The following is a 110,625-nucleotide window of genomic DNA, read 5'->3' on the forward strand; positions in this document are numbered from 1 at the left end:
CAGCTACGCGGCGTGACTGATGAGAAGCGCGCGAGTGCAACAACCGTCGAACTGGCCATTCAAACACAAAAATCCTCCTCGACTAACGGGACTGGTCTCAATGTAGCTATATTATATAATTATATATTATATCTCTTGTTTTACCACAACCAGTGGCTAATGTGACTCACATCACACCGAGCTCTGTGTCTCACTGCATCAAAAAGCGGAGACCATCCGATGACTGTTGAACCAGAAACAATTCCAATGCTGTCCTCACGGTGGTCAGGGATGCGGGACTAGCTAACGGTTCATCACTTTGGTTTACTCAGACCGCGTTACAACAACTTTGTAAAAAAGCTGTCTATAGCTGTCTTGCGAGCTCATGGAGTTCGAAGGATTGTCCTCCCTTCACTCTCTCACTGTTGCCTGGCAATGGTCTGTCCGCAAAATAGGTCCCACACTCAACACGGTAAATAATACAGTCCATTAAAAAAAAAACTAAAAGTTGCATTCATTTGACTGAAATTAGTTTTGAGCATTGCCTTTATCACAATAGGGCCAGAGACGTTAAGTCACTAGTCTTTCTTGAGAATCCTCTAAATCCCTGATTTGTACCCCCTTTCTCTGACACCAGGTCACTTCAATGTGATGATGAGCCCACCTGATGTGTTGCAAGCTGGCACTCCACGGACCATTGCCCCTTGCACACACAGGTACAGCTTCACCTGCCACACAGTCCCCCATCTATGTGGTTCGCCTCAGTTCTCCCCCCCAACTCCACATTGGAATGGACTTTCCCTAGTTAAACCTTCAGGAAATGATCCCCTCTGTATTTTCCCTCCAATTTTTTGCGTGATTGGTTTGTGATTGTGTGTATCATGACATAAAAATACATTAAAATGGGAGAAAACAAAAACTGTCTCACTTACCTGCCATCCCCAGAGACCTTGGTGAAAAGTAGACTCTACAGCATGGCAGTTGAAATTGGTGAGGCCTACGTTTGCTTGCATCCCTAAAACTGCCCCTCTCCCATCTTTGTTAGACAGACGTGTGGTTAATCCACTAGTCGTGATGAATCATACATCTTCGTGTCCCTGTCAGGTGAACATGATGTATGTTATATTTAGATTTGGGTTATAGGATGACCGAAGGAGTCCTCTTTAATGGGGCAAGGAAACGTCTCGGTAACACTTTATTTGGATAGTCTGTAGAGCATCTACAGATGGGACTATCAGTAACATTTCAACTAACCCTTACCCTTATCCTAACCCTAAAAACGTAACCCTTACCTTCTCAAGCAGTTGCTTATCAACAGATGGTCATGCTTATCAACAGATGGTCATACGATCAACACACTATCTGGACTATCCAAATAAAGTATGACCAACATCTTCAAGTAGATTGTTTCAACTGTTGTGCACAAATGTAAAGTGTTGCCATGTAAAATAAATGGGGTCTTAAATGCAGTACGAGAAATAAAGGCAAATCCTAAATGCAAAAGTACTATAGGCAATTTGTTTATCATTCTAATTTGAATTTGTGGACAATGTATTTGAATACACTGTCAATTTGTTTGTTTTTATGTGCGTAGGTTTTACGTAACGGTGACATTAAGTTTGACCATTTATTTGTCTTAGTCTCTCTATGCAGGAAGATGAATGCCCCCCTGGGCACCTAGGGATAAGAAGAGCACAACACAATGAAAGTAAAAACGAATTTATCTGACAAATGGAGATTTAAAAGTAAAAGTTCAGACTTACTATGGGCATAGAGAGAAAAAGGAGAAGCCTTACTAAATGTTTTCATGTCATTTCCAAAATGATTTTGATTGTCTTGTGCAAGTGGTATTGACTAACTGCCTGGCTACTAACCTCGGCCAACAGCTCCGCCCCCCGTAGTTCCTCACCCAAGCCTCTCAGGTTCTCCTTTACCCAAATCCAGATAGCAGATGTTCTGAAAGAGCTGCAAAACCTGGACCCGTACAAATCAGCTGGGCTTGATAATCTGGACCCGCTATTTCTGAAACTATCTGCCGCCATTGTCGCAACCCCTATTACCAGCCTGTTCAACCTCTCTTTCATATCGTCTGAGATCCCCAAGGATTGAAAGCTGCCGCAGTCATCCCCCTCTTCAAAGGGGGAGACACCCTGGACCCAAACTGCTATAGACCTATATCCATCCTGCCCTGCCTATCTAAGGTCTTCGAAAGCCAAGTCAACAAACAGGTCACTGACCATCTCTCGAATCCCACCGTACCTTCTCCGCTGTGCAATCTGGTTTCCGAGTTTGCCGGTCACGGGTGCACCTCAGCCACACTCAAGGTACTAAATGATATCATAACCGCCATCGATAAAAGACAGTACTGTGCAGCCGTCTTCATCGACCTCGCCAAGGCTTTCGACTCTGTCAATCACCAAATTCTTATCGGCAGACTCAACAGCCTCGGTTTTTCGGATGACTGCCTTGCCTGGTTCACCAATTACTTTGCAGACAGAGTTCAGTGTGTCAAATCGGAGGGCATACTGTCCGGTCCTCTGGCAGTCTCTATGGGGGTGCCACAGGGTTCAATTCTCGGCCGACTCTTTTCTCTGTATATATCAATGATGTTGCTCTTGCTGCGGGCGATTCCCTGATCCACCTCTACGCAGACGATTCTATATACTTTCGGCCCGTCATTGGACACTGTGCTATCCAACCTCCAAACGAGCTTCAATGCCATACAGCACTCCTTCCGTGGCCTCCAACTGCTCCTAAACGCGAGTAAAACCAAATGCATGCTTTTCAACCGATCGCTGCCTGCACCCGCATGCCCGACTAGCATCACCACCCTGGATGGTTCCAACCTTGAATATGTGGACATCTATAAGTACCTAGGTGTCTGGCTAGACTGCAAACTCTCCTTCCAGACTCACATCAAACATCTCCAATCAAAAATCAAATCCAGAGTCGGCTTTCTATTCCGCAACAAAGCCTCCTTCACTCACGCTGCCAAGCTTACCCTAGTAAAACTGACTATCCTATCCTCGACTTAGGTCATCTACAAAATGGCTTCCAACACTCTACTCAGCAAACTGGATGCAGTCTATCACAGTGCCATCCGTTTTGTCACTAAAGCACCTTATACCACCCACCACTGCGACTTGTATGCTCTAGTCGGCTGGCCCTCACTACATATTCGTCGCCAGACCCACTGGCTCCAGGTCATCTACAAGTCCATGCTAGGTAAAGCTCCGCCTTATCTCAGTTCACTGGTCACGATGGCAACACCCATCCGTAGCACGCGCTCCAGCAGGTGTATCTCACTGATCATCCCTAAAGCCAACACCTCATTTGGCCGCCTTTCGTTCCAGTACTCTGCTGCCTGTGACTGGAACGAATTGCAAAATCGCTGAAGTTGGAGACTTTTATCTCCTCACCAACTTCAAACATCAGCTATCCGAGCAGCTAACCGATCGCTGCAGCTGTACATAGTCTATTGGTAAATAGCTCACCCTTTTTCACCTACCTCATTCCCATACTGTTTTTATACTGTTTTTATTTATTTACTTTTCTGCTCTTTTGCACACCAATATCTCTACCTGTACATGCCCATCTGATCATTTATCACCAGTGTTAATCTGCAAAATTGTATTATTCGCCTACCTCCTCATGCCTTTTGCACACATTGTATATAGACTGCCCATTTTTTTCTACTGTGTTATTGACTTGCTAATTGTTTACTCCATGTGTAACTCTGTGTTGTCTGTTCACACTGCTATGCTTTATCTTGGCCAGGTCGCAGTTGCAAATGAGAACTTGTTCTCAACTAGCCTACCTGGTTAAATAAAGGTGAAATAAAATAAAATAAATAAAATAAAACTTCCGAATGGGAGTATGGCTCATGCTGTACAGTGGTTGCTCAACTAAAAGTTTTGAGATTATGCTGCGGGACTTTCAGGTCATTTGTGGTTTAGTAACGTACCCTTATGCTTACTGGAAAATACTCTTTCGAAATTAATGGAAGAGGCAAGTGGAAGGGGGAAAAGACAGCGCTGTTCTGAGACAAGCATGGGGACTGGTCTTGATAAATCAATGAGATTTTTATTTTCACTTAATCACCGTTTGGGTATTGGTTAGACTACAATTTGGGTGTGGAAATGTTAGGATTATTTTGCTCTTACTGTACTACTGTAGCCTACTCCCGATTGGTCACGTTGCACAGTGCCATTATGGGCTATTAGCAGGACAATAGACTCTTGCCAAGAAGGAGGGTAAGGGGGAGAATTGTTTCATCAAATGTATTTCTTAGTTAGATTGGCTGTATCACAACCTGCTGTGATTGGGAGTCCCATAGGGTGGCGCACAATTGGCCCAGGTTTGGCCGGTGTAGGCGGTAATTGTAAATAAGAATTTGTTCTTAACTGACTTGCCTAATTAAATTAAGGTCACGTTATACAGCACCATATTTTCCTCACGGAAACACTGAGGTTTCTTTTTTCTTGGAATAGAAACACCATAATATTAATCTAATTAATTAAGCTACATTCGTTAAAATCAATCCATATACTATGTTCTTAAATTTTTTTTTTTTTACATTTTCTAGTACAGCCAATATTGAAGACTGCCAAATGCTTCTCAAAGATGCCTTCTGGTGGTCAAACTAGCACTAACTAGCATTAATGGCAACAATAGCTGACAATTAAATAACGTGCCTTAGGATTCTGCGGAAGCCCGCAAGGTGTGCTGCAGTATGACGCAACTTTTACAGGAAGAACCACTGTAGCTTTAACAACTAAGCTATGGGATTCTTGTATTTGCAGTGGAGAGGCGGAGAAGAGACAAGATCAACAGCCGGATCATCACTCTCTCAAAGATCGTCCTAGACTGCAACATAGACAGTACTAAGACTGGAGCAGTGGGGGTGGTAAATTATATCATTTAAGACGTTTACAGACTTTATGGGATGGTTTCCTGGACACAAATTACACCTAGTCCTGGACAAGAAAGCATGCTCAATCGAAACACTCCATTGAAATAGGTTTTTAGTCCAGAAGTAGGCTTAATCGGTGTCTGAGAAACTCACCCACAATGGCAGATTGTGCGAAATCATGTGCGACCTCGTCTCTTTAGAAGAAAGGAGGGATCTTATCGAAAGTGTGTGACTACTTTTGGGAGCTGAGGCCAGCGACTGCAGGACCACTTCAAAGAGGTGTTGAGAGTTCAGGCGGACAACCAGCTACTCAAACAACAGGTGCACACATATACAGTGCATTCGGAAAGTATTCAGACCCCTTCCCCTTTTCCACATTTTGTTATGTTACAACCTTATTCTAAAATGGATTAAATAAAAACATGTATCCTCATCAATCTACACACAATGCCCCATAATAGAAAAGCCTTTATTTTGTGCCAATTTATAAAAAATAAAAAAGTAATACCTTAATTACACAAGTATTCAGACCCTTTGCTATGATACTCGAAATTGAGCTCAGGTGCATCCTGTTTCCATTGATCATCCATGAGATGTTTCTACAACTTGGAGTCCACCTGTGGTAAATTAAATTGATTGGACATGATTAAGGCAGGCACACCTGTCTATATAAGGCCCCACAGTTGTCAGAGCAAAAACCAAGCCATGAGGCCGAAGGAATTGTCCGTAGAGCTTCGAGACAGGATTGTGTCGAGGCACATTTCAGAAAATCACAGAAATCTCACAGAGCTCCACAGCACATTTTAAAAAGATTCGTATGAACACCCTAAAACTGGATCTGTAACTGTTTTTAAAAAAAACTATTTTTGAACATTGTACGATTTCTCTTAAATGACGATAGATAAATGGCTGGTTCTTTTTTTATTGACACCGGAGGCTCCTTGATATTTTCATTTTGGACCTGTAATCCCAGAAAAATGGCCATAACTCAAAAACCGTTGAGGCCTAGACGCCATCTTGTTCGGGGCCAACTGCCCATTATGCCAAACCTACGCTCACCAAGTTTCGGCTTCGAAATATTTTCAGTTTTGGAGATAAGGCCACGTCGTGATTCGTGATGTTTTGTACATTTGCAATATGATTGCTTATGCCCTCTTGTGGGATTTACCGGGACAGCGGAAAAATGACCAAAATAGGATTATTTTATAAAACGGAAACCGAATGTCTGAGAGAGTTCGTGCTGCAGGCCCGACGCCGTTTTTAGAAACATTTTTGGACGTCTAGTAAGGGACCGTACATTTGCAATATGGACTTTCTCACTAACCATATGGCGAATGTCAAAATGTTACCTTAAGTTATGGTATACTTAATGTAGTTGCTGTGGAATTTGGAGCTTGTAGCTGATTTGTCTTGTATTGCCAATAGAGCTGTCACCGACTGAAAATAATCTTTGATGACCAACTCAAGGAGCTTGAGACCAAGATAACCAGAAGAAGTCTTAGGCTACAAATGTGCCGTCTGCAAAAAACTCAGGCGGATACACAGTGAGATGAAAGGGGATGTCTGGCATTATATGTTAATAGTAATAAACATACACTTCAGGAAATCAGATTTGTTATAAAATATTAGTTATTAGTGTTGCACCATTGTTCTGACATAATATTACCAGGTACAATTTCAGTAGCACATCAGTGGAGGCTGGTGGGAAGAGCTATAGGAGGTCAGGCTCATTGTAATGGCTGGAATGGAATAAATGGAACGGTATCAAACACAAATATATGGAAACCACATTTTTGACTCCGTTCCATTTTTTCCATTCCGGCCACGACAATGAGCCTGTCCTCATATAGCTCCTCCCACAAGCCTCCACTGTAGCACATATGTGTCTTAGAGTGATGGACTGTGCCATCCCTGCGGCCTCCGCAATGGATTAATCCACTGAGACAGGCACGAAACAGGCAGGTGTCTCGTGTGGCATAAAAAAAAAAAGTTTTTTGGCCTATCGACCAAACAACTGACCAGTCGACTAAATGGGGTCAGCCCTAATTGCCAATCTGCCTTGTCAAACAAGGCACTCATATAATTCCCTCTGAATTCAATCCCATTGAATCTATAATGTTACTGGGTGTACAATTTGTAAACTAATAATTAACATAACTAGTTCACAGGACACTATAAAGAGCAGTTATCTGTATTTATCAAGACCGGCACAAAAGAGAGCGGTTGTCGATTTGTTTACAGTTCCTAGCAACGGAAAGACGAGCATGAGACACTGTGACTCAGGGCTGTATAATCTCCCCATGTTTGCACATCCTATTTACATGCTTGTTACACAAAATTAACTCAAAATTGGACATCTTTCACACCCACCTATAATTTTTATTGGATGTAACCTACTGGTTAGAGCACATGTACTGTAATATAAACTATTTAAGTAATACGGATGATCGATTTATTCATGACTTTTTAAATTAAATATAAATATGGTTTGTGGAGGTATGGGTAATGGTTATACTATAATTGTGGTACAGTTTTAGGGAACGTAATTCATCATAGATGATCTTTTCCAACAGTTACATAACATAACAGAGTATACCTAATACATATAATATACATAATTGCACTGAACATACATACATCTTCATGCATGACTAATTGGAACATAAACACTCAAGGAGGGCATGTTTTTCTGTATGTATCAGTCTTGGAGGATGACCCCTATCAGACTTGACCCCTCTCACACTTTAAAATGTGTAGTGTAGCCACGAAGCTCCTGAAGCAGTGACTGAGCATGCTCCTGACAGCCACCGAGGAGAAATAGAAGATGATGGGGTCTAGGCAGGCGTTGAGGGTACTGGAGAGCAACGCTACATCCCTCCAACTCTCGCTGTCTTTCCGGACGAACCCCACCACGTGGGATACGTTGTAGGGCCCAAAGCAGAGGGCAAACACCAACAGGGTGCCCAGTGCCAGCCCAATGGCCCGCAGGCGCCGCCGTCGCCCGATGTTGGGCAGCCGAGACAGGATACGGATGAAGTTGACATAGCAGAAGGTGCAGACCAGGAAGGGGACGCAGAAGAGGACCAGGAATAGCTCCAGACGCACTGGGAGAAGGATGCTGAGCTGGCCTTGGGTGAAGTTTAGGTAGCACGTTGTCGGGGGATCGTCCATAATGGTCCCATTGCTATATATCCAGTGGGAGCAGGGCACAATGTACACAACGCTAAGGTTCAGTGATGACACCACCCAACATATGATACTGGCCACCACAGCATAGCGTGGCCTGTGACACAGGGCGTATCTGATAGGGAAGGCCACACCAAGGTAGCGCTCCACACTCACCGCGGTCAGGAGGAGGGTGCTGTTGTAGATGGTGGAGTAGAACAGGAAACCAGTGACTGGACACAAGAAGAAGGGGAGGTTCCAGTTCATGTCATCAACAGCCTCCTTCATCTTGAAGGGCAGGAAAGCGAGGAAGATGAGGTCGGAGATGGTCAGGTTGAGGAGCAGGATGTCGATGGGGGCAGGTTTGCGGCGCACCTTTTGGCAAAAGGTGCAGAATGCCAGGATGTTGGCAGGTACCCCAATCAGGAAGGTGGCAATGTAAACAGACAGCAACAGATGAGTGATCGGCATGGCGATTAGCCTACTTCATCAGTCTCAGACACTTGGAGACTCACGACACAACTGGAAAGAAAAAAGGGTGAAAAATAGCTTATCAAGTTGCATGGACTCACTCAGTGTGCAATAATAGTGCTTAACATGGTTTTTAATGTCTACCTCGTCTTTGTACCCCACACTTACTCCACAATACTAACCTAATTGACAGAGTGAAGAGAAGGAAGCCTATAGAGGATACAAATATTCAAAATCATGCATCCTGTTTGCAAATGTACTTTTGTCCTGAATACAAAGTGTTATGTTGGGACAAATCCAATAGAACACATTACTTAGTACCACTCTACATATTTTCAAGCAGAGTGGTGACTGCATCATGTTATGGGTATGCTTGTAATCTTTATGGACAGGAGTTTTTCAGGATGAAAAATAAATGGAATGTAGCTAAGCACAGGCAAAGTCCTAGAGAAATACCTGGTTCAATTTGCTTTCCACAAGACACTGGGAGATAAATTCACCTTTCAGAGGACAATTACCTAAAGCTCAAGGCCAAATCTACAATGGAGTTGCTTACCAAGAAGACAGTGAATCTTCCTGAGTGTCCGAATTACAGTTTTGACTTAAATCTGCATTAAAATCTATGGCACAACTTGAAAATGGTTGTATCGCAATGATCAACAACCAACTTGAATAATTTTGAAAAGAATAATAGGTAAATATTGTACAATCCAGGTGTGCAAAGCTCTTAGAGACTTACCCAGAAACACTCACAGCTGGAATTGATACCAAAGGGGATTTTAACACGTATTAACTCAGGGGTAAGATAATTTATGTAAATGAGATATTTCTTTATTTTATTTTTTTATTTCATCTTTTTGTCTGCTTTTGTGTTTTGATTTGATTGTTCACCTGTATAAAACATAAGCCTCAACTTTGGGGTTATTTCTAAAAATGGAGTTACTGTTAAATGTATCACCTGTGTTCTGAAGAAGTTACATCTTTAGAAGAGATTGGATTGATGCAAATTCAGAATTGACTTAGAATGCTAACAAGATATACAGTAAAAGAGTGAATAGATGCTATTCAATATTAATTTCACAGCGGGTAAAAGTAGATGATACATTCTGTTGTGGTGAAGTTTTGTGAATAACCCATCTTTTTTTACTGATACCTCATTCATACTGTAAGGAAAAGTGTCCGTTTTCTAATGACAAACTCACCTCCATCTTGAAAATCTGTATCCCCATGATCACTATGTTACCCGACTGGATCCTCAAATGTACTGGCAGCACAAAGTGTCTGCCGGATGCTGATTGTCAGATCAAATCAGACCACTCCTCCCTCACTGCATTACCCACTGCCAAGTGTCTGTGATGTGATATGCTGCGCAAATTTAATAAACTCCTGTCACAATCTTTGTTCCCATAAGCTCTCCAAACATTGTCTCTCAGCAACCCTTGCATGTCCAATGTAATGTATCTCAGATAAATTTACAGGGAAATGAGTTGCAATCACATGAAGATCAGTGTAAAATAAGATGGCAGATAGTTGGTCAGCAATGAAATCATTGGACTTTGATTGTGAAAATATGAGATATTGAAATAATCTGGGAATAATCAGATGTTTCTGCCCACCAGATGGCAGAGTCAATCACATATGTTTTTAAACTACTTATGTTGTTGTGGACAGTTATATCTTCAATATGCATCTTGGAATTGGATAAGGACGCGCGCAGCACTCCGGGCCAAGGGCACAGTGGACACTGTCAGCAAAAGGAATGGATCTTTTTAGGGTCCATTATGGCCACACAGAGGGGATGCTGCCGGGAAATTAGAGGAATTAGCAAGTGCTTGTCAAATTGCGAATGAGAGACTGATGAAGTGTGTACAGCCTGAGCAAAGGTTCATGCCTTTCATTCAACTTTTTTTCAAATCATCATTAGAGTTGCATCATGCAGCCTTACAATGTATTCAATATCAAAACATAAGTCAACGTTTGTAGAACAACTAAAGTTACATAAATAACTCTAAATTAAGCATATAGGGGGACATGTTTCTTCGTTAACCACTCAACACAGAACAGCCTCATGTGAACACTCCCTCAAATCGTTTGGAGAAAATATCCTTTCTATTTTATCCAGCGTTGTTAAATTGTATTCCACATACTATAAAATAATATAAAATAATTCCACTGAATTCTAAAAATATCTTGTCTGCTAAATTAACTAATGTAGCGCACAGTCAATTTGCATAGCTCAATCAGGACCTAACGTAAGGACAACTCAGAGTATCCTATTCTGTTCTTCTGAAATAAAATAAATAAAAAAAATATATATGCCATTTAGCAGACGCTTTTATCCAAAGCGACTTACAGTCATGTGTGCATACATTCTACGTATGGGTGATCCCGGGAATCGAACCCACCTTTAGACCACCTTTTCTTCATATCATGTTAGACCTTTCGAAAATAAATAATGGATTTATTGTGAAGGTGTAGGATATATTACATGGATTTATTAGACTTTTTAAAATGTAGATGTTCCAAAGGTCTGCATCAATGGCTTGTAAGGAAGCCAGGAGATACTAAATGTGTTTATGTTAATTAACAGTCAATTACAGTGAGACCGACAATTATTTGCTTGACAATCCACTTGCTGATGAAATTTCGTGAACACCACAGCTCTATGTAGAAGTTACTGGACACCGGAAGTAGTAGAGGTTCTATTCCTGGTTTGTCAGCCGCCTCCATCTTGAAAGGCAGAAAGATGAGTTCGGAGATGGTCAGGTTGAGTAGCAGGATGTCGATGGCGGCACGTTTGCAGCTCACTTTTCTGCAAAAAAATGCCAGGATGTTGGCAGGTACCCCGATCAGGAAGGTGGTGATCTGGACAAATAGTGCAATCGTGATCTGGACAAATAGTCAAATAGTGTAATCTGCTGCTGTCGTGGGCAGTTACTGTCAGCGATGTTGTCACTACAAGTAAGAGGAAATCATCACGATATACTGACGGTGCAACTCAAAACTATTGGTAGGAGCCTACTGGGCACAGACGTCAATTCAACATCTATTCCACATTGGTTTGACGTCATTTCATTGAAATGGCGTGGAAACAACGTTGATTCTGATGTGTAGTAACTGATGTGTAGCTACTATGAGTTGTGTTGTCATAGTTGTCAAAACATTATTTACAGTAATATATTTTAGCAGTGTCCATGAAGTTAAACTTTTGAATACTCAAACTTAATATTCTGAAAATACTAACCTGAGGTATCAATGATTAGACAGGATACATTTGCACCTTCCACAATTTTCTTCAAACTCGCCTATTCAGTAGCCCAGATCCACTAAGACATTATGGTAACCAGACAATCAGATCAAATTAAACAGTCATATGCATCTGTCTTACACTGGTCTAGGGAGTTGGAAGTGGTCTTATTCAAGGAGGTGGAAAGTGAGTGCAAATTAGTCACGAAATGCAAAGTATCAAAAATCCAAACCATAAAGAAGTACCCCTTTCTCTCTCCACCAACCCTCTTTGGTCATAGGACCTTAAGGCCCCTGTCAGTCATGACTCACCCTTCTACCTTTTTTTGGTGAAAAACATATAATTTGGTTATCTACTTTTGGTTAGGAGAGACTGGTGTAAAATGACCTTTTTTTTGCATTCAGCATCACGCCATCAAAGGAAATATAGTATTATTTCTAACAAAGATATCTACATACATTTCAGGATGTTGTGTATCCCTGGAAAAAAATCAGAATTCATGTAAACATAAAAGTTTTGACAACATAGCTGGTCCCCAAAAAGTGGTCTCTTGGGGTAAGTACAGCTGCGGGACAGGGTAAATTAAGCCACCTATACATTTCTGTACTGAATTAAATACCTCTACCTTTTTAAAACCATGTCCATCTTTATTTCCCAAACACAATTCAACACAATCACAATCGCTGTTTGTCCTTTAAGCACCTTTTAACACAGGCTTAACATATCTACCTTAATTACCTTGTACCCCTGCACACTAACCCGGTACTGATATATATAGCCAAGTTATCATTACTCATTGTGTATTTATTCCTTTAATCTTTCTATAGTTTTTAAAATGTTCTTTGCATTGTTGGGAAGGGCCCGTAAGTATGCATTTCACCTGTTGTTTACCAAGCATGTGACATAAAATGTTATATTTTATTTTTAACAAACACTTTGTACTTTTAACATAGGCCAGGCCCTGTTGTTACCTCATATCTCAACAATAGTGCCTTGCATTATGCCTGCGAAGAAGACACTTCAATTCTGACATTGGCATTAGCTCAACTTACCCCAAGGCAAACATTTGGACTATATTAGCCCACACAGCTACAAGGATGCCCTTTCATGATAGGTTTAGGACCTAATATTGAAGCTTATAGACCCCAACTGATTTATAGAACAATCCTAAAATGATCTCATTTCGTTTAGATACAAGCCTCATGAAACCTCTAACACAATAAATTAATTTGACTGTGTGAAAATCTGTTTTTTTGGACTCAACTTGCTTACTACTTTTGTAGTGTGGTTTCTTCCTTCACAGACTCCACTAAATGATGAGATCTTCCTAAATATTTGTGTCATTTTGTGTATAGTTTCTTAGAAACAAGGGTGACTCAACTTATCTCTTTGCTCAACTTACCCCACTCTCCCTTACATACATGCTCGGTTTCAGTGTTGACACTACACTCCAATATAGGGGTGAAAATCTGATATCAACTTTGGAGGGGACAATTACATGAAATTTTCTCAAGAGCAATTCCTGAGGGGGACACCAAAAGTAGTGCTGTAACACATAGCCTACGTTGTAATATGTTAAATGTATATTGAGGAACCATAATTACTACTACTGGATAATTGATAGGTACAGTAGTTTACTGAAGGGTTGTCCCAACTTTTTTAAATGTTTAAATCATTATAATACTAATAATAATAATTGTTATAGCAGTGTTCCTCATCAGTCCAGTATGTATGCAGGTATTTGTATTTACAACCAACAATACCAAGCACGGCCAGTAGGTGGTAATGGCCGTACACTGTATGGGTGCAGTTTTCATAAATACAATGAACATGGTGCGATCTCATCTCAAAGAATCTCCATTGAGAACCATCACAAAGTTAGTCTCCGCACTGAACTGACCTTTTATTGAACTTTTTCTGATTCATTTATATAGTCATTAAATATGTGCCACTGGTTTGAGTCTATTACAACATCTTTACAAGAACAAAACACTCAGAATTAAGTACAGTTCCAAAAAGCAAGATAACTACTTCAATGAAAAACCCAAACAAATCAACCAAAATATCCTTCAGAAATACTTGGTTATTGTTCAGTCAGTGTCTCAACTCTTCAAACAACAGCTATGGACAAGTATGTCACACAAAGTATGCCATTTTAAATTAAATTAAATCAATAATTAGTAAGTGTACTGTCATGTACTAAAAACTACTAAACAAAAATCATACTATACACCAGGGGTTCTCAAACAGGGTAGGTGGACCCCTAGGGGTCCCTGGTGTAATGGCAAGGGGTCCATGAAATAAAAAAGTGTAGTGAACGTATTCAGCAGCACAAGGATTCCACTAACTTTACATATAATATAGATGGGGTGGAGGTCCCTGAGGACCACTCAAAACCTTGCCTGCCTTTCCTCAAAATATGCAGTACTCAAAAAAGGTTGAGAACCACTGCTATACACACTACTGAACAAAAGAACCAAACATATGTTTGAGGGTTTCAATGGATCCAACTAATTGCTGACAGATATTTTCCTCAAGACTGTCTAGCCTGTCTTTATGTACATTACAGACAAAGTTCTGATCAGCACCTCAACTTGGTCAACCAACCCCCGCACCTCCACTGGAAGCCTCCCGAGGACCTCTGCTGCCTCTCAACTGTTGCTACAGGCGTATTTGTTGAAAAAGAGAGGCAACTGCACTGAAAGAGAATCTATGTTCAGTTCAGGGTACTGATCTAGAGACTCATCCAACTCCCCCGTGAGAAGCACTCTTTCCAACTTTTGCAGAATGTTTAGACTGTCCTGGTCAAAACGGTCGCCAAACTGAACCTCCACACCACCCAACACTTAAAAAGATTCTGCCCTATAGTGATCCACTGATTTGCCAGCAAATCGTCTTGAGTGTGTCTTAATGGATTCAATCAATGTTGTTGCTTTCTCATACAGTGCAAGGTAGCTTTCGTCATTTCTGTTGTAAACCCCACGCGCTGGATAACTGGACACTGATTGAATTTAGCTGATGTGCTGTTAAAGTTACACAGTGGCGGTGGGTTTGGCAGTTTTGATGTGCTGTGAATTTTACAATGGCTTTTCTCCAATTCCTAAATCGTGCACTAATGAAGGTAGCATCCGCTCTTTGGCCAAAAGATGGCTGGCTTGAAAACCCTTGGCTACAGTGAAAACACAACACTCCTTTTATTGATGGATTATAATGTAGCCAGGGGAAATCGCGAAACCATCTCTCTTGAAACGTCAACACTCTGTTGGCAAGAGTTTGCGGTTCTATAAATTGTGGGTGTGGCTGATAAGGTTTTGTGCCATCACTGAGGTAACTGGACAATGCTCTGCCACTGTCCCCTATACTGGTGCAGCTGGCAACAAGGTTGACACCTGGTCCTGCCGTGGCTGTGACACTGTCCTCTGAAGTCTCTCTCCTTGTCTCTTTCACCACCCTCACAGTCTGTCTCCTATAAGGTGTTTGCCGTACTCCTAACTACCAGTACCCAGAACTACACAATTAATCACAACAGCAATACCCTTGCCTTAAACAAATCTTAGTTCAGTCACCAGTTTAAGTTGAGAGTGGGGGTATCCATGGCATTTTCCAATGATGTCCCTATTTTACAAGTCAAAAAAATGTAGAACCTTTCATGTTGCCAAACAAAGACCCAACAAACTTACCGGAGACTCCCTGTCTCTGCCAGTCTGTCCCTGCCCATCTGTCCCTGCCCACCTGTCCCCAGCTCTGCTGTCTGTGTGCCCTCTGTTGCCTGATCTGCCTAATGACATCATTGTGAAACGTTTCCATTAGCATTTCACTTCTTTCTAATGAACATTTTATCAACTAGTCTTAGGTTACTAGGGTTCTTGCTTTGCATTTTGGTGTACTGAAAAATACTCTGATGTCTGTCTTTTTACTTTTTTCTGACTTTTTTCTACCTGGCAGGCTGGCTAGCTGCACACACACACACACACACACACACAGTGTGTAGGTTATTTACAGTAAGAGATGGGCTTCTATCATCTTATCTTCTATCATTCTCTATGAGCTTCGATCTAAAAGGTAGCTAGCAAATGTGAAACGGATTGCAGTGACAAGAGATGACAGCTGTATGAGTTCACCATTTACACAACATATGCTGCAACCTTTTGTAATTTGAATATAGTTTGTTTCATATTGGCTGGCTTCCAACAATAGCTGAATTTGCAAAGCTCGCGAGCACCAATTCCGTTTTTGTGGTGTTTGCTATAATCTTTGCTATTGTCAGTTTACTCCAAGATCAGCACACGTGCTTCAAGGTCCCATATCGACAATTTAGCTTTTGCAACGAGACCATTAAATATATTTAAGACAATGGTAGAAGAGAGTGTAGTTCTGTTCAGTTGGGAGTTCAGTTTATCGCTAACCTCATCACAGGGACTTTGAAGCACTTACAGCTGCATGCTGATCTTGGAATAAACTGACGATAGCAAAGATTCCATCTTTGACGATGCCACATAAATGGAATAGGTACTAGCTAGCTTAATAGTTAATGTTTGCCTCCTAGCTCTGCAAATTCAGCTAGTGTGTGTGTGTAAACCCTGCCAACATTAAAAAAACATTGCTATGGCGCGATTGACTGGATTAACCTCACGTCAGTCACGTGCATTGAGTGCCTTACAGACAGTAGATACGAACCCTCTGTTACCTGTCAGATAAGGAACTGGCAGTGGATCAAACCATTGTGAGGCAAAGGGCGGGGGGTCGCAAGTGCTTTCATTGCGTATTATTAATATTATTGAAATTACATAGTTATGTTTACAGTGATATATTGGGGGGGACAAATCATATTTTTCCCAGGATGGAGGGGGTCGTGTCCCCCCTGGGATTTCCGCCTATACTCCAATAAGCAAGTTCTGCAGGCTCTAGTTTAGTCTAATCTTGATTATTGTCCAGTCGTGTGGTCCAGGGCTGCAAAGAAAGACCGAGTTAAACTGCAGCTGGCCCAGAACAGAGCAGCACGTTTTGCTCTTCCTTGTAATCAGATTCTGATATAATCTGATATAAATTCTATGCATGTCAGTCTCTCTTGGCTAATAGTTGAGGAGAGACTGACTTCATCACGTCTTCTTTTTCTTTTTATAAGAAACAATGTGTTGAAAATCTCAAATTGTTTGCATAGTCAATTTACACAGAGCTCTGACACACGCACATACCCTGCTCCTTTTACTCTCAGCTCTGAACGCACTAGACGACCAGTTCTGATAGCCTTTAGCCGTATCCTTACCCTACTCCTCCTCTGTTCCTCTGGTGATGTAGAGGTTAATACCTGCAGCGCCTAGTGCCACTCCTACTCCCCTCTCATTTGTTAACTTCTGTAACCGTAAAAAGCCTTGGTTTCATGAGTTTTGTCAAACTACCCAGGTCTGTACCCAAATAATTCGAGCTTCTACTTTTAAAAATCCACCTTTCCAGAAACAAGTCTCTCACCGTTGCCACTTGCTATAGACCACCCTCTGCCCCCAGCTGAACCCTGGACACCATAAGTTAATTGATTCCCCACCATCTATCTTCAGAGCTCGTGCTGCTAGGTGACCTAAACTATGACATGCTTAACACCCCAGCCATCCTACAATCTAAGCTTGATGCCCTCAATCTAACACAAATTATCAATGAACCCACCAGGTACAACCCCAAAACCGTAAACAAGGGCACCCTCATAGATATCATCCTAACCAACCTGCCCTCCAAATACACCTCTGCTGTTTTCAACCAAGATCTCAGCGATCACTGCCTCATTGCCTGCATCCGTAATGAGTCTCCGGTCAAACGACCACCCCTCATCACTGTCAAATGCTCCCTAAAACACTTCAGCGAGCAGGCCTTTCTAATCGACCTGGCCCGGGTATCCCGGAAGGATATCGACCTCATCCCGTCAGTAGAGGATGGCTGGTTATTCTTTAAATGTGCCTTCCTCACCATCTTAAAAAAGCATGCCCCGTTCAAAAAATGTAGAACCAGGAACAGATATAGCCCTTGGTTCTCTCCAGACCTGACTGCCCTTGACCAGCACAAAAACATCCTGTGGCGTTCTGCATTAGCATGGAATAGCCACTGTGATATGCAACTTTTCAGGGAAGTTAGGAACAAATATACACAGGCAGTTAGGAAAGCCAAGGCTAGCTTTTTCAAGCAGAAATTTGCATCCTGTAGCACTAATTGCAAAAAGTTCTGGGACACTGTAAAGTCCACGGAGAATAAGAGCATCCCAGCTGCCCACTGCACTGAGGCTTGAGTGTCACTGTCACCACCAATAAATCCACTATAATTGAGAATTTCAATAAGCATTTTTCTACGTCTGGCCATGCTTTCCACCTGGCTACCCCTACCCCGATCAACTGCCCTCCACCCCCCACAGCAACTCGCCCAAGCCTCCCCCACTTCTCCTTAACCCAAATCCAGATTGCTGATGTTCTGAAAGAGCTGCAAAATCGGAACCCCTACAAATCAGCTGGGCTAGACATTCTGGACCCTCTCTTTTTAAAACTATTTGCCGAAATTGTTGCAACCCCTATTACTAGCCTGTTCAACCTCTCTTTCGTATCGTCTGGGATTCCCATAGATTGGAAAGCTGCTGCGGTCATCAACCTCTTCAAAGGGCGAGAAACTCTTGACCCAAACTGCTACAGACCTATATCTTTTCTACCCTGCCTTTCTAAGGTCTTCGAAAGCCAAGTTTGGGTTTGGGTGTACCTCAGCCACGCTCAAGGTCCTAAACGATATCATACCTGCCATCGATAAGAGACATTACTGTGCCGCCATATTCATCGACCTGGCTAAGGCTTTCGACTCTGTCAATCACAACATTCTTATTAGCAGACTCAACAGCCTTGGTTTCTCAAATGATTGCTTCGCCTGGTTCACCAACTACTTCTCTGATAGAGTTCAGTGTGTCAAATCGGATGGCCTGTTGTCCGGACCTCTGGCAGTCTCTATGGGGGTGCCACAGGGTTCAATTCTTGGGCCGAATCTCTTCTCTGTATACATCAATGATGTCGCGCTTGCTGCTGTTGATTCTTTGATCCACCTCTACGCAGATGACACCATTCTGTATACCTCTGGCCCTTCTTTGGACACTGTGTTAACTAACCTCCAGACGAGCTTCAATGCCATACAACACTCCTTCCGTGGCCTCCAACTGCTCTTAAATGCAAGTAAAACTAAATACATGCTCTTCAACCGATCGCTGCTCACACCTGCCCGCCCATCCAGCATCATTACTCTGGACGGTACTGACCTACTACAAATACCTAGGTGTCTGGTTAGACTGTAAACTCTCCTTCCAGACTCACATTAAACATCTCCAATCCAAAATTAAATCTAGAATCGGCTTCCTATTTCGCAACAAAGCATCCTTCACTCACGCTGCCAAACATGCCCTCGTAAAACTGACCATTCTACCAATCCTCGACTTTGGCGATGTCATTTACAAAATAGCCTCCAAAACTCTACTCAACAAATTGGATGCAGTCTGTGACAGTGCCATCCATTTTGTCACCAAAGCCCCATATACTACCCACCACTGCGACCTGTACGCTCTCGTTGGCTGGCCCTCGCTTCATACTCGTCGCCAAACCCACTGGCGCCAGGTCATCTACAAGTCTCTACTAGGTAAAGCCCCGCTCACTGGTCACCATAGCAGCATCCACTCGTAGCACGTGCTCCAGCAAGTACATCTCACTGGTCACCCCTAGATCACTGCACCTGTACATTGCCCATCTGTAAATACCTCATCCTGTATTTATCTTGCTCCTTTGCAACCCAGTATCTCTACTTACACATTCATCTTCTGCACATTCTACCATTCCAGTGTTTAATTGCTATATTGTAATTACTTCACCACCATGGCCTATTTATTGCATACCTCCCTTAGCCTGCCTCATTTGCACATGCTGTATAGAGACTTTTGTACTGTATTATTGATTGTATGTTTGTTTATTCCATGTGTAACTCTGAGTTGTTGTTTGTGTTGAACTGCTTTACTTTATCTTGGCCAGGTGGCCGTTTTAAATGAGAACTTGTTCTCAACAAGCCTACCTGGTTAAATAAAAGTGAAATAAAAAAAATAAAACACACGTATCACACCAGACATCACACACACACAGTCTCCAAATCCAGAACAAATTCAAGAAAGTGTACAGTATTATATAGAGCCAGTATTGCCTGGCACTCTGTTCCATCTCATAATGCTCAAATAAACAGCCAACCTGGTTTAAAAAAACAGAAAGCAATGCCTCACGGCACAACGCCTGTCCCGTATTTGACCTAGATAGTTTGTGTGTATGCATTGATATGTAAGGCTACATGTGCCTTTTTTTAAATGTATTCTGTCCTTAAGCTGTTCTTGCCTATTAATATTCTGTATTATGTTTCATGTTTTGTGTGGACCCCAGGAAGAGTAGCTGCTGCTTTTGCAACAGCTAATTGGGATACTAAAACACCAAAAAATACCCCCCAAAAATACATACAAGTGTGTTGTTGTTCGTGGCTGACTTGAAACTTGGGCCCTTATCATTAAGAGGTCCGGAAATGACCTAAATCTAATTTGTCACGTGCACAGGATACAGCAGGTGTGAACAGTACAGTGAAATTCTACTTGTAAGCTCTTCCTCAACAACACGAGACATACAAATACATAGGAGAATATACACTCTACACAAATAAGCATATTCCTTCCTCTTACAATTTCCTCTTCTCCAGATAAAGATGACCCTCAAGGTTCTTGAAAAAGCTCCACTGATAAGCATTATATTTGATTCTGACATGAATGACTTGATGATAAATCTAAAAGAGAGTTGGCAAGAAAAGCAATAACATTAGGCAAGGATAATGTCTTAATAAGGAGTTTATTGATTAACTGATCACTAAAAAAAAGCTAATTACATGTGTAATAATGCATAGACAATATACTGTAAATTCAAGTGCAATGACCACAATGTGACTTTTAGGATACTGATTTTTTTAAATAATTTGTGCAGCAATATACAGTCTCAATAAGCATGGCATAAGATTAGCCACAAAGACAAATTGGAAGCTTCTGTATTCCATTTAATAACATATTTTACAGTTTACCATTCTAATGCACTATTCTCATCATTATCCTCTGTACAAGTAATACAAATGTACTGTAATAACCCTTGTGGGACACAAGCTAAGTTACCAGTCACAGTCACCAGACATCATCATACTGTTGTCTCACTCTGCACACAGAACTGAATACATGTGCAGATGAATTCAGACATTCTATAGCAGTTTCAGATGGACAAATGCTATCAAAATGCTTGACCATGGTATCAGAATTCTAGATCACATTGTGAAAACACACCATTTCAATGCTTTGTGTACACTTTGTATGGATGGACAAAACTGATTTACTAGTCACTGATTCATCGTGGGGTGTAATTTGTCCCACTTTTGGCAGCAGCGACAAACTTCTGGCTGGACGAATGGGTGGAGTCCATAGGGTCTGGTGTATTACCAGCATGGGCGGCTGTGGCCATTGGATTGAGCTGAGCCTTGATTCGCTTCAGGCAGAGGCTGAGAGTGCTCCTAACAGCTGAGGAGGAGAAGTAGAAGACGATGGGGTCCAGACAGGCATTTAAGGTGGTGAGCAGAATGGCATTGTTGCGCCAAGTAGGGACTTTATTCTGCATGATCCCCACCATATGGGACACGTTGTAGGGCCCAAAGCAGAGGGTGAAAACCAGCAGAGTCCCCAACGCCAGCCCGATGGCACGCAGGCGCCGGTGCTGGCTGATGTTGGGAAGCCTAGACAGGATACGGATGAAGTTGACATAGCAGAAGGTGCTGATGAGGAAGGGTACACAGAAGAGAACCAGGGACATCTCTAAGCGTACCGGGAGAAGGGTAATAAGCTGGACATCATTGAAATTTCCATAGCAGGTAGTGTTGTTGGCATCTTTGTCTAATTGCATGACGAAGACAACACTGCAGTGGGCAAGGGACAGGATCCAGAAAACTGCACAGGCCAACTGTGTGTGGAAAACCCTGCCTGGTGCTGTAAACCTTACGGGATACGCCACGCTGAGGAAGCGCTCCACACTCACCGCGGTCAGGAGGAGAGTGCTGTTGTAGATGGTGGAGAAGAACAGGTAGCCAGTGACTGGACACAGGAAGTAAGGGAGGGTCCAGTTAAAATCATTAACAGCCTCCTTCATCTTGAAGGGCAGGAAAGCGAGGAAGATGAGGTCAGAGATGGTCAGGTTGAGGAGCAGGATGTCGATGGGGGCAGGTTTGCGACGCACCTTTCGGCAGAAAGTGCAGAATGCCAGGATGTTGGCAGGTACCCCGATCAGGAAGGTGGTGATGTAGACGAACAGCGCAAAGCTGCATGAAATGTCATTTGCTGGCCTCATATTGGCAGATACTGTTAGCGTTGTTGTCACTACAAGAGAGAGAAAAGCATCATGAAATACTGACATTTCAACCCAAAACTATTGGGAGGCAGCTATCTGAACGGAATTGCACAACTAACATCTCAGATGACATTGTTGTCCCATTCACTTCCTGTCATTACTTTATTACCATGGAGACGCACCACAAAACTGTTGTGCTATTTCTACAATGACTGTTCATTGTTTCTAGTCACACAAAAAATGCATTTTTAAAATGAACTACCCTACGAGGTTATTTCCCCATCGTGCACACCCTGTTGTGTACCGTTTTACTAGCAAATCCTCTAGTGTCCATAGTTAAACGTATGAATATATAAAACGGAATATTCTGAATGTCCTAACATTAGTTATCAATTGTTAGAGAGGATACATTTGTCCCTTGCACTTTTACTCTTAAAAAAAAAGAATGTTATGAACATTTTAAAATGCATAATTTTTCTTAGATTGAGGCCTCAAAATATCAAACCCACTTTATTCTTGTGTATGCTTCCCAGCATAGTTTGCTCTGTAGTAGTAATGCTTGTTTTATGTTGAGAGAACTGGTCAATCGCGTACTTTAGGAACCAATGTCTCATACTGGAGTTGCAAGTGTGGTAAACTTCGTCAACATAACACAATACAGCCCCTCAGGGATTCATTTTAAAGTACTACTCTAAATGACACCACACAATACAGCCCCTCAGGGATTCATTTAAAAGTACTACTCTAAATGACACCACACTAGACACAATACAGCCCCTCAGAGATCCATTTAAAAGTACTACTCTAAATGACACCACACAATACAGCCCCTCAGGGATTCATTTAAAAGTACTACTCTAAATGACACCACACTAGACACAATACAGCCCCTCAGAGATCCATTTAAAAGTACTACTCTAAATGACACCACACAATAAAGCCCCTCAGGGATTCATTTAAAAGTACTACTCTAAATGACACCACACTAGACAATACAGCCCCTCAGGGATTCATTTAAAAAGTACTACTCAAAATGACACCACACTAGACACAATACATCCCCTCAGGGATTCATTTAAAAGTACTACTCTAAATGACACCACACTAGACACAATATATCCCCTCAGGGATTCATTTAAAAGTACTACTCTAAATGACACCACACTAGACACAATACATCCCCTCAGGGATTCATTTAAAAGTACTACTCTAAATGACACCACACTAGACACAATACAGCCCCTCAGGGATTCATTTAAAAGTACTACTCTAAATGACACCACACTAGACACAATACAGCCCCTCAGGGATTCATTTAAAAGTACTACTCTAAATGACACCACACTAAAATAATAAATAATAATAATAATAATATATGCCATTTAGCAGACGCTTTTATCCAAAGCGACTTACAGTCATGTGTGCATACATTCTACGTATGGGTGGTCCCGGAATCGAACCCACTACCCTGGCATTACAAGCGCCATGCTCTACCAACTGTGCTACAGAAGGACCACCCAGAAGACACAATACAGCCCCTCAGGGATTCATTTAAAAGTACTACTCTAAATGACACCACACTAGACAATACAGCCCCTCAGGGATTCATTTAAAAGTACTACTCTAAATGACACCACACTAGACACAAAAAAGGGGACCCCTTCTTGTTCTCTCTTAACCCAATCCCTGCAGATGCCCTGAGAAGTGTCAAAAATCATTTTAGTTCTTTATTTTCATGAATGCAGCATTTGGCTTATTTGCAGCATATTTAGCAAAGGCATGCATAAAAGCCATACACATTATGGTACATGTAATTTGAATTACACAACAAATGTGACCCCATACTAAGATATGACAGGGTAGATTTATAATTGCACAGTTCTGCATGAGTAACAACGTGTTTTCAGTATCTCTTGTACAAACGTCATGGATAACGGCTATGGATAAGGACTGTGAACCATTGTTGCATTTGCTAAACCATCCCTCACTGATGGTACTCTCAAATAAAATAAATTATTAAAGTGAATTTACTCACCAAAGAAGGCCTTCTCCTCACTCGTTACCATAAATGCACTTCAGCTGACCTCGACTTTTTTTATACACACATTAGGATGTATCTATGATGAGGAAGTGACTAACATGAACATGATGAAATGATAAACAGTTTGAGGGACTTTCACTGAATGCTTATAATATTATCAACTTTAAGTACTCTCAATTAGGCCGACTAACAGGGTAAATCATTTAACTGAAACACTGAACACTATCACGCACGTTGAATTGATCAAGTTATTCATCGTTCAGAATGTCTCTTAAATGGGATTCAGAAGAAATATACACAACACTTGCTCAGTTTATATTTTATTCGGGCATTTCTCTTGCACAAGGAAGGTAGTGATTTACATGTAAATATTGCAAAGTCAAATCCTCAATGAGAAGCAGGTTCTATAAACATGTAATGCTCAGTTAATTCACATTTTGAGATTAGAGAAACATTCGTTATCGTCATAACCTGTTTCTGGTTGAGATTTCAAATGTATTGATTCTCAGACTGTCAGATATAAAATGAGGACATGTTTCAGATCAGAATTAATTAGTACATGTTACATTCATCTTCGTAAACTCCTTAAAGCTCCCAGTGTAAACTGTAAATAACAATCAATAAATGATGGTTCTATTTACATGTGTCTGTTTAATACCACTTGCCTATTGATCAATTATCTACAGAATATTTGGACAGAATTGACAGGGCATTTCTATCACCATACCTTTTTAAGATAGAGAAAGATACCCAGTTTCTTACAGTAAACCAACAAAAATATACCAGAATGCATTCAAACTATTTTTATGAATCTAACTTTTTAACAATGGCTACATTGTAATTAGTCACTCAGTTGAAATTGTCCTCCTGCCCCATCTGCCGGTGGTGCAATCCAGATCAGACCATCACAGTAGAGGACTCATCACTGGCCCATCTCAGATAACCTTTGGTCAATTTTCCACATCTCACTTGTCTTTCAGCCTCTCAGTTCATAAGCCACAAAGGTTCTTCATATGAGTTCTCATGATACTGTGGTTTGTTATGTAGAACTTTCTAATTTCAGAGCATAGAAAGCTTACAGTATCATGAGAACACAATATATTATTTTTGTCATCAATAATTGTGCAGATTTCTAGACTGTCACTTGTTCCAACCTCAGCTCTGCCCATTTTGAGCACTACCAGTCCTATTTCTAAGTGTTTTCCACATCAGCTCATCAGTTCTCCACTTCATTTTGTCCTAAACTATTTATTTTTTTAATTCCACTCACAGGTCTTACATGTCTTGTTTGTGCAGATTTTTCCTGACTTAACTTGGAAATGTTTGCTCCTGTCTGTCTGTCGGTCAGCGACGCCACTCCCCTCACATTAGCTAGAGGGTCCCGTGTGATGGTTTTGCTACAATGGCGCCCCTCTGTCCGGCTGTATCTGCTGGGCCTTCCACAGAGCCTTCCCATGAGGCCGCGGGGCGTTGCCGGGGAGAGCATCAGCATGACCACAGGCTCCAGGAAGACGTTACAGGCACTGGACAGCATGGCCTCAGTCCTCCAGTGGACGTTCTCCTGCAGCACAAAGCCCACGATGTGTGAGGCGTTGTAGGGCAGGTAGCAAACCACAAACACAGCCAGTGTGGAAAGGGCCACGGCCAGGACGCGCCTCTTTCCCAGGACGGGCAAGCAGGACCGCCACACCAGGGCTACGCAGCGCAGCGTGCAGAAGGCGGTAATGGCCAGTGGCATTAGGAAGAGGAGGAGCGCCATCTCCAGGCGCAATGGCAGCAGCAGGTCCAGCTGGTCCTGGGTGAAGTTCTCAAAGCAGACTGACACATTATGGCTGGAGGTGGACACGAAACCACCCCCGCCTTCTGCCACCAGGCCCAGACTCAGGTGCAACAGTACCACTGCCCAGAGGGCAGCGCTGATGAAGCAGGAGATGCGGCCCCGCCGGTACAGCTTGTAGCTGATGGGAAAGGCGATGCTGAGGTAGCGGCCCACCGTCACGGCCGTGAGGAAGAGGCAGCTGCCGTAGATCGAGGAGAACAAGAAGAAGCTGTAGACAGGACAGAGGGGCGATGGAAGAGGCCAGTCCTGGAGGAAAGTCTCCAGGGCCTTGACGGGCAGCCAGGCCACCAGTGCCAGGTTAGCCAAGCAGAGGTTGAGTGCGTATACCACGTTGGGCGTGGCACCCCGCTTGCGCGCCTTGCGAAAGTACACGAAGAGCACCAGCAGATTGGAGGGGAGGCCCAGCAGGAACGTGAAGGAGTAGACCGTCAGGAAGACACAGTCCTTGACGGGCACTTGCATCGCTTCGGCTCACACCTCCTGCTCGGGAGTTTAGGAGCATAGGAGGCACTGCATCAGAAGCAACTGAAGTCTCGATTCTGCAAGTAAAATCATTTGAGATGGGAAGAAAAAAAACACACTAGTCCTGTGGCAGACACAATGGATGTTAAAAGTAAGATCTCTTAAAGCGACTCGGTTGAAAACAAATTCCAAAGCACATAAAGTAAATCCTCAATGCCCAATCACAGATCCTCTCCTGTTCCGCAGTCCTCTAGCTTCAATTTGTGGACAGCATTCCTCTTGTGAAGTTGCAATGCGCATCAATAGGATAGTTCCCACCATGTGAGCACATCACTCTTCAGCAAACCCCTCTCTCCTCCACACACAGGCTTGGCACTGAGCGAGAGAGCAGGGAGGCAGAGACAACCCTTTGGTGACAATAGTATAGAGAGCGGAAGTGGGGTGATACTGGTGTGTGTATATGTGTGTGGGCATGAAGGGGCAGGGTGCAGCATGACAGGTAGACAGATATGGGGAGGTGCCCATTCAAGCAGAAGAGTATGGCATTTAGGAGGCACCAGCGTGTCTTAATGGCCCCCAGGATCTGAGACGACAGCAGGGCAGCATCTGGACCCTTTAGTGAAATGATTCAGAATAATTGGGCTTGTCAGGAAGCGCATGCCCATCCAGCCACAGCGCGGCCACTCGAAATTAACTTGAGGGTCAGGCAGTAAAATCATAAAATGCCATGGATGATGGTCATCGCGTGGGAGCAGGGTAGTAGGGCTTTAGGGTTGGGCGCCTACTTTGTGGCACAAGGGAGATTCTCTATGCTTTATAGCAGTAGGAAAACAACCTGGTTTATTTGTATGTGTGCGCTTGGGTGTGTAAGTGACATAAATTACTCTTCACGGAAGAGAGAAGATTAGAGCGAGGTTGGATAGTTGTATGTGCAAATAAAAATGTCATCAGTATAGAGTTTTATCATAAAGAAAAACAATTCTCCCCAAGCTTTGTTCAAAGCTATCCTTTGTTCAGCTATCCTTATCTACATTTATGTGTAAGAGCACTATGGGCTAGTTTCCTGGACACAGATAAAGCCTAGTTCTGGACTAAAAAGTAGGGTCAATGTAGAATCTCCATTGAAATCCTTTTTTTGGTCCAAGCTAAGCTTAAGGGAAACCTGCCCTTTACGTTTTATTTGTCTGAATTGGTTTTTAAATGAGCCTTTTTCCTTTATTGAATGAAACACGTGGTTTGGTAAGAAGAATGTCCCTCTCCCTACCGGTGTGATTTCTACCTCTGAGGGTTTAGAGCTTGAGGTAGTCACCTCATACAAGTACTTGGGAGTATGACTAGACGGTACACTGTCCTTCTCTCAGCACATACCAAAGCTGCAGGCTAAAGTTAAATCTAGACTTGGTTTCCTCTATCGTAATCGCTCCTCTTTCACCCCAGCTGCCAAACTAACCCTGATTCAGATGACCATCCTACCCATGCTAGAGTACAGAGAGTTAATTTTTAGATTGGCAGGTAAGGGTGCTCTCCAGTGGCTAGATGTTCTTTACCATTCGGCCATCAGATTTGCCACCAATGCTCCTTATAGGACACATCACTGTACTCTATACTCCTCTGTAAACTGGTCAACTCTGTATACTCGTCACAAGACCCACTGGTTGGTGGTGTTCATTTATAAAACCCTCTTAGGCCTCAATCCCCCCTATCTGAGATATCTACTGCAGCTCTCATCTTTCACATACAACACCTGTTCTGCCAGTCACATTCTGTTAAAGGTCCCCAAAGCACACACATCCCTGGGTCGATCGTCAGCTAGCGACTGGAACAAGCTTTAAAAAAAATAAAAAAAATAAAACTGGACAGTTTTTATCTCCATCTCTTCATTCAAAGACTCAATCATGGACACTTTTTCCTGACAGTTGTGGCTGTTTCATGTGATATCTTGTTGCCTCTACCTTCTTGCCCTTTGTGCCCTTTGTCTGGCCCAATAATGTTTGTACCATGTTTTGTGCTGCTACCATGTTGTGTTGCTACCATGTTGTGTTGTCGTCTCTCTTTATGTAGTATTGTCTCGCTTGTTGTGATGTGTGTTTTGTCCCATATTTTTATTTCCAGAATCACAGCCCCTAAGAATCTGTTCTTAACTCACATGCCAAGTTAAATACATGTTCAATAAAATTTACATTTAAATTTGAAAACACAAAAGGAGAACGATATGCATCATTGCTGTTGGTTTGGTTTCCACAGCACGGACAAACACACGCACATAGGTATGATCGATAGAGAGCAGAGAAAAGGGAGTGTGATGTGTACAATGCGATCTGTTAATTGTGTTGTGTGTACAATTTGATCACTCTGTTGTCACTGAGAAACTCTAATTATCTGTGTGATTTACATAAATTCACTGATAGCCTGCAGTTCCCTTTCACTATTGCTCGCTCAAACACTAAAGCACCAGACAGAATAAAAGTTCTACCACTGTAGGACCTGGTACTACATTCAAATGTAAAAAAAAGAATCTGAAATTCAGCCATACAAATCAACAAACAGTTGTTTTACAGTACAGTATATAGCTTAATAACACAAGATAGATATTGGTCTCCACTACGACATATAAGTGTATCTGAAATAAAACCGTAGGCTACACCTAAACTATAGTCTAAAGTATGTGGACACCTGCTCGTCGAACATCTTGTTCCAAAATTCAAACATCTTGGAACCAAATGGAGTTGGTTCCCCCTTTGCTGCTATAACAGCCATTCAGCAACAAGAGCATTAGTGAGGTTGGGCACTGCTGTTGGCCAATTAGGCCTGGCTCGCAGTCGTCATTCCAATTCATCCCAAAGGTGTTTGATGGGGTTGAGGTCAGTGCTTTGTGCAGGCCTTTCAAGTTCTTCCACACTGATCTCAACAAACCATTTCTGTATGGACCTTGCTTTGTGCACGGGGGTATTGTCGTGCTGAAAAAGGTTTGGGTCTTCCCCAAACTGTTGCCACAAAATTGGAAGCATAGAATCGTCTAGGATGTCATTGCATGTTGTAGCATTATGATTTCCCTGCACTGGAACTAGGGGTTTAGCCCGCACCATATAAACATTCTACTGCTAATGTGTGTCTGTGGAGATTGCATGGCTGTGTGCTCGATTTTATACACCCGTCAAGAACGGGTGTGGCTGAAATTGCTGAATTTACTAATTTCCACATACTTTTGTATATATAGTGTATATAGAAAACATGTTCTATGTCCTACGTTCTGCACAGCACTTGTGGCGGCACTATAAATATCGATAAAAATCTGTCTTCTTCCTCCTCTTTAAAATATACCGTCTGACACAAACAAGCACATTTGGAGACATTACCACAAGCTGTTAGGGTGGTTTATTATCAATGATTCTCTTTCCTATGCGTGTTTACTCTGTTTTTTATCTAGCTACCTCCTCGTATGATTCAAAGGTCACATAAACCGTATGATACAAAGGCCTAATAAACACTATGCCCAGGACTCTGGATCAAAACAACCTATTTTGGACTGCATGCCAAATGGCGCCCTATTCCCTATACCGTATAGCTTACACATTTTGACCACAGGACTGCGATCAAAACTAGTGCACAATATAGGATGCCATCTGGGACGTAGTCTTGGCCAAACAATGCGTATTGGATAGACGTAGGATAAACAGGGTCATTAATGCGAATGCTCAACATACATAAATCACCTTAAAACATGGTTTATGGAATAGGTAGTTTATTTGTTATGAGCACAATTATATGCTACACTACCACTTCCACACTCCAGGTGGCAGCAGCAACTGGTCAGGTGCTGTGCTCTGACAGAAAGACTTGTCAAGTGTTGATTGTGCAAAGGAGTGAGGATGTAGCAGCTTGCAGAGCTGCGAGGCTGCTGGATTTGGATGGCCATGAGGTTTTGGTTTGAAACATTTGAGCATGGTTTTTTGTATATATACCATATACAGTTGAAGTCAGAAGTTTGCAGACACCTTAGTCAAATACATTTAAACTCAGTTTTTCTCAATTCCTAACATTTAGTCCAAGTAATAATGCCCTGTTTTAGGTCAGTTAGGATCACCACTTTATTTTAAGAATGTGAAATCTTAGAATAATAGTAGAGAATAATTTATTTCAGCTTCAATTTCTTTCATCACATTCCCAGTGGGTCAGAAGTTTACATACACTCAATTAGTATTTGGTAGCATTGCCTTTAAATTGTTTAACTTGGGTCAAACATTTCAGGTAGCCTTCCACAAGCTTCCCACAATACGTTGGGTGAATTTTGACCCATTCCTCTTGACAGAGCTGGTGTAACTAAGTCAGGTTTGTAGGCCTCCTTGCTTGCTCACGCTTTTTCAGTTCTGCCCACAAATTTTCTATAGGATTGAGGTCAGGGCTTTGTGATGGCCACTCCAATAGCTTGACTTTGTTGTCCTTAAGCCATTTTGCCACAACATTGGAAGTATGCTTGGGGTCATTGTCCATTTGAAATACCCATTAGCGACCAAGCTTTAACTTCCTGACTGATGTCTTGAGATGTTGCTTCAATATATCCACATGATTTTCCGAAGTGCACCAGTCCCTCCTGCAGCAAAGCACCCCGTGCTTCACTGTTGGGATGTTGTTCTTTGGCTTGGAAGCCTCCCCCTTTTTGCTCCAAACATAACGATGGTCATGATGGCCAAACAGTTCTATTGTTCTTTCATCAATCCAGAGGACATTTCTCCAAAAAGTACGATCTTTGTCCCCATGTGCAGTTGCAAACCGTAGTCTGGATTTTTTATGGCGGTTTTGGAGCAGTGGCTTCTTCCTTGCTGAGCGGCCTTTCAGGTTATGTCAATATAGGATTCATTTTACTGTGGATATCGATACGTTTGTACCTGTTTCCTCCAGCATCTGGGATTGATTAGCACTTTTCGCACCCAAATTACATTCATCTTTAGGAGACAGAACGCGTCTCCTTCCTGAGCGGCATGACGGCTGCTTGGTCCCATGGTGTTTATACTTGAGTACTATTGTTTGTATAGATGAACGTGGTACCTTCTGGCGTTTGGAAATTGCTCCCAAGGATGAACCAGACTTGTGGGGGCCTACAATTTATTTCTGAGGTCTTGGCTGATATCTTTTGATTTCCTCATGATGTCAAGCAAAGAGGCACTGAGTTTGAAGGTAAGCCTTGAAATACATCCACAGGTACACCTCCAATTGACTCAAATGATGTCAATTAGCCTATTAGAAGCTTCTAAAGCGATTACATCATTTTCTGGAATTTTCCAAGCTGCTTAAAGGCACAGTCAACTTAGTGTATGTAAACTTCTGACCCACTGGAATTGTGATACAGTGAATTATAAGTGAAATAATCTGTCTGTAAACAATTGTTGGAAAAATGTATTGTGTCATGCACAAAGTAGATGTCCTTACCGACTTGCCAAAACTATAGTTTGTTAACAAGAAATTTGTGGAGTGGTTAAAAAACGAGTTTTAATGACTCCAACCTAGGTGTATGTAAACTTCCGACTTCAACTGTATATGTACAGTGCCTTGCGAAAGTATTCGGCCCCCTTGAACTTTGCGTCCTTTTGCCACATTTCAGGCTTCAAACATAAAGATATAAAACTGTATTTTTTTGTGAAGAATCAACAACAAGTGGGACACAATCATGAAGTGGAACAACATTTATTGGATATTTCAAACCTTTTTAACAAATCAAAAACTGAAAAATTGGCCGTGCAAAAGTATTCAGCCCCTTTACTTTCAGTGCAGCAAACTCTCTCCAGAAATTCAGTGAGGATCTCTGAATGATCCAATGTTGACCTAAATGACTAATGATGATAAATACAATCCACCTGTGTGTAATTGGGCGTGTAACTCTGTGTTGTCTGTTCACACTGCTATGCTTTATCTTGGCCAGGTCGCAGTTGCAAATGAGAACTTGTTCTCAACTAGCCTACCTGGTTAAATAAAGGTGAAATAAAAATAAAATACAAATAATCAAGTCTCCGTATAAATGCACCTGCACTGTGATAGTCTCAGAGGTCCGTTAAAAGTGCAGAGAGCATCATGAAGAACAAGGAACACACCAGGCAGGTCCGAGATACTGTTGTGAAGAAGTTTAAAGCCGGATTTGGATACAAAAAGATTTCTCAAGCTTTAAACATCCCAAGGAGCACTGTGCAAGTGATAATATTGAAATGGAAGGAGTATCAGACCACTGCAAATCTACCAAGACCTGGCCGTCCCTCTAAACTTTCAGCTCATACAAGGAGAAGACTGATCAGAGATGCAGCCAAGAGGCCTATGATCACTCTGGATGAACTGCAGAGATCTACAGCTGAGGTGGGAGACTCTGTCCATAGGACAACAATCAGTCGTATATTGCACAAATCTGGCCTTTATGGAAGAGTGGCAAGGAGAAAGCCATTTCTTAAAGATATCCATAAAATGTGTTGTTTAAAGTTTGCCACAAGCCACCTGGGAGACACACCAAACATGTGGAAGAAGGTGCTCTGGTCAGATGAAACCAAAATTGAACTTTTTGGCAACAATGCAAAACGTTATGTTTGGCGTAAAAGCAACACAGCTCATCACCCTGAACACACCATCCCCACTGTCAAACATGGTGGTGGCAGCATCATGGTTTGGGCCTGCTTTTCTTCAGCAGGGACAGGGAAGATGGTTAAAATTGATGGGAAGATGGATGGAGCCAAATACAGGACCATTCTGGAAGAAAACCTGATGGAGTCTGCAAAAGACCTGAGACTGGGACGGAGATTTGTATTCCAACAAGACAATGATCCAAAACATAAAGCAAAATCTACAATGGAATGGTTCAAAAATAAACATATCCAGGTGTTAGAATGGCCAAGTCATAGTCCAGACCTGAATCCAATCGAGAATCTGTGGAAAGAACTGAAAACTGCTGTTCACAAATGCTCTCCATCCAACCTCACTGAGCTCGAGCTGTTTTGCAAGGAGGAATGGGAAAAATTTTCAGTCTCTCGATGTGCAAAACTGATAGACATACCCCAAGCGACTTACAGCTGTAATCGCAGCAAAGTATTAACTTAAGGGGCTGAATAATTTTGCAAGCCCAATTTTTCAGTTTTTGATTTGTTAAAAACGTTTGAAATATCCAATAAATGTCGTTCCACTTCATGATTGTGTCCCACTTGTTGTTGATTCTTCACAAAAAAATACAGTTTTATATCTTTATGTTTGAAGCCTGAAATGTGGCAAAAGGTCGCAAAGTTCAAGGGGGCCGAATACTTTCGCAAGGCACTGTATATATATATATATATACCTTAAACTGAACACAGTTTACTTTATCTTGTAAATGAGAACTTGTTCTCAACTGGCTTACCTGGTTAAATAAAGGTGAAATATATATATATTTTTAAATAAGCCGCATGGAGCTGCCCTTGGACCCAGGTAAGGTTGCGGTCTCTTGGAGCACATGCATACAACACGGTCCGCATGCTCTGAATTCTCAAGTAAATGCACACATTAAATCAGGTAACAGACCATTTAGCTAGGCCTAGGACTCCTAGACTTAGCCAGTGAAGCAATGTCAGTAGGCATGCTAGCTGGTTTCTTAACAGGTGAGCGAATCATCAGATGTGTTTCTTAAACGTGATCACATTCAGAAATGCAATCCGCCTCCCTGAGGAACTACATATTTGGGCCAACCTGTCAATTGGGAAATTATTTCAGATTAATCTGAATAATGACCATGTATACTGAACAAAAATATAAAGATTTGACTGAGTTACACTATATAAGGAAATTAGTCAATTGAAATAAATAAATTAGGCCCAAATCTATAGATTTCACATGACTGGGCAAGGGCACTGCCATGGGTGGGCCTGGGAGGGCATAGGCCCATCCAATCAGAATACATTTTTGCCTACAAAAGGGCTTTATTACCGACATACTGTAAATAATGTCCCCAGATGATCCCGTAGGAGAAGAAGCCAGATGTAGAAGTCCTGACGTACGGTCAAATTCTCTAAAACGACATTGCAGGCGGCTTATGGTAGAGAAATTAACAATCAATTCTCTAGCAACAGCTTTGGTGGACATTCCTGCAGTCTGCACGCCAATTGCAAGCTCCCTCAAAACTGCAGACATCTGTGGTATTGTGTTGTGTGACAAAACTGCAACATTTAGATTGGCCTTTTATTGTCCCCAACACAAGGTGCACCTGTGTAATTATCATGCTGTTTAATCAGCTTCTTGATTTGCCACACTTGTCACCTAACTCTCAATAGTCTTACTGTACACATACATTTTTATCAATATCTATGAAGCAGAAACAGGCCCTATCAAATACTAAACAACAACAGAGAGCCCTGTGAAAGCAGACAGGGTGTCCCCCCCAAATGGCATCCAAAGGGCCCTGGTCAAAAGTAGTGCAGCACTATAAAGGGAATAGGGTGCCTTTTGGGATGCAGTGACAGTGCTGTTTTATAGGGGTCAATACAGAACAGTGCTATTTTTACAGGCCTGGCCATATGGTAACGCTACACTCCTCTCCCCCAGGCTTTATTTTATACCTGTACCCTAGTGACTCATGTCCTCCCTCAGCTGCTGTGACGCCTGCATCGTCTCCTGTGCTTGGGCCATGTTGTACTGGCTGAAATGCTCCCACTGCTGGGAGGTGGTGGAACTGCAGCAGCACATTTACACATACAGGTATTTTACAGGTACATTCATTAATTTGAAAGGCAAATGGTGGCATTGCAGAAACTATTTTGATGAGTTGAGTGCCCGGTTAATTAATATTGTAGATAGTTACAGACATGTTTTTACAAATCAAATAACATTTTATTTGTCACATACACATGGTTAGCAGATGTTAATGGGAGTGTAGTGAAATGCTTGTGCTTCTAGTTCCGACAATGCAGTAATAACCAACGAGTAATCTAACCTAACAATTCCAAAACTATTACCTTATACACACACAAGTTTTAAGGGATAAAGAATATGTATATAAAGATATATTAATGAGTGATGGTACAGAACGGCATAGGCAAGATGCAGTAGATGGTATAGAGTCCAGTATATACATATACATATGAGATGAGTAATGTAGGGTATGTAAACATTATATTAAGTGGCATTATTTAAAGTGGCTCGTGATACATGTATTACATAAAGATGGCAAGATGCAGTAGATGATATAGAGTACAGTATATACATATACATATGAGATGAGTAATGTAGGGTATGTAAACATTATATTAAGTGGCATTATTTAAAGTGGCTAGTGATACATTTTTACATCAATTTCCGTTATTAAAAGTGTCTGGAGTTGAGTCAGTATGTTGGCAGCAGCCACTCAATGTTAGTGGTGACTGTTTAACAGTCTGATGGCCTTGTGATAGAAGCTGTTTTTCAGTCTCTCGGTCCCTGCTTTGATGCACCTGTACTGACCTCGCCTTCTGGATGACAGCGGGGTGAACAGGCAGTGGCTCGGGTGGTTGTTGTCCTTGATGATCTTTATGGCTTTCCTGTGACATCAGGTGGTGTAGGTGTCCTGGAGGGCAGGTAGTTTGCCCTCGGTGATGCATTGTGCAGACCTCACTCCCCTCTGGAGAGCCTTACGGTTGTGGGCGGAGCACTTGCCGTACCATGCGGTGATACAGCCCGACAGGATGCTCTCGATTGTGCATCTGTAGAAGTTTGTGAGTGCTTAGGCTAGAGAGAGGAAAGAGAGATGGCATGAATACGTGTGATGAGAATAAATAAGTCCATGACAGTTTATGATATGAAAACTAACTTTGTATAGGCCAATGTTACAATTCAGTCACAACGTCAAGCAAGTCCTTACTGAATTGGTTGTTTCATTACATAGCCACAACATCTTACCTTGCTGGTTGTCTCATTGCGTAAGGTCTTCCCTTCCTGACATGTCTCATGTGAGATGTGTCGCCTCTGTTCTGCTGTGTCAGACATCAGCTTGTTACTGGGGTCCCAGTCGGACACACTGTACCTGAGCCCTGGCTTGGCACTTAGCGTGGCCATGATACTCGTCACGAGACTAAAGGAAACAGGTGACACACACCGATATGACGAGACTGGAAACAAGTTGATGGACCCTGATCAAAAGTAGTGCACTCTAAAAGCAGTGCACTATAGGGAATAGGATGCCGTTTTGGATGCAGACTATGTTTACATGAGGGACAAGTATTGACAAAACTGACATTTGATATAACGTGATGTCCGGGGAGGTTGTGGGAATCAGAGGAGGCTGGTGGGAGGAGCTATAGCAAGACAGGCTCATTGTAAATGGCTGGAATGGAATAATGGAACGCTATCAAACAAATAAGGAAACCATGTTTGACACCGTTCCAATAATTCCATTCCAGCCATTACAATGAGCCCGTCCTCCTATAGCTCCTCCCACCAGCCTCCACTTGTGGGACTACAGTGCTGTCTGTGATGAGTAATGATCTGTTTGAAATCATAATTTACATGGAAGTGAATTTCCACCCCCTCTACCCAATGATAAAACTGACTACTCACTCAAGGAGGAAAGGAACTTGGTATAATATCTATTTAAAACCAGCCTTTAGTTGATTAAGACTAGCTTTAAGGCTATATGAAAACTTGGGCTTGTGTGCACTGCAAAGCTCAATATTACTTATTACATTAACTTCCGTATGAAACAGTCATTATGTTGAACAATTCATTCCCTTTCATATAAAATGACCTAATATGATTGAGCCATGACAGTAGATTGATGCACAATATTGGAGGGCTATAAGACAATGTCTGCAATTCAGCGTTCCTATTACTCAACTTTTTTTCTCAGAAAAGATACTAGGCCTAATCAAATTGAAACTATAGGCAAGCTAGGCTAAGGGGAAAGGATATGCTTAATTCAGCACACATACTACACTAATTGTTTGTGGTAATTCACATTAGGTGTTTGAATAATGGAAAATGCCTGCCATCTTGTATTCATGGTGGTTCTGTTTAATAGTTAGCCTAATTAATTGGTGTTAATTTGATATGGAACCTAAGTAGACAAATATATTCCATTATTCAAAATAGCTTTGGCATTATCGCACAAAAATGTTGGATTTACTTACCCAAAGTTTTCGAATATTCTGCAGTGTCTACACCGGTGGTTCTGAACTAGTGTCGAAAGCCGAAGGGCTTCACCAACCTCACCAACTCTTGTAGACAGTTCCCAGGTAACAAACAGACGCAACCAATCAAACACGACTCCTAAATAATTGAAATGCCATGGCAACATTCAACAAATATTAAAAAATAAAAGGAAGCCAAACAGAAGTTGTCGACAGATTTGTCTGGGGGTAAAGAAATGTCTCGAATGTATCCAGTAGCCTAGACTACTTACTACTGCACCCCTATTCATGCTTTTCTTTTCAGTGAAGCTAGCTGTGGTCTTACTCTAGTTCTACATAGTCTACAAGAGTCATTTAAATGAGGAACTCATAATAGAATCATAAGCATTTGTAACTCCAGCCAAGGGCTTAACTCTGTGTTGCATATTGGGGGGGATCCGGGTCAATGTGTTCCAGGGTCACCACCTTTCTAGGGTGATTACTATGTTGGGTAAACATGAGTGCTTTCCTCCCCATAATTTTGGGCTTCAATTGTGTTTTCCAAACATAAATACAGTGCATTGGAAAGTATTCAGAACCCTTGACTTTTTCCACATTTTGTTACGTTAGAGCCTTATTCTAAAATGGATTAAATAAATACAAATCCTCATCAATTTATACACAATACCGCATAATGACAAAGCGAAAAAGGGGATTTTAGAAATATTTGCACATTTATTAAATGTGACCTGATTCAGGAAACTAGGCGTATGTCGTAAGTCACGACTTCACAGGAGAGCCTTTTGAACATAAAAAAATATTTTTTAACAAAATGTGTTTTTTGGCAGAAATGCCTTCTCGAACATGTGAACGTTCATGTGCCTTAATATTAAATGTGTATGTCATCTGCAAAAAGGAATACAATTATTAAATTACGAGCCTAGTTGGTTTAGCCACAGAAAAAGCGGGCAACCTTCCCGCAAGACATGATTGGCTGAGATAATGAGTGGGCTGGACATGGCGAGAGATGAGTTTGGATTGGTCGGTGTTGCATCTTGTGTCTATAAAATGAGCTGCTCGTACTGCAGTTTTTTTCCCGAAAGATATTATGTTACCCATGGAGAACTGCAAATATGTTGCTACTACTCTCAATAACATTTCTGCCCTGAATCTATCAGGCGCTATCGACAAAGGTAAGTGGGAAAAAGTAGTTATGGACGACGATCGGGCCATGCTAGGCTGACTCTCATTTCTTAACACGTTTTGAAATCAGTGGAACACAACAGGCCAAACAAACTATGCAAACTAACACAGGATGTCTTATAAAAGGGGTTGCAGTCTGCCGTGAAGCTTTCATCCATGTATACAGGTAAGAATCTTGCTACAGATTCAGGTATTATGTTTCTAATTTTGTTTTCATTGCAAGCTAAAGCTGTTAGCTAGCCAGCTGGAGTTTGATCGCTGCCTTGCTAACTAACAATGAACCTAACATTATTTGGTTATGTTTAGCTTGCTATGACAATCGGTTTGTATTGCTAGTAACGTTACTCCATAGATTGGGATTATAGTTCATTGTTTAGCTAACTAACGTTAATGTGGTATGTCTAAACAAAAGACCAGTTAAAGCTTGCTGTTAGCTGGCTAACATTAACGTGATATGTCTAAACAAAAGATCCAAAGTTAAAGATTGCTATTAGCTCGCTAACGTCAGCTGAGGTTAGGTGGCCAGCTTGCTATCTAACATTAACTTGTGTATGTAGTGTGTGTACCGTTAGTGTAGTTTTCTCAGAATGCTATTTCGCATTGCTAGTTATTGCCTAATGTTAGCTAGCTAACTAAATAGCATTGAAGCTATTGGTTAACTTTAGCTAGCTATGACAATCAGTTTGTATTGCTAGTTAAAGCTTGCTGTTAGGTAGCCAGCTAACGTTAGATGGCTGGCTAGTTACAATAGCTAACATTCCCTGGATGAACTGTGTGTAGTGATGTTCTCATAATGCAATTTCACATCTATTGTATAATAATGCTAAAATATTTGTATCTGGAATTTGTCTTTCAGCATCAATCAGCAGAACACGCCTGACTCTAATCCACCAGTCATACAGTCATCAAAAAGAGAGCTGGCCCAAGCAACTACATGCACCATTTCTTCAACTATGGAGTTGGGAAAACAAATGTGGACCTGAATTGTGATAACTGTGGCTAAAAGAGGAACAAGTTTGTGCCCTGGTATTGTGCCTGGCGGATCATGCACAACCTCCACCACAATCTGGACCTTCAACTTCCTGATCACAGGCCACAGCAAGTTTGCCCCTGACTTGTGCTTCTGTCTCATCAAGCAGCGCTTCAGAAAGATCAGAGTGAAAACTTTGTCTCAGAATGCTGATGTTGTGCAGGGTTGTAATGTCTTCTGATTTTTTGTTATTCCATGTTAAACAGTTTCGATGTTCTGGAGCCTGTTGTCTCCAAGGAGCGTTCGGACTCAGTCGTGGCCAGGTTTCAGCTGCTGCGCAACGCTGTCATCCTTCCTCCCATAGATGGACTGCCTGTAAAAAGCACCACCTGGACTGGACACAGTTTGTCTAGCTTTCTTTTTGACAAGATCGGGGAGTTATGCGATGAAGAGGCTATGGGCATCACATGCCATGCACCAAAGTCAAGGGCAGGACAGAAACAGGCTGTCCGAATATAGATTCCCTTGTTAGTAGATCTCTGGGTCTACTAACTGTTAGCATCGGCCTGCTAACTGTCTGAATCGCCGTGTCCCCAGTCATTCCAACCACTCAATGGACCCATATGTTCACTTGGCTACGCATGCCTCTCTCCAATATCAATATGCCTTGTCCAGTTCTGTCCTGGTTAGTGATTATTGTCTTATTTCACTGTAGAGCCTCTAGCCCTGCTCAATATGCCTGAACCAACCATGTTGTCCCACCTCCTACATATGCGATGACATCACCTGGTTTAAACATCTCTAGAGACTCTCTCTCTCATCATTACTCAATGCCTAGTGTTACCTCCAATGTACTCACATCCTACCTTACCTTTGTCTGTACACTATGCCTTGAATCTATGCTATCGTGCCCAGAATCCTGCTCTTTTTAATCTGTTCCCGAACGTGCTAGACGGCCAGTTCGTATAGCATTTAGCCGTACCCTTATCCTACTTCTCCTCTGTTCCTCTGGTGATGTAGAGGTTAATCCAGGTCCTGCCTAGCTCCACTCCCACTCCCCAGGTGCTCTCATTTGTTGACTTCTGTGACCGTAAAAGCTGTGGTTTCATGCATGTTATCATTAGAAGCCTCCTCCCTAAGTTTGTTTTCCTCACTGCTTTAGCAAACTCTGTCATCCCGGAGGTTCTAGCCGTGTCTGAATCCTGGCTAAGGAAAACCACCAAAAACCCTGAAATCTCCATCACTAACTATAACATTTTCCACCAAGATAGAACTGCCAAAGGGGGCGGTGTTGAAATCTACTGCAAAGATAACCTGCAGATTTCTGTATTACTATCCAAGTCTGTACCCAAACAATTCGAGCTTCTACTTCAAAATTCACCTTTCCAGAAACAAGTCTCTCGCTGTTGCAGCTTGCAAAAGACGTCCCTCTGCCCCCAGCTGTGCCCTCGACACCATATGTGAACTGATTGCCCCCATCTATCTTCTGAGCCTCTGCTACTAGGTGACCTAAACTGGGACATGCTTAAAACCCCGGCCATCCTACAATCCAAGCTTGATGCCCTCAATCTTACACAAATTATCAATGAACCTACCAGGTACAACTCCAAATCCGTATGGGCACCCTCATAGATGTCATTCTAACTAATTCGCCCTCCAAATACACCTCTGCTGTTTTCAATCAAGATCTCAGCGATCACTGCCTCATTGCCTGCATCTGTAATGGGTCTGCGACCAAACGACCACCCCTCATCGCTGTCAAGCGCTCCCTAAAACACTTCTGCGAACAGGTCTTTCTAATCTACCTGGCCGGGGTATCCTGGAATGACATTGACCTCATCCCGTCAGTAGATGATGCCTGGCTATTCTTTAAGTGCCTTCCTCACCATCTTAAATAAGCATGCTCCATTCAAAGAATTTAGAACCAGGAATAGATATAGTCCTTGGTTCACCCCAGACCTGTCTGCCCTTGACCAGCACAAAAACATCCTGTGTCATTCTGCATTAGCATGGAATAGCCCCCGTGATATGCAACGTTTCAGGGAAGTTAGGAACAAATATACACAGGCAGTTAGGAAAGCTAAGGCTAGCTTTTTCAAACAGAAATTCGCATCCTGTAGTACTAACTCAAAAAAGTTCTGGGACACTGTAAAGTCCATGGAGAATAAGAGCTAAGGCTAGGAAACACTGTCACCACCGATAAACCCACTATAATTGAGAATTTCAATAAGCATTTCTCTACGTCTGGCCATGCTTTCCACCTGGCTACCCCTACCCCGGTCAACTGCCCGGCACCCTCCACAGCAACCCGCCAAAGCCCCCACCATTTCTCCTTTACCCAAATCCAGATAGCTGATGTTCTGAAAGAGCTGCAAAATCTGGACCCCTACAAATCAGCCGGGCTAGACAATCTGGACCCTCTCTTTCTAAAAATGATATCCCAAATTGTTGCAACCCCTATTACTAGCCTGTTCAACCTTTCTTTCGTCTGAGATTCCCAAAGATTGGAAAGCTGCCACGGTCATCCCCCTCTTCAAAGGGGTGACTCTCTAGATCCAAACTGCTACAGACCTTTATCTATCCTACCCTGTCTTTCTAAGGTCTTCGAAAACCAAGTTAACAAACAGATTACCGACCATTTCGAATCCTAACCTTCTCCGCTATGCAATCTGGTTTCAGAGCTGGTCATGGGTGCACCTCAGTCACGTTCAAGGTCCTAAACGACATCATAACCGCCATCGATAAGAGAAATGACTGTGCAGCCGTAGGCCAAAGCTTTCGACTCTGTCAATCACCACGTTCTTATTGGCAGACTCGGCAGCCTTGGTTTTCAAATGATTGCCTCCCTCGGTTCACCAACTACTTCTCTGATAGAGTTCAGTGGGTCAAATCGGAAGGCCTGTTGTCCGGAACTCTGGCAGTCTCTATGGGGGTGCCACAGGGTTCAATCCTCAAAATTCACCCAAAATGTTTGACCCAAGTTAAACAATTTAAAGTCAATGCTACCAAATACCAATTGAGTGTATTTAAACTTCTGACCCATTGGGAATGTGATAAAATAAATAAAAGCTGAAATAAATAATTCTCTCTACTATTATTCTGACATTTCACATTCTTAAAATAAAGTAGTGATCCTAAGACAGGGAATTTTTACCAGGATTAAATGTCAGGAGTTGTGAAAAACTGAGTTTAAATGTATTTGGCTAAGGTGTATAAACATCTGAATTCCACTCTAACTACCTCGTCTATTTTTCTAACCTTTAACTAGGCAAGTCAGATAAGAACAAATTCTTATTTTCAATGACGGCCTAGGAACAGTGGGTTAACTACCTTGTTCAGGGGCAGAACGGCAGATTTTTACCTTGTCAGCTCGGTGATTTGATCTTGCAAACTTTTGGTTACTAGTCCAACGCTCTACCCACTAGGCTACCTGCCACCCCACATTTTGTGACATACCACAACAATGTCATGTGACCGTATCAAGTGCCCACCACATAAATATATGGCTCATGCATCTGTTTATGTACTGTAAATCGCACCTCACTCAGGTTTCAACTCAGGATGTATGGCCTTAACTTATGTATGGAATACTATGTGATAAGTGCATGTGTCACTCACTATGTGATAAGTGCACATGTCACTCCAGGTTGTGAGTCACAAATATAGAAAACTGAAATATCTTATTTACATATTCAGACCTTTTGCTATGAGACCTTAAATTGAGCTCAGGTGGATCCTGTTTCCATTGATCATCCTTGAGATGTTTCTACAACTTGAGGTGAGTCTACCTGTAGTAAATATTCAATTGATTGGAAATTATTTGGAAAGGCACACAATCCATGAGGTCAAAGGAATTCTCCGTAGAGCTCCGAGACATGATTGTGTAGAGGAACAGATCTGGGGAATGGTAGCAAAACATGTCTGCAACATTGAAAGGTCCCCAAGAACACAATGGCCTCCATCATTCTTAAAATGAATCATTTTCAATGCACAAGACTCTTCCTGGAACTGACCGCCCGGCCAAACCGAGCAATTGGGGGAGAAGGGCCTTGGTCAAGGAGGTGACCAAGAACCCGATGGTCACTGAGATAGAGCTCCAGAGTTCCTCTGTGGAGATGGAAGAACCTTCAAGAATGACAACCATCTCTGCAGCACTCCACCAATCAGGCCTTTTATGGTAGAGTGGCCAGACGGGCTTCTCCTTAGTAAAAGGCGCATGATAGCCCACTTGGTTTGCCAAAAGCCACATAACGGACTCTGACCATGACAAACAAGATTCTCTGATCTAATGAAACCAAGATTGAAGTCTTTGGCCTGAATGCCAAGCGTCACGTCTGGAGAAACCTGGCACTATCCCAACGGTGAAGCATGGTGGTTGCAGCATCATGCTGATGGGATGTTTTTCAGCTGGCAGGTACTGGGAAACTAGTCAGGATCGAGGGAATGATGAAAGGAGCAAAGTACAGAGAGTCCTTGATGAAAAGCTGCCCAAAAGCGCTCAGGACCTCAGACTAGGGCGAAGGTTCAGGAGTGGCTTCGAGACAAGTCTCAATGTCCTTGTGTGGCCCAGCCAGAGCCCGGACTTGAACCTGATCGAACATCTATGGAGAGACCTGAAAATAGCTGTGCAGCGATGCTCCCCATCCATCCTGACAGAGCTTGAGAGGGTCTGCAGATACGAGTGGGAGAAACTGCCAAAATACAGGTGTGCCAAGCTTGTAGCGTCATACCCAAGAAGAGTCAAGTCTGTAATCGCTGGCAAAGGTGCTTCAACAAAGCACTGAGTAAAGGGTCTGAATACTCATGTGAATGTGATATTTCAGAAGTTTATTTGTAATATATATTTGCAAAAAAATTGAAAAACATGTTTCTGCTTTGTCATTATTGGGTATTGTGTGTAGATCGATGAGGGGGAAAATATTTAATCCATTTAAATGGCTTTAACGTAACAAAATGTGTAAAAGTCAAGTGGTCCGAATACTTTCCGAATGCACTGTAAGGAAGATAGGTTGCTGCTGCAGGTCAGTCTGTGAGACAGACATGCAGCCTCTGACTGGGAGAGAAACAGGCTTGCTTGAGCCTACCACTCACACGTGAGATACGCATCTTGTCACAATAGAAACTTTCTCCAATCGAAATATATCCTTTTTTATACAATTCTTATTTGTGCTTATGAATTTTACATGTTAAATGTGACTGCACTTATTTATGTGTTACAAGTGCTCACATAAGGGTTTGTTAAGAAGAAAGAGGAGCTATTACTCAGTTCACTATAGAAGTTCAGATATAACTAAATAAAATTCCCTCGTTATGTCGAGATCACGACTTATCTAATCATCACTACAACACAAAAGTTTTGTCAAATCAAGATAATTTTCTTGTGATCCCAACATAACAAATGTCAAGATAATCAAAAGTACCATGCTGCCGCTGCATAGGTCGCAATGCGCTCGTGGGGCATTGAAGCCCAGAACGATACTGGACAGGCAGCCTGGTCTCACAGGCTGCGTGGCGCCAGGCAGCCTGGTCTCACAGACTGCGTGGCGCCCCCAAGACCACAGCCTATCTCATGCAGCCGATCAATGCAAGAAACAACGCAGCTAAATTGGCTAGACTTGTGAGCTAGCTAGGTAGTCTTGCTAGCTTGTTATGTATGCTGGTTGTTAGCTTCATAACTGATGTGTATGACCCATGAGGGCATAATGCCACATGAGCTCCTAGCTCAAGGTAAAGGACATTTAGCTTGCTAAGGTTCTAACTTGTAAACTGATGAGCTCAAACACAAATGAAAGCGATGTCTCAAAACAGCGACGGTGTGTTTGCGCCCAAAGGCAATGTTGTTGCCGGGGATGTCTGGTGAGGACCTGCCCTACAACAGGCCTACAAGCCGTAAGTCCAACCTCTCTCAGCCTATTGCGGACAGGCAGGTCCTCACCATGCATCAACGGCAACAACGTTGCCTATGGGCACAAACCCAGTGTCGCTGGACCAGACAGGACTGGCAAAGGACTGGTGGAGGGTCCGTCATGGTCTGGGGCAGTTTGCTGAAAATAAACGCAGTTGACAGTGAGAGGACGTTTCTTTGCTGAGTTTAAATGTAACAATTCAAAATGAATACAATCTGAACAACATAATAATAGAATATTAAACCATATCAAAGAAAAAATAATGAACAATGTGCAAAACTGTAGTATCCCACTTAAAACATTACACTGGTCCATCTTTTCTTTATTGCCATGTTATAACCAGCAACACACAGCAATGCTGACCATATTTAGCTTTTTTTGAGAGATTTGCATTGAGAAATGCAAGCTGCCTCACTTTCAAGACTCTCTCAGAGGGAACAGGTGTGGCCACTATGCAGTCTCCTGTAATGACTTTAGACAGGGGCCTTGTTCTTCCACCAGCTCAGAGGATCTGCAGATCTTTGGAGGATGGGCTCCCCAAATAGGATCGGACCTCCATTATGGCATCTGCTGAGGGATTCCTTCGTGCTGCATTCCCAGTTGCTCTCTCGTCAAACAGCATCCAAACAGCAGACGTTTGTGGCACTACTGCTTGTGCTTCTGCTCCATCTTGTGCCTGAGCCAGCTGACTGCTGGGGCTGTCCCCTCCCTGCTGCTAAGGTTATTCTTTGAAGAGCCTCATCAATTGCTCTGGCATCACTGAAGGCTAACTAAGTGCAGCGTTTCTGATTATATTCCATTCTGTGGAACTTTCTGTCCATTGATGAACATAGGGTGTCCATCAACTCTGTCACATGTCCTGTGGTTACCTCCCCATTCCTCTTCTCTTGGGTCAGAGCATCAACAGGTGCATTGACCATGGCCAGGGGAGAGATGATGGCATCTTTGACTCAGGAAACCGCTTCAATATATAAATTGTTAAATATAAATATAATGACCTGGAGCCAGTGGGTCTGGCGAAGAAAATATGTAGCGAGGGCCAGCCGACTAGAGTATACAGGTCGCAGTGGTGGGTGGTATAAGGTGCTTTAGTGACAAAACGGATGGCACTGTGATAAACTGCATCCAGTTTGCTGAGTAGAGTGTTGGAAGCTATTTTGTAGATGACATGTCGAGGATCGTAGGATAGTCAGTTTTACTAGGGTAAGTTTGGCGGCATGAGTGAAGGAGGCTTTGTTGCGGAATAGAAAGCCGACTCTAGATTTGATTTTGGATTGGAGATGTTTGATATGAGTCTGGAAGGAGAGTTTACAGTCTAGCCAGACACCTAGGTACTTATAGATGTCCACATATTCAAGGTCGGAACCATCCAGGGTGGTGATGCTGGTCAGGCGTGCAGGTACAGGCAGCGAACGGTTGAAAAGCATGCATTTGGTTTTTACTAGCGTTTAAGAGCAGTTGGAGGCCACGGAAGGAGTGTTGTATGGCATTGAAGCTCGTTTGGAGGTTAGATAGCAAAGTGTCCAAGGACAGGCCGGTAGTATATAGAATGGTGTCGTAGAGGTCGATCAGGGACTCGCCCGCAGCAAGAGCAACATCATTGATATATACAGAGAAAAGAGTCGGCCCAAGAATTGAACCCTGTGGCACCCCCATAGAGACTGCCAGAGGACCGGACAGCATGCCCTCCGATTTGACACACTGAGCTCTGTCTGCAAAGTAGTTGGTGAACCAGGCAAGGCAGTCATCCGAAAAACCGAGGCTACTGAGTCTGCCGATAAGAATATGGTGATTGACAGTCGAAAGCCTTGGCAAGGTCGATGAAGACGGCTGCACAGTACTGTCTTTTATCGATGGCGGTTATGATATCGTTTAGTACCTTGAGCGTGGCTGAGGTGCACCCGTGACCGGCTCGGAAACCAGATTGCACAGCGGAGAAGGTACGGTGGGATTCGAGATGGTCAGTGAGTGGCCTGTTTGTTGACCTGGCGTTCGAAGACCTTAGATAGGCAGGGCAGGATGGATATAGGTCTGTAACAGTTTGGGTCCAGGGTGTCTCCCCCTTTGAAGAGGGGGATGACTGCGGCAGCTTTCCAATCCTTGGGGATCTCAGACATGAAAGAGAGGTTGAACAGGATGGTAATAGGGGTTGCGACAATGGTGGCGGATAGTTTCAGAAATAAAGGGTCCAGATTGTCAAGCCCAGCTGATTTGTACGGGTTCAGGTTTTGCAGCTCTTTCCGAACATCTGCTATCTGGATTTGGGTAAAGGAGAACCTGGAGAGAGTAGCTGCGGGGGGGGGGGGAGCTGTTGGCCGAGGTTGGAGTAGCCAGGCGGAAGGCATGGCCAGCCGTTGAGAAATGCTTGTTGAAGTTTTCGATAATCATGGATTTATCGGTGGTGACCGTGTTACCTAGCCTCAGTGCAGTGGGCAGCTGGGAGGAGGTGCTCTTGTTCTCCATGGACTTCACAGTGTCCCAGAACTTTTTGGAGTTGGAGCTACAGGATACAAATGTCTGCCTGAAGAAGCTGGGCTTAGCTTTCCTGACTGACTGCGTGTATTGGTTCTTGACTTCCCTGAACAGTTGCATATCGCGGGAACTATTCGATGCTATTGGAGTCCGCCACAGGATGTTTTTGTGTTGGTCGAGGGCAGTCAGGTCTGGAGTGAACCAAGGGCTATATCTGTTCTTAGTTCTGCATTTTTTGAACGGAGCATGCTTATCTAAAATGGTGAGGAAGTTACTTTTAAAGAATGACCAGGCATCCTCAACTGACGGGATGAGGTCAATGTCCTTCCAGGATACCCGGGCCAGGTCGATTAGAAAGGCCTGCTCACAGAAGTGTTTTAGGGAGCGTTTGACAGTGATGAGGGGTGGTCGTTTGACTGCGGCTCCGTAGCGGATACAGGCAATGAGGCAGTGATCGCTGAGATCCTGGTTGAAGACAGCAGAGGTGTATTTGGAGGGCCAGTTAGTCAGGATGATGTCTATGAGGGTGCCCTTGTTTACAGATTTAGGGTTGTACCTGGTGGGTTCCTTGATGATTTGTGTGAGATTGAGGGCATCTAGCTTAGATTGTAGGACTGCCGGGGTGTTAAGCATATCCCAGTTTAGGTCACCTAACAGAACAATCTCTGAAGCTAGATGTGGGGCGATCAATTCACAAATGGTGTCCAGGGCACAGCTGGGAGCTGAGGGGGATCAGTAGCAGGCGGCAACAGTGAGAGACTTTCTGGAGAGAGTCATTTTCCAAATTAGTAGTTTGAACTGAAGTAAATATGGGTCCAGTGAGTGGTTGGGATGCGGCGATTCAGACGGTTAGCAGGCCTGTGCTAACAAGCTAACAGTTAGTAGACAGGGGATAAACAAGGTAGCAGTTAGCGGACCGGGGCTAAACAAGCTAGCAGTTAGCAGGCCGAATTAGCAAGCAAGGAGATAGCAAGATCTAGAAAGTTAGCCTTTGGGGGACGTCGCGATGGGGTGAGTCTGTTTATGCCTCTTCATGCGGTGACATCGATAGACCGGTCGTGGGTCCGGATATTGTAGCCCAGGAGTATGCTTCGGTGGTAGCACAGGAGCTCTAGCTTCAAGCTAAGTGGGTGGAAATGCTAGCCAGGAGTAATCATCCGGGGTTGCGGTTAGCTAGTTGTGAAGATCCAGCTGAAAATGTTCCGTTTGCGGTGGGAATCAGGTGGGAATCCGGGGATAAAAAAGATAATAGGTCCGTTTTGCTCTGATTAGAGTCGAGTTGTTCGAACTGGCGAGAGCTTTCCAAGCTAAAGGTTAGCTGATGAGCGGTTAGCTGAAGACCGCTAGCAATGGTTTGCTGACTGATAGCTGGTAGTTAGCTGGCTAGCTTCAGTTGAGGGGTTCCGGATCCGAAGTAAATATAAATACTTTAGAAAAAAAAGCAGATCTGCGCTACATTGGGTGAGGCAGGTTGCAGGAGAGTATTTAGAAGTTGAGGTTTAGCAAAATGTTTTAAAAGATATGCGAAGAAAAATATGTTAAAAAAAACGATATATACAAGGGACACGACAAGACGTCTGACTGCTACGCCATCTTGGATCCAAGGTGTTTCTGTTGCTGAACTCAAAGCAGTCCAGAAGACTAGATATCGAAAAATCTTCAATGAAGTGACATGTAACCGACATGAAAGAAGTGGTTACCCTTGATGTCCAGCAGTCAGTGGTAAGGCAAACTGCAGTAGCTTTTTGGACTTTTTCCCTTTTGAAAGGGTTTTCCCGCCTGGAATTGCGTACATTGGATTTAGACTATTGCTATAATTTCTAAAACCTCTGTCCTCCACGATCGAAAATGGCTGGAAATAGGTGGCAATCATTTTAGCCAATGCAATATCAATTTGGCCTTGATTTGCTAGACTTTGGCATAAACTGGTCCATAGAAGACTGCATTGCTGCGGGTCGCGGAGTAGGCCTACTTGATTGAGTGGATACATCTCCACGTATGGAGATGCTGGCTCCACCACTATCACTAGCAGGCCCGCTAGTTTCTCAAAAATCCGCTACAGCTAGCTTCACAGTTGGGTGCACAGTTCGCATATGCCGGCGAAGGTTGGGCGTAGAACCGGCTTAATATGGGATTTTGTTTTGGCAAATTCTACACTGTGCTCTAACACGGTCAACATTATTAAAATGCATCCAAATACTACTGTGCTTCCGACTAATTTTCCAGCTGTTGTCTTCACAGCTGTTCTTCCTCTCTCTCCTCGGCTGCTAAGTGTGTGACTGTGAGTGTATTGGCTCGGCCCTCCCTCACGCATCTTGACAGGAACAACATGTGAGGCTGTTAGTCTGAGCAGACAGTCAGAACGAATGTGTGCGCTTGAGCATTTAGGCCTATATTATTTGATGTATTTTTTTCGTTCTTTGAATTAGTTCATTCTATTCATTTAAATATTTTGATTATTCATATCTTAATTTTTATCCATATTTATGGTTATGCTAATTAGTAGTTTCTACTGAGAGCTAGCTATTGCGAGCGGGCTCTCTCTGTTTTGGCTGTCATATCATTTCACACATTTAACCCTGTATTTGTAAAGGAAAATGTCCCCCAGTGCATTGTTTATATGCCCTGTAATTGTATAGGTGTATGGCACATCATTATATGGGTATTACATTGTATTTGACTGTTTAGAGGTATTCAAGTTAATTGTGCAGTTGTAGCCCTGTACTGAAGATGGTGCTATGCTTTGTAGGACATGTGCAGCACCACCACTTTGATCTTAATTAGTGCAGTCAGTCATGTTGAATTGCGTTGTGTGGTCCTGTATAGCATTAAGTTATCATAGTCATGTTATAGCTATGCAAATTGTTTATAAGAGATGTGAATTGGAGATTGTATTCTGTTGTATCTTCATTTCTCTCTTTACTTGTAGACTAACCACACATTGTTAGTCTGCAAGTAGCACGCGCTCCAGCAGGTGTATCTCACTGATCATCCCTAAAGCCAACACCTCATTTGGCCGCCTTTCGTTCCAGTTCTCTGCTGCCTGTGACTGGAACGAATTGCAAAAATCGCTGGAGTTGGAGACTTATCTCCCTCACCAACTTCAAACATCTGCTATCTGAGCAGCTAACCGATCGCTGCAGCTGTACATAGTCTATTGGTAAATAGCCCACCCATTTTCACCTACCTCATCCCCATACTGTTTTTATTTATTTACTTTTCTGCTCTTTTGCACACCAATATCTCTACCTGTACATGACCATCTGATCATTTATCACTCCAGTGTTAATCTGCAAAACTAATTATTCGCCTACCTCCTCATGCCTTTTGCACACAATGTATATAGACTCCACTTTTTTTTCCTACTGTGTTATTGACTTGTTAATTGTTTACTCCATGTGTAACTCTGTGTTGTCTGTTCACACTGCTATGCTTTATCTTGGCCAGGTCGCAGTTGCAAATGAGAACTTGTTCTCAACTAGCCTACCTGGTTAAATAAAGGTGAAATAGAAGTAAAATAAAAAATTGGTTGACGCAAGTTGCCAGACCACTAAGAGCCTATGCCCATCTATACTACATACACTGTGCGGTTCCGTGCTAGCCCATCCATATCCATACACGGGAACGAACACAAAGTGTATTAAGTATGGATGGGCTGGCATGGAACCGCACAGTGTATGTAGTATGGAACCTAACCTAAAGACTATACAGTTCACCAAATCCTCACTTACACAAATGAAAGCATGATGTCCACATGAAATTGACCATCCCTTAGTGTAGCAATCAATAAAAACATGTGGGCTCACTGCCTCAGCAATACTGTCACTCTATCATCAATATGTCCACTCCTATTTCTAGAGTTTGTTTCAGGATCTCGACAAAACAACTTTTATGTCGTGATCATGAGAAATAACTAGCTACGATGGGAAAATCATTTCCAATCCATCATGGTGTATTATTGAGGGGGTCAAATTGGCTCGTCTCAAATATTGGGGGCATTGATCTCCCCGCAAGTTACACACCTCTCTCCAGCACCATCACAGTTGAAAACCATATCTCAGTCTTTCTAGGAATGATGCAGAAAAAGACTAAGGATCAACATACATTACTCATCCATTCTCAATGAATACACCAACACAGATTTCATACATACAGTATTTAATTAAAACAATTAAATATGACAACCAAATAAAAAGGCTCAACTTAGGACCAGGATCAGGCAAAAAAAAAAGTATTTTACATATAATTATACTTCTAAAAGTGTCACAATAATTTCATAATCAGGCAAAGAATCTAGAGCATACTGTTACCGAAGCAATTTGTCAGTTGTATCTTATTAAGTACGATATGCAGCCAACCACAATAGAGATGCAGGGTTTGGAGATTTACAGAGGAATCCTTTCTTAGGCAAGCGGGCACTCATGTGGCACAACTGGACCACTGCATGGTTGTTCTCGGTCTATAAACATCTAGCTGTAAAACGTCAAAGCTCTTCAATAAAGACCTTCAGAAGAAATGCAGAACGCCAGAGCAGTGGTTCTAAACAAATATAACATGTATTTCTGTCTAGCCTAGAATAATGGTTGGGTTACACTAGGGTTGATTCCCAAAATGGCACCCTATTTCCTATATAGTGCACTACTTTGACCAGAGCCAACATTAGAGAACTATAAAGAGAATAGGGTGGCATTTGGGAAGCAATCCTCGTATAAACCCAACAGCCAGTTGCTCAGAGCCTAAAGATCACATTGTTTATTGCTATTCACTTTAGAACATACCATCCCTGAACATCTACTAAATGATTAAAGGGAACCAGGGCTGAAAACCCCATGCATTACAGTAAACAGTTTGCCACTAGGGAGGCAGTCTAAAATATCCACTGTAGTGTCTAGTTATTAAAAGCAACATTTTTGGTTGTGCATTGTGAGTGCCTGCCCACCTTATCATCCCCACAAGCTTTTTTGGTCCCGACACCTCAAAACTGATTGGTTCTGCATATTGTTGTGTTCTTGGCATACAGTATGTCAGTGGTACACACAAACAGACACCCAGGCGCACACATACATGCACATGTTGGACAGTATTGTCATGTATCAATATATACGTATCAATGTAGAGAGGGGCATATTGCCCTCAATGTTTTGAAAGTAAGATATCTTCTTTGATTTACTTGTTTTCAGCACCATCAGAAAAAGGCACGGGTCTATGGAGTTTTGTCCAAGGATGAACCTTCAACCCTTTCCCACAAAAAACTTTGAGAGATGCACACACACACAAAATTAGACAAAATGTCTCAGATGAAATCAACACTCAAAAATGGAGGTCATATTCACTACCTGTTCTAGTAGACCAGGCTCTGTGAGATGAATGGAATCTACTGAATGGAAGCTAGGCTACTCTCCAGAGATTATTAGTTCAATGAACAGAGAGGAGGGTGATGGGAAATAGGGGGAGGTTCATCCAATCAGTCACTACAGAACAACATCTGACCCCCCCCCAAAAAAAATCAGCAATCCCCCTCACAGTAGGTCATTTAAATGCTACAGATGTAGCTTCAGTACGACACGCTTTGCTTTGACATGGAACAAATAAACACCACATCAGTCTATTGCATTTGGATTATTATTAGTGACCATATTACCATTGTCTTCTATATTTTATTATTATTGTTCTATTTTTATAGAATTTGTTAGCAAAAATAAGTGTTCATTATAATATACAAATATATCTCAATTTCAGAATTTTAAATAGTTTAGAACAACACGAAAGAAGGCATCTGATTTCCAGCGTTTAGAGGGTGGGCATCACATGGAGGAGCCTGGTTGAGTCCCAAATGCCACTGATTACCTACATAGGTAGTGCATAGTGCGCTATGGGCCACCCCATTCCCTACATAGTGCACTACATTTTCCCAGAGCCCTGGTCAAGAGCAGTGCATTACATAGGCATTGGGCTGCCATTATATAGGAAATACAGTACATTTGGAAGGTATTCAGATTTTTTCCCACATTTTGTTACGTTACAAAATGGATTTTTTTTAACCCCCCCCCTTAATCTAAACACAATACCCCATAATGACAAAGCAAAAACATATTTTTAATAAAAAAAATTACTGAAATATCACATTTACACAAGTATTCTGACTCTTTACTCAGTACTTTGTTGAAGCGCCTTTGGCAGCAATTACAGCATCAAATCTTCTTGGGTATGACGCTACAATCTTGGCACACCTGTATTTGGGGAGTTTCTCCTGTTGTTCTCTGCATATCCTCTCTATCTCTGTCAGGTTGGTTGCGGAGCGTTGCTGCACATCTATTTTCAGGTCTATCCAGAGATGTTTCATCTGGTTCAAGTCCGGGCTCTGGCTGGGTCACTCAAGGGCATTCAGAGACTTGTCCTGAAGCCACTCCTGCGTTGTCTTGGCTGTGTGCTTAGGGTCGTTGTCCTGTTGGAAGGTGAACCTTCGCCCCAGGTCCTGAGCGCTCTGGAGCAAGTTTTTTCATCAAGGATCTCTTTGTACTTTTCTCTGTTAATATTTTCTTCAAGCCTGACTAGTCTCCCAGTTCATACCGCTGAAAAACATTGCCACAGCATGATGCTGCCACCAGCATGCTTCACCGTAAAGATGGTGCCAGGTTTCCTGCAGATGTGACGCTTGGCATTCAGGCCAAGGAGTTCAATCTGGGTTTCATCAGACCTGAGAATCTTCAGTTGCCTGGCAAACTCCAAGCGGGCTGTCATGTGCCTTCAACTGAGGAATACTTCCAACTGAGGAATACATCAGTCTGTCCACTCTACCCTAAAAGGCCTGATTGGTGGAGTACTGCAGAGATGGTTGTCCTTCTGGAAGGTTCTCCCATCTCCACAGAGGAACTCTGTCAGAGTGACCATCGGGTTCTTGGTTACCTCCCTGACCAGGGCCCTTCTCCCCCGATTGCTCAGTTTGGACAGATCTAGGAAGAGTCTTGGTGGTTCCAAACTTCTTCTATTTAAGAATGACAGAGGCCACTATGCTCTTGCAGATCTTCAATGCTGCAGACATTTTTTGGTATCTTCCCCCAGATCTGTGCATCAACACAATCCTGTCATGGAGCTCAGACATTTCCTTCAACTTTCATCACTTAGATTTTGCGCTGACATGCACTGTCAACTGTGGGACCTTATATAGACAGGTCTGTGCCTTTCCAAATCATGTCCAATCAATTGAATTTACCACAGCTCAATTTCAAGTCTCCTAGCTAAGGGTTTGAATACGTATGTAAATAAAGTATCATTTTTGTGCAAAAACCTGTTTTTGCTTTGTCATTATTGGGTAGTGTTTGTAGATTCATGAGGAGAAAATCTATTTTAGAATAAGGCTGTAACGTAACAAAATGTAGAAAAAGGGTATGAATACTTTCCGAATGCACTGTAGGCTGCCACGCGTCTCCCCTGTATTGTCCCCCAGCCTCAGAATAATGCTGCATTCGTTAACCAAGTGGGAATTCACCACATACAACTGGGAAAATCGACTTGAATGGCCCTCCAACTGCTAATTACTAGTGGTAAATTTGTCCATCATCCTGTGCTCCCACATGATGACCTCTGTCACCTACTAAGGAAATAACCTCGATAACAGCATTTTCGGAAGTTAAATGCAACAAAACATTTCTAAATAGCAATCTATTAATATGGTTTTTGAACCCTTTAATTTGTTTGCAAGCATGAGAGCTGTACTTTTAATTTATGGTTTACGCAGCTTGATAGCCATTAGCCATTCCTCAATGAGTTCAAAGCACGTGAATGCATCCCACTAGTATTTCCGACTTCACAACTGGTAAATTCCCACCTCCCACGAACGGCAGCATAAGTTCACAACCCCCCCCACACCTAGATGCAAAACCCCGCCCACTGGGTTCTAGAGGTCAATTCCGTGGCATCGTAGAGAGATAATTCCTTTCCGTTTTACTACCGTACAGACATTTAAAAAAAATATTTTATCACACAAGCAGAGCAGCTACACATTAGCACACCGTAACAGTTTATGAGATCATACCGACACTGTTCTTTAAGTAAAATCAGATGCTGGTAATGTCTGACATTTTGCTGGGACTTAATTCACACATACAGTTTGGCCCCCGGGGTACTGATGACTAAAAGACCACACCCTCTGGGAATGAAAGCGTGTCCCCTGTATTATAAGTGGAAAGTCCTCTCTACTGTTACACCTGATCCTTTAAAACACGAAGCTCATAATGTCTGAATACAACAGAGGGGGTTCTACTACCCCCCCCCCATACTGCACCGCTCAGCACCAGGGTATGTGTCTCACCTGAAACACATGCATCTTTAAGTGCAGTAAATTGTCATATATTTTTATAGTCTCTCTTTGTAGGTATATATATGAACAAAATAACATGTGGTATAGCAGCTAGTTTGGTTTCTGGTAACACGTAGCTATAGGACAATGAGTGTGGCAGAGTGCTGGCCATGCTACAACACTGCCTCTTTTGCAGTGAGAGCAGGGATCACCTGTGTCCCAGTCAGACAAGGCTCATACCACCCACGCTTGAAGCCCCATGCAGATGACCCCAGTCCTCCCCCTCACAATCCCACGAGGCACATTGAGTTTCGTCTCGTTCCAGCTTGACCAAACCAAAGGCCTCGCCTGGAGGATACTGCACAGCAAGGCAAAGCCCTTCAAAATGTGACAAAACGGCTTGATAAAACTCAGAAATTTGAAGGCTTACTTTGAACAGTGCAAAATGAGTCCTCCACTAGAGGGTTAAAATGAACGATACAGATCTGTTAGCTAACTGTCCCCACCTTCAATTGATCAGTCGACATATTAAAAAATAATTCACATTAAAAATGAAATCATGAAACTGAATCCATGCAGCCATACATGCTGTGCTCTCTAACCCCAGACATTCCTAGACAGCATATCATGCTGACAGTAATGCCTGGATGAGATTATTTGACTGTATAACTAAACTAATTCACTGATCTCAGAGGAGCTCCAACTAAAATAGATACATCCTTGGTCTTTCAAATTCTTCTTTCCACCTAAAAACGGGCACATAATTCACTCCATTTACGAAAAAACACGTATTGTGTAATGTCACCCCCACATAACCATTTTGTGGCATCAATCCTTGCCCCAGTTTACATTCTTTATCCGTTATCACCTGCCCATGTCATAATGGCCCAAAAATATACAAATCGGTATGTTAACCATAGAACCCTTTTTATGCATTAACGACTTATTGCACTTAAAGGTGTGACATCAGTTCCTTAGTTCAAATTTGACAAAACGAACAGTGCTCTATTGCTGAAAATGAATGATAAATAAGATTAATCTCAAATCACAGAAGGATAAATCATAATTTTTAAAAAAGAGAGTGAAATCTGTAGCTACCACAGTGAAATCTGTAGCTACCACAGTGAACTCTGTAGCTACCACAGTGAACTCTGTAAAGGTTCTGAGTAGGTCCATGGTGTGGCCAGGGTTGATATTCTAAAAGTACGACAAACAATAGCTGTAAAACATTTTTTTTTTTGTAAATGCCTTTTGATAGAGATAGAGTTTGCCGTGTTCAACTCTGACAGGCTCAATGACTGCAAGTAAATCCCCATTGGCTTAAAGAGAGCAGAGTAACTGGGCGAGCAGCTTGCCCTATGAAAAAGGGCATAGCTGTGATTCACAAGCGTTCTCGACTAACAGGCATCGCCATGGCAATCAGACTTCTACAGAACATACAAAGACGCACATATAACGACAACAAGCTAACGAAGACATTTGAAAGAGGACAATTTATACGTTTGAACATGGATAGGCAAGTCATCATATCAGCACTGGGTTGAGGAACAAGAATGATCCTCACTGGACCTGCTACGTCCCCACCCAACCCCTGAAACCATCCTTATCAATTCCCCTGTCTTGTCTTCTACACTCTGCCATTTTGAAAATAAGACAAAGCAAAAGTTGAGCTCAGCTCAAGGAGCAGTATCAGAGACGATCCATTCATTAAAAACACAGCAAAGGAGAACAGGCTGGGAGAGGATTGGCTGGTTTCATATTGCATAACGTTGCTGTACTCCCCTCTGGTTGTTGTTATCCTTCGCGGCTTGGCATCCCCTCATCGGGACCAGAGCTGCGCCAGCCCAAAGTCCGATATGCGATGGCTGACCCCCACTAGGACACAGAGGCTGATAGGGTGGGGTGTTGGGAGGGGTATTCTACCTCTCAGGCGAAATACATAGTCCTCAGTGTGTCGTGATGAATCTGAACAGCCTTGGCGAGGGCCGTGGGGTCTCGGCCGTTACTCTGCCCCGAGACATGGCTGCCCTCCGCACTGCGTGTGTTCAAGAGAAGGAAGTGAGGAAACGAGAAAGGGAAAAGGACAGAAAGAGAAGAAGAGAACATTTATCTTAAATAAACGTGACTATTATTTTATAGTCAATACATGACATCGGCCTCCAGTTTCTTTTTACCTGATAAACAGCACAAGACAGTGATTTTAGCCCTACAGAAAAGTATACTGATCACAATGAAATGAACCCCCCCCCCCCTCACCTGTCATGTTCTTTGTCCACCAGGTGGTAGCGGGCACGGAAGGCCACCAGGTGGGCGTAGTAGGCTGGCGCGGGGATGGAGACAGAGCGGGTGCAGCGGACGTAGGTGTGGCACAGCTGGTAGGTGAGCAGCTGAAACTCGTCAGCCGTGAAGCAGTTGTCGTCCCACAGGACGTGGTAATGGGATGGTCGGCTCGTACCCTGTAGGGAGAAGGCGAAGTCTGTAATTCCACAGGAACAATGAGGGTTCCATGGAGAGGATACCAGCATTGATTCCACACTGACAAGGAAGTGTAGTGGAAAGCAATAGAGGCCGACGAACCTCTGAGAAAGTATCAATGACGGCAAGAGTCGACATTAGGGAGAAATAAGCAGGATATACTACCTGAACTTGTCCAATAAGAATGCTGACTTTAGTATTTCACATTTTATGCCTATTGAACATAACCCTGGTGTGAGTCTTGACACACACCTGTATTCCTGCGTGGCTGCAGAGGTAAAAGTCAAACTCATAGGGGTGAGTGATATCTGTGTCCACAGTGGTGCCTGCAGGAATGTTACCACTCCGTCCAACCTGCCAAAGAAACAACACTCCATTTAAAAACAGTTCAACAACCAATCTAGCAGATAAAGTCAATCATTAATGTACAAGGAGAGATCCATAGCACTGCTTACCCGCTCATTGCGGTCTGCACAGAAGAGGCGTGTGTGGTGGCGTTTCTGCACCACGATGTAGGTGATGCCCGGCTGGTACTCCTTCTCCAACATGATACAGGCTTCCCTGATCGCCAGCAGCTCATAGTACAGCACCTGCCACACAGAGAGAAGTCAACTCACCAGCAAAGAGTGGCACGCGGTGAAGAATTCAAGTTTAAGGCAAATAGTCTATGAAGAACATTTTTGTAATACATGTATTCCTCAACATAGGGACATCATTTGGCTTGGCTGTCAACTTTAAATGAGAGATTTAAGGGGGACATAAGTATTTTAACTAACCTGTCTGAACTGCCCCTCTGACACACCATCCCTGTAAAATATGATTCTGGTGGGTTTGTAGCGGGTAGACTTGTAGAACTGGATGAGGAGCTCCCGCACCATGGAGGCCAGGTCCTGGATCACCTCCTGTCTGGGTCTCTGGACCCTCACTGTGGCACAGTACCTGCTGGGGTGGGCATCCATACTGCCCACCACCTGGGACAGAAACATGACTTCTGACACCATGTTTCAGAACGCTATTGTAGCAAACTAGTAGATTACCAATGTACTAGAGCCATCAGACTCCATGTCAACTAGATAGACAAGGCAGTGTTTGTGAGGAAAGTGGAAATGGAAACTAGAGTGACAGGAAGAGACTGACCGCTGCGATGGATGGCTTCTTTCCGTCTCCGGCTGGAGGGTGAGTGACGTCGGCCCCCAGGAAGATAACAGGCTGCTGGAACACTGAGGGACTGGTGGAGAGAGAGACAAACATCAGACATATACTACAGCCCAAAACTTTGGGGTCACTGAAATGTCCTTGTTTTTGAAAGGAAAGCAATGTGTTTGTCCAATGCCAATTTCTCGAATGGAATAGCCTTCATTTCTCAGAACAAGAATAGACTGACGAGTTTCAGAAGAAAGGTATTTGTTTTCCCGGCCATTTTGAGCCTGTAATCAAACCCACAAATGCTGATGCTCCAGATTCTCAGTCCGAAGAAGGCCAGTTTTAATGCTTATTTAAAACTGTGCTGTGCTGACATAATTGCAAAAGGGTTTTCTAATGATCAATTAGACTTTCAAAATTACAAACTTGGATTAGCTAACACAACGTGCCATTGGAACACAGGAGTGATGGTTGCTGATAATGGGCCTCTGTACACCTATGAAGATATATCTTTAAATCAGCCGTTTCCAGCTATTCACAACGTTTCCAGTCATTCACAACGTCTACACTGTATTTCTGATCAATTTGATGTTATTCTAATGGACACACTTTTTTCCAATAATAAGGACATTTCTAAGTGACCCCAAACTTTTGAACAGTCGTGCATGTCCAAATAGGTTTTTGTCATACACTACATAGGTGTTTTCCATCATAAAGTATATAGGCGTTCCTGCTAAATAGGGGTTTTCTGCCTGTGGCCACACCCGCTCTTTCACTTTGCTTTACCGTTGGTGTGGGACCAGGATGTTGTTGATGCCCCCCAGTTTGACGTTGATCTTGAGGCAGAGGTTGGAAAGGGTCTGGGGGGACGTCTTCACCACGTTCTTCACCTGGACACACTGAGTGGCCATGCCGAGGAGGGTGTCTCCAACCCGCTTTACCTCAGCTGTTAGAGAGACAAAGGGAACCATTTTACACCTGGTGCCATATTGTAGGACACAGGTAACCATTTACATCCAATGCCATATTGTAGACGCCGGGAAACATCTTACACTTAATGCCATCTTGTACATGGTATACTCTGGCTATGGAAATATCCAAAATAAATACACAGTCGTGGAAAATACACAATTAGTAGAGGTCGACCGATTATGATCTTTCAACTCCGATACAGAATATTGGAGGACCAAAATATATATATTTGCAATAATGACAATTACAACAATACTGAACGAACAATGAACACTTATTTCAACTTAATATAATACATAAATAAAATCTATTTAGTCAAATAAATTATGAAATATGTTCAATTTTGGTTTAAATAATGCAAAAACACAGCGTTGGAGAAGAAAAGTAAATGTGCCATGTAAAAAAGCTAACGTTTAAGTTCCTTGCTCAGAACATGAGAACATATGAAAGCTGGTGGTTCCTTTTAACACGAGTCTTCAATATATATATATATATATATATATATATAGGAATTTTTTCTCTCTCTATACCATTTGTATTTCATATGCCTTTGACTATTGGATGTTCTTATAGGTACTATAGTATTGCCAGCCTAATATCGGGAGTTGATAGGCTTGAAGTCAAACAGCACTGTGCTTCAAGCATTGCAAAGAGTTGCTGGCAAACGCAGGAAAGTGCTGTTTGAATGAATGCTTACAAGCCTGCTGCTGCCTACCACCGCTCAGTCAGACTGCTCTATCAAATATCAAATCATAGACAATTATAATATAATAAAACACACAGAAATACGAGCCTTAGGTCATTAATATGGTCAAATCCGGAAACGATCATTTCGAAAACAAAACATTCATTCTTTCAGTGAAATACAGAACCGTTCCGTATTTCATCGAACGGGTGGCATCCATACGTCTAAATATTGCTGTTACATTGCACAACCTTCAATGTTATGTCAAAATTATGTACAATTCTGGCAAATTAATTACGGTCTTTGTTAGGAAGAAATGGTCTTCACACAGTTCGAGCCAGTTGGCCCAAACTGCTGCATATACCTCGACTTTGCTTGCACAGAACGCAAGAGAAGTGACACAATTTCCCTAGTTAATATTGCCTGCTAACATGAATTTCTTAACTATATATGAAAGTTTAAAAACATATACTTGTGTATTGACTTTAAGAAAGGCATTGATATTCATGGTTAGGTACATTGGTGCAACGACAGTGCTTTTTAAAACTCCCGACAACTGTATGTAAACTTACGACTTCAACTGTATATCCACAGTAAAACGAGTCCTATATCGACATAACCTGAAAGGCTGCCCAGCAAGGAAGAAGCCACTGATCCAAAACCGCCATCAAAAAGCAAGACTACGGTTTGCAACTGTACATGGGACAAAGATAGTACTATTTGGAGAAATCTCCTCTGATCTGATGAAACAAAAATAGAACTGCTTGGCCATAATGACTATCATAATGTTTGGAGCAAAAAGGGGGAGGCTTGCAAGCCGAAGAACACCATCCCAACCGTAAAGCACAGGGGATGCAGCATCATGTTGTGGGAGTACTTTGCTGCAAGAGGGACTAGTGCATTTCACAAAATAGATGGCATCATGCCGGAAGGAAAATTATGTGGATATATTGAAGCAATATCTCAAGACATCAGTCAGGAAGTTAAAGCTTGGTTGCAAATGGGTCTTCCAAATGGACAATGACCCCCAAGCATACTTCCAAAGTTGTGGCAAAATGGCTTCAGGACCACAGTCAAGGTATTGGAGTGGCCATCACAAAGCCCTGACCTCCATTCTATAGAAAATTTGTGGGCAGAACTGAAAAGGCGTATGCGAGCAAGGAGGACTTCAAACCTGACTGAGTTACACCAGCTCTGTCAGGAGGAATGGGCCAAAATTCACCCAACTGATTGTGGGAAGCTTGGCTACCTGAAACGTTTGACCAAAGTTAATCAATTCAAAGGCAATGCTACCAAATACTAATTGAGTGTATGTAAACTTCTGACCCACTGGGAATGTGATGAAAGAAACAAAAGCTGAAATAAATCATTCTCTCTACAATTATTCTGACATTTACATTTACATTTACATTTAAGTCATTTAGCAGACGCTCTTATCCAGAGCGACTTACAAATTGGTGCATGCACCTTATGACATCCAGTGGAACAGCCACTTGCATCTAAATATTTTTTTTTTGGGGGGGTGGGGGGATTACTTACCCTTACTTACCCTATCCTAGGTATTCCTTGAAGAGGTGGGGTTTCAGGTGTCTCCGGAAGGTGGTGATTGACTCCGCTGTCCTGGCGTCGTGAGGGAGTTTGTTCCACCATTGGGGGGCCAGAGCAGCGAACAGTTTTGACTGGGCTGAGCGGGAACTGTACTTCCTCAGTGGTAGGGAGGCGAGCAGGCCAGAGGTGGATGAACGCAGTGCCCTTGTTTGGGTGTAGGGCCTGATCAGAGCCTGGAGGTACTGAGGTGCCGTTCCCCTCACAGCTCCGTAGGCAAGCACCATGGTCTTGTAGCGGATGCGAGCTTCAACTGGAAGCCAGTGGAGAGAGCGGAGGAGCGGGGTGACGTGAGAGAACTTGGGAAGGTTGAACACCAGACGGGCTGCGGCGTTCTGGATGAGTTGTAGGGGTTTAATGGCACAGGCAGGGAGCCCAGCCAACAGCGAGTTGCAGTAATCAAGACGGGAGATTTCACATTCACATTCTTAAAATAAAGTGGTGATCCTAACTGACCTAAAACAGGGCATTTTTACTAGGATTAAATGTCAGGAATTTAAATATATTTGGCTAAGGTGTATGTAAACTTCCGACTTCAATTGTAGATACTTTTGTACCCGTTTCCTCCAGCATCTTCACAAGGTCCTTTGCTGTTGTTCCGAGATTGATTTGCACTTTTCACACCAAAGTACGTTCATCTCTAGGAGACAGAACACGTCTCCTTCCTGAGGGGTATGGCGGCTGTGTGGTCCCATGTTGTTTACAATTGCGTACTATTGTTTGTACAGATGAACGTGGTACCTTCAGGCGTTTGGAAATTGCTCCCAAGAATGAACCAGACTTGGAGGTCTACAATTTTTTTCTGAGGTTTTGGCTGATTTCTTTTGATTTCCCCATGATGTCAAGCAAAGAGGCACTGAGTTTGAAGGTAGGCCTTGAACTACATCCACAGGTACACCTCCAAATGACTAAAATGTTGTCAATTAGCCTGTTGTCGATCAGAAGCTTCTAAAGCATCATCATTTTTCTGGAATTTAAAGGCGTAGTCAACTTAGTGTATGTCATCTTGATCCATTGGAATTGTAACACAGTGAATTATAAGTGAAATAATCTCTAAACAATTTTTTGAAAAATCACTTGTGTTATGCACAAAGCATCTTGCCACCGTGATGTAATTAAATGTATATCACGCCACATTAAACAATGCTACTTCATATGATGTTTTCATATCCTACATTACTCATCTCATATGTATATACTGTACTCTATACCATCTACTGCATCTTGCCTATGCCGTTCGGGCATCACTCATTCATATATTTGTATGTACATATTCGTATCCATTCCTTTGTGTATAAGAGGTAGTTGTTGTGAAAGTGTTAAGTTAAATTACTTGTTAGATATTACCGCATGGTCGGAACTAGAAGCACAAGCATTTCGCTACACTCGCATTAACATCTGCTAACCATGTGTATGTGACAAATACATTTGATTTGAAGTAGATGTCCTAACCGACTTGCCAAAACTATAGTTTGTTAACAAGAAATTTGTGGAGTGGTTGAAAAACGAGTTTTAATGACTCCAACCTAAGTATATGTAAACTTCAGACTTCAACAGTAGCTGTAAGCCCAGTCTTATGACTAAGAGCCGTGTGGGTGCAACTGCAGAATGTGAAAGCCCTTCTACAGAAAGTCACATGTATGTAAACTTGCAGAAAGGAGTACATAGTGTTTGTTCTTTTGAATGCAGTTAGCACAAGCTTGATAGCCCGAGGGCTCAACCGTCTATCTTAATTCTGCACGGACAACTAATTACCTTTTACACACCATCTGCTGACTGCCACGTATACAGAAAGCGGTTGTATTTTCTCAATAAAGCAAGGACCCGACTATGTTTGTTAAGCTTTCAACTCTGAGCCATTATTGGTGATGGTTGATGGCTTCGTTTTTGTCAATCTTATAAAATTGTTGTTTGAAAGAGTCAGTCTCTCTCTTCCTATAGAATTGCTAACACAATTTGGCGACGAGGAGGGATGGCAACTCCGCTTGCTGATTGCTCCCGAGGAGACCGAGGGATGACGTATGTACGTCGTCCCCACAGTGACTGTACGCACATACCCCAACCAGAAGCAGTGGATAACAGACAACATTCGCACTGAGCTAAAAGGGTAGAGCCGCTGCTTTCAAGAAGCGGAACTCTAACCCAGAAGCTTATAAGAAATCCCACTATTCCCTCAGATGAACCATCAAACAGGCAAAGCGTCAATACAGGACTAAGATCGAATCGTACTACACCGGCTCCGATGCTCAATGGCTGTGGCAGGGCTTGCAAACTATTATAGACTACAAAGTGAAGCACAGCCGAGAGCTGCCCAGTGAGACGAGCCTACCAGACGAGCTAAATAACTTATATTCTTGCTTCGAGGCAAGTAACACTGAAACATGCATGAGAGCATCAGCTGTTCCGGACGACTATGTGATCACACTCTCCGCAGACGATGTATGACCTTTAAACAGGTCAACATTCACAAGGCCGCAGGGCCAGACGGATTATCAGGACGAGTATGTGCTGACCAACTGGCAAGTGTCTTCATTGACATTTTCAACCTGTCCCTGACAGAGTCTGTAATACCAACATGTTTCAAGCAGACCACCATAGTCCCTGTGCCCAAGAACACTAAGGTAACCTGCCTAAATAAATACCGACCCGTAGCACTCATGTCTGTAGCCGTGAAATGCTTTGAAAGGCTGGTCATGGCTCACATCAACACCATTATCCCAGAAACCCTAGACCCACTCCAATTTGCATACCACCCCAACAGATCCGCAGATTGCACTCCACACTGCCCTTTCACACCTCGACAAAAGGAACACCCTATGCAAAAATGCTATTCATTGACTACAGCTCAGCGTTCAACACCATAGTGCCTTCAAAGCTGATCACTAAGCTAAGGATACTGGTACTAAACACCTTCCTCTGCAACTGGATCCTGGACTTCCTGACAGGCCACCCCCGGGTGGGGAAGGTAGGCAACAACACATCCACCACGCTGATCCTCAACACAGGGGCCCCTCAGGGGTGCATACTCAGTCCCATCCTGTACTCCCTGTTCACTCATTAATGTTTGCTGATGACAACAGTGGTAGGCCTGATCACCGACAACGATGAGACAGCCTATAGGGAGGAGGTCAGAGACCTGGCTGGGTGGTGCCTGAATAACAAACTATCCCTCAACGAAACCAAGACGAAGGAGATGATTGTGGACTACAGGAAAAGGAGCAACGAGCACGTCTACATTCTCATCGGCGGGGATGTAGTGGAGCAGGTTGAGAGCTTCAAGTTCCTTGGCATCCACATCACCGACAAATTAACATGGTCCAAGCACATCAAGACAGTCGTGAAGAGGGCATGACAATGCCCATTAACCCTCAGGAGAAAAGGTTTGGCATGGGTTCTCAGATCCTCAAAATGTTTTACAACTGCACCACCGAGAGCATCCTGCCGGGTTGTATAACTGCATGGTATGGCAACTGCTCGGCCACGCAAGGCACTACAGAGGGTAGTGCGTATGGTCCAGCACATCACCAGGGCCAAGCTTCCTGCCATCCAGGATCTCTATACCAGGCGGTGTCAGAGGAAGGCCCTAAAAATTGTCAGACTCCAGCCACCCTAGTCATGGACTGTTCTCTCTGCTACCGCACAGCAAGAGGTACCGGAGCACCAAGCCTAGGTCCATGAGGCTTCTAAACAGCTTCTACCCCCAAGCCATGAGACTCCTGAACAGCTAATCAAATGGCTACCCAGATTATTTGAATTGCCCACTCCCCACCTTACTACGCTGCTGCTACTACTCTCTCTTGTTATCATTTTAATAACTCTACTTACGTTTTAATATTACCTCAATTACCTCGACACCGGTGTCCCCGAGATCGACTCTGTACCAGTACTCCCTGTATTGTTACCCCCTGCTATTGTTATTTACTGGTGATCTTTAATTTGTTGTTCTTATCTCATACTTTTTTGTTGATGGTATTTTCTAAAAACTGCATTGTTGGTTAAGGGCTTGTAAGTAAGCATTTCACTGTAAGGTCTACAGCTGTTGTATTCTGCGCATGCGACAAATAAAATGTGATTTGTGTAAGAGAAGCCAGGAGAGAGTCCTTATGAAAGCAATTCCAGAATAAGTTCCTGAGGTACTATAGCGATACCAGGACAAAGTCCTGAAGAAATATGACACGAGTTACCATCGTCAGGTGTAAATGTATGAGCTATGTGATTCCAGGACAGGGTCCTGAAGAAATATGCCATGGGTTATCATCGTCAGGTGCAAATGTATGAGCTATGTGATTCCAGGACAGGGTCCTGAAGAAATATGCCATGGGTTATCATCGTCAGGTGCAAATGTATGAGCTATGTGATTCCAGGACAAAGTCCTGAAGAAATATGCCATGGGTTACCATCGTCAGGTGTAAATGTATGAGCAATGTGATTCCAGGACAGGGTCCTGAAGAAATATGCCATGGGTTACCATCGTCAGGTGTAAATGTATGAGCTATGTGATTCCAGGACAAAGTCCTGAAGAAATATGCCATGGGTTACCATCGTCAGGTGTAAATGTATGAGCTATGTGATTCCAGGACAATGTCCTGAAGAAATTGGGTATAAAATTGGGTATAACAAAGTCCTGCCATTTGGGTATAACATTTTAAATAAAATAATGAAGAAATTATATTAATTCTATTTTATTATTTTATATTAAATTATATAAAAATATATTTTAGATTCATAAGAAAGGAAGATGGGTGGGTTCAGATTTCTAAACTTGAAATATGATTAATCATTAGTTATAATAGAGACATGAGAGGGGGCCATAGTCTAGGGTCTACACCAGAAGTTAATGGTTATCTGTAGGAGGAAGTATATGGTGGGTGCAATTAAGAGTGGAATGTGCTGAGTGTAGGGAAAACGATCACGTGGCAGGCACTGATAAGGGGAGAGAGCCATGGATTAGTGATGAAGGGGGTCGAGGTCAGGTCACATTAAGGGAGAAGGAACAGTTTATTGCCCGTATCACTTTGTGGAGTGTTGAGAGAAGGAAGAGATTCCACCCCAAAGTGGATTCCACCCCACTGCTCAAAAAAATAAAGGGAATACTAAAATAACACATCCTAGATCTGAATGAATGAAATATTATTGTTAAATACTTTTTTTCTTTACATAGTTGAATGTGCTGACAAAAATCACACAAAAATGATCAATGGAAATCAAATGTATCAACCCATGGAGGTCTGGATTTGGAGTCACACTCAAAATTAAAGTGGAAAACCACACTACAGGCTGATCCAACTTTGATGTAATGTCCTTAAAACAAGTCAAAATGAGGCTCAGTAGTGTGTGTGGCCTCCACGTGCCTGTATGACCTCCCTACAAACGCCTGGGCATGCTCCTGATGAGGTGGCGGATGGTCTCCTGAAGGATCTCCTCCCAGACCTGGACTAAAGCATCCGCCAACTCCTGGACAGTGTGGTGCAACGTGGCATTGGTGGATGGAGCGAGACATGATGTCCCAGATGTGCTCAATTGGATTCAGGTCTGGGGAACAGGTGGGCCAGTCCATAGCATCAATGCCTTCCTCTTGCAGGAACTGCTGACACACTTCAGCCACATGAGGTCAAGCATTGTCTTCCATTAGGAGGAACCCAGGGCCAACCGCACCAGCATCTGGTCTCACAAGGGGTCTGAGGATCTCATCTCGGTACCTAATGGCAGTCAGGCTACCTCTGGCGAGCACATGGAGGGCTGTGCGGCCCCCCAAAGAAATGCCACCCCACACCATGACTGACCCACCGCCAAACCGGTCATGCTGGAGGATTTTGCAGGCAGCAGTTCTCCACGGCGTCTCCAGACTGTCACGTGCTGAGAGTGAACCTGCTTTAATCTGTGAAGAGCACAGGGCGCCAGTGGCGAATTTGCCAATATTGGCGTTCTCTGGCAAATGCCAAACGTCCTGCACGGTGTTGGGCTCCACCCTCATGGAGTCTGTTTCTGACCGTTTGAGCAGACACATGCACATTTGTGGCCTGCTGGAGGTCATTTTACAGGGCTCTGGCAGTGCTCCTCCTCCTTGCACAAAGGCGGAGGTAGCGGTCCTGCTGCTGGGTTGTTGCCCTCCTATGGCCTCCTCCACGTCTCCTGATGTACTGGCCTGTCTCCTGGTAGCGCCTCCATGCACTGGACACTACGCTGACAGACACAGCAAACCTTCTTGCCACAGCTCGCATTGATGTGCCATCCTGGATGAGCTGTACTACCTGAGCCACTTGTGTGGGTTGTAGACTCCGTCTCATGCTACCACTAGAGTGAAAGCACCGCCAGCATTCAAAAGTGACCAAAACATCAGCCAGGAAGCATAGGAACTGAGAAGTAGTCTGTGGTCACCACCTGCAGAACCACTCCTTTATTGGGGGTGTCTTGCTAATTGCCTATAATTTCCACCTGTTGTCTATTCCATTTGCACAACAGCATGTTAAATGTATTGTCAATCAGTGTTGCTTCCTAAGTGGACAGTTTGATTTCACAGAAGTGTGATTGACTTGGAGTTACATTGTGTTGTTTAAGTGTTCCCTTTATTTTTTTTGAGCAGTGTATATACCACCACTGGTGGAACCATGCCTTTGTCTGTTCAGCTTTTCGATCCTTCGGGGTGAATAAACTTGGTTTAAGCTTTCATAGTGTCCGTTGAGTTCTTACTCTGATATTTAGAACCGAACACTAATTAAACACTGTTGTTTGTGTTTGAGTGTGTGTGTATAGTGGAGTTTCACAATGGGAGCCAAGAGCAGCAAGGGAGAACCTTGCCTGACCGGTCATCTCACGGGGCCAGTGAAGGTCATGGCAGATAAATGGGGCAGGGACATTCTGGAATAGGTACCGCTCTGGCACAAAGTAGCAGATTTTCTCTTAAAAAAAGGTACATTGAGTGAAATTTTATTAGCAGAATGTAGAAATAACTTTTTGAAGTTTGAGGAAACCAAGAAAGCCTAGAAATGTCTAATAGATTGCCGTATGTTTAGAAAGTGGGAGAGGGAAGCCAAAAGACAGACAGGAAAGTTAAATGAATAATGCTGAAAGAAAGTAACAAGAAACACACGGAGGAAGATAACAAAATAAGGAGAAACACAGATGATGATGACTTTCCACCCCCTATTATAACCCTGTATCCACTTCACCAGCACCAGCCCTGGTTGTCCGACAGCAGCTCTCTCAGCCGTCTGTCCACCACCGTAGCTCTACCAGCAGACCACTTGGAGGAGCAGAAATCTGTTCTGTGCACCGCCCACATTGAGCCCGGTCTCTGGTGTTGATGGACTCTGGGAACTTAGTCCACCATCGACGCCGACCCCTACGTGTAAGTTCCTTACCCTCAACGGTCACGACCAGAACAGGTTAAAGGGGGGGGGGGCCCGAACACAACCTTTCTCCAGGCACCTCTGGTAACGTTCTCTAATTCACAACTGCGATCTGTGGACGGTGAAGAGGGCCATGTCGAATGGCACCCTCTCGTTGACATCCAAAAGACTTGGACGAAATGAAGAAGGACATTGCTAAAGAACTTACAAATCTTACAAAGGACACTGGTGATTTTACCACACAGCTACTTAAGTTGGCCGTACAGCTGAGATCACACACATTTGCCGTGTCAAGATGAAGTTGCGATGGGCAGACGTTGAGGGAGGCTTTGATGAAAACTACCAATGGGAAGAGGGTGGAGCGTATCAGACCCAACTGGTTACACTGTGTGATCAAATAAAATAAACATTACCCACCCATGACTGATTGGGCAGCTATCCATAGTTGCACGCAGAAAGCTAACACTACAGACATGGGCTGAAAACCTGCTACTGAAAGCATAGCGGGCTCAAACCAATGACTGATGGCCGCCGCAATGACTATGACAGCCTCTTTAAATCTGCCCTAATGAATGGAATTTTGCCAGCCCTTAGTAAACAGGTTAAAATGACCTGCATTGGCTGGGAAACAGTCTACAAGCAGTTATTGAACACTGCAAACATGCTGAGAGGCAGCAACTGTCTCAAGAAGACAAGACAAAACAGAGAATAGAAAAAGGAGGAAGTTACAAGCTGCACAGTTGGCTTTTTAATCAAGGACAGGGCCAGCAGAGGCAGGCTCAGCGAAGACCTCAAAATGATGGACAGAGGGGAAGAGGAACAGGTAGATGAAGAGGGGGAGTCAGTGCTAACGGGTGGGCCAGACAAGAGCAACAACAGGAAATGAGCTTGTTACAACTGCGGAAAGGAGGGACATTTCGCCAGAACATCGGGGCAGTGGGATGGGGAGGGGGCGTAGGAAAACTGGACCTCCACCGAAAACAACGCTTTACAACCCACATATGGACTGACGCAAGATCGAGCCAGCTGACACCCGTAGACAGCATTTAAAGATTTTTTTAAAAACCCCGTGAGGAGCCAATGGTTTGTCCCTTCGTCAGTGGTGAGCCAATCACATTTCTAGAAGATACTCTCTCTGCAATGTCTGTCATAGATTTGGAATTGATGTCCAAACCTCCCACCACTATAGGAGCCTCGGGAGCGACTCTGAAAGAGTTAATAACACATGCATTTACCATCAATACATTTTTGGGGGAATGTTGTCCTGTAATTTTGTCAGGAAGCGATCCTCTCTGTAAATTGGAAATTCATATTCTTTGTGAAGGAAAAGGCCTCCCTGTTGTACAGCCTCAGGTCACCTCATGATGTTGTCCGACATGGTCTGAACATGAGTATTCATGAGTATCCATGGGATATTCATGGGTCACACTATGACCCCACTGATTACATTTTATCAACTGCTTGCAGTTGTTGGAAACAGAAGGTAGTTTTATGTCACAGACTGGCTTACATTGCACCGCACATTTCTCACTATTGACAAGAGATTTAGATTATAAACAAAGTTGGCTGACCGGGACCATATCCAAGAGAGCTTACTTTGCAGTGATATGTATAGTGGGCCCCAATTTTATGCTTTAAGTGTTAAATTGACTACAGAACAGGCTTTGTTGTATGTATTTATCTATCGGTAGCTAAAAACAGATGTTGCTGCTTGGGAGGATATTGGTATTTGGTTGAAGTCTGTCTTGCAGGGATGGGTCTAAATTCTCCCCCAGCATTCATACTTCCTGTGTTCCATGGCTGTACATGTTCAATGAGATGTACATGGCCTTGATAGCACTAAACAGATGATTTGGTTGAACCGGCTTACTGTCACACCTAAGGGCCCACACAGACCAAGCTGAACTCAGTATCCCCTAAGTGAGGAAGCTATCAAGGGGATTACCCCTGTTCATGCTTCATTGGTAGAAAGAGGAGCTATTGTGCCTTGTCCAGGCTCTCCCTGTAATACTGCCATTCTTTCTGTATGAAAAGCCTCAGGTAATTGGCGTTTTGTTCAAGATCTCAGACCTGTTAACGTTGCAGTTTATGCAATGACTCCTGCTGTGCCAAACCCCATTACGATTCTATCTTCTGTGCGGCAAAATGGTTTTCAGTTGTTGATTTGGCTAATGCTTTTTTATAGCATTCCCGTCGCACCAGAATCACAGTTCTGGTTCGTGTTTAAGATTTTAAACAAGTGTTTGACTTGGACCGTCTGCCACCAAGGATACTCAGAATCTCCGGTGGTATTTTCTGCTGCTTTGGCACAAAATGAATACAGTATGTCGACCTGTTACTGTGTTCTGAACAAGCATGTGAAATCAACACATCAACGCTCTGTTAGTGTTTCTTGCTGAAAATGGCAGAGAGAGGTCAGGGTGGGGTTTACAGACCTGCTCCACAATGCCAGCACAATCGTGGGGTTACCCATTATCATCAGTTGGCAAATATTTTTAAAACCATTACTTTCAGACTTTTACTCAAGTAGTATTTTACAGGGTGACTTTCACTTTTACTTGAGTAAAAGTAAAGATACCTTAATAGAAAATGACTCAGTATGACAACGTTGTACTTTTTCCACCACTGCCTACGCAGGTACGACTGACTGCTATAGATACTTAAGAGTGCAAAACTGCCATCACATCTGTCAGCTCAGGGCTGCAGAATTATTTTCACTGACTCGGGTGTGCATTCTAGCTAAGGATAAAACTGTTACCATTCATACTGATAGCAGATACGCGTTCGGGGTGGTGCACGATTTTGGAACATTGTGGCTGCATCGTGGGTTCCTTACATCATCTGGTAAGACCGATTGCGAAACTATATGAAAAACTGTCTCTAAAAGGGAATGCTATGGCTGCCATGGCTGCAAAGGCAGCTGCCGTGTTGATTGTTTCCCCCACTCTCCAAATGGTTTCACTTCCTGTTTCTGCAGCAAATATGTTTTAATTACATGATGTTTCTGATCTGCAATCAGGTGCAGAGCCTGGGGAGGTGAGACAGTGGAGGAAGAAGTGTTCCTTTGACAGCCTTCCCATTTTAACCAGATCTTGCTTCCCCTATGTGGCTAAGTTGACACATGGCCAAGATCATGTGTCAAAAGGGGAGTAGTAGAAATTGTACATCATTTTTTGGTTTCCTCCTGGATTTTGTGCTAAGTGTTTGATTTGTATGACTAAAAACACAGGCAAAGGCTGCCTATGGCAACTCACCCAAGGCCCGCAGACCCTTTTGAGCACATAATGATGGACTTCGTTGCGCTTACTCCATGCCAGGGGTATACGTACTGCCTGGTTGATGCCTTCTCCAAATGGGTAGAAGCATTTATTTGTAAGCATGCCACAGCAATGGCTGTAGCAAAGAACCTACTAAGGGAAATCATCCCTAAGTGAGGTCTGCCGTCCAAATTAACAGCTCTCATTTTGTAAATAGTGTTATTCCGAACATCTCTGAAAGTTTGCAGATTGACCTGTAAATACATTGTGGTTATCATCCATCCAGTGGTGATCTCATAGAGAGAGCCAACCAAACACTGAAAATTAAATTGATTAAACTGATGACTGAGACCGGATTGCTATGGGTAACAGTAATGCCTCTGGCTCTGATGTACATGTCTGGCTGGACAAGCGCATCGTACCACTGGTTTAGCACCTCATGAAATACTCACAGGAAGGGTGAGGAACCCTAACCCACAATATTGCTTAACAGGTTGACATTGATGGGTTGCAAGGGTCAAATGGTAAGTTACTGTGCTACACTTAACAATGTTCTGAAGTCTAGTTTTCCCAGGGTAGCACTTATTTGTTTTTCGTTTGCCTCGATGTGTGGTATGGATGGGGGTGGGGCTAGGTCTACATAAAGGGTGCACATTTTTAAACAATTCACAAAAAGCTCTGACGAAGGCCGTGAGGCCGATACGTAAGCTTATTAAATATCAGTGATACTATCAAGAGCAGTGTGCAGTTTCCTTTTTCCTTTATATTTTTCCCAGGGTGAAAGTGGCTTTACCTGAATCAAAGGAAGGACCACTCCACAAACTTCAAACAGGCAATTGGGTGGTCATCAAGGACCTCCGTAGAAAGACCTGGCACCAACAGCGCTGGAATTGTCCATTCCAAGTGCTTCTGACAACCCAGACAGAGGTGAAAGTTGCCGAGAGGTCTATGTGGGTTCAGGCAAACCACTGTAGGAAGGTGCCCCACAACCCAGACGAGGATGTACTAGCTGATGTCCCGTAGTAGGCAACCCCAGATGCCATGGGAGAACCAGGACCGGACTCTACGCATCATGTTTGTTGCTTTCGTGGTCAGTCTTCGCATTGCAGCTGCTGTATGGGTATGTTGCTAGCACGAGGTTGGAGTGTGCCAAATGATAGGTGACCATTGCTGTACATTCATACCCTAGAAGGCCAGAATCCCAGTTCGCCTCTTCACTGTCGACGTTGAGACTGGTGTTTTGCGGGTACAATTTAATGAAGCTGCCAGTTTAGGACTTGTGAGCCATCTGTTTCTCAAACTAGACACTAATGTCATTGTCCTCTTGGTCATTTGTACACCGGGGCCTCCCACTCCTTTTTCTATTCTGGTTTGAGCCAGTTCGCGCTGTTCTGTGAAGGGAGTAGTACACAGCGTTTTACGAGATAATCAGTTTATTGCCAATTTCTCACATGTAATAACCTTCATTTTCTCAGAACAAGAACAAAATGATGAGTTTCAGAAGAATGTTATTTGTTTCTGGCCATTTTGAGCCAGTAATCGAACCCACAAATGCTGATGCTCCAGATACTCAACTATTCAGACCCGTTGTTTTCTAATGATCAATTAGCCTTTTAAAATGATAAAATTGGATTAGCTAACGTGACGTGCCATTGGAACACAGGAGTGATGTTGCTGATAATGGGCCTCCATATGCCTATGTAGACATTCCATAAAAATCTGCTGTTTCCAGCTACAATAGTCATACAATAGTCATTTACAACATTAATGTTTACACTGATGTTATTTTCAATGGACAAAAACTGTGTTTTTCTTTAAAACAAGGACATTTCTAAGTGACCCCAAACTTTTGAACAGTAGTGTACATAAGTATTCAAACCCTTTGTTGTGAGACTCAAAATTGACCTCCGGTGCATCCTGTTTCCATTGATCATCAACTTGCAGTCCACCTGTGGTAAATTCAATTGATTGGACATGATTTGAAAAGGCACACACCTGTCTATATAAAAAGGTCCCAAAGTTGATAGTGCACGTCAGAAGAAAAACCAAGTCAGGAGGTCGAAGGAATTTCCGTAGAGCTCCGAGACAGGATTGTTTCTAGGCACAGATCTGGGGAAGGGTACCAAAACATTTCTGCAGCATTGAAGGTCCCCAGGAACACAGTGGCCTCCATCATTCTTAAATGGAAAAGTTTGGAAGCACCAAGACTCTTCCTAGAAATGGTCGCCCGGCAAAACTGAGCAATCGGGGTAGAAGGGCATTGGTCAAGTCTCTGACCTTGAAATAAGATTCTCTGGTCTGATGAAACCAAGACTGAACTCTATGGCCTGAATGCCAAGCTTCACGTCTGGAGGAAACCTGGCACCATCCCACCGGAGAAAGAGGGTGGTGGCAGCATCCATGTGGTGGGGATGTTTTTCAATAGCAGGGACTGGGAGACTAGTCAGGATCAAGGGAAAGATAAACAGAGCAAAGTACAGAGAGATCCTTGTTGAAAACCTGATCCAGAGTGCTCAGGACCTCAGACTGGGGCAAAGGTTCACCTTCCAACAGGAAAACGACCCTAAGCACACAGCCAAGACAACGCAGGAGTGGCTTGAATGCCCTTGAATGACCCAGCAAGAGCCCGAACTTGAACCCCATCAAACATCTCTGGAGAGACCTGAAAATAAATGTGCAGCGACGCTCCCCAACCAACCTGACAGAGATAGAGAGGATATGCAGAGAACGATGGGATAAATTCCAAAATACAGGTGTGCCAAGCTTGCAGTCAGTAGAAAGGCCTCTTTAGTGTCCTAAGTTTTCATAACTAACCTTAATTGCCTACCATCTGTAAGCGATTAGTGTCTTAACAACCGTTCCACAGGTGCATGTTCATTAATTGTTTCTGGTTTATTGAACAAGCATGGGAAACAGTGTTTAAACCCTTTACAGTGAAGATCTGTGAAGTTATTTGGATTTTTACGAATTATCTTTGAAAGACAGGATCCTGAAAAAGGGACGTTTATTTTTTTGTTTATATCTCAATTGCAAAAGGTACTGTCCTTGGCTTGATAAAAACAACATTTTGGGCAGTATTTTGTTTAGAAAACATAAGGAACATTATTTTTTGAATCCAGTGTGCCTTATGGCTATTAGCTGGACCAAAATGTTTCCATTTGGGATAGTGATATCCGCACATTCTATATGTCCTCTTCAGGTTGGGATGAGGAGCAGAGCAGCACAGATGATCTCCCTGACTGTCCCTAAGAAGTCAGCAACATACTTCCGTGGACGCTAACACTATCTGCGGGGACGTTTTGTGCCTCTTGCCACGGATAAGAAGTACCAGCTCAACCTACCTCAGTACCCCAATACTGACTGTTTGTACCAGCTGCATGTGGTGCCCAGTGATATACAGTAGTGGGAAAAAAACACTACTCATCGTGAAAAGTGATTAAAGTAACACTCCCATTTACCCTCCACTCAACCACTGGTGCCAACTGTTTAGAAAGGGCTGGGTATGTACACTTGGTTTTGAGAGGTTATCAACATCAGTGGATCTATTATGAATTTGGTGAGATGTTTACAATGGCAAGATAAAGTATGTGAACCCATTGCAATTAACAGGATTTCTGTATAAACTGATCATAAAATTGATCTGATCTTCATCTAAGTCACAACAATAGACAAACAGTCTGCTTAAACTAATAACACACAAATTATTATATGCTTTCATGTCTTTATTGAACACACCGTGGGAGCGTTACTTTACTCACAGTGCAGGGTTGGAAAAGTATGTGAACCCTTGGATTTAATAACTGGTTGACCCTCCTTTGGCAGCAATAACCTCAACCAAACATTTTCTGTAGTGGCGGATCAGATCTGCACAATGGTCAGGAGGAATTTTGGACCATTCCTCTTTACAAAACTGTTTCAATTCAACAATATTCTTGGGATGTCTGGTGTGAACAGCTCTCTTGAGGTCATGCCACAGCATCTAATCGGTTTGAGGTCAGGACTCTGACTGGGCCACTCCAGAAGGTGCATTATCTTCTGTTGAAGCCATTCGGTTATTGATTTTCTTCTGTGTTTTGGGTCGTTGTTCTGTTGCGTCACACAACTTCTGTTGAGCTTCAATTGGCGGACAGATAGCCTATCATTCTCCTGCAAAATGTCTTGATAAATTAATTCCCAACTTTTTCCTGTCGATGACAGCAAGCTGTCCAGCCCTGAGGCAGCAAACCAGCCCAAACCATGATCCTCCCTCCACCATAGTTTACAGTTGGGATGAGGTTGACATTTGTGTGCTTTGCTTTTTTTCTCCTCAACACAGTGTTGTGTGTTCCTTTCAAACAACTCAACTGTAGTTTCATCTGTACACAGAATATTTTGCTAGTGGCACTGTGGAACATCCAGGTGTACGTTTGCAAACTTCAGATGGAAGAAGCCACTGCTGTCCTCCTGTGAACACTTGAGTGGGTTGTGTCACTGATGTGATCTTCCTGTCTGGTTTGGCGCCCCCCCCTTGGGTTGTGCCGTGGCGGAGATCTTTGTGGGCTATACTTGTGGGCCACAGTGTGTCCTGACCCCTCCTTTCTCAGCCTCCAGTATTTATGCTGCAGTAGTTTATGTGTCGGGGGGCTAGGGTCAGTTTGTTATATCTGGAGTACTTCTCCTGTCCTATCCGGTGTCCTGTGTGAATTTAAGTATGCTCTCTCTAATTCTCTCTTTTTTTCTCTCTCTGAGGACCTGAGGCCTAGGACCATGCCTCAGGACTACCTGACATGATGACTCCTTGCTGTCCCCAGTCCACCTGGCCATGCTGCTGCTCCAGTTTCAACTGTTCTGCCTGTGATTATTATTATTTGACCATGCTGGTCATTTATGAACATTTGAACATCTTGGCCATGTTCTGTTATAATCTCCACCCAGCACAGCCAGAAGAGGACTGGCCACCCCACATAGCCTGGTTCCTCTCTAGGTTTCTTCCTAGGTTTTGGCCTTTCTAGGGAGTTTTTCCTAGCCCCCGTGCTTCTACACCTGCATTGCTTGCCGTTTGGGGTTTTAGTCTGGGTTTCTGTACGGCACTTTCAGATATCAGCTGATGTACGAAGCATAAATAGCATAAATACTGGAGGCTGAGACAGGAGGGGTCAGGAGACACTGTTGCCCCACCCGAGGACACCCCCGGACAGGGCCAAACAGGAAGGATATAACCCGACCCACTTTGCCAAAGCACAGCCCCCACACCACGAGAGGGATATCTTCAACCACTAACTTAACATCAATAAAGACAATATATTCAATATAGACCAAATAAAATACAGTAATGTGTGTGTTATTACATTTAAAACACACTGTTTGTCTGTTGTTGTGACTTAGATGAAGACCAGATCAAATTTGATGACCAATTTATACAGAAATCCAGGCAATTCCAAAGGGTTCACATACTTTCCAGCCCATGTATTTTGGAATCTTCAAAGTAGCCAACCTTTGTCTTGACAGCTTTGCACACTCTTGACATTCTCTTAACCAGCTTCACCTGGAATGCTTTTCCAACAGTCTTGAAGGAGTTGCCACATATGTAGAGCACTTGTTGGCTGCTTTTCCTTCACTCTGTCGGTCCAACTCATCCCAAACCATCTCAATTGGGTTGAGGTCGGGTGATTGTGGAGGCCAGGTCATCTGATGCAGCAATCCATCACTATCCTTGGTCAAATAGCCCTTACACAGCCCAGAGGTGTGTTTTGGGTCATTGTCCTGTTGAAAAACAAATGACAGTGGGACTAAGCACAAACAAGATGGATGGTGTATCTTCGCAGAATACTGTGGTAGCCATGCTGGTGAAGTGTACCTTGAATTCCAAATAAATCACAGCAAAGCACCCCCACACCATCACACTCCTCCATGCTTCACAGTGCGAACCACACATAAGGAGATCATCTGTTCACCTGCTTTGCGTCGGACATTGACACGGAGGATAGAACCAAAAATGTCAAATTTTGACTCGACCAAATGACAGATTTCCACCAGTCTAATGTCAAATGGTTGTGTTTCTGGCCCAAACTATTCTCTTCTTCTTATTGGTGTCCTTTGTTTCTTTGCAGAACTTCCACCATGAAGGCCTGATTCACGCAGTCTCCTCTGAACAGTTGATGTTGAGATGCGTCTATTACCTGAACTCTGAAGCCTTTATTTGGGCTGAAATTTCTGAGGCTGGTAACTCTCTGCAGCAGAGGTAACTCTGGGTCTTCTTTTCCTGTGGCGGTCCTCATGAGAGCCAGTTTCATCATAGCCCTTGATGGTTTTTGTGAATGCACTTGAAGAAACCTTCAAAGTTCTTGAAACTTTCCTGATTGACTGACCTTCATGTCTTAAAGTAATTATGGACTGTCATTTCTGCTTATTTGAGCTGTTCTTGCCATAATATGGACTTGGTCTTTTACCATATAGGGCTATCTTCTGTATACCACCCCTACCTTGTCACAACACAATGGATTGTCTCAAACGCATTAAGAAGGAAAGAAATTTAAACAAACTAACAAGGCACATCTGTTAATTGAAATGCATTCCAGGTGACTACCTCATGAAGCTGCTTGAGAGAATGCCAAGAGTGAGTAAAGCTGATATCAAGGAAAAGGATGGCCACTTTGAAGAATCTCAACATCAACTGTTTGATGACACGTCACAACATCAACTGTTCAGAGGCGGCTGCGTGAATCAGGCCTTCATGGTTGAATTGCAGCAAAGAAACTCATAAAAGACACCAATAAGAAGAATAGACTTGCTTGGCCCAAGAAAGCAATGGACATTAGACCAGTGGAAATTTGTCCAAATGTAAGCTTTTTGGTTCTAACCACCATGTCTTTGTGAGACGCAGTGCAGGTGAACGGATGATCTCCGCATGTGTGGTTCCCACCGTGAAGCATGGAGGAGGAGGTGTGATGGTGTGGGGGTGCTTTGCTGGTGACAGTCTGATTTATTTGGAATTCAAGGTACACTTAACCAGCATGGCTACCACAGCATTCTGCAGCGATACGCCATCCATCTTGTTTGCACTTAGTGGGACTATAATTTGTTTTTCAACAGGACAATGACCCAACACACCTCCAGGCTGTGTAAGGGCTATTTGATCAAGGAGAGTGATGGAGTGCTGCATCAGATGACCTGGCCTCCACAATCACCCGACCTCAACCCAATTGAGATAGTTTGGGATGAGTTGGACCGACAGAGTGAAGGAAAAGCAGCCAACAAGTGCTCAGAATATGTGGGAACTCCCTCAAGACTGTTGGAAAACCATTCCAGGTGAAGCTTGTTGAGAGAATGCCAAGCTGTCATCAAAGCAAAGGGTGGCTACTTGAAACAGTGTCTGGGACCGTACCATAGACAGGGGTCTTCCCAGGTAGGATGACGATGATGAGCTGCAGGCCAGCGTAGGTGTTCTTCAGGTGCCTGAACATGGGCTCCACACTGTCTGATCCCTGGGCGTATTTACAGAAACATGGCTGGCCCTGGATGGGCATCCCAGCATCCTTAGAGATCTTACGCAGCTGGTCTGTGAAACCCCTGGAGAGACAGAGGGAAGAAGAGAGAGGATGAGAAGGAGAGAGAGAGAGAGAGAGAGAGAGACGAGGAGACCCAAAGAGACGATATGGATGGACACACAGACGAAGCGTGGCAGAAACCAACCCAAATAAATCATACTGTAAAAATATATAAAATGCAACATGTAAAATGTTGGTCCCATGTTTCATGCACATGAAATAGATGATCCCTGACATTTTCCATATGCACAAAAAAGCTTATTTCTCTTAAATTTTGTGCACAAATGTATTTCTCCTTCGCCAAGATAATCCATTCACTTGACAGGTGTGGCACATCAAGAAGCTGATTAAAACAGGCCACTCTAAAATGTGCAATTTTGTCAAACACAATGTCACAGATGTCTCAAGTCCTGAGGGAGCGTGTAATTGGCATGCTGACTGCAGGAATGTTCACCAGAGTTGTTGCCAGAGAATTGAATGTTCATTTATCTACCATAAGCTGCCTCCAATGTTGTTTTAGAGAATTTGGCAGTACGTCTAACCAGCCTCACAACCGCAGACCACCTGTAAACACGCAAGTCCAGGACCTCCACATCCAGCTTCTTTTCCTGCTGGATCGTCTGAGACCAGCCACCCAGACATCTGATGAAACTGTGGGTTTGTACAACCAAAATTCTCTGCGAAGCTTATCTGAGTCCTGGTATGGGCAGCCATAGGCTACGGACAACGAACACAATGGCATTCTATTGTTAGCAATTTGAATGCAGAGATAGCGTGATGTAATCCTGAGGCCCATTGTCGTGCCATTCATCCGCCACCATCACCATCACGTCACCTCAGCATGAGGTGTACGACAGTGTGTTCCAGTTCCCGCCAATATCCAGCAACTCCTCACAGCCATTGAAGAGTGGGACAACCTTCCACAGCCCACAATAGCCTGATCAACTCTTTGCGAAAGAGATGTGTCGCGCTGCATGAGGCAAATGGTGGTCACACCAGATACTGACTGATATTCTGATCCACACCCCTACTTAAAATTATTATTTTTTTTTTTAAATAAATACTTGTAAAAATGTTTTACAAGATATTTGTTACCAACAAATGCATATCTGTGTTCCCAGTCATGTGAAATCCATAGATTAGGGCCCAATTTAGTTATTTCAATTGACTGATTTCCTTATATGAACTATATGTAACTCAGTAAAATCGTTACATGTTGCGTTTATACTTTTGTTCAGTATAAATATTTGTTTGAATATTATGTTATTGCATTGTGCTGAGTATTTAACTGTTGAAACAGAGACCTCTCTGTGTCTGTGTGTGTTTATGATGTACAAGTATAGGTATGCATGTATGAGACAAACAACACTCACTTGAGGATCTCCTCGCGACACTGCCTCTGCGTGGCGAAGCAGGCGATGGCCCACATCTTGATCTCCACCCCAGTGTGGAACTGTTTGCCCCTCATGTCCCACACGCCGTGGCTGGGCGTGGCCACCGTGCGGTTCTGCAAAGACACCACAGGGTTCACCTGCTGGGGCTGCCACACACACACACACAGAAGGGGGAGAGTATCATTTAATCTATCTTTAAAAAAAAAACAACACTGTCATGCCATTTGTCATAGCCTTCACGCAAGAAAAGTAGAAATTATTATTTTCACAGAGAAAAACAGAAGTGGGTGAAATAGTAGTAGGTGAAATAGTAGTAGAGGTTGACAGTTCGTCAAAAGCGACAAAAGTGAAAGAGCCTGGGGCAAGAAAGAGAGATGGTGAAGCTAAAAATCACAGACATGCACAGAGACATGCAGATGAAGGATGATTTAAAGGGTAGATACCATGAAGTGTTCCGAGCTCGCCCTGCCGCCATACTGCAGCCCGGGGGCTGGCAGCACACGGCCCGTCACCTGCGCCATCTCGTCACGCACGCGGAACTGGAACTCCTGGACGAACGGGTCCACCTCATAGTTCGCACTCCGCACCTGGACACAGAAGAGGGGAATGATAGAGGAGGAGGATATAGGGAGGGGTAGTGGCAAAACAGGAAATCATTAGTTTGGTGGTGGATGAGACATACTCACCAGCCTGCTGATCTCCTCCTGTCTGTCTGGGGCAGAGCGGGCCGTGGCTTTGATCATGGTGGACGTCTGGTTATCAGTCAGTTTTTTAATACAACGCTGGCCAGCTACTATGTTGCACACCTGCAAGGAGACATAGAATGTGAGTTAAAGTAATTTAATACAGTAGGTACAGTTTTATGGTTAGGGCCCGGAGTTATCCTGAGCAGATGATCTGACCAGGAAGGACAATCATTCAGGGCTCTACAAAGAGCCAATACTATTATTGGTACTCACCTCCAGGGGCAGATAGGTGTGTTTCTGCTCCTGCCCCACCTGGAGGCAGGGGAGGTGAGGGTACTTCAACTGCAGGCTGTACTTCTCTCTGAAGTACTGGGCTACCGTGCGCTCCACTGTCTGACCATTCTCCAGCTGCAGGGGGAACCTGGGGGTTCAGAGAGGATAAACATGGAGTTCTGTCTAGTTTCCATGTTCAACTCTTAGGGGTGGTTTCTCAGGACACAGGTTAAGTGAAGTCCTTGACCAAAACGCATATTGAATGGAGATTCTCCATTGAGCTTGCTTTTTGACCAGGACTAGACTTAATCCATCACGACTGGTCTGCCGACGTAATCGTCCGATGTGGCTTCAACAAGCTTTTCCGTTGCGATGTCGCCAAAGACCCATCCTCTAGCCCCGGCCCGCTAGCTTTCTGAATGCCGTCGTTTCCCGTTCGCTTAGCGTAGTAGCAACTACCGGATGGCTCCCAGACGCACCCATTGCTGCTCATTGGACCCTATGATCACTCGGCGACACAGCTGATGTACTGCGTTAGTGAATAGTCCAGCAGGCCTCTATTTATCTGTCGGCCCCAGCCTCGAACTCAGGTCCTGTGCGTACCTAACTGACCCCCTCTGCTCATTCATCGCCATTTACCCGTTGTCTTAGCGCTCCCGATCAACACCCATGACTGCTTTATGCCGCTCTCTAATGTCAATATGCCTTGTCTACTGCTGTCTCAGACAGTACTTATTGTTTTATTTAACTGTAGAGCCCCCAGTCCCGCTCAACATGCCTTAGATAACTCTTTTGTCCCACCCCCCACACATGTTGAGACCTCACCTGGCGCCTCCAGAGATGCAATCTCTCTCATCGTCACTCAACGCCTAGGTTTACCTCCACTGTACACACATCCTACCATACCATAGTCTGTACATTATGCCCTGAATCTATTCTACCATGCTCAGAAATCTGCTCCAGCGCACTAGACGACCAGTTCTTATAGCCTTTAGCCATACCCATATCCTACTCTGGTGATGTAGAGGTGAATCCAGGCCCTGTAGTCCTCAGTACCACACCTATTTCCCAGGTGCTCTCATTTGTTGACTTCTGTAACCGTAAAAGCCTTGGTTTCATGCATGTTAACATCAGAAGCCTCCTCCCTAAGTTTGTTTTATTCACTGCTTTAGCACACTCCGCCATCCCCGAGGGCCTAACCGTGTCTGAATCCTGGCTTAGGAAGGCCACCAACAATTCTGAAATTTCCATCACCAACGACAACATTATCCGTCAAGATAGAACTGCCAAAGGGGGCAGAGTTGCAATCTACTGCAGAGATAGCCTGCACAGTTCTGTCATTCTACCCAGGTCTGTACCTCTTTCTAAAAATTATCCGCCATAATTGTTGCAACCCCTATTACTAGCCTGTTCAACCCCTCTTTCATATTATTATATACATATCTGAGATCCCTAAAGATTGGAAAGCTGCCTCGGTCATCCCCCTCTTCAAAGGGGGAGACACTAGACCCAAACTGTTATTGACCTATATCGATCCTGCCCTGCCTTTCTAAAATCTTCGAAATCCAAGTTAAACAGATCACAGACCATTTCGAATCCCATCGTACCTTCTCCACTATGTAATCTGGTTTCTGAGCTGGTCATGGGTGCACATCAGCCATGCTCAAGGTCCTAAACAATATCATAAACGCCACCGTCTTCATCGACCTGGCCAAGGCATTCGACTCTGTCAATCACCGCATTCTTATCGGCAGACGCGATAGCCTTGGTTTCTCAAATGACTTCCTCACCTGGTTCACCAACTACTTCTCAGATAGAGTTCAGTGTGCCAAATCGGAGGGCCTGTTGTCCGGACCTCTGGCAGTCTATTGGGTTGCCACAGGGTTCAAATCTCAGGCCGACTCTCTTCTCTGGATATATCAATGATGTCGCTCTTGCTGCTGGTGATTCTCTGATCCACTTCTATGCAGACGACACCATTCTGTATACATCTGGCCCTTCTTTGGACATTGTGTTAACTAACCTCCAAACAAGCTTCAATGCTATACAACACTCCTTCTGTGGCCTCCGCCAATGACTGGAATGAATTTCAAAAGTCTGGAGACTCATCTCCCTCACTAACATTAAGCTTCAGCTGTCAGAGCAGCTGACTGATCACTGCAGCTGTACACAGCCCATCTAACTACCTCATCCCCATATCGTTATTTATTTTTGCTCTTTTGCACCCCAGTATTTCTACTTGCACATCATCATCATCATCATCATCTGCACATCTATCACTCCAGTGTTTAATGGCTAAATTGTAATTACTACGCTACTATGGCCTATTTATTGCCTTACCTCCCTACTCTTCTACATTTGCACACACTGTACATAGATTTTTATATTGTGTTATTGACTGTACGTTTGTTTATCCCATATGTAACTCTGTGTTGTTGTTTTTGTCACACTGCTTTGCTTTATCTTGGCCAGGTCACAGTTGTAAATGAGAACTTGTTCTCAACTGGCCTACCTGGTTAAATAAATAAAAGGTGAAATAAACAAATAAACAGAAACATTCTGTATCCAGGAAGCTGCCCATTAGTCCAATTTAGAGGCAATTCAAGACTTCGGTCCAGGCTGTGTCAGAGTTAACCTACATTGTAATATTTGAAATGTTATCCAGAGCAACTTCCAGGAGCAATCAGGCTTAAGTGCCTTGCTTAAGAGCATATTGACAGATTTTTCACCTAGTCAGCTTGGGGATTTGGTTACTGGGCCAACGTTCTTAATTTCTGGTCTGCCTGCCGCCAAACTACACATATCCCTGTCTCTCTGTGTATAGGTACTCACGTCTGGTGGCTGGCAGGGCGGCGGGTCACGTTACACACTCTGTACTTCCTCCGCATCGTCCCGCAGTGGGTCACTTCCACCTTCAGACCTGGACACAGCAAAGGAAGGAGGAGGTGCATATGTTTGAGAAGAACTATTCATTCAAAATTAATTATGGCCCTAATCTATGTATTTTACATAACTGGGCAGGGGTGCAGTCCCGCTCCCAAGTGGGTGTTCCTATGCCCTCCCAAGCCCACCCGTGGCTGCGCCCCTGTCCAGTTATGTGATATCCATAGATTAGGGTCTAATGAATTTATTTCAATTGTTGAGCTTATATTTTTGTTCAGTATAAAACGATTCAGCAATACAGAAAGGAGTGAATGAACTATCACAATACCAATATCCCTACAACCAAAACAAATGACAAAAACATTAGCCCTGGAATTCAATAGTGATGCAAGGAGTCTAGCAGTGTGTTCCATTAAAGTGTTAGTTAGCATTCTTGTTCCTGGGGTGGTGGTGGTGACGTCACTCTGCATACCTTTGATCTCTTTGGTGAACTTGACCCTGTGGGAGTCGGTGAGGGGCCGGGGCTGCTCGTCTATGTTGTGGATGTCCAGGACCTCGCACATGAACTGGATCACCGGCTGGGCCTTGTAGAAAGCCGTGGCCGATACTACAGAGGAGAAGCGGTCAAATTAAAATAAGGTACTTGAATGCGGCTTAGGATCCATGTTATGATAGTCAACAACCAAATTCAAAGAGCAAGAGTTGGAACATGTACATTTTTTTTTTTTTAAATCAGGAACTTCGAATGTAGCTAAGGATCAAATTCTGACTATAAGTGTGAGGGATAAGACTGTATTCTATATCATTTGGACCAATCAAAGACATGACTGACTAAACAAAATGCAACTAAACACAGACATCAGAGACTGACTGAGATGCTACATCATTGTCATCCAGACAACGTGGAAAGAAACAAGTCCCTGCCACCAGTGAAGACTACGTTATTATTGTCGATGTTCCTGACAGTCAAGGGAAAAGGCCCTCACCGTCAATGTTGAGCATCATCTTCCACATGGCGGGCCGCACCGACTGGTGGAAGCCGAACCACACCTCCCTACCCCCGCCCAGGGGATGATCGTAACCCTCTGGGGCGGAGAAGAAGGAGCGCCCCACTGGGGTGTACCTGGGGAGAAGAGAGGGTCACCTTTCACAGCCAGAAAATGTATTGAATTACTCTACTCGTGTTTTATTCAAGACATAGCTTCAATTAGGTTGTATATCTTTTCTAAAAGAATCAATACTATAAACTACTACTATTCTGAACTATGAGTGTTGATAAATATACACAACCAACAGAACATCTGGAAAAACACAGCAAAGAGCTTCTGACAGCAATTCTATAGTACATGAACACTCCTAGGCCCATACAGATGGAACCCCACTAATCTACCGACGGAAACGCACAGGGTGGCTAAAAACCGACCTCCATCTTCTGCTAGCTTGCAACCCATGGCTCGGCTAGCTGTCTGAATCGCCGTGACCCCAACCAACCTCACTGCTCACTGGACCCTTATGATCACTCGGTTAAGCATGCCTCTCCTTAATGTCAATATGCCTTGTCCATTGCTGTTCTGGTTAGTGTTTATTGGCTTATTTCCCTGTAGAGCCTCTAGCCCTGCTCATTATACCTTATCCAACCTATTAGTTCCACCACCCACACATGCGATGACATCACCTGGTTTCAATGATGTTTCTAGAGACAATATATCTTTCATCATCACTCAATGCCTAGGTTTACCTCCACTGTGTTCACATCCTACCATACCTTTGTCTGTACATTATACCTTGAAGCGATTTTATCGCCCCTAGAAACCTCCTTTTACTCTCTGTTCCGGACAATCTAGACGACCAATTCTCATAGCTTTTAGCCGTACCCTTATTCTACTCTGTTCCTCTGGTGATGTAGAGGTTAATCCAGGCCCTACAGTGCCTAGCTCCACTCCTATTCCCCAGGTGCTCTCATTTGTTGACTTCTGTAACCGTAAAAGCCTTGGTTTCATGCATGTTAACATTAGAAGCCTCCTCCCTAAGTTTGTTTTATTCACAGCTTTAGAACACTCCGCCAACCCTGATGTCTTAGCCATGTCTGAATCCTGGCTTAGGAAGACCACCAATAACTCTGAAATGTCCATTCCTAACTATAACATTTGCCGACAAGATAGAACTGCCAAAGGGGACGGTGTTGCAATCTACTGCAGAGATAGCCTGCAGAGTTCTGTCCTACTATCCAGGCCTGTACCCAAACAATTTGAACTTCTACTTTTAAAAATCCACCTCTCTAAAAACAAGCCTCACACCGTTGCCGCTTGCTATAGACCACCCTCTGCCCACAGCTGTGCTCTGGATACCATATGTGAACTGATTGCCCCCCATCTATCTTCAGAGCTCGTGCTGCTAAGTGACCTAAACTGTGACATGCTTAACACCCCGGCCATCCTACAATCTAAGCTTGATGCCCTCAATCTCACACAAATGATCAATGAACCTACAAGGTACAACCCCAAAGCCGTAAACACGGGCACCCTCATATACAGTGGGGCAAAAAAAGTATTTAGTCAGCCACCAATTGTGCAAGTTCTCCCACTTAAAAAGATGAGAGAGGCCTGTAATTTTCAACATAGGTACACTTCAACTATGACAGACAAAATGAGAAGAAAAAAAATCCAGAAAATCACTTTTTTTTAAATTAATTTATTTGCAAATTAAGGTGGAAAATAAGTATTTGGTCACCTACAAACAAGCAAGATTTCTGTCTCTCACGGACCTGTAACTTCTTCTTTAAGAAGAAGTCCACCACTCGTTACCTGTATTAACAGCACCTGTCTGAACTTGTTATCAGTATAAAAGACACCTGTCCACAACCTCAAACAGTCACACTCCAAACTCCACTATGGCCAAGACCAAAGAGCTGTCAAAGGACACCAGAAACCTGCACCAGGCTGGGAAGACTGAATCTGCAATAGGTAAGCAGCTTGGTTTGAAGAAATCAACTGTGGGAGCAATTATGAGGAAATGGAAGACATACAAAACCAGTGATAATCTCCCTCGATCTGGGGCTCCACGCAAGATCTCACCCCATGGGGTCAAAATGATCACAAGAACAGTGAGCAAAAATCCCAAAACCACACAGGGGGGACCTAGTGAATGACCTGCAGAGAGCTGGGACCAAAGTAACAAAGCCTACCATCAGTAACACACTACGCCGCCAGGGACTCAATTCTTGCAGTGCCAGATGTGTCCCCCTGCTTAAGCCAGTACATGTCCAGGCCCGTCTGAAGTTTGCTAGAGAGCATTTGGATGATCCAGAAGAAGATTGGGAGAATGTCATATGGTCAGATCAATCCAAAATATAACTTTTTAGTAAAAACTCAACTCGTCGTGTTTGGAGGACAGAGAATGCTGAGTTGCATCCAAAGAAAACCATACCTACTGTGAAGCATGGGGGTGGAAACATCATGCTTTGGGGTTTTTTTTCTGCAAAGGGACCAGGACGACTGATCCGTGTAAAGGAAAGAATGAATGTGGCCATGTATCGTAAGATTTTGAGTGAAAACCTCCTTCCCTCAGCAATGGCATTGAAGATGAAATGTGGCTGGGTCTTTCAGCATGACAATGATCCCAAACACACCGCCCGGGCAACGAAGGAGTGGCTTCGTAAGAAGCATTTCAAGGTCCTGGAGTGGCCTAGCCAGTCTCCAGCTCTCAACCCCATAGAAAATCTTTAGAGGGAGTTGAAAGTCCGTGTTGCCCAGCAACAGCCCCAAAACATCACTGCTCTGGAGGAGATCTGCATGGAGGTATGGGCCAAAATACCAGCAACAGTGTGTGAAAACCTTGTGAAGACTTACAGAAAACGTTTGACCTCTGTCATTGCCCACAAATGGTATATAACAAAGTATTGAGATAAACTTTTGTTATTGACCAAATACTTATTTTTCACCATAATTTGCAAATAAATTCATTAAAAAATCCTACAATGTGATTTTCTGGAATTTTTTTTCTCATTTTGTCTGTCATAGTTGAAGTGTACCTATGATGAAAATTACAGGCCTCTCTCATCTTTTTAAGTGGGAGAACTTGCACAATTGGTGGCTGACTAAATACTTTTTTTGCCCCACTGTATATCATCCTAACCAATTTGCCCCCATAAACACCTCTGCTGTTTTCAACCAAGATCTCAGCAATCACTGCCTGCATCCGTAATGGGTCAGCGGTCAAACGACCTCCACTCATCACAGTAAAGCGCTCCCTGAAACACTGTGAAATGCAACTTTTCAGGGAAGTTAGAAACCAACATACACAGGCAGTTAGAAAAGCCAAGGCTAGCTTTTTCAAGCAGAAATTTGCTTCCTGCAACACAAACTAAAAAAAGGCCTGGGACACTGTAAAGTCCATGGAAAATAAGAACACCTCCTCCCAGCTGCCCACTGCACTGAGGATAGGAAACACTGTCACCACCGATAAATCCACTATAATTGAGAATTTCAATAAGCATTTTTCTACGGCTGGCCATGCTTTCCACCTGGCCACCCCTACCCAAGTCAACAGCACTGCACCCCCCACAGCAACTCACCCAAGCCTTCCCCATTTCTCCTTCTCCCAAATCCAGTCAGCTGATGTTCTGAAAGAGCTGCAAAATCTGGACCCCCACAAGTCAGCCGTGCTAGACAATCTGGACCCCTTCTTTGTAAAATTATCTGCCGAAATTGTTGCAACCCCTATTACTAGCCTGTTCAACCTCTTTCGTGTCGTCTTAGATTCCCAAAGATTGGAAAGCAGCTGCGGTCATCCTCCTCTTCACAGGGGGAGACACTCTAGACCCAAACTGCTACAGACCTATATCAATCCTACCCTGCCTTTCTAAGGTCTTCGAAAGCCAAGGTCCTAAACGATATCTTAACCATCAATAAGAAACAATACTGTGCAGCCGTATTCATTGACCTGGCCAAGGCTTTCGACTCTGTCAATCACCACATCCTCATCGGCAGACTTGATAGCCTTGGTTTCTGAAATGATTGCCTCGCCTGGTTCACCAACTACTTCTCTGATAGAGTTCAGTGTTTCAAAATCGGATGGCCTGTTGTCCAGGCCTCTGGCAGTCTCTACGGGGGTGCCACAGGGTTCAATTCTTGGGCCGACTCTCTTCTCAGTATACATCAATGTCTCTCTTGCTGCTGGTGAGTCTCTGGTCCACCTCTATGCAGAAAACATATACCTCTGGCCCTTCTGTGGACACTTAACAACCCTCCAGATGAGCTTCAATGCCATTACAACTCTCCTTCCGTGACCTTCAACTGCTGTTGAATGCAAGTAAAAGTAAATGCATGCTCATCAACCGATCGCTGCCTGCACCTGCCCGCTCGTCCAGCATCACTACTCTGGACGGTTCTGACTTAGAATATGTGGACAACTACAAATACCTTGTTGTCTGGTTAGACTGTAAACTCTCCTTCCAGAATCCAAAATTAAATCTAGAATTGGCTTCCTATTTCACAAAAAAAGCATCCTTCACTCATGCTGCCAAACATACCCTCGTAAAACTGACCATCTTACCGATCCTCGACTTCGGTGATGTCATTTACAAAATAGCATCCAACACCCTACCCAACAAATTGGATGCAGTCAATCACAGTGCCATCCGTTTTGTCACCAAAGCCCCATATACTACCCACCACTGCGACCTGTGCGCTCTCGTTGGCTGGCCCTCGCTTCATACTCGTCGCCAAACCCACTGGCTCCAGGTCATCTACAAGAACCTGCTAGGTAGTCCCGCCTTATCTCTGCTCGCTGGTCACCATAGCTGCACCCATAGCACACGTTCCAGCAGGTGTATCTCACTGGTCACCCCCAAAGCCAATTCCTCCTTTGGCCGCCTCTCCTTCCAGTTCTCTGCTGCCAATGACTGGAACGAACAAACTACAAAAATCTCTGAAACTGGAAACATCTCCCTCACTAGCTTTAAGCACCAGCTGTCAGAGCAGCTCACAGATCACTGCATCTAGCCCATCTATAAATAGCCCAAACTACTACCTTTTCCCCTACTGTATTTATTTATTTTGCTCCTTTGCACCCCAGTATTTCTACTTTGCACACTCATCTACTGTCAAATCTACCATTCCAGTGTTTTAATTGCTATATTGCATTTACTTCGACACCATGGCCTTTTTTTGCCTTTACCTCCCTTTTTTCACCTCAGTTGCTCACATTGTATATAGACTGTATTATTGACTGTATGTTTGTTTTACTCCATGTGTAACTCTGTGTTGTTGTTTGTGTCGAACTGCTTTGCTTTATCTTCGCCAGGTCGCAGTTGTAAATGAGAACTTGTTCTCAACTTGCCTACCTATAATAAATAAAGTGTAAACTGTAATGACTCACTTCATGGAGGGCAGGTGTCGCAGCACCACGTCCACAGCGTGTACAGGGTTGGTGCTGATGGGCTTGTCCAGCTCCAAGGGCTCAGGCATGGTGCGCCCTGTCAGGACCTCATGCAGCATGTGCCAGCTGACTAGCGACACAAACCTGATGGACACTTTGAAGGGGCGATCCTTACCCCCCTCCCCTGGCAGGGTGACATCCAGATCCACCTGAGGAGAATATAGATAGCTTGAACTTCTATGGCAACTCAATGAATCACCAGAACACCCACCTGACATTCAATATGGTACATTACACTACAAATGTTATTTTGTGTGTGTGTGTGTGTGTGTGTGTGTGTGTGTGTGTGTGTGTGTGTGTGTGTGTGTGTCATCACCCTGCTGTGGTGACTGGTAGGGGGTTGGCTGTGTAGAGACTCCTCTTCCCATCGTAGACTGGCCTTCGGTCCCCAAAGATGGTCACCTTGAAGTGCTTCACCATGGAGTCCACCACCTCCCTATAGGGGCACCAGAGAGACAAATATATCCACACTCCAGCACTGATCCATAATGTAAAGTGATGCTGAGTACAGTTCATGTGATCAAATGAAAGCTCTGCAGCCAGTTTGTGTTGTTTTGAGAATGTTCATGCAGACATATAAGTTTGTGGGTTTGATCCAGCGCAGCTTGTTTACCTGTTGACGCGACGCGGGCACTTCTCGGGATTGATGTCTACTTCATAGAGGTAGACGTCCATCTTGGGGATATCCACCTGGAAGCAGTTGGCCAGCAGCTTGATGGGCTTCCCCATGGTGCCAAAGCCAGGCCGCCGCGGCACTGAGAACAGGGCCTGGGCCCCAACATCTCCTAGAGAGAGGAAGGTGAGTGTAAGAGCAAGTGAGAATTCTCCTGACTAACACAAACTTTGTTGGAGAGATTAGTAAGGGTGTGCTAGCCACACTACACCCATACTCTACCACAGCCTCGTCGAAAACTACTCTGGTAATCATGACGTCACAAAACCACACACTACCCACACTTACAACTCAGATGAGCCGCACACTAACTACTCTGACACACACACAAAAAACATGACACTTGTGCAGTTGGCAAATTATTAGTTCTTTTTTAACTACCTCTTTCTACTGACTCGAGAGAGTCATGGTTTGTATTTCTGAGTGACTTGTTAATTGTAGTCATTCGTTTGACCTGCTGGCCGCAATGAATTCTACAACATGATTAGCACGCGCTCCTCCGGTGACTCAGGAAAGGTGATCCGACCAACAAATGCCTGTCATATATGTGCACAGGCAAAATATACTGAACAAAAATATAAAACGCAACATGCAAGGTTGTCTTCTTTACAGAAATGTTTGGCAATCTACTAAGATCGGTGTAATACATGTTGGCTTATAGAGCAAAACCTATTCTGGGTGCCAGAGTAAAAGTATTGTAGGGAATACTCAGTAGGGTCTGTAGAATGTACACAAAACAAAAATATAAACGCAACATGTAAAGTGTTGGTCCCATGTTTCATAAGCTGAAATAATAAGACCCCAGAAATGTTCCATATGGACAAAAAGCTTATTTCTCTCATTTGTTTACATCCCCAGCCTCTTAACTGCAGACCAAATGTAACCACACCAGCCCATGACCTCCACATCTGGCTTCTTCACCTGCGGGCTCGTCTGAGACCAACCAATATCCAGCAACCTGACAGCTGATTAAACTGTGGGTTTTCCCAACTGAAGAATTTCTACACAAACTGTCAGAAACTCAGGGATCAGGCATCTAAATGCTTGTCTTTCGCACCAGGGTCTTGACTAGACTGCAATTTGGCAGCATACCCGACTTTAGTGGGCAAATGCTCACCTTCGATGGCCACTGGCAGGCTGAAGAAGTGTGCTCTTCACAGATCAATCCCGGTTTCAACTGTACCGGGCAGATGGCAGACAGCGTGTGTGGCGTCGTGTGGGAGTGCAGTTTGCCGATGTCAACATTGTGAACAGAGTGCCCCACGGTGGCGGTCCGGTTATGGTATGGGCAGGCATAAGCTACGGACAACGAATACAATTGCATTTTATCAATGGCAACTTGAATGCACAGAGATACCATGACGAGATCCTGGAGGCCCATTGGCGTGCCATTCATCCGCCGCCATCACCTCATGTTTCAGCATGATGATGCACGGCCCCATGTCACAAGGATCTGTACACAATCCCTGGAAGCTGAAAATATCCCAGTTCTTCCATGGCCTGCATACTCACCAGATGTCACCCATTGAGCATGTTTGGGATGCTCTGGATCGACATGTACGACAGCGTGTTATAGTTCCCGCCAATATCCAGCAACTTCGCACGCTGCATGAGGCAAATGGTGGTCACACCAGATATTAACTTGTTTTCTGATCCACGCCCCTACCTTTTTATTTTAAGGTATCTGTGACCAACAGATGCATATCCGTATTCCAAGTCATGTGAAATCCATAGACGAGGGCCGAATTAATTTTTTTCAGTTGACCGATTTATTTATATTAACTGTAACTCAGTGAAATTGTTGCATGTTGCATGATAATTGATCGCATTGTGCAATATTTAATTATGGAATGTTATGATGGACACAGCTTTGTAGAACCAAAACATACAGTGTCTGCTCAACTATCTAGACAACAAATTGTTTGGGGTTCGGCTGTTCAAATTATATTGTGCTCATCACCCTCACGGCAGTCAAGCAATGCATTCTGCCAACAGTCGTTCACAATCTAGTCCGGTTGTGGCCACAACTAGACCTCGCTTCAAATGTAACAATAAATCATCGTATTTGTATGTCTAGCAATCAACAAATGTACACTGTAACGTTTTTTTTTAAAGAGTCAGATTGTACTGTCTGTGATGCCGTGTCCCCAGTGTCTATCACTCGCTCCCATGCGTGTCATTGCCATGCCAACAGCACCCATGTGGCTCCCACTTCTCCATGGCAACACAGACCATCCTGACAAGAGGAAAAACAGACACACATACTGACCTAATCAAGGGTCCAGCTCAAAAGAAGATGGTGTAATCATGAGTTGGATGGTTTTGCCAGCCAGGAACACAATTAGCCTACACACTCAAACATTAACTCATACACTGACTGCACTACTAAACAACTAGCTAGATACTGAACCTAAACCTAACAAGAAACAACAGTGTACAAGAGTGGGTGGCAATGGTGGTGTGGATGGCTAACTAACTGCCTCTTCTTCTTTCTCATCCTCTTCCATTTACAGTTAGGCTGCAAGTCTACCCACACAGAGCTCTGGATCATGGGCTCTCTTGGCTTACACACACAGAACCTACACGATAAACACCATGTGAAAGCTGTAGGCCTATACAACATGGATCATCAAAGTGAGTCTGCCAGTGTTCAGCCAGGTGCAGGCACTCAGCAGCTGTATCCTACATCTATGACTCCTCTCTCGAGGCACGTTAACACACATGGGTCATTTGGTGGGTGCAAAATGTATCAAAATATTGTAATTCCCCTAAAATACAGTACAAAAAAACAAAAAGTGTCCTTTGGAGGAAGTAGGGAACTTTACTTGGCATTTATCTCCCAGGCCTCATTTAAGACACCAAATACAGACTAAGATTTGATATCAAACTGGTATGAAATCAGAAAACATGACAATCCAACAGACTGTGTCGAATGAGTGCTATAAGAAAGCAGACAGCACAAATCATATCATTCATCTCCAATCATGGTTTCAATGTTTTAACAGCTCAAAAGTATGCCAACAAATATTTTTCTCACAAAGCAGCTGCCCCTAGCTGATAGTTAATTGACTTTGTGGCTTTCATGCAGAATTGATTGATAATTAAGCGAGCCCACAGTGAGTTGGCTCCCGAATGGCGCAGCGGTCTAAGGCACTGCATTTCAGTGCTAGAGATGTTACTACAGACCCTGGTTCGATCCTGGGCTGTATCACAACCGGCCGTGATCGGGAGTCCCATGCTGGGAATACAGAGTTCCATGCAACAACATCCGGATTAGGGGAGGGTTTGGCAGGGATAGACAGTCATTGTAAAAAAAATAACATTTGTTCTTAACTGACTTGCCTAGTTAAATAAAGGTAAGAAAAAAGCACTATTCAATAACTTTGACACCAGCTGGTGTGGAAGGCAGGCAGGCAACTCCCAAACAGCCAGCCAGCCTCTCATGGGCTTGAGATAATTAGACACACCTGACGGGCTTGCCACCTGCTTATGACAGCCGGCGGCAAACCTAATTTAGGCGTAAAAGAAAAGCTTGAAACTAGATACTGTCGGGGGAGATTCTCTTCTGTTCAACCAATCCAGTACATGTGGAGGAGTTAAGATGGAGTGTCGCCTTGTTAACGCCCTAAAGCGGAAGTCACGTCACAGGCTCTCTTTCCATTTCCCCTGAAAACCACAACATCCGGTTGTTGGGGACTCGGCAGAGGCAACCAACCAGCAAACAACTCCGTTCCACCAGCATGCAGTATGGGGGGGGGGGGAAATAATCAAATGGTGGTAATATTTTACGAGGAAATGCTAGCAGGCAGAATTTTAAGAATATGAAAAATTAGAAAATATTTTATAGCACAAATAATATTGACATTGTTAACAGCATGAAAAAATATGATTACTATCAATCAAATGTATTTATAAAGCCCTTCGTACATCAGCTGATGTCACAAAGTGCTGTACAGAAACCCAGCCTAAAACCCCAAACAGCAAGCAATGCAGGTGTAGAAGCATGGTGGCTAGGAAAAACTACCTAGAAAGGCCGGAACCTAGGAAGAAACCTAGAGAGGAACTGTGAAGTGTGGATATTGATAGATATTTGTATTACTGTTGTTACATGATAACGAACAAAACAGTATTTATAATGCTATTAATAATAACAATAATATGATTATTTGTATTACATTAAAATCAGCCTTAGAAAACTGTTAATTAGCCCATTTGTACTGCTCTACGTTCAGAATGTTTTTCGTATTGGACATCCATATCGCACCGTACATAATTCCCTGTACGTTGTGTCGCAGTAAAAGCAGGGTCCAATTTACGCATGAACACATCTATTGTTGAAGTTTACACCCAGAGGAGTGTCACTTCTGCAGCCCTTAAGAGCGGCCAATCAGCCTAAATCCATTTTTCATATTGGACTACATATTGCACCGTACATAATTCTCTGTTCAAAAAGGATGAGTTTGAACAAAAAGCTAGGTCATAGGAAGTGTTACTAGACTTTCACGGTGGTCAAATTGGTTTGGGTGAGGCCCCTGGACACTATATGGTACAAATATATCACTGTACAGGAAAAATATGAATTGTTTGTGTCCATAAAACCAGGGTCCAGTCTGCCCTTTGGTAACGTCGCTTTAACTCTTTGCTGACTGACTAAGTCAGGACAATATCTTAATTACAAAACAATAAATGAGAAATGTTTGCTTCCAGTGTGAAATAAAATGCCATTCTGTACCACACTTGCACTCTTGGCTTGCCCTATAATGGAGGTGACCAATTCTGACCAGATGGTATTTTATTAGGATCCCCAAAGGCTGTTGCGAAAGCAGCAGCTACTCTTCCTGGGTTCCACACACAACATGAAACATGACATAATACAGAACATTAATAGACAAGAACAGCTTAAGGACAGAACTACATACATTTTTAATAAGGCACACACGTACATATCAATACGTACACACAAACTATCTAGGTCAAATAGGGGAGAGGTGTTGTGCTGTGCCGCAAAGTGTTGCTTTATCTGTTTTTTGAAGCCAGGTTTGCTGTTTATTTGAGCAATATGAGATGGAACAGAGTGCCATGCAATACTGGCTCTATATAATACTGTACACTTTCTTGAATTTGTTCTGGATTTGGGGACTGTGAAAAGACCCCTGGTGGCATGTCTGGTGGGGTAAGTGTGTGTGTCAGAGCTGTGTGTAAGTTGACTATGCAAACAATTTGGGATTTAACATATTAATGTTTCTTATAAAAAGAGGACGTGATGCAGTCAGTCTCTCCTCAACTATTAGCCAAGAGAGACTGGCATGCATAGTATTGAGATCAGCATCAGGTCAAGTGTTTTGGCCAAACAAACATTTATTTCTTTTAGGAAGTATCTGAAGAAACAAATCATATTTCTACATATTGGTGGAACCACCAAACACATAGATTTTGTTCTGAAAATGACATTGAAACCATTTGTGCCCACTGGGCTTCGACTACCTGAAGAGGATCTTGCATACAATTTGAATATTGTTTTACAGTTTCATGCAATTACCAAATTGCATCTCTTGAATCAACATATTGTTTGTTTATAGAATGAGTGACACTCAAAACTTTGTGGATTTTTTAAGGAATGGGGCTCCTGACACAACATACATAAAATGGTGTAATTGCAATAAATGATAGGAACACAAAAACAATGTTGACCATGTAGGCTTGAAAAATAAGCAAATCACACAATATCTCATACAAATACTTTAAAATGATCCTATGAGACTCAAAATTGACCTCCAGTGCATACTGTTTCCATTGATCATCCTTGAGATGTTTCTACAACTTAATTGGAGTCCACCTGTGGTACATTCAATTGATTGGACATGATTAAGGCAGGCACACCTGTCTATATAAGGTCCCACAGTTGACAGTGCATGTCAGAGCAAAACCCAAGCCATGAGGTCGAAGGAATTGTCCGTAGAGCTCCGAGACAGGATTGTGTAGGGGCACAGATCTGGGGACGGGTACCAAAACACTTCTGCAACATTGAAGGTCCCCAAGAACACAGTGGCCTCCATCATTCTGAAATTAAAGAAGTTTGGAACCACCAAGACTCTTCCTAGAGTTGGCCACCCAGCCAAACTGAGCAATCGGGGGAGAAAGGCCTTGGTCAGGGAGGTGACCAAGAACCAGATGGTCACTCTGACAGAGCTCCGGTTCCTCTGTGGAGATGGGAGAACCTTCCAGAAGGACAAATATCTCTGCAGCACTCCACAAATCAGGCCTTTATGGTAGAGTGGCCAGACGGAAGCCTCTCCTCAGGAAAGGGCACATGACAGCCCGCTTGGAATTTGCCAAAAGGCACCTAAAGAACTCTCAGACCATGACAAGATTATCTGGTCTGATAAAGCCAAGATTGAACTCCTTGGCCTGAATGTCAAGCGTCACATCTGGAGGAAGCCTGACATTTTTTAGCGGCAGGGACTGGGAGACTAGTCAGGATCGAGGGAAAGATGAACGGAGCAAAGCACAGAGAAATTCTTGATGAAAACCTGCTCCAGAGTGCTCAGGACCTCAGACTGGGGCAACAGTTCACCTTCCAACAGGACAATGACCCAAAGCACACAGCCAAAACAACACGAGTGGTTTCGGGACAAGTCTCTTAAATTTACTTGAGTGGCCCAGCCAGAGCCTGGACTTGAACCCAATCTAACTTACCGTACCAGTCAAACGTTTGGACACACCTACTCATTCCAGGGTTTCTCTTTATTTGGACTATTTTCTACTTTGTAGAATAATAGTGAAAACATAAAAACTGTGAAACAACCCACATGGAATTATGTAGTAACCACAAAAGTATAAAACAAATCAAAGGACATTTTATATTTTAGATTCTTCAAAGTAGCCACCCTTTGCCTTGATGACAGCTTTGCACACTGTTGCCATTCTATCAACCAGCTACATTTTTTTTATTTCACCTTTATTTAACCAGGTAGGCAAGTTGAGAACAAGTTCTCATTTACAATTGCGACCTGGCCAAGATAAAGCAAAGCAGTTCGACAGATACAACGACACAGAGATACAGTATAAACAAGTCTATATACGATGTGAGCAAATGAGGTGAGAAGGGAGGTAAAGGCAAAAAAAGGCCATGGTGGCAAAGTAAATACAATATAGCAAGTAAAACACTGGAATGGTAGACTTGCAATGGAAGAATGTGCAAAGTAGAAATAAAAATAATGGGGCGCAAAGGAGCAAAATAAATAAATTAATTAAATACAGTAGGGAAAGAGGTAGTTGTTTGGGCTAAATTATAGGTGGGCTATGTACAGGTGCAGTAATCTGTGAGCTGCTCTACATGAGGTAGTCACCTGGAATGCATTTCAATGAACAGGTGTGTCTTCATTAAAAAGTGAAATTGTCAAATATATTTCCTTCTTATTGCGTTTGAGCCAATCAGTTGTGTTGTGACAAGGTAGGGGTGGTATACAGAAGATAGCCCTATTTGGCAAAAGACAAAGTCAATGTTATGGCAAGAACAGCGCAAATAAGCAAAGAGAAATGACAGTCCATCATTATTTAAGATATGAAGGTCAGTCCATGCGGAACATTTCAAGAACTTTGAAAGTTTCTTCAAGTGCAGTCACAATAACCATCAAGTGCTATGATGAAACTGTCTCTGCTGCAGAGGATAAGTTCATTAGAGTTACCAGCCTCAGAAATTGCAGCCCAAATAGATGCTTCAGAGTTCAAGTAACAGACATCTCAACATCAACTGTTCAGAGGAGACTGTGTGAATCAGGCCACATTGAAGACAGTGCCATATTGAAAGTCACTGAGCTCTTCAACAAGGCCATTCTACTATTGTTTTGTCTATGGAGATTGCAAAAAGAAAGTACATGTCTGATATGCACTAAAATAGCAAATGGAGGATGCATTTGCATTGATGTCAGAGTGATGAGAGGGACAATAGAGTGCTGAGTACCAGGCAGTTAGCAAGTTTGGTAGGCTACTATATGACCAGCATCAGAGCTTGGAGAAGCCTAATTACCGTGACTAAACAGTCACATGGAATTTGACTGCCTTCATGACTACTCCAACCTCGACCAACAGCTCCGCCCCCCTCCCCCCTGCAGCTACTCGCCCACGCCTCCCCAGCTCCTCCTTTACCCAAATCCAGATAGCAGATGTTCTGAAAGAGCTGCAAAACTTGGACCCATACAAATCAGCTGGGCTTGACAATCTGGACCCTCTATTTCTGAAACTGTCCGCCGCCATTGTCGCAACCCCTTTACCAGCCTGTTCAACCTCTCCTTCGTATCATCTGAGATGCCCAAGGATTGGAAAGCTGCCACGGTCATATCCCTCTTCAAAGGGGGAGACACCCTGGACCCAAACTGTTACAGACCTAGATCCATTCTGCCCTGTCTATTTAAGGTCTTCGAAAGCCAAGTCAACAAACAGATCACTGACCATCTCAAATCCCACCGTACCTTCTCCGCAATCTGGTTTCCGAGCCGGTCACGGGTGCACCTCAGCCACGCTCAAGGTACTAAACGATATCATAACTGCCATCGATAAAAGACAGTACTGTGCAGCAGTCTTCATCGACCTGGCCAAGGCTTTCGACTCTGTCAATCACCATATTCTTATCAGCAGACTCAGTAGCCTCGGTTTTTCTAATGACTGCCTTGCCTGGTTCTCCAACTACTTTTCAGACAGAGCTCAGTGTGTAAAATCGGAGGGCATGTTGTCCGGTCCTCTGGCAGTCTCTATGGGGGTACCACAGGGTTAAATTCTCAGGCCGACTCTTTTCTCTGTATATATCAATGATGTTGCTCTTGCTGCGGGCGATTCCCTGATCCACCTCTACGCAGACGACACCATTCTGTATACTTCTGGCCCTTCCTTGGACACTGTGCTATCTAACCTCCAAACGAGCTTCAATGCCATACAACACTCCTTCCATGGCCTCCAACTGCTCTTAAACGCTAGTAAAACCAAATGCATGCTTTTCAACCGGTCGCTGCCTTCACCCGCACGCCCGACTAGCATCACCACCCTGGATGGTTCCGACCAAGAATATGTGGACATCTATAAGTACCTAGGTGTCTGGCTAGACTGTAAACTCTCCTTCCAGACTCATATCAAACATCTCCAATCCAAAATCAAATCTAGAGTCGGCTTTCTATTTCGCAACAAAGCCTCCTTCACTCATGCCGCCAACTTACCCTAGTAAAACTGACTATCCTACCGATCCTCGACTTTGGCGATGTCATCTACAAAATAGCTTCCAATACTCTACTCAGCAAACTGGATGCAGTTTATCACAGTGCCATCCGTTTTGTTACTAAAGCACCTTATACCACCCACCACTGTGACCTGTATGCTCTAGTCGGCTGGCCCTCACTACATGTTCGCCGCCAGACCCACTGGCTCCAGGTCATCTACAAGTCTCTGCTAGGTAAAGCTCTGCCTTATCTCAGTTCACTGGTCACGGTGGCAACACCCACCTGTAGCACGCGCTCCAGCAGGTGTATCTCACTGATCATCCCTAAAGCCAAAACCTCATTTGTCCGCCTTTCCTTCCAGTTCTCTGCTGCCTGCGACTGGAACGAATTGCAAAAATCTCTGAAGTTGGAGACTTATCTCCCTCACCAACTTCAAACATCTGCTATCTGAGCAGCTAACCGATCGCTGCAGCTGTACATAGTCCATCGGTATATATAGCCCACCCAATTTACCTACCTCATCCCCATACTGTTTTTATTTTATTCACTGTTCTGCTCTTTTGCACACCAGTATCTCTACCTGCACATGTTCATCTGATCATTTATCACTCCAGTGTTAATCTGATAAATTGTAATTATTCACTCCCACAGCCTATGTATTGCCTACCTCCTCATGCCTTTTGCACACAATGTATATAGATTATTTTTCTTTCTACTGTTATTGACTTGTTTATTGTTTACTCCATGTGTAACTCTGTGTTGTTGTCTGTTCACGCTGCTATGCTTTATCTTGGCCAGGTCGCAGTTGCAAATGAGAACTTGTTCTCAACGAGCCTACCTGGTTAAATTAAGGTGAAATAAAAAAAAATGACTTGTGACCACAGGTATGGCGGTAATACAGTCACCGCAACAGGCTTACTCCCAACCACAGTTTTACCTCTGAACATTGAATAGTTTTTCCAATATGTAAATGTATAGGCCTACAGTGTATTGCATTGGAACCATTTGAGTGGGTGGAGTAGAAAGTGTTGCTGGGCATATAGACCTCAGTCCCCCATGAAACAACACCATATATACATTCTACAGATCCTTATAAGTATTTATTACCCTATGTTTCCTGTACAGTGCTATATTTGTACCGTAAGGTGTCCAGGCAGCCCATTTTTAAGCAATTTGACCACAGTAAAAGGCCAGCAACAATCCATAAAAGGCCAGCAACACTCAGAGCCCGATGAAATGACACCAACATATACAATTCTACAAAGTATTCCTTACAATACTTTTACGGCGGAACCCTTAGTATTTTTTTCTCTATATAGTGATTTGCATTGTGGCCGCCAATATAACGGGTGGAGGAAAGGGCCAGCAACACTCCGTATTATTCATATCCCTTGAAATGACACCGTATATACAATCTACAGACCCTACTGAGTATTGCCTATAACACTTTTACTACCACACCCAAAATCGGTTTTGCTCTATTAAGCCAATATGTATTCCATATACAGTGACTCGCATGGAGGGGATTTGTTTGACCCTCAAACATGTTTTTCAAACATGTTTTTTTTAAACCCAAATTTCGTAAACATATGAATCATTGTTAATGTTTAGATAATTATTTGTCATCTCATAAATAAATACAGGTTATTTACACTTTTACCCGCTATTACGTGGGGGACTTTTATTTAGAAATGTTCCCAAATTCTGTGACCCGGAAGTACTTTTTTGTTGCTGCCGACGAGACGCTGAACCGGCAAACCATCTTACCAATGGTATGTCTGGTCACCCAAATTCGTTTTCTAACCCAGACAGTAGAGTGAAAGGCCTAAATGTGTTTATTTTCATGCATTATCTGATTGGTAGGCTTTCTATGCTTTTGGTTTGACTGTATGCTATCCTTTAAGGATAGCAACTGATAGTCAGCCTACAAAACTTCAACACCAAACTTCAACAATTTAATAAGAATAAGGGGTTTAACAGACAGGTGTATGAATATACCTGAAGTTCCGATTTCCATTCATGAGGTCTCTGTCCCCGGCTCCCAATGGTCAAATCTCAACGCAGCTCCTGTTCGTTCGTCTGACGCTATTACCTCAGCGTTGGAGACGTTCCACCCGACCACTCTCTCAAGCCGACACCCCGGCTTCTGTCGCTGATTTGGACACGGGCCGCTGGGGTGTCCGATTAACCCGAGATCCTCCCAAATTGCCCCCGTTGTCAACCGGCACAAGTTGAACGACGTGTCCCCTTCCTTTCGTTAAAGCACTAATTGTTCTCAGGTGATAATATATACATGTATATATATTTTTTTTTTCAAAGACTCAAGTCCCAGAAAATATTTCAGAGCCTCGGATACTCCACTGCTCCTATTCCCGAACGGTTTTAAGGCTATATCTCAATCGTTTAGGGTTTCACCTTGTCATTAGTTGCCAGGATAATATCAACATCATGTTTGTTTTTTCCGACCATAAAAGTGAACCTTTTGGTGTTCTTCAGCCGGCAAATTGGTGTTTCACTCCCCGGTGTGTTCTCTGTACTACCGCTGTGAAGCGGGCAAGATTAACTAAGTACTTTCCGGGTCACGGATATCGTCTTCTTCTATGGTATATTGGCGATTGCACAATTTAATGTACATCCCGCCACCTACTGTGAGGGATGGAAACAGGATTCCCCCCTAAACGGCCAAACTACCAACAACTACAAAATGACCAAACTACAAAAAATAAACTAAATCAAACAACTTTACTGTTTAAAAAAAACAGATGTTTGGCTTGTCATGTTTCGGAGTAAAAAAGCACACCTGCTCTTTCCATGACAAAGATTGACCAGGTGGATCCAGGTGAAAGCTATACTCCCTTATTGATGTCACTTGTTAAATCCACTTCAATCAGTGAGGATGAATGGGAGGAGGATTTTTAAGCCTTGAGACATGGATTGTGTATTTGTGCCATTCAGAGGGTGAATGGGCAAGACAAAATATTTTGAACGGGGTATGGTAGTAGGTGCCAGGCGCACTGGTTTGTGTCAAGACCTGCAACACTGCTGGGTTTTCACGCTCAGCAATTTCCTGTGTGTATCAAGAATGGTCCAGCACCCAAAGGACATCCAGCCAACTTGACACAACTGTGGGAAGCGTTGGAGTCTACATGGGCCAGCATCCCTGTGGAACGCTATCGACACCTTGTAGAGTCCATGTCCTGACAAATTGAGGCTGTTCTGAGGGCCAAGGGGGGTGCAATTCAACATTAGGAAGGTGTTCCTAATGTTTGGTATACTTAGTGTATATTGTATCAAACTATAATATATTACATTGTGGGCCGATAGAAACAATATATGGCTTGCTTCATATACAGTATACCGAAAAGTCAAACAATATCAAAATACAATGTTAAATGTTATGTGAGGTTCAAATGTATTTTGCAGCTGTTACATTTTGAACGAGGTTACATTGTAGGATATCATTAAATAACCTAGTATGACACTAGTCTCAAAAGCAAAACCTAAGTGTTGCATAGGGTCTGGATGTCAAGACTAGTATGACACTTACATTCTACAAAGTTAAGGCACCCTCATACTAGGTTCGATTTACTCCTAGCAGAACTCCCTTAAAGACCTTTGCTTGAAAAATGAGAAAAAAAGCGAAAATATTGCTGTTTGTCCCTCTTGAGATGCCATAGCAACAACATAGCCGGTATACACTTCCTCAAAATAGTCTGAATTAATCCAAGATATATCAAGAAATCTATAATTAATTTAGATTTTATTTGCAGAGGAGATCTTAGCCACACAATTTTACATCTAAGATGTTTGATGCAGTATTTCTCAAGTGAAAAAATGTGCATGAAAACTAGGTGTCTCTCGTTGAATGACAACAAACACTTAATTGAAGAATCCCGTCCATAGTTCCCACTCACACTAGGAGTTATACTGTTGACCAATCACCAACCAAAGGGCATAGACTTCAATGACTAAACTTTGACTTGACTCAAGGAAAAATGTTGTGCATAGGCCTATTTATCATTGCCAGGTCGCAGGTGTAAATGAGAACTTGTTCTCAACTGGCCTACCTGGTTAAATAAAGTTGAAAAAAATGGTAAATAAAAAATTCATGCTCCAAATGCTGTAGTGGAGCAGGTGGGGCTGTAGTGGAGCAGGTTGAGAGCTTCAAGTTCCTTGGTGTCCACATCACCAACAAACTATCATGATCCAAACACACCAAGACAGTCGTGAAGAGGGCATGATAACGCCTATTCCCCTAAGGAGACTGAAAAGATTTGGCATGGGTCTTCAGATCCTCAAAAAGTTATACAGCTGCACCATCGAGAGCATCACCGCCTAGTATGGCAACTGCTCGGCCTCCGACCGCAAGGCACTACAAAGGGTAGTGCGTACGGTCCAGTATATCACTGGGGCCAAGCTTCCTGCCATCCACGACCTCTAGACCAGGCGGTGCCAGAGGAAGGCCCAAAAAATTGCCAAAGACTCCAGCCACTCTAGTCATACACTTTTCTCTCTGATACCGCACGGCAAGCGGTACCAGAGCGCCAAGTCTAGGTAAAAAAAGGCTTCTTAACAGCTTCCAACCCCAAGCCATAAGACTCTTGAACAGTTAATGAAATGGCTACCCGGACTATTTGCATTGTCCCCACCCCATCCCCCATTTTTATGCTGCTGCTACTCTCTGTTTATAATCCATGCATAGTCACTTTACCTCTACCTACATGTATATATTACCTCAATTACCTCAACTAACCGGCGCCCCTGCACATTGGTTCTGAACCGGAACCCCCTGTATAAAAGCCTCGCTATTTTATGGTTGCTCCTTAAATATTTATTATACTTATATTATCATTTTAATATATTCATTTTGAACTGCATTGTTGGTTAAGGGCTTGTAAGTAAGCATTTCACTGTATTTGGCACGTGACAAAATAAGGACAACCATCTCTGCAGCACTCCAGCACGCCAGATGGAAGCCACTCCTCAGTAAAAGGCACATGACAGCCCGCTTGAGTTTGCCAAAAGGCACCTAAAGGCACCTAAAGGACACAAGGTAATAACATTTTTGCATCTGAGATCCTAGAGTGTGCAGCTCTCTTTTATTTTCAAGTTTTCTACTCTGCTAGCCAGCACCTCGCCTAAATAGGTATGCGTTTCTTTTTCTTTTTCACCCAAAGGACACGGATCATGAGAAACAAGATTCTCTGGTCTAATGAAACCAAGATTGAATTCTTTAGCCTGAATGCCAAGCATCATGTCTGGAGCAAATGAATGGAGCAAAGTACAGAGAGATCCTTGATGAAAACCTGCTCCAGAGTGCTCAGAACCTCAGACTGAGGAGAAGGTTCACCTTCCAACAGGACAACGACCCTAAGCACACAGCCAAGACAATGCAGGAGTAGCTTCGGGACAAGTGTCATTGTCCTTGAGTGGCCCAGCCAGAGCCCGGACTTGAACCCTATCTAACATCTTTGGAGAGACCTGAAAATAGCTCTGCAGCAACGCTCCCCATCCAACCTGACACAGCTTGAGAAAGAATCTGCAGAGAAGATCATACCCAGTGAGGTGCTGAAATAAAGTGTCTGAATACTTATGTAAATTTTATTTAATTTTTAAAGTTTTTTTTCAATATAAATTTGCATAAAAATCGAAAAACCTGTTTTTGCTTTGTCATTATGGGGTATTGTGTGTAGATTGAGGGGGGAAAACAGTTGAATCAATTTTAGAAATAGGCTGTAACGTAACAAAATGTGGGAAAAAATACATTCCGAAGGCACTGTATAGTCATGTATTTAACGTATCTTACCTGGAAAAGAGTTCCCTGCCCCCCAAAAATGACTATAATCACGTGCACGCACATAGAATTGTGGATCTTAAGATGCAGGTAATTGTCAGTGTTTTATTACAAAATCAGATGTTCTGGGTAGGGCTGCGTTGGATGTGGACGGTTGCTCCAGGTTTCGTTCGGAGCTCTTTCTCCCCAAAAATGCCCGTTTTCGCTAACATAATCAGGTCCTCAAACTCAGGGAAGCACCAAGGTTTGGAGGTTATTAAAAATGTATCTGGGTCCTCTAGGTCTGTCTCCACATCAGACATCATGTCTTCAGTTGCACCCACAAATCGCTGCTTCTCTTCAGCAGAGTGTTATTTTGACCCGATTTGCCAGAGCCTGTAAAATTACAGATATATATATATATATACTGTATCTGAGAGTCTACAGATTTCGAATGCTAACACATCGCATGCTGTTAGATTCGAATCGGTTGGACAAGCGGTTCACCAGTAGACCTTAAGGATGATTATTTCCACATCAGAGTTTATCCTGCACACAGGAGATATCTAAGATTCGCCTTCGAGTGCTTGCCTACAAATATATCTCACATTACCCCTTGGTCTGTCCCTTGCCCCACAGATATTCAAGAAGTGTGCTGAAGTCGCCCTAGCCCCCGTGCTTCTACACCTGCATTGCTTGCTGTTTGGGGTTTTAGGCTGGGTTTCTGTACAGCACTTTGAGATATCAGCTGATGTACGAAGGGCTATATAAATACAATTTGATTTGATGTGGGAGAGAGGCTTAAGAATCTTGACGTACATCGACGACTGGTTGATCTATGCTGACACTCGAGCTCAGGCAGCGGAGGGCACAGCCCAGCTGTTATCACACCTGCTCGCTTAAGGCTTCAGCATAAATCTGGCCAAAAACACCCTCTTACCAACCCAGCAGAAAATCTTTTTGGGATTATCTCTGGACTCTGTAGTCTGTAAAATAGCCCTCATCGTGGATAGAGTGACGACTTTTCGCCACTGGCTTTCGTTGTTTTGCCCGGCAACATCAGTCACATACTGGATACGTCCGAGGCTTCTTGGGTTCATGGCCACCATGATTGTGATTGTTCCACTTGGTCTCCTCCTCATGAGAGACTTCCAATGTTGTGTAACCTCACTCTGCTTGGACCCGTCCCTCCACCGACACAGGCGTTTGCTTCTCTCAGAAAGTCTCTATCAGCACTTCAATGTTCATCCCTCTTGGGTCTCGACAGGGCTGCTGTTACGGCAGGGCTGCTGTCAATCTGTACGCATCGCAGTACAACTCACACTGTCGCTTGTTCTTTTCGCGATGAGAGATCACAACTCTCCTCTAGGCATGGACGCTCTGGACGGATTTACTTCTGTACACCTTCCCTCCAGTGGGCCTGACACCCCTCCCCCTACTCTAGACAGAGTGAGAGAAAATGGTATATCCCTCATCCTGATAGCCCTGCATTGGCCCGGGAAGCCATGGGCAGAGAAGATTGTACCTCTCTTGTATGCGCAACCTGTTCTCAAATAGTGCAGGGATCTGCTATCCCAAGCACAGGGTGAAATATTCCACCCTTATTCTGAGCTGATGGATCTCTGGGCCTGGCCCGTGAGAGGTCCAACTTAGACTCGGTGGGCTTGCCTCCGTGTTTGCCTCAATTCAGAGCTTCAGCCCCTTCTACAAGAGGTATTTATGACCTGAAGTGGAGAGTATTCGAGAGGTGGTGTGAGAGACGCAAGTTGGTCTCATTTCAGTGTTCCATCCCTGCCATTCTCTTCTTCCTACAGGAATTGCTCA

At 43.4% G+C, this 110,625-nt stretch overlaps 5 protein-coding genes and 1 long non-coding RNA gene across 9 annotated transcripts in view; 1 reads left to right on the forward strand and 5 right to left on the reverse strand.

The window, feature by feature from the left end:
- Positions 1 to 1,836, forward strand: part of usf2 (upstream transcription factor 2, c-fos interacting) — an 11,753-nt gene extending 9,917 nt beyond the window's left edge. For all 4 annotated transcript variants that reach the window (XR_004828779.2, XR_004828780.2, XR_004828777.2 and 1 more), the window contains one exon: positions 617 to 1,836. Coding sequence is in view for 1 of the 4 variants with exons in the window: in XM_035795041.2 (XP_035650934.1) it covers positions 617 to 631 (15 nt within the window). In the remaining 3 variants the exon portion in view is untranslated. The remainder of the gene's footprint in view (positions 1 to 616) is intronic.
- Positions 1,837 to 5,011: 3,175 nt separating this feature from the next.
- On the reverse strand, positions 5,012 to 9,851 carry LOC118399024 (free fatty acid receptor 3-like). The gene has a single exon (XM_052471908.1). It carries the CDS (start codon positions 8,525 to 8,527, stop codon positions 7,613 to 7,615), a length of 915 nt encoding a protein of 304 aa, XP_052327868.1. The 5' UTR covers positions 8,528 to 9,851; the 3' UTR covers positions 5,012 to 7,612.
- Positions 9,852 to 20,650: 10,799 nt separating this feature from the next.
- On the reverse strand, positions 20,651 to 24,320 carry LOC118399025 (free fatty acid receptor 3-like). Its single transcript, XM_035794787.2, has 2 exons — positions 24,225 to 24,320; positions 20,651 to 22,218 (listed from the first exon to the last, which is right to left on the reverse strand). The coding sequence occupies exons 1-2, from the start codon at positions 24,253 to 24,255 to the stop codon at positions 21,200 to 21,202; spliced, it is 1,050 nt and encodes a 349-aa protein (XP_035650680.1). The 5' UTR covers positions 24,256 to 24,320; the 3' UTR covers positions 20,651 to 21,199.
- Positions 24,321 to 24,561: 241 nt separating this feature from the next.
- On the reverse strand, positions 24,562 to 26,932 carry si:dkey-211g8.9 (free fatty acid receptor 2). The gene has a single exon (XM_052473179.1). The coding sequence runs from the start codon at positions 26,530 to 26,532 to the stop codon at positions 25,447 to 25,449; it is 1,086 nt and encodes a 361-aa protein (XP_052329139.1). The 5' UTR covers positions 26,533 to 26,932; the 3' UTR covers positions 24,562 to 25,446.
- An 8,427-nt stretch (positions 26,933 to 35,359) lies between these two features.
- LOC118399026 (uncharacterized) lies at positions 35,360 to 37,734 on the reverse strand. The gene is made up of 3 exons (XR_004828741.2): positions 37,632 to 37,734; positions 36,406 to 36,577; positions 35,360 to 36,234 (listed from the first exon to the last, which is right to left on the reverse strand). It is a non-coding gene; the product is annotated as an uncharacterized LOC118399026 (long non-coding RNA).
- Positions 37,735 to 56,118: 18,384 nt separating this feature from the next.
- On the reverse strand, positions 56,119 to 105,608 carry LOC118399179 (protein argonaute-3-like). Its single transcript, XM_035795042.2, has 19 exons — positions 105,027 to 105,608; positions 93,760 to 93,931; positions 93,462 to 93,582; positions 93,087 to 93,295; positions 87,695 to 87,831; positions 87,181 to 87,315; positions 86,658 to 86,745; positions 83,826 to 83,973; positions 83,553 to 83,672; positions 83,310 to 83,453; positions 82,846 to 83,012; positions 81,310 to 81,494; positions 60,865 to 61,024; positions 60,073 to 60,163; positions 59,712 to 59,906; positions 59,391 to 59,525; positions 59,188 to 59,289; positions 58,717 to 58,916; positions 56,119 to 58,495 (listed from the first exon to the last, which is right to left on the reverse strand). The coding sequence occupies exons 1-19, from the start codon at positions 105,043 to 105,045 to the stop codon at positions 58,387 to 58,389; spliced, it is 2,637 nt and encodes an 878-aa protein (XP_035650935.1). The 5' UTR covers positions 105,046 to 105,608; the 3' UTR covers positions 56,119 to 58,386.
- Positions 105,609 to 110,625: the final 5,017 nt, after the last annotated feature.

This window comes from Oncorhynchus keta, chromosome 20, assembly GCF_023373465.1.
Source record: "Oncorhynchus keta strain PuntledgeMale-10-30-2019 chromosome 20, Oket_V2, whole genome shotgun sequence".
Classification (NCBI taxonomy): Eukaryota; Metazoa; Chordata; class Actinopteri; order Salmoniformes; family Salmonidae; genus Oncorhynchus; species Oncorhynchus keta.

What these genes read in the sequence shown, in the direction of transcription:
- LOC118399024 (XM_052471908.1), bottom strand. Translation starts at nt 8,527, where the DNA reads ATGCCGATCACTCATCTGTTGCTGTCTGTTTACATTGCCACCTTCCTG.
- LOC118399025 (XM_035794787.2), bottom strand. Translation starts at nt 24,255, where the DNA reads ATGGTAACGAGTGAGGAGAAGGCCTTCTTTG. An exon ending in TGAGGAGAAGGCCTTCTTTG is followed by an intron (nt 22,219 to 24,224) that starts GTGAGTAAATTC and finishes TCTCTCTTGTAG; the next exon opens with TGACAACAACGCTAACAGTA.
- si:dkey-211g8.9 (XM_052473179.1), bottom strand. Translation starts at nt 26,532, where the DNA reads ATGCAAGTGCCCGTCAAGGACTGTGTCTTCCTGACGGTCTACTCCTTC.
- LOC118399179 (XM_035795042.2), bottom strand. An exon ending in AGGAGGAGATCAGCAGGCTG is followed by an intron (nt 83,454 to 83,552) that starts GTGAGTATGTCT and finishes TTCTGTGTCCAG; the next exon opens with GTGCGGAGTGCGAACTATGA. An exon ending in GTGGACAAAGAACATGACAG is followed by an intron (nt 58,496 to 58,716) that starts GTGAGGGGGGGG and finishes GAACACACGCAG; the next exon opens with TGCGGAGGGCAGCCATGTCT.